The sequence below is a fragment of the Biomphalaria glabrata genome, chromosome 9, assembly GCF_947242115.1.
Source record: "Biomphalaria glabrata chromosome 9, xgBioGlab47.1, whole genome shotgun sequence".
NCBI classification, from domain to species: Eukaryota; Metazoa; Mollusca; class Gastropoda; family Planorbidae; genus Biomphalaria; species Biomphalaria glabrata.
The window spans coordinates 46,949,275-47,093,453 of NC_074719.1; the positions used below are offsets into that span (position 1 = coordinate 46,949,275).

The 144,179-nt window shown below is 36.5% G+C and overlaps 2 protein-coding genes and 2 long non-coding RNA genes across 12 annotated transcripts; 3 read left to right on the top strand and 1 right to left on the bottom strand.

Annotated features, from left to right (window-relative positions):
• The first annotated feature begins 12,352 nt into the window (after positions 1-12,352).
• On the top strand, positions 12,353-25,049 carry LOC129928302 (uncharacterized). Its single transcript, XR_008779891.1, has 3 exons — positions 12,353-12,876; positions 23,787-23,936; positions 24,964-25,049. It is a non-coding gene; the product is annotated as an uncharacterized LOC129928302 (long non-coding RNA).
• A 563-nt stretch (positions 25,050-25,612) lies between these two features.
• On the top strand, positions 25,613-28,622 carry LOC129928110 (uncharacterized). Of its 3 annotated transcripts, none has more exons than XR_008779725.1 (3): positions 25,613-25,951; positions 26,480-26,589; positions 27,740-28,622. It is a non-coding gene; the product is annotated as an uncharacterized LOC129928110 (long non-coding RNA). The 3 variants fall into 3 exon arrangements; XR_008779724.1 differs by having other exon boundaries at positions 25,613-25,890; XR_008779723.1 differs by having other exon boundaries at positions 25,613-26,589.
• A 17,979-nt stretch (positions 28,623-46,601) lies between these two features.
• Positions 46,602-70,646, top strand: LOC129928417 (uncharacterized). The gene is made up of 13 exons (XM_056042666.1): positions 46,602-46,654; positions 47,531-47,654; positions 47,746-47,778; positions 49,847-49,911; positions 53,529-53,596; positions 55,182-55,206; positions 58,764-58,818; positions 59,339-59,398; positions 63,423-63,494; positions 63,753-63,815; positions 66,314-66,385; positions 66,613-66,675; positions 68,195-70,646. The coding sequence occupies exons 1-13, from the start codon at positions 46,602-46,604 to the stop codon at positions 68,216-68,218; spliced, it is 777 nt and encodes a 258-aa protein (XP_055898641.1). The 3' UTR covers positions 68,219-70,646.
• A 1,532-nt stretch (positions 70,647-72,178) lies between these two features.
• On the bottom strand, positions 72,179-95,444 carry LOC129928109 (uncharacterized). Of its 7 annotated transcripts, none has more exons than XM_056040728.1 (11): positions 95,377-95,444; positions 92,667-92,849; positions 91,578-91,748; positions 90,244-90,382; positions 88,291-88,410; positions 82,238-82,289; positions 81,647-81,781; positions 80,008-80,187; positions 78,071-78,238; positions 75,308-75,454; positions 72,179-72,774 (listed from the first exon to the last, which is right to left on the bottom strand). In XM_056040728.1, the coding sequence occupies exons 2-11, from the start codon at positions 92,726-92,728 to the stop codon at positions 72,581-72,583; spliced, it is 1,368 nt and encodes a 455-aa protein (XP_055896703.1). In that variant the 5' UTR covers positions 92,729-92,849; positions 95,377-95,444; the 3' UTR covers positions 72,179-72,580. The 7 variants fall into 7 exon arrangements, with proteins under 7 accessions (XP_055896703.1, XP_055896702.1, XP_055896704.1 ...); XM_056040727.1 differs by lacking the exon at positions 95,377-95,444 and adding an exon at positions 93,502-93,887; XM_056040729.1 differs by lacking the exons at positions 92,667-92,849; positions 95,377-95,444 and adding an exon at positions 93,894-94,042.
• Positions 95,445-144,179: the final 48,735 nt, after the last annotated feature.

The window sequence follows — 144,179 nt, forward strand, 5'->3', positions numbered from 1 at the left end:
ACAACAAGGAGACCATTGTGGTCAATTCCATTGAATTCATCATGACGTATATGAAATCTTCAGGCAGCCTCTTATTGGTGTTATCAGCGTTAGTAATTGCAGTTAGAATTATTTTTCGTTCAGCTGCACTTGCAGGCTGCGTTGTTGCTGCTTCAGATCCAGCTGTATCCAAAACAGAGCTGCAAACAAATAAAAAAAAATTAGAGGTTCTTTAAAAAAAAATTCAATAGTATGAAAGTACACGTCACATCTATTTATGTACAACATGAAGATTATTTTAAATTTTATAATGCATTTTAGGAATCACATATTGTATTAATCATCAAAAGTAAAAAATGTAAAGAGACATGTTACATGTAGATCTATATAACATGGTTCATACAACTTTTGTGAAAATGAATTCCAGACATTTATCTTATGTTTTCCAGACTTACTAACAGTAAAAAGGATGGCTACCTGAGCATGCCATATGTGCTCTGGACTGCTGTATTCGTGATCTTGGGTTCAAACCCGGCCAATAACTAACCCCTGTCGTACTGTGGGAGGTTTGGACTAGGGTGTAATAATAATTTTCAATTATTAAGGAACATACGATACAAGGGGGAAAAAAAGTTACTAATCTTGTAGCACTTAGACTTGGGAAATTTAATAGGCCCTATATAGTTTAATAGGCCTAACTTAGTTGTAAAATCTTATTCTTAATCTCATAACTAGTCCAATAGTTTTATAATTTTTATATAGATATTTAGTGGCTTAAACATTAGACACTAGTTAAAAAGTAAAGACTTATTTAGACTAGCCTAGGTTAGAGGGCCTACCTCTAGTAGGCCTATAATTCTATTGGAGGAGATAATTTTAAATAAAGATCTAGAGATAGATTAACTGTATTGAACTTGAAATTTAATTTGTAGTAGTGGCTTACTTATGTCTAATTCACAATAGGCCTATGTGAATACTGACTTGTTTTTTTTAACGGGGTAAAAATTGATAATATTGATCTAAATCTATATCATAACCATACTAGATTATAATTATAGATCTATATGCTAAGTATGCTAGATCTAAATCTAGACTTAGATCAAGACTAAATCTAGACTTAGATCAAGACTAAATCTAGTAGTAGATCTAGTATTCTAAGTCTTTTTAGTTTTTGAGTTTAGACTCAAGATCTATATTCTACATTGAATAGATTTGGGGAAAAAAAAAAGGGGGGGGGGTAATCGTGCATAGATCGAGACTAAATCTAGTTGCAGACCTAGTAATCTAAGTCATTTTTGTGCTCTAGTCTTTTATCTTTTAGTTTAGACTAAGATCTAGATCTATATTCTATGTTGACTAGATATAATATAACTTTTCTTTATTTAACTGGGGAAAGGGGGGGGGGGGGGGAATTGCGCATAGATCGAGACTAAATTAGGTACTAAATCTAGTAGTAGACCTAGATCTAGTAATCTAATTCGCGCATAGATGAAGACTAAATCTAATTCTAGACCTAGTAATGGAAGTCATTCTAAAGGCCTAGTCTTTTAGTTTAGACTCAAGTGTGCATAGACAGCTGCCAAATAATTAACCTAAAAAACTAGGGGCCTTCGATGGGAAGTTTTACCGATCTTATAGGCATATTCTATGTTGACTAGATATATTATAATATAATTTGTTTTCTTTATTTAATGGGAGGGGGGGGGGTGTAATCACACATAGATCGAGGCTAACATTAAGGCTAGTAGAAAACCTTGATCTATTAAGAAGTGGTGCATAGATCAAGACTAAATCTAGTACTCTAGTCTAGTAGAATTTAGAATTTAGTAGATCTAGTAGACCTAGAACAGATATAGATCTAGTAATAAAAGTCACGCATAGTCATAGATCGAGACTAAATCTAGTAGTAGACCTAGATCTAGTAAACTATCTAAGTCGCGAATAGATCGAGACTTTTAAATCTAGTAGTAGACCTAGATCTAGTAAACTATCTAAGTCGCGAATAGATCGAGACTTTTAAATCTAGTAGTAGACCTAGATCTAGTAAGTCATTCTTGTTGCCAAATATTTTTGGTTTAGACTCAAGATCTAGATCTAGACTCTCTCTATATATATATTCTATATTGACGTCATTGACGAGATATATTTGTTTTCTTTATTTAAAAAGGGGGGGGGGGGGGAGTTTCGCCCATGCATAAATAAATCTAGGCCAAAAACTTCCCGACCTTTGGTAGCCTAACTGAAATTTGATCGACCATCTAGATAATATAGAATAACATCTTCTAATCATCATCTTTTTTGAAGTAACGTCTGTATTATATAAGATAACAGCATTCATAATAAACTAGTTACTAGTCTAGGACTAGATCTATTACTAAATCTGATTTAAGTCTACAGTACACCGTCTAGAAATTGGCTGGCATTTCACCGACATGCCGTGGATTGCACGTGCTTTCACAATAGAAAGATCTAGTAGGCCTATTAATGGAAGCCTCTATGCCCAACTAGATCTAGCAGCCTAGCATTTTACCGGTTACGGCGCCTGAGGGCTGAATGACATCGGATTAATTTTTTTTTTTAAATTCCAGACTTTTTCCAGACATTTAACAAAATTGCCTCGAAAAGTAGCAATTTTCCAGACTTTTTTAAGATTGAAATCTGAATTTTGAAATTCCAGACTTTTTCCAGACCGTGTACGAACCTTGATATATGTATTAGATCTTAAAAAAAAAAAGACCAAGTTGAAGTCCTACAACTACATGATAATTTAGATTTAGAATCTAGATCTAGATGTCTAGATCTAGTCAATCTAGAATATCTAGTCATTCTAGTAAACTAGCTAGATCTAGATCTAGTTCTAATGTAATCTATGTCCCTAATCTATACTAGATCTAAAAAAGGATAGATCTCTATGTTTGCAATCACTTTCATGATATTTATTTAATGTCTAGATCTATATATAGATCTAGATGTGATTCATTGAAATGATAAACACGTTGCGTTTGTCGAATTCAAAGATTGATGAAGCAAAGGTTTCATTATCTCTGTATTTTATTTTTATGATTTTATGTGTAAGCACACGCTGGTCTAGTAAATAAAAAACTCTAGATCTAGACTTACCTTTGTAATTATGCATTTGTCTTTGAAGCATGTCTTCCTCTGGGCTTACAGTAACGTTTTTTCTTTCCAAACATATAGATCTAACCTTTTGTTGACATTTCTGAGTTTGAATAATGAATCGAGTGTTGATGTGAGGGAAGCTTTGTTTACAGAAGGACCGGTTCACGTCATGTGCGCATGCGTGCAAATTTTGTTGTCATAGTTACCAATGTAGCTTTGATAGTGCGCATGCGTAAATATGGCTTAGTGAGTGTGTATATGAGGATATAGGAAAAAAAAAGAGGTGACGTATTTTGAAAGTTTATATTTATAGAATGAGAAACCATGCTCATAATCGGAACTAGAAAAGTAGACCTTTGTATCGATACCATCTGTTAGGGATGAGAGCGTACATTAGCTTATCAACTTTAGCTTACAAAATGTTGATTTTTAACCAAAACATCAAAATTTTGCTTATACATCTACTTTTAAAATACAAAATTGATGTATAAAGCGCTGTTTTTTTAGTATTCTGATAGGGAATTCGTTTTCTAGACATTTTAAACTATTAAAATCAATGAATTTTAAAATATCGATATTTTTGACCTAGATCGATGTTTTCTCACTGTGCATCCCCCTTAACTACTCAGAAGTCCGATTTTAAAGATCCATCCCCCCAAAAAAAAAAGCACAAGCCGATTTTAAATAGCCACTACAAATAACAAACAGGTCGATTCAAAACAGAAACTACGAATAATGTTCATATGGAGTCCAAGCAGCGGCTATGAAAAATGCACAAGTCTATTCAATCAGCCATCACCAAAAGAGTAGAAGTTGATTCTAAGTAACCACAAAAAAAAAAAAAAAACCAACATAGGTCCAATTCAAAACAGTCATTACAAAAAAGTCGATTCCGAAAAAGCAATCATAAAAAAAAATGGATTACAAACAACAATTAATTTAAGAAATTTCTTGATTCGAAGACAAGCCTTATTAAGTCCTTAATTAAGATCATTCGGGAAATACCAAAAATAAAATACAAAAGCTTTAAAGCAAGCCTGCAGGTTATCACTATAGGTTGTTCCAAGATTTCGAATCTGTCAACAACTGTTCTTACTAAGCATCTAGGAGGTAAAAAGAACCTGTGCAAGAAATTTCTTTTTAATAGGTGCGACAATGTAAGAGATTTCTTGGTTTTCGAAGATAAGCTTTATAATTTCCTTATTAAGTTGATTGGGAAATATCAAAAATAAAATACATAGCTTTCATAGCAAGCCTACGGTTTTTCGCAAATTGTGGTCCCAACGTTTTTATTCTATCGAAACCCGTTCTTAGTAAGCATCAGGAGTTAAAAGAAACCTGTGTACGAAATTTCACGTAAATAGAAGCGACAGTTTAGGAGATATCTTGATTTTCGAAGACAAGTCTTATAATCTCCTAATATTTATTTATAGTTGATTTGGGAAATACCAATAATAAAATACAAAGCTTTGATAGCAAGCCTGTGGTTTTTCGCAAATTGTGGTCCCAACGTTTTTATTCTATCGAAACCCGTTCTTAGTAAGCATCTAGGAGGTAAAAGGAACCTGTGTACTAAATCTCACTTGAATAGAAGCGACAGTTTAAGAGATATCTTGATTTTCAGAGACAAGCCTTATAACTTCCTTATTAAGTTGATTTGGGAAATACCAATAATAAAATACAAAGCTTTGATAGCAAGCCTGTGGTTTTTCGCAAATTGTGGTCCCAAAGTTTTGATTCTATCGAAACCCGTTCTTAGTAAGCATCTAGGAGGTAAAAGAAACCTGTGTACGAAATTTCACGTAAATAGAAGCGACAGTTTAAGAGATATCTTGATTTTCGAAGACAAGTCTTATAATCTCCTAATATTTATTTATAGTTGATTTGGGAAATACCAATAATAAAATACAAAGCTTTGATAGCAAGCCTGTGGTTTTTCGCAAATTGTGGTCCCAACGTTTTGATTCTATCGAAACCCGTTCTTAGTAAGCATCTAGGAGGTAAAAGGAACCTGTGTACTAAATCTCACTTGAATAGAAGCGACAGTTTAAGAGATATCTTGATTTTCAGAGACAAGCCTTATAATTTCCTTATTAAGTTGATTTGGGAAATACCAATAATAAAATACAAAGCTTTGATAGCAAGCCTGTGGTTTTTCGCAAATTGTGGTCCCAAAGTTTTTATTCTATCGAAACCCGTTCTTAGTAAGCATCTAGGAGGTAAAAGAAACCTGTGTACGAAATTTCACGTAAATAGAAGCGACAGTTTAAGAGATATCTTGATTTTCGAAGACAAGTCTTATAATCTCCTAATATTTATTTATAGTTGATTTGGGAAATACCAATAATAAAATACAAAGCTTTGATAGCAAGCCTGTGGTTTTTCGCAAATTATGGTCCCAACGATTTTATTCTATCGAAACCCGTTCTTAGTAAGCATCTAGGAGGTAAAAGGAACCTGTGTACTAAATCTCACTTGAATAGAAGCGACAGTTTAAGAGATATCTTGATTTTCAGAGACAAGCCTTATAATTTCCTTATTAAGTTGATTTGGGAAATACCAATAATAAAATACAAAGCTTTGATAACAAGCCTGTGGTTTTTCGCAAATTGTGGTCCCAACGTTTTTATTCTATCGAAACCCGTTCTTAGTAAGCATCTAGGAGGTAAAAGAAACCTGTGTACTAAATTTCACTCGAATAGAAGCGACAGTTTAAGAGATATCTTGATTTTCGGAGACAAGCCTTATAATTTCCTTATTAAGTTGTTTTTGAAATACCAATAATAAAATACAAAGCTTTGATAGCAAGCCTGTGGTTTTTCGCAAATTGTGGTCCCAAAGTTTTTATTCTATCGAAACCCGTTCTTAGTAAGCATCTAGGAGGTAAAAGAAACCTGTGTACGAAATTTCACGTAAATAGAAGCGACAGTTTAAGAGATATCTTGATTTTCGAAGACAAGTTTTATAATCTCCTAATATTTATTTATAGTTGATTTGGGAAATACCAATAATAAAATACAAAGCTTTGATAGCAAGCCTGTGGTTTTTCGCAAATTGTGGTCCCAACGTTTTGATTCTATCGAAACCCGTTCTTAGTAAGCATCTAGGAGGTAAAAGGAACCTGTGTACTAGATTTCACTTGAATAGAAGCGACAGTTTAAGAGATATCTTGATTTTAGGAGACAAGCCTTATAATTTCCTTATTAAGTTGATTTGGGAAATACCAATAATAAAATACAAAGCTTTGATAGCAAGCCTGTGGTTTTTCGCAAATTGTGGTCCCAACGTTTTTATTCTATCGAAACCCGTTCTTAGTAAGCATCTAGGAGGTAAAAGGAACCTGTGTACTAAATCTCACTTGAATAGAAGCGACAGTTTAAGAGATATCTTGATTTTCAGAGACAAGCCTTATAATTTCCTTATTAAGTTGATTTGGGAAATACCAATAATAAAATACAAAGCTTTGATAACAAGCCTGTGGTTTTTCGCAAATTGTGGTCCCAACGTTTTTATTCTATCGAAACCCGTTCTTAGTAAGCATCTAGGAGGTAAAAGAAACCTGTGTACTAAATTTCACTCGAATAGAAGCGACAGTTTAAGAGATATCTTGATTTTCGGAGACAAGCCTTATAATTTCCTTATTAAGTTGTTTTTGAAATACCAATAATAAAATACAAAGCTTTGATAGCAAGCCTGTGGTTTTTCGCAAATTGTGGTCCCAAAGTTTTTATTCTATCGAAACCCGTTCTTAGTAAGCATCTAGGAGGTAAAAGAAACCTGTGTACGAAATTTCACGTAAATAGAAGCGACAGTTTAAGAGAGATCTTGATTTTCGAAGACAAGTTTTATAATCTCCTAATATTTATTTATAGTTGATTTGGGAAATACCAATAATAAAATACAAAGCTTTGATAGCAAGCCTGTGGTTTTTCGCAAATTGTGGTCCCAACGTTTTGATTCTATCGAAACCCGTTCTTAGTAAGCATCTAGGAGGTAAAAGGAACCTGTGTACTAGATTTCACTTGAATAGAAGCGACAGTTTAAGAGATATCTTGATTTTAGGAGACAAGCCTTATAATTTCCTTATTAAGTTGATTTGGGAAATACCAATAATAAAATACAAAGCTTTGATAGCAAGCCTGTGGTTTTTCGCAAATTGTGGTCCCAACGTTTTTATTCTATCGAAACCCGTTCTTAGTAAGCATCTAGGAGGTAAAAGAAACCTGTGTACGAAATTTCACGTAAATAGAAGCGACAGTTTAAGAGATATCTTGATTTTCGAAGACAAGTCTTATAATCTCCTAATATTTATTTATAGTTGATTTGGGAAATACCAATAATAAAATACAAAGCTTTGATAGCAAGCCTGTGGTTTTTCGCAAATTGTGGTCCCAACGTTTTGATTCTATCGAAACCCGTTCTTAGTAAGCATCTAGGAGGTAAAAGGAACCTGTGTACTAAATCTCACTTTAATAGAAGCGACAGTTTAAGAGATATCTTGATTTTCAGAGACAAGCCTTATAATTTCCTTATTAAGTTGATTTGGGAAATACCAATAATAAAATACAAAGCTTTGATAGCAAGCCTGTGGTTTTTCGCAAATTGTGGTCCCAACGTTTTTATTCTATCGAAACCCGTTCTTAGTAAGCATCTAGGAGGTAAAAGGAACCTGTGTACTAGATTTCACTTGAATAGAAGCGACAGTTTAAGATATATCTTGATTTTCGGAGACAAGCCTTATAATTTCCATATTAAGTTGTTTTGGAAATACCAATAATAAAATACAAAGCTTTGATAGCAAGCCTGTGGTTTTTCGCAAATTGTGGTCCCAACGTTTTGATTCTATCGAAACCCGTTCTTAGTAAGCATCTAGGAGGTAAAAGGAACCTGTGTACTAGATTTCACTTGAATAGAAGCGACAGTTTAAGAGATATCTTGATTTTAGGAGACAAGCCTTATAATTTCCTTATTAAGTTGATTTGTGAAATACCAATAATAAAATACAAAGCTTTGACAGCAAGCCTGTGGTTTTTCGCAAATTGTGGTCCCAACGTTTTGATTCTATCGAAACCCGTTCTTAATAAGCATCTAGGAGGTAAAAAGGAACCTGTGTACTACATTTCACTTGAATAGAAGCGACAGTTTAAGAGATATCTTGATTTTCGGAGACAAGCCTTATAATTTCCTTATTAAGTTGATCTGGGAAATACCAATAATAAAATACAAAGCTTTGATAGCAAGCCTGTGTTTTTTCGCAAATTGTGGTCCCAACGTTTTGATTCTATCGAAACCCGTTCTTAGTAAGCATCTAGGAGGTAAAAGAAACCTGTGTACGAAATTTCACTTAAATAGAAGCGACAGTTTAAGAGATATCTTGATTTTCGAAGACAAGTTTTATAATCTCCTAATATTTATTTATAGATCTAGTATCGTATTATTTCCGACATTTGGATTTTTCCGGTATTTGGTTTCGCCCTTACCAATATAAACAACCATATTCATATTGGTTTACGTTCGATTGACGACTGCTGATAAAGTTTTCTGTACACTACGTGTGGACTTATTATTCAACTTCTAAATCTATATGTAGGCAAAAAACTTATAAATAGATCTTGTAGATTTGTAATTCTAGATCTAGATCTAGAACTTATAAGACCAAGACTTAGCCGGCAAGCTAGGCTGAGATGTGGCAATTCGATGATCAACTAAACAAATTATCATTTTTTTAATATTTAATCCTTGCCATAACTGATGCCTCTCAATCAAAACTTAGAAATAATTAGAAAAGTAAAGCCTATCAAAGCTTGCAATACACATGTGATCTAATTCTAGACTAGATCTATAGATTTATCTAGATTATCAACAGTTCGCTTTCAGTGGATCTGATTTCACGATAAGTATAACTACTACAAGTTGTAATCTAGTACAAGATCTTATCTAGATCTATAGGAAAGGCCCATCAGCGAAATGGCATACAAATCGAACACCTCCCGGTATTTTTTATCCATTCTTATTTATTTCAAAAGTAACTGCAGAACTAATAAAATGGTGTTACAAAGACATTTTTTTACATTTCCCACATATTCACTTTTGTTTTCCCTCAATAAAATAAAGCGTAGCTGAAGGTCAAAGTTGACATGTATGGAAATTTCATTCTCAAAACATTTCCAGATAAACGAGAATAGGTCCGAACTTAAGGTGATTTGCATATTATGCTTCTAAATTGACGAGGAAATAGTTAGCTAGAATAGCTAAGGCTATTCATTCCGTTGAAAAAAAAATATTATGGGGTGTTCGCTCAAAATGACCTTTTAAACTGAAAACCTATTCAGCGAAACCCCTATTATAAGCTTAAAAAGCCATTAATAATAATTTAGTTACTGATTTAATCTGTTTTTCTTTTTGTCTTATCTATTGTTATTGTTTGTAAACTGAAATATTAAAATAATAGGCCTATTTTTAACCTTAACCCAACGTCTTCGATTTCGAAGATTAAGGATGAGTGCATCACTACGTGTTTCACATGACTACGCCCAGTTGCGACCAGCATATTTTCCTGCATTTTCTTTCCGTCTAAAATGTTTGACTCGCAGCTCTCCAACAGTCTCTCAGAGGTCATATGCTGGCAGCTACTTTCCTCTATGCCAGTGAGGGTGAAATGACGCTTCAGTTGATCTTAACAGCACTTATACAGGATACGGGGGGGGGGGGGGGGGGGACCTCTGTTTTGCCCTCCTCCTTTTTTTTTAACTGTCTGGTTAACCTCTTGTTACTAATTAATGAGATTAATATGTGTATAAATGTTTAAAAGAAGTGCAGAATTCATTTTCACAGGGTAACCCCACCATTCTGAGATTAGGTTTTCAGATCTCCAAGAGTTTTCCAGGAGAAAATATTCGATTTCAGGATCGGAAAAAACGCGAACTATATATTTAGTAATAAATATGAGAGTTACCATATAATATACATTTATAAAATTACAAGATCTCTCCTGAGCCTTTCGTCTCCATGCCCGAAAACCAAGCTGTTGTAGATCTGTCTCCATACATCATCAATCCATCACATTCGGGATCTGCCTTTGGGTCAATCAGCTTGTGTGTGTGGGGGGGATCGAGTTGATGGCGCTTAAGTGCACTGAACATAATTTCTTAAAAAAAAATAGTTGAGTAACGAGAGTTTATGAAATGGAGAGTAGTACGACGTAGAGTAGCCTATAGGAAGGTGGCGTGATAGAATTTTGTAGTTTCTTTATTTCTTTTAAGAAAAAAAATTGATCGCAAGTTTCGTAGGCTATATAGACATCGGTTCCAAGCAGAGAAAGGAGATGTGGAGCACGAGAAAGTGAAAACAAATTTAGGCTTTATGCCACAAGGAGGACAATAGTTATAATGCTTCATGGAAGAAGTTAGATGATAGAACTAATTGAAGCATAATTTCCTATATTTTAACATGCTATTTCGCTATTTTTTACGGCCTTTCGCTCATTATGACTCCCGCGAAAATTGCGTTAGCTGATTATGTCCGACCCATACCGCAAGTTGACTTGAATTATAAATTTAATAGCTGATATGGAAAAAAGAGTCAAATTTAGTTTTATAGCCCAATAGGTGAGGAGTCCGCAGATGTTTTCATTATAAAATTCTAAACTAAAAACTGGCACAAAAGTGTTCGCTATTGGTCCTATCCCATAGATATGTATAGATCTAGATCTAATTTTCTTCTACAAGATGACTAGTCTAGATTCTAGGTCTAGTTCTAATTACCACTTTGATATTCACTTTGTAAATAAGACATCAACTACTCAGGTCAAACATTTGTTATTGTTGAAATAGATCTATATAGATCTATAAATAAATGTTAGCACTATTGTAGAAAAAAACAAACATAGAGTCTGTATAGATTTAGATCTAAATCTAAGTGATTTTTTTATCTATTTTTTTTTAAGAAATTATGTTCAGTGCACTTAAGCACCATCAACTCGATCCCCCCCCCACACAGGCTGGGCCTGTTCTAATTCTATATACAATAGATACTTAAATCTCTGGATATATAATATAAATAAAAAATAAATCACATTTTATTTTTTGTATCGGCAGTCTAGAATATAGAGTTAGATCTAATTTTTGATTTCTAATAAAAATGATGGTAAAAGAAATTATTTCGATACGACTTGACTATTGACATTGCATTTATAAAGCTAGAATTTTTCAGAATCTATAAATAGTAAAACTTTCATTTTCTAAGACTTAAACTCTGTCCAACACAACATTCATCACATTTTATATTTTTCAGATGAAGATGCATAGCGGGCTTCATTATATTGCTTTTGGAACAGAGCCACATACAGATTAATAAAACCAGCTCTTTTGAGTAACAGGAAGGACTTGAAAACTACATATTAAAAAACAAGCAGCAAAGAAGAAAATTTAAGGCAAGTTGTTTTTCTAAATATTTTGATTTATTATTTAAAATGAACTTCATTGTTTCTTTTGTTGTATGCATAATACAGAACAGGCAAATTATGAAAATAATCTTGACTAGAATTTTTCAATCTAGATTAGATTTAGATTTAACTTTTTAGAATCGATTTCCACAGGGGATGGGAATGGGCAGGGTTTAAACCCGGAACCATCGGTAAGTCTCAACAGTCCATCACACAAAATGCATGACCAGGCAGATATCTTGATTTGAATTACTAACTAAGATACTTTATAAAAAAAAACAACTAGTTCTTGGCGTCCATTGTTATTCAAACAGTTACATAGTTACAAAAATTGATCTTGAAATAAAATGTTTGTTTTTTTTAAATAAACAAGTTAACTAAAAAGACCTTACGATCTATAAGGCAGATGATGTAAAGGTCACCTGTTTCTGTGGACCACGGTTAACGAGGATGTCTTGGCCAGCACAATGAACAACCACCTTACTTTTCCCCAACTAATGTCAAATACCAATTAAACCTGGTTGGACTCAGAGGTATCCCAAAATTCAAAATACCAGTCTTTAACGAGATTCGAACCTGGTACTGCAGGTTTCACTAAGGGCCTCTTTTGAATGAATAGATCTACAATTTTCATACTAATAGATAAGATAATAATAATTAATATACAAACAATACTTCAATTCATTTCTTTTATTTCAACAAATAAATGAATGCATATTATGATTTGAATAAATATATCTTTAAAAAATACACTGTCTCACATTTACACATATTTATATATAATTTAACTACTATAATTATGAATGTACACAAATTATTTTTTTTAACACACATTATTTCAAATATTCTAGGTAAACCAGCCTATGTATTAGCTATGTTTAAAATTCATCCCACAACTGCATCTAAGACAGGGGTGGGCAAATTACGGCCCGGGGGCCGGATGTGGCCCAGCGGAATGTTTTATGCGGCCTGCTGACACCTACAGCAGACATGCCTATAGTCCCGCATTATGCGGAAACGGCCCGCAAAATCATCAAAAAAGCTCACATGTTCCGCCGTTCCGCATTCACGATTTTTTGTTCCGCCAAGTCTGAATTTTATCATTATTTATTAATAGTGCGAATTGAAAATACTGAGTGCAAAATAAAATATATATAGGTCTGTGTTTATTGTTTACATTTCATCTACTTCCGGACCCGGTGTGTCCTAAATTTACGAAGAAATGGTTGAAGACTAGATCTAGATCTACATCTAGTTCTAGACATAGATCTCTAGATCTAATGATCTAGTAGTCTAGGTCTAGATATTAGAATTAGATCTATTCTTAGAATCTAGTAAGTGCTAATTAGCCAAATATTCCATTCAAATCCCTTTCTTTTCACGACAATGGCTCTACTACAGTACTCTACTCTACTAGATCTATTATCTATCATCATCTAGATCTAGACCTAGACAATTTAGGAATCTAGTCTTAGTCTAGACTAGGCTACTAGATAGGTCTAGGTCACTAGACTTCTAGATCTAGAATCTAGACTAGATTTAGATTAGAATGAATAGATTTCAATAGATCTAATCTAGTCTAGATTGTTTTTTAGATTTTAGATGATTTTATTTTATTTGATAGATTATCATACTTTCATAGATGAAATAGATCTGACTATTCCAACACTAACTCCTTGAACTGGTTTCTAAGTAATCTAAGAAACTTTCAAAAGGATTTTAAAAAAAAAAACGTTATTAAAGATCTAGACCTAAATTAATTAATTAACTTGACTTAGACTTAGACACAGTAAGTCTAAGGCCTAAATAAGGCTATTAGATCTACTTTTCTTATTACATAGCCTAAATTAGTTTCTAGATCTAGAAGTAGGGCTAGCACTAGATAACTAGATCTAGAAGTAGACTCTAGATCTATCTAGAAATAGACTTAGAAGGTGATAGATCTCTAGATTCTAGATTTCTATGTATCATTATGTAAATTTAGTTCTTAATAAGTCTATTATAGACTATAGAACTATAGATTTAGACATAAATATTTAGATCTCTAATATAATTATTATAATCTGTGTTCTTAGACTTAGAGGAATTATTAGATATAGAACTAGTAGACTCTTAAATTATTTTAGATCTAGAACTATATACAAGATCTAGTGTGACTAGAGTAGAGCCCTAGAATTAGAAAAGGATAGATAATCAAGTAGATCTAGAATAATCTAGACTAGATTTCACTAGATCTAGTCAATAGATTTAGACCTAGTAGTAACAAATAAAAATTGTTTTTTTAGTTTTTGTTCTTTAGGAGGGTTTTTGGGCCAAAGTCTTGTTCGGGTCTCTTGATTTAGAATGCACCATTGAAGGACATGGTCAGCATTCTCTGGTGATGGGCAAGTTTCTCTAGTCCCGACATTTAACTTCCGGACATATATTGTCTCATTCAGTGAACAAGCCTTTTCCTTTGTGGAAACTAAACAAGCATTACTACTGGTCGATTTTGACTGACTGTAATTTGACAGCAGTCACAAGGATAGAAACTAGTAAGCTAGTTCCACAGTTCTGGAACATCATGCATGAGTGTAAAAAGTAAAATACTGCACATTAAGTACAACTGTATATTTGTCAGGATATTTTAATGTAAAATGACAACAGCAATTTGAAAAAAAAATTCGTAAAATTGGTTTAAATAATTGCTAACTCTTGTTGTAATTCCTTAACGTGAAGTGTGGGGAAAAAAAGAAACGTGAATATAATACAGTGTAAATATGAATTAAAAGACATTCTACACAGTTAGCTTAGAGTGTCTCTATAAGTTGTATATAAATATGCGGCCCGCCATTCCCAATTTTTAAAATAATGCAGCCCTCGATACAAAAAGGTTGCCCACCCCTGATCTAAGATATTCATGTACTGTTTTGGATGTTATGTATGTCGACATATCCGATTTGATTTTCTGGCCCAATAAGGAGAGTCTCAGGCCCAAAAAATTTATTTGTACTTATGACAGGAAGATGACAGTAATAAATGACTGTTTTGAAATTTTCATTGAGAGACCTAGCAGCGTTAAAGCACAGGCACAAACCTATTCTTCCTATTAGCACAACACAGTAAAATATCTGATTGGAACTCATTACTTTCAATAAATGAATTAAAAATATTTATACTAAGCTTTATAGTTTCTTTGGATTTAATAGCCTTTAAATTTTTATTTTTAGAAGTGATGTTGTTCACAAGAGAATCAAATTTAACTTTTTGTTTTTTAATGAGGTGATATCAATCTCAGAAACCTTAGTTGGCAAAACTTTTTTAAGCTCTGATGGATTTATCCAGTAAGATAATAAGCCTGTAACTGTCTTACTCTCTTTTAGCCTGGTGTTGGCTTCCAGCATAAATAAAGTGTCTGCCACATTTCTTCTTCTTCTTCATCGTTCTCATTGTTATGTTGGAGTGTTCATATGACTAGACCAGTACATGAGATGAACTGCGCAGTGGTTTCCAAATCAGGGAGCTCTCCATATAGTTTTCTTTCTATTGGGGTGATTTGGGGCCAATGTCTTATACAGGCCTCTTGGTAGAGAGAGCAGTTTTGGAGGACGTGGTCGGCATTTTCTGGTGATACTCCACATGGGCAGATTTCACTGGTTCCAATTTTGAGCTTCCGGAACATGTGTTGTCGCATTCTGTTGTGTCCGGTCCTGAGTCGAAAGATTAGACGTTGGTCTTGTCGGGATAGCTTATAGTAAGCGTCATCTTTCTTGTGATTTGGATGGGAGCTCGTCCATTTCTCATTTATTTTATCTACAATTAATTTCTTCATTTCTTCTGGATAGAGTGCAGAGTTTACTTGTGAGTTTGTTCTCCCACTCTTGGCGAGTTTGTCAGCCTTCTCATTTCCTGCTAGTTGTATGTGAGCTGGTATCCATTGAATAACAGTTTTTTTGCTGTTGTTGTTGAGCTTTGTAAGTGCTGTTCTGAGGTTTTTAATATGAGGGGAATCAGAGTTTTGCAAGCTTTGGAGGGTTGTTTTCACGTCTGTTAGAAAGACAATCTGACTGTGGGGGGAACTTGGATGATTTGCTAACATGGTAGCAGCTAGTGCTAGTGCTTCCCTTTCTGCTCTGTGACTGTCAGAGAACTCTCCAGTTGCAATGGATTTTTCTATTTTTCCTCCATCTGGCCATTCGATAAGTATTCCAGCTCCTCCATTTGTGGTGGCTTTATGGGATGAGCCATCCGTGTAAACTCTGATCCACTGATTGCTAGGGTAATTGGTATGTAGAAAACAGTTCACTATTTCCTTGAGCTCTGATGGTCTGTAATCAGATTTTCTTTTTATGTTTTCAATATGGTCCCTTATAGTAGGAAGAGGGCTTTCGTCCCAGGGTAGAGATTCATTATAGTGTATTGAGGATTCCAGAGTAATTTTTTCAAGTTGGTGTTTCTTTTTTAGGTTTAGAGATTCCTGTATGAAATTGGTCCTTTTGAGACATTTTTTTGTGCCAGTTTTGTGGATTTTTGTTCTGAGTGGGTGCCTCTCCAAGGTTTCCAATTTAGTGAATTGGGAAAGGATTTTTATTTCTCTTCTTTTATCCAGAGAGATCAGGGCAGCGGTTTCCTCCATAGCTCTTATGGGTGTTGTTTTGATTGCTCCTGTCATTATCCTTTGACCAATATTTTGAACCTTGTCTATTTTTCTTAGGTTGGTTTGGGCTGCTGAGCCCCATGCTGTGGCACCATACATATCTTACATAACTGGTATAGGCCTTTTTCAGGATGTTGTGATTAGCTCCCCAATCTGTGCCAGCTAATTTTTTCAAGAGGGATAGTCTCTGGATGCCTTTACTCTGTGTTTTATCTATTTGGTTTTTCCAGGTTAGTCTCGGGTCATATGTGACTCCAAGATAAGTAGGGCTGTCATTTTTTTCTAAAGCTTCCAAATCTAATGTTAATTTTATTGTTTGTTGTTTTGTTGACAGTGAGAATATGGTATATGTGGTCTTTTTTGTGTTGATGGACATGCCCCAGTCTTTGGACCAATTATTGAGTTTATCAAGAGCATCTTGTAATCGAAATTTCGATGTTCCTACATATTCTTCTGTGCTAATTATGGCAAGGTCATCTGCATACATGCTGCTTTTAACTTTTCTAGGTAGGTTTTGATTTAGATCGTTTATGAATATTAGGAAAAGTGTTGGGGATAGGACTCGTCCTTGGGGGACGCCATTTTTTATACCCACTGTGTGGCTTCTTTGTCCTTGCATGCAAACTAAGGCTTTTCTATTATTTAGGTATTCCTTTATCCAGTTGTACATTCTTTGGGATATGTGATGCTGGATTAGCTTGAGCAAGAGACCTTGTTCTCAGACTTTGTCAAATGCTTTTTCTTAAGTCAACCCACACAATTGTTGTTGGTTTCTTTTCTCGAAAGCCGTCTTCTATTTCTTGTGTGATGAAGGCAATTTGATCTTCTGTTGATCTGCCTTTTCTAAGCCAGCCTGGGCTTCAGTGAGTAGGTTATTTGACTCAAGGATCCATGTCTGCCACATGAGTGCAGGACTCACCAAGTCCAACTATACAAGAACAGTGGGCGAATAGAATAATACCATCTTGACTTATTACTATCCAGGGCTGCAGTACATGCTAACCACTGAGAGTGAAGACCTATTAAAAAGAAAAAAAAATTATTTAAAATACCTGTACATATCAAGACATTGGATCATATACATGTAAATACCTTTGAATATCAAGATATTAACTATAATATAACAATATTTATTACTTACCTTTGCTAGTGGTTTAAAAGCCATAACATCTTGAACCCAACCATCTAGGAACTGGTTGTAAGCTGCTAAACTCTTGTAAGCCTGTAGACATTTTCAAAAGTAAAAATAGCAATAACATTTTAATAATTGATTTAGAACTCTTGTAATATAAAGAATTGGTTGGACTTCGAAGCATCCTAAAAATATAGAAATTCAAAACCCTAGTTTACACCAAAAATTCAATTGAGACTAGTGAAGTGCTTCAGCCGCAACAGCCAAAAGGTTTGGGCTAAGGTGTAATTAGCTTCAAATCTTAAAAGAGCATTTGAAAGTTGTGAAAGAAACACAGATCTAGGACCATTAGATTTATCAACAAGTTACTAGTCTTGATGAGCCTAGTCCTAAAATAAACTTTAAAAAGTCTTCAGCCTGGATAGTAAAGTTTTCTTTGGTTTAGATGCTAGATCTGATCTATATAATACTAGTATCTAATAATAAGTAACTATTATCTGTAACTATAGTCCAAATATATCTTGTGCAGAGATGTGTTTAATGAGCGCCTAAAGGCAGCACTGAAAAACTCCCAGATACCCCTCCCCTCCGGTCCACCAATGAGATTGGACCATAGCGCTCTGAGCATGCTATAACTATAAGCATGAAAGTAGTGCTACATAAAAGCTAAATTTATTTATCTTATCAAGTGACCTAGAAGTGAAGACTAGATCTAGCTATATCTATTAGATAAAAATTAAGTTTCATATGCTTAAAATATGCAGCAACAGAGAGATGTAGATTTTAGATGTTATCTAGATTTTCTAGATCTATTCTATAGAGTCTAGATGAGATCTAGAATGACCTACTAAGCCTAAGCATTATGTAGGCTAGACTCTAGATCTAGTCACACTTTAATCTGAGACATCATCCAGATTTTGTATATAATATATCTATGAAGCCATAGATCTACATCTAGAATACTAGATCTTGAAGGCTTGAGTAGAGAGTAGATCTCTATCACAATCTATGTAGGCCTACATTATATGTTACAACAATGTTGATCTAGCTCTAGACCAGTGTTTCTCAAACTTTTTTGTCTGCCGGCACAGTAAACAAACTACAAAAATTTCGCGGCACACCACGAAGAGCAACAGATGTTTTATAATAAAAAGAAAAAAAGATTTTGCCTGTTTTTCAGTATTATGTTTAATGTGAATGTTGTGCCTGTTTTTGAGAGCAAATGCGATCTAATCGAGGCTCCAAAGTCGACAAACAAACTCGCATTTCATCGTCTATTGTAAGAAGTCTCTCTCTTTTCTTAGATTTGATTTCAGTCAGTGCTGAAAATCCAAACTCACAAAACCATAAAGATGTAAATGGAAGAACAATTATTTTGATTGCTTTTAAATTGATTACAGGATATAACTTGTTGATTGAAATCCAAAACACATCCAAGCTTTCTCGGAAAACTTGACTTAAGAATTGCATCGTTTTTTAAATCATTGAGCTGCTCTTCTTCTTTAGTTGTAAAATTTGTAGCTTCATTGTTTCCAAATGGAGAGTTGACCCATTTATATTCATTACTTCAAACTGTTGAGAAGTAATGCTGCAATGTTGACTGCAGGTGTTTCAAAGTGTCCAGAATTTCGGGGGTGATTTCTTTATTTGAAGCAGATTCATTGTAAGTAGGAAAGCAGTCCTTTCGTGATTTTACTTTGCCACAAAGACAATCAATTTTAACCAAATGATATTAGTTTTGATGATGCAATGATGATGGTTTCCGATGGTCCTTGAAGACTTCAATTCAATGAATTTAATTTGTCAAATAAATCAGAGAGAAATGTCACCTTAACCCACCAAATCTCGTCATGAATAGAAAATCCAAAGTCTTTTTTTTTTTTCAGCCTCCAAGAATGAAATCAGCTCAGCCTTGAGTTGGATGACACCCTTTAACACTTTTCCCCTGGAGAGCCAACGAATGTTGGTGTGATACAGGAGACATTAGTAGTCTGAATCCATTGCTTCACAAAGCTCTGAGGAAAGTCAGAATGCAAGCGGTCGAGATTTGAGGAAGTTTACAACTTCAATCACTTGATCCAGAACAGACATCAAATATTTGAAGGCAAGAGCTTCTCTGTGGATCATGCAGTGAACAACTAATACATTTGGATTTTCTTGACGCACAAGAGTGAAGAATCCCTTTCTAATTCCCTGCATGGAAGGACAGCCATCGGTGCAAACGCTGACACAGTTTGTCTCCACTGTACTTTGAATAGCAAAATGTTTTCGTTCACCACTTAAATTCGCCTTTGGTCGTAGTTGGTAAGTCTTTGCAAAATAAGAATTTGTTGACACATTTTTCATCCTTTATGAACTGAATAAAAGCTAACAACTGGGCTTTGCACTAATGTCAGTGGATTCATCCACTTGAAGGGACCACAACAGAGACAGTTCATCGTCAGTCATTTCGAAGTGTTCGAAGATTTGATCTTGTAAATCTGACAATAAGTCTTCAATTCTGCGCAAGATAGTACTATTTGACAAAGGAACTTTTTTAACTTTTTCGGCAGCATCGGGTCCAAGGATAGTTTCAACAACTATTGCTAAAGCTGGTGCAATGACTGATTCAGCCTCTGTGTGTTCTTTCTTGCATTTGCTAATAACTGAACAACCTTATAAATTGCAATTAATCCCTTTTCTGAAAGCTTTAGGTAGTTCGTAAGTTTCTTAGCTTGTTTATTTTGTTGAGCCCTGATGTTTTCGAAGTATTCCTTCAGTTGCGCTTTTACAGCTGGATGTTTTGTTTCCAAGTGTCTCTTCAATTTGCTTGGAACAAGCGCCTCATTCAACAGAGCTGAATTGCAGATCAGACAGAATGACAATGGAGAATCTTCAGGTCCTGAAGATATGAAACCATATCCGATGTAATCTTCTTTGTACCTTTGTTTGGTTCCATGCTTTTCATTGAACGCTTTCGCAGTTTCATTCTTACCAACGTATTTCTCCATGGATAACAATGATTAAGGCTTAGTAATAATTTGTTATTATTAGCATACACCTACAAAATTTACATGAAACACATCGCTTATTATTATCGTTACCAATATAAGAACTGCTGAGCGTCTGCTAAGGCGGCCTACATTTGAGTCATTATAATAATATATGTATAGTGGACAACTCCATAACCTGAAGAGCTAACACCCCTTTCCGTCATAATGTAGCGATCCACTACTATTACTGGTCGTTGCAAGCTGGGATGTCGTTACAAGGTAAAATAAAAATTTAATAGTAGGCAAACCTGTGTAACGCTGCACGTGTGGCATTCTGAAAACTCCTCGGCACACCTGCAAATCTTCGGCGGCACACAGTTTGAGAAACACTGCCCTAGACAATAATAAATATTGACTATTCAATCTGATTCTACATTTATGTCAAACAATATTATGAATATAGTATAGATGTCTAGATATGCTAACTTAAATAGTTAGAATATAGATCTAGAATCTAGTCTAGATTAGTTATTAGTAGATCTAGATCTAATCTAGGTCCAACAATAAAATTGATTCGGAATACCTTGAATTCATCCTTTGTGATTGTGTAAGCACTTTCAGTAGAACAAGATTATAAGTGAAGAGATCTGGATAACACAAGGAGGGCAGCAAATCATTTTCTTTATTACGCTGGCTTGCTTTCAAAGTGTAAGAATTAATATTTGTTTCTGACTATATCATTCTTTGCTCGACTTATCCATGGTAAGTGCCTAAAAGCTTGTGTTGACTGTGCATAGAAACCAGATTTTTACCAACAATATGTCTGCCGTGCCCTGATCACATGACTATGTCTACCTACCTAAAGGTTCCTGATGTGATGGGGAAGGTAAAGGCGGCTGGTTGTTGTGCTGGCAACCTCATTAACCATGGGCCACAGAAACAGATGACCTTTACATCCTCAGCCCCCTAGATTGTAAGGTCTGAAAGGGGAACTTTACTTTGATTTACTTTAGTGGGAAAAAAAAAGTTTCTTCTTCCCTTTTTTATTCATTAAACACTGTTTTCTTTTCACTCAAAGAACTTGTAGGACTACTTTTAGCCTAATCAATTTGATGGAGGCGTGGTGGCTGAGTGGTAAAGCTCTTGACTTCCATACTGGGGGTCCCTGCTATGAATCCTAGTGAAGACTGGGATTTCTAATTTCTTCTTCTTTGGGCACCTCTGAGTCCTCCCAGCTCTAATGCCCAATCCATGGTTCAACAAATTTAAAGATCTTACATGGCAGTATGAATAAAATGACAGTCTATAAAGTCAACTAAAAAAAAGTGAAATTGTACAAGATATAAAATGGAAATATTAATTTGGAGCAAGTCACAACATTTTGAAATAGAAATGTACCAGCTACAACTCGCTAGATGCAGTGGATACAAAATCACAAAATTTTGAAATAGAAATGTACCAGCTACAACACGCTAAATGCAGTAGATACCAAATCACAACATTTTGAAATAGAAATGTACCAGCTACAACACACTAGATGAAGTGGATACCAAATCACATCAGTGTAACTGGCAACTCAGATGTAGACTTCTTGGACAACCAGGGAAGGCTAACACCAACCACCTAGCAGGCTGTGAGCTTCAATCAGCTAATTACATTTTGAAAAAGAAATTTACCAGCTACATCACTCTAGAACACAGGACTCTACAACATAGGATTCAGCAGTCAATTCTACAGAAAATAGACAAAGTAAAAAAGTAAAACAAAAACCTAACTCCAAACAATAAAAACAACAACCTTCAAAGCAATGGAAGAGATCAGTTTTTCCCTGGTTTCTCTGGACAAAATAAGAGAAATAATAATCCTTACTCAGTTTACTAAAATGGAAACCTAAGAGAGCTTCCCACTCAAAACTTAAACCCACAAGTCTGGCACTCAAAATTAACTGAAAATACCTCATTTCATACGAGAATCTCAAACAAAGAAACACTGCTTATAAAATATAATTTATGAATTAGTTAAACAGTGCAATGACTCTCTTCCCTGGGACCTAAGCTCTCTTTCTGCTATAACCAAAAAAAAATCTTATCACAATCAGAAAGATCTCAAGGAAGAAATCTAATATACCAATAACCAGTGGGTCAATTATACAGATGGCTCATCTCAAGAATCCACCGGTAACGGAGGAGATGTCTTATGCAATGAATGGCTCAATTGAGAAAGATTAGAAAAGTTAATAGCCACTGGCGATCTCTCAGACAGCCACTGAGCAGAAAGGGGAGTATTAGAACCAGCAGCTACCACACTAATCAACCATCCACCTGTGAACAGCCAGATTTTCTTTCTAAGGAATACCAAAAACATTTCTTTCCTATCTTTCAAAAAATCTGATGTCTCCTCTATCAAACAAGTCAAGACAGCTCTTATAAATCTCAACAATAATAGCAAAAAAACTGTTCTCCAATGGATCCCAGGCACACTTTCGTATAGAGGAGATGAACAAGCTGACACTGCCAAAATGGGAGAATAAGTAAGCAGTCTTAAATTCCATGGAAGGTGCAGTGGCTAAGCGGTAAAACACTTGGCTACTGAACTGGGGTGCAGGGTTCGAATTCTGGTAAGACTGGGGTTTTTAATTTCACGATCTTTGGGCGCCTCTGAGTCCACCTAGCTCTAATGGGTACCTGACATTAATTGGGGAAAAGTAATGACAGTTGGTCATTCTGCTGGCCACATGACACCCTCGTTAACAGTAGGCCACAGAAACAGATGAGCTTTACATCATCTGCCCTATAGACCACAAGGTCTGAAAGGGGTACTTTACTTTTTCTTTTCTTAAATTCCACTATATCCGGAAGAGAAAAAGAAAAAGAGAGTAGTATAAACCAAAAATATAACAGTTGTTGCTCAAACATCAGGATCAAGGATGCATGTTACATTCTATCAGGACACAGTCAATGAATTATTTTTCACCTTTGAATAGGGCACAACATAATGAGTTAACACTTATTCTGGATGTTGAAACCAGTGAAACATGCCTTGTAGAGTTCCTCCAAAGAACATATTGCCTTGTTTTATCGTGAGACCCAAACAAAATACTGGCCCCCAGCAGTCCTTTAGAATAAAAATTGTATGGAAAGCTGCCTGATCTGAAAAGAATGGAGTTCGTCTTCGATATATATATATATATATATATATATATATATATATATATATATATATATATATATATATACAGGATGTAATATTTAAGTTAAACTTTTGTCACACAGTCTCATATTTGTTTATATTGACTTTAGTATTCACATTTATTCAAATAAAATAGCTGTATATATTCTACATTTATCCTTAAAATGTTGTGCACTTTTGGTCACTAGTTCAAAAGTTTGCTGTGTTAAAGGCTATAACTAGGCCTACTCATGTGGCTCACATTGAGTTAAAATCAGACATTGTAATCCTTTTTGTGTGTGTCTACATCCTCTTATTGTTTATTTGTGTTTTCAGGTGGCGATTTTATTGTTTACCATGGAGTTGTCTACTTTTCAAATTTTACTGACCAAGTTTTTTACAGTGACTGATCCATCAGCAGTTTCCGAAGCAGTAACTGATATCTCAAAAAAATATTGCTTTGCTGATGGTGTCTGGTCACCCTAGGTAATCTTTCTCTTTTTCTTTTAATATGTAAAGAAAATTATATGTATGTATTTTTTTTATATAGAAATGGATACTTTTTGTCTAAGGTGGATACTATTTGTCTAAGGTGGATACTGTTTGTCTAAGGTGGATGTGTTTGACCATGGTGGATAAAACAGAGCTTGATCTTTGCAGAAGCTGTAGAACACCTTTCCACCATGGGAACCATAAATTTAAATGAAAGTGTTCAGATTTTATCCATGATCACCTGTCCAAAGATTTGAAGTATCACACTCAATGATCTATTTAAACAAATAAAAAGAACTCTACTGTTTAACCACAAATCTTAATGAAATTTGCAAAGACCTTCACATAATCCCTGTTGGTTTTTATTATCTTTTTAATATGTTTAATTTGTTGATTTTTACTTGAAAAATTTGTAGTTTTGGATACTGGATAGACAACACACATACCCACATTCTCATTATAAAATCATTAGTTTCTACTTTTGGACATTATGACAAATAATATAATCCATTAGCTTTGTGGCGGTATTAAAATGCCCTATAAAAAGGAACTTGATTCAAGAAACACAAGGAAGGGAAAAGAGAAATCTATTGTACATAAGTAAGAAGTAATGGGATGCAGTATGCACAGTGGATATTAATTTAAAAAAAGTAAAGTTTACCTTTCAGACCTTGCGATCTATGGAGCAAATGATGTCAAGGTTATGTTTCTATGGCTAGTGGTTAATGAGCAGGTCGTCATGTGTCCAGCACAATGACTAACCGCCTTAATTTTCACCACCTAAAATCAGTTACCCATTAGAGTTGGGTGACTGAGGGGCACCCTAAAAATTCAAAATCCCAATCTTCATTTAGGTTCAAACCCAGGACCCCATTGTTTTCCTATGAGGTACACAAATCATTTAGCCGACAAAAAAATCAAAATATTGATATAGAAGCGAAATGAAAAATGACTGAGCTTTTGGCCCATGACTTTGAAATGCTAATATTTAATATCTATGTAAACTTGTTTATGTTTGCAGAGGATCAACAGGATTTGTTCATTGAAAGACACTTGAAGATGTAGGCAGTTAAAGCAAAAGGACTTCTTGCAATGTTTGTTTCAAGGTAATGTTTTATAGACATAACATTTAGCATCCTTTTTATTTATGAAAGCAGTAAAAGAGTTTTTTTTCTTTTCTGAAGGGGGGGGGGATTTTTGTGTAATTCTGTTTGTGGTAAAAAAAAAAAATAAAGTTCCCCTTTCCAATCTTTTGTCTATAGGGCAGATGATGTAAAGGTCATCTGATTCTGTGGCCTATGGCTAACGAGGGTGTCATGTGGCCAACAAAATGACCAACTGCCTTTACTTTTTCCCCAACTAATGTCAGGTACCCATTAGAGCTGGGATTCATACCCTGGACCCCCAGTTCAGAAGCTAAGCGCCTTACCACTCAGCCACCGCACCTCCCTGTTTGTGGTAATCAGGCTATTTTATCTTGATAGGCTATAAATATAAGTGTAAAATATTTTTTAATGTGTATAAGATGCATCTCCAGATAAAGGTGCTACAACTGACCAAATTAAAAAAAATTCATATGTAAAGATAAACTAAATCATGAATAGTGATGTGCCTTTAGAACTGTTTCATGGGAGAAAAACATCTAAAATCATTTTTTTTTCCGCAGGACCAGACTCAAGAGAATTCGACAACATATGTATCAGAAGATCAAAATCAGAAACTGAAATCTGCCCATGTAGAGTGTCACCAGAGAATGTTGACCATCTCCTCCAAAATTGCTCTCTTTACCAAGAGGCTGTACATGACACTGGCCCCAAAACACCCCAATAGAAAGAAAACTATATGGAGAGTTCCCTGATTTGGAAATCACTGCAAAAATAATCTCATATACTGGTCCAGTCATCTGAATGCTCCAATAAAAAAATGAGAAGGAAGAAGAAAGAAGATTGTATGTACCATTTTTGTTTGAGGATGGGGAGAAAAGTGATCTTAGAATTCAAACACCAAAAGTATGTGTCTTTATGAATTCAATGTAATTGATACTGGGCTTTTTGGGCTGAAAATAAAATGCAAAAAATTTTATTGGACTTGCAGAAAAAAAAAGAGTTTTTAGCCAAAATAAACAATGTATAGCCTGAGAACAAATCAGGGGGAAGAACCAAGGGTAATGCTAGTATACTATAGAAGTATCTTTTTTTATCCTTGCAACTTCACTGATGCATAACAGTGTCACAAACTGTTTGTTAATGTGATATGAAACATAATTTTTTTATTTTTTTTGTTACACATATAATCACTCTAAAAAAATTATTTCTAAAATAGATAACTGTCTCTAGTAACCTGCTAGTGGACCATGACCAACCTTTTTCTATCTTGCTTTGTATGTTATAAACTTTCCTAGATTTGACTTTAAATTGTTGATCTAGACATGTCAGTTATGCTATAGGCTACTTTTAATTGCATATGTTAGACAAAAATTGTGAAAACAAGAGTACATAACATTTTCTAAAGAAATTTTCAATATTTTGCATTTTGAGGGGAGCAACATGGCTATTGAAAAGCAGAGACCATACAAACCTCATTAGATGAAGAGTTTTATTTTGTTGGTAAAGTCCTTGGTTTTGAGCCAGCAGAGAAACATAGAAAGGTAATTTGTCAACATTTCAGATTTATCACTTATAGAAAAGCAGAAAAGCTTTGATGGGCAGCATCTCTGTTGACCCAATGATCCATCCAACTTATGAAACAAGTGATGGTGAAGATGTTCATTACAGTGCTAATGTCTGGGAACACTTAAAGACTTACATTTTTAGTTCATGCTTTTCAAAATTTGGTGATGAAAGCTGAATTGAAGCCTTCATCTCTGGCCAATAGTCATGCTGTTTATTATTGCTGGTATTATTATTGCTTTTGATTAGCACAACTTCCATGCTCCTATAGCAAGCACAGTGCATTCTGGGTCAATATCTTTTGTTGAGATATGGGGGGATATGGAGGATATCTGTGAGTCCTTCCATTAGGTTCTTAGCAAGCACAACTTCCATGCTCCTATAGCAAGCACAGTGCATTCTGGGTCAATATCTTTTGTTGATATATGAGGGGGGGGAGGATATCTGTGAGTCCTTCCTTTAGGCTCTTAGCATGCACAACTTCCATGCTCCTATAGCAAGCACAGTGCATTCTGGGTCAGTATCTTTTGTTGACATATGAGGGGATATGGAGGATATCTGTGAGTCCTTCCTTTAGGTTCTTAGCAAGCACAACTTCCATGCTCCTATAGCAAGCACAGTGCATTCTGGTTCAAGATCTTTTGTTGACATAAGAGGGGGGGGGGGAGGATATCTGTGAGTCCTTCCTTTAGGCTCTCAGCAAGCAAATCAAATCCATTAAAAATACATAGTTTACAATGTGATTTCAATTTAAGCTCTCCTCACTTAGATAGTCAAGCAGTTTATAGCTTAGCATTTATACATTCAGTTTACAGCTTAGCATTTATTTATTTGGTTTAAAGCTTAGCCTTTATACATTTATTTTATAGCTTAGCATTTATACATTCAATTTATAGCTTAGAATTTATTTATTTGGTTTAAAGCTTAGCTTTTATACATTTATTTTATAGCCAAGCATTTATACATTCAGTTTATAGCTTAGAATTTACTTATTCAGCTTATGACTTAGCATTTATACATTAAGTTTATCACTTAGAATTGTACTCAGTTTATAGCTTAGCCTTTATACATTCAGTTTATAGCTTAACATTTATACATTATCTGATCAACAAATATTTATTCTTTCAGCTCTATTTTGACAATATATAAAGAGTGACTTTAGCTCAACTCCTCACCAAGCTTTACAGTCTGTGACATTTTTTTGGTAAAACTTTTAATCAGATTTATGTGTGTATACTTAATTATGTTAACTACATTTATCAAGAATACTCAATTCATAAAAAGAAGCTGCTTTAAAGGATTAAAGATAACTTTGACCCTTTTGAGAAAACAAATTTAAACACAAGATTTTGAATTAATTTTGTAATTCTTTTATATTTTTTTTTTCTGAAAGCCACATAACGACACAAGTATTTATTCAAGGTTTTGAATGTATGGTATACTGTTAGGTTTAGTATTGAGTCATTCAGTAAATTGTTTTTGTTTTGTGGTTTTTTATAAATTAATAAATTGAAGTTTATATAATGTGTTATGCTTATATGTATGATTTTTTTTACTGATCTAAAGAAAGAAACTTGAGGATTTTAATTTTTATTCCTTTTGAAACATGTAAGGAATATTAGAACATTGGTTGGCAACATTATTAGTGTAAAAATGTATTTCACTTAGTAGCCAAGAATGCTTATAACTGAGATGACATCAGTAATTGTGGTTAACAAGGGTGCCATGTTGTCAGCACAATAACCAACCGCCTTTACTTTTCCTAACTCATATCAGGTACCCATTAGAGCTGGGTGGACTCAAAGGCACCATAAGGATCCCAAAATTAAAATACCCGTCTTCACTAGGATTTGAACCCAGGGTCCTCCTGTTTGGAAGTCAAGTGCTTTACCACTCAGCCACATGCCTCCGTTAAAGGCTAGATTTTGTGACAATTATTTTTAGGAGAGAGAATGATGTATGCACAAAGTTGTAGCTTTTTTTTATTTTTATTAAATTTATTTGTATTTAACCACTGACTTATTCATCTCTGAATTGTCCAATTTAAGTTTGTAATCAGTTAGTGTTGACCTTGGCTTGATAGGCTAAAAGGATTAACAATAATAATAATAATAATTATAGCTTGTATGTAGTGCTACTTTCATGCTTACAGCATGCTCAGAGTGCTGTGTTCCAATCTTATGTGTAGACCAGTAGGGGGGGGGGATTTGGGAGAGGGTTTTCCGTGCTGCCTTCGGGTACTCTGCTTGAGTCGTGTGTTGAACCTAGAGTCACCTTGATAGGTAGCCGAGCCAAGCCAAGTTCAAGCATACTTAGCCTCTTGACCACGCCTCCACATTGAAATTAAATTGTAAATGTTAAATATTTTTAAAAATTTAATACAGAATTTGATATTTATGAAATATTTAATACAGAATTTGATATTGATGAAAAATTTAATACAGAATTTGATATTGATTACAAAAAATAATACAGAATTTGATATTGATACCTGATACCATTTCATTTGTGTGTGTGTTTCCAATAATAAAAAAATAACAAAAAATAATACAGAATTTGATATTGATACCATTTCATTTGTGTGTGTGTGTGTTTCCAATAGTATTTCTATGAATGTACAATTTATTCTCTAGATAAAGATTCATTTTCTGTTTTGTAAAGCAGCTCTCAATCCTCAGTGTTATGAACATAATGATAACAGAGTCGAAAACCATGTCAGTTTAGTCTGGCTTTAATACACTGAATGACTACACAACACACATTTTGTGAACACATTCTTACGGACGAGTTACAATCACATGTAAACATAAGAACGAAAACCGATACAGCATATAATTTTCATAAGTGAAATTCTAAATTTACTGAACTAAACAGACTTCTAATTCAAAAACAGACTTCAGCTTCACAGAACAGACTTCTATTTCACAGAACATTCTACTTCACAGAACAGACTTCTATTTCACAGAACATTCTACTTCACAGAACAGACTTCTATTTGACAGAACATTCTACTTCACAGAACAGACTTCTATTTCACAGAACATTCTACTTCACAGAACAGACTTCTATTTGACAGAACAGGCAAGGATAATAGAAGAAGAGATGTTAGTTTGTTAGTTCAACACTTTCAATGAAATTTAAGCCTCTTGTGTTGACATGTATGGAAAGGATTTTTTTTATTTTTACTTCAAGAAATCTAAAATTTCCTAATATAGAGTTGCCTGACTACTATAGGCTTTGCACTGTCATCACTGCCCACTTCCATCCATGTGTCTTATATTGCTTTGCACTGTCATCACTGACCACTTCCCTCCCCTGTGGCTTGTAAATACTTTGCACTGTCATCACTGCCCACTTCCCTCCCCTGTGGCTTGTAAATGCTTTGCACTGTCATATTGCCCACTTCCCTCCCTTGTGGCTTGTAAATGCTTTGCACTGTCATATTGCCCACTTCCCTCCCTTGTGGCTTGTAAATGCTTTGCACTGTCATCACTGCCCACTTCCCTTTCCTGTGGCTTGCAGATGCTTTGCACTGTCATCACTGCCCACTTCCCTCCCCTGTGTCTTGTAAATGCTTTGCACTGTCATCACTGCCCACTTCCCTCCCCTGTGGCTTGCAGATACTTTGCACTGTCATCACAGCCCACTTCCCTCCCCTGTGTCTTGTAAATACTTTGCACTGTCATCACTGCCCACTTCCCTCCCCTGTGGCTTGTTAATGCTTTGCACTGTCATCACTGCCCACTTCCCTCCCCTGTGGCTTGTAAATGCTTTGCACTGTCATCACTGCCCACTTCCCTCCCCTGTGGCTTGCAGATGCTTTGCACTGTCATCACTGCCCACTTCCCTCCCCTGTGTCTTATAAATGCTTTGCACTGTCATCACTGCCCACTTCCCTTCCCTGTGGCTTGCAGATACTTTGCACTGTCATCACTGCCCACTTCCCTTTCCTGTGGCTTGCAGATGCTTTGCACTGTCATCACTGCCCACTTCCCTCCCCTGTGGCTTGTAAATGCTTTGCACTGTCATCACTGCCCACTTCCCTCCCCTGTGGCTTGCAGATACTTTGCACTGTCATCACAGCCCACTTCCCTCCCCTGTGGCTTGTAAATACTTTGCACTGTCATCACTACCCACTTCCCTTCCCTGTGGCTTGTAAATGCTTTGCACTGTCATCACTGCCCACTTCCCTCCCCTGTGGCTTGTAAATGCTTTGCACTGTCATCACTGCCCACTTCCCTCCCCTGTGGCTTGTAAATGCTTTGCACTGTCATCACTGCCCACTTCCCTCCCCTGTGGCTTGCAGATGCTTTGCACTGTCATCACTGCCCACTTCCCTCCCCTGTGGCTTGTAAATACTTTGCACTGTCATCACTGTCCACTTCCCTCCCCTGTGGCTTGCAGATGCTTTGCACTGTCATCACTGCCCACTTCCCTCCCCTGTGGCTTGCAGATACTTTGCACTGTCATCACTGCCCACTTCCCTCCCCTGTGGCTTGTTAATGCTTTGCACTGTCATCACTGCCCACTTCCCTTCCCTGTGGCTTGTAAATGCTTTGCACTGTCATCACTGCCCACTTCTTTCCCCTGTGTCTTGTAAATGCTTTGCACTGTCATCACTGCCCACTTCCCTCCCCTGTGGCTTGCAGATACTTTGCACTGTCATCACTGCCCACTTCCCTCCCCTGTGGCTTGCAGATGCTTTGCACTGTCATCACTGCCCACTTCCCTCCCCTGTGTCTTGTAAATACTTTGCACTGTCATCACTGCCCACTTCCCTCCCCTGTGGCTTGTAAATGCTTTGCACTGTCATCACTGCCCACTTCCCTCCCCTGTGTCTTATAAATGCTTTGCACTGTCATCACTGCCCACTTCCCTACCCTGTGGCTTGCAGATACTTTGCACTGTCATCACTGCCCACTTCCATCCCCTGTGGCTTGTAAATGCTTTGCACTGTCATCACTGCCCACTTCCCTCCCCTGTGGCTTGCAGATGCTTTGCACTGTCATCACTGCCCACTTCCCTCCCCTGTGGCTTGTAAATGCTTTGTAATATGTGCTAGGACATTATAATATTGATTACTGGAGGAACATATGATACTTCTAAAACAAATTTATTTAGAAAGCCTACTGTTAGACTATTGTTGGAACACTTAGTATATAGAATAAAGAAAATATTGAAATATTAGACAAAGTTGTAAATTTGATTCTTAATTGAAGCATATCTTTTCAGTAGACTAGTGACACTTTGGCTACCTGAAGACCTATTACATTTTCCCAAGTTCTTGGCTTAGTGCATTGGTACTATAAGATAATAGTCTTTGGACATTAAATTTCTTTTTTTAGAATTACAGTAATAAAAGGGGGACTGCAGAGGAAAAAAAGTTTAAAATTTAATGATAAAACATGATGTTACGCAACATTTAATGAAACGAAATGTGTACGGCATAAATGTACAATACTAATTAAAGGCCAGTATATGTTTTCCTTTATCATTTAACGTTTGATTCCACTTGTGTTAATACACCTCATTTTTATGCAAGCAAATCTACACAACCGCTAAAATACTTATTGGTATCTACGTTATTTATCAGATAACTGTAAGTTTAATTTTTTAAAACATTGAATAAAGAAGAGATATGTAAATCTTATCTTATATAATACAGACGTTACTTCAAAAAAGAAGATGGTTACATCCTACGCGTCCTAAAAGTAATAAAAACTAATACAGAAAACAGTGCAGTCAAGATTTGACCATCTTTAAATTTGTTCTAAATTCAGAAAATATTTGTAACAAAAAATCCTTTTTAAAAATGTTATTGATACCGGTACTGTTTCTTTTTTAATGGTAAACCTTCTTCCTCTCAAAATAAAAACGACTGTTGCTAAAGACGGATTAGTTGTAACAAGTGACGCCCAGTTTTTGAAGGTCATGTAAATTTCTAACACATGTCATGGCCCGGATGAGCAACAAAATGTATCGAGTCTTCAACACACATTGTAACATTCGTTTCAAGAGGATGAATAGCACCACGTCACGAGCCAGATATGACGTCACGAGCTGGATATGACGTCACGAGCTGGATATGACTAGTAGTTTGGACATCTCCGGTCAGTAATACATTGTTACATATAAATGGTAATCTATGTACTCCCATATGGTGGTGAAAGTTGGACACTGAACGCTGAGGCCGAAAGAAGAATTCAAACTTTTGAGAGTAAATGAGTTTGTTTTTTTTAACTAGTCTGGCTGTCAAAAAGGATGAACTTCTCAATACTGTGAATAGACGAAAGCTGAGCAAGTTCGGTTCAATTGTTTGTTGTTTGTAAAATGTTTTACATGTTTCGGATGTTCCTTCAGAGTTTACTTCCTAGTCCAAACCTCCCGCAGGACGACGGGGGATGGGAGCGGGCAGAGTTTGAACCCTCGACCGTCGATAAATCCGAACGACAGTCCAGCACGCAAACCGCACGACCAGGCAGCCATCCAATTGTAGTTGGCTGTCAAAAGTCATCCTTCAGGGTACACTGAAGGGAGCACAAAGAACGGGTCGTCCAAAGAAAAGTTGGCAGGACTATGTGAACGGCCTTGACATCTTGCTAAGAACATCCGGGGAAGTGGAAGGGATTAGGTGAAGTGACATGTCCAACCCTACGTCGAAAGTCAAAGGGACGGAAGAAATGCCAGAGATTGTTCGTATTGGTTGTCTGCTTGTTCATGTGGTATTCTATTTAAACTGTCGCCTCGGTGGTCAAGGTTCGAACCCTACCCACCTCCACCCCCCCCCCCACAGTCCCGTTGGATGTTTATGCTAGGATGTAAATAAAAACAAAATGTTGTTATTCGTGCTGTACAGTCAACATTCAGACATTAACAACTGAGATGCTTTGAACTAATCAACAAAGTCCAATGACTCATTAGATCAGCAATAGGCCTAATAGGTCAGGCTTTGCATATAGTCCACACTGTGGCACATCTGACCTGTCAACCAGTCATTAACACTGATGGAGTCGTGTCTAATATAATATAAATAAATAATAGGTCTGGTTGGGAGATTTGTAAACAATGTTTATTCTTCCTTAATTGTGAAAACCATTGCAACGCAGACGACCGCATGCCAAGGGCGATGAAGAGAATAGATTAGATTTGCGGTCGAGGGGCGGACTGGGCTCTAGGTCGGCAGCCAGTCTAGGAGATAGAAACTCCAAAATAAAGCCTACAGCCTTTTGATGTCTACAGCTATCTCAGACTACTGAGCCACTGTGGTCGACACTTGACATAAAGAAGGGTTTTGGTCTGTGCACTCCATATTCCACTATAAATAGACAGTGCAGGCTGGATGCCTTGCAGTGTGTCTCGAATCACCCCGAGTACCGAATCTTCTTTGGTGATTGTAATGGAAGACTGCGTAAAAGAGGTGCCTTATGCACTATAAAGATCAACTCAGGCGCCATTTCACCCTCAATGGCATAGAGGAAAGTAGCTGGCAGCAGATGGTCTCTGTGAGAGACGGAGAGCTCCCACAAAGGTTACGGGACTCATATTTGAGACCCAAAAGAAAGCCCTTATGGAAGACAGGCGCAGAAGACGGAAAGAAAATTTAAATAGACCGCCGGCGGATAACGGCTTTGTCTGCACGAGATGCGGAAAAACATGCAGGTCGCAACTGAATTTGCGCAGTCATGTGAAACACTGGACTCATCCTTAATCTTTGGAGTAGAAGACATGGACATTGTTATTAAACTTGTAGAATGTGGGGGGGGGGGGGCGGACGTAACAGCCGAAAACTTTTCTTGTTAATTGAAAACATTTTTAGTCGATTGATACGTTAAGAAGGTCTACAATTTTTTTTTAGTTTTAAAGACATTACTACTTGCACGAAGTCATAACTAAAGTAAACATTGCTTTAAAATAATTACTTACAAAATTATAACATTACTTGTATTAGAATGTCTTTTTTTCAATGCACCCATACATACAGACTACTCGATTTCTTTGTCACACACTTTTATTTCTGTGTGGAGGCCCACAAACGTGTTCTTCAACCCGGACCCACGCTGGCTACGCCACTGCATTGCATATTATTCTTTCAATCAAAGACTGTTGGCTTGTGTAGTCCCCGATCTAGCACTATATTTTTTTAGTAACCCGTGGCAACCCGGACCCACGCTTGCTACGCCACTGCATTGCATATTATTCTTTCAATCAAAGACTGTTCGCTTGTGTAGTCCCCGATCTAGCACTATATATATATATTTTTTTTTTAGTAACTCGTGGGAAGACTAAAGCTAGAAAAGTCTCTATGGTGTTTGTTTGAACCATCACTTGACATCACGTTTGCTGAACACACGTACTTAACCCGACATAAACAATTCAAGAACTTGACAACTCCATTGGACCTCATTCACCAATCGTAAACAAACAACATTATCATAGCAAATACATTACTAACACTGTACAGTTGGCAACAACATTAACACTGTCTTTACAAAAACCTAGTCTTGCTCCGCCTGACTTCATACACCGTGCTTCTCGCCTCGTACTGGTCACATTGCGAGGTAACGTGAAGTCTCGTCTTTCTGACACACTCGCTCTTATATAATGTCTCTACTGGCCTTCTAGAATCGAATGGAACGTTCTTGACCACTCAGAATGATCACAATAGCCGAGACTTGCGTGCGTAATATTTACACACAGGTCGTTGCCGAACTGGCGTGTACTGTCACTGGTCACAGTTGACCGATCGTCCTGCGCTGGATTGGGGCGATTTGGGAAGGCTAAAAACACACAGCACTACCCCCATCTGTGTCACCACCAGGTTTACAACAATATATATATATTTATATTCGGCCTTCTTTCCGTCCTCTTTTAGACGTAACCCTAGGGGTGACTGCATGCTTAGGGGAGCTGAAGCGCTGTAAAGGCCTATCGGGTGCCATGATGATGTTCGCCTTCACTAGCTTAGATGAAAGCAGGGAACAGGCCGCTGGAGAGAAATTAAAGTCCCAAAGAAAAGCCCCTTCCAAAGGCATGCACGGAGGACGAAAAAATAACTTAGGCCTAAGTCTTTAAGTCTGCACCGGGTGGAGCCAGGGCCGGATTTAAGTACGTGGAGGCCCCAGGGCAAGATTTTGTGGAAGCCCCTACAATTTTTCAAAAGCTTTAAGATCCACTTATGAATGATTATATCTAAAAGCATGTTATATTTTAGAAGAAAGAAACAGTTCTTATAAATTTAATCTCACTTTCCCTTTAAACAATAAATAATATGTATATTTTAGTTTAAAAAGTGTAGGCCTATAATTTTTCAGTTTTTGGAGTGAAAAGCCCTCACTGACGAAAACCCGGAGATGCACCGGTGAAAGCGCATTAAAAAGATAACCCGAGAGCTTTAGGCAAACGAAACAATCTATCTATAAATATGGCAACATTTAACAAGGTGGACGCGTTGAAAATCAACAAAAATTTAGTGTGAATGACATAATAACAAATATCAATGCATTAAATCGGGACAGTCAGAGGCGTAGCTAGGAATTTTCCATTGTTTGGGGTTCCGGGGGGCTTGACCTCTTTGGGGTCCCTGCATTTTGCGTAATATTTATTTTTTTAATGTAAAAAAACCCCACTAATTTGGGGGCCCCCTCAAGTGAGGCCCGGGGGGATTTTCAAATTCTCCCCCCTCCTTCTCATCCCACTCTAGCTACGCCACAGGGGACAGGAGACATCCAGCCGGAAGAAAACGATTTATGACTTAATAAGGTGGACAACTCACGAATAGAGAGACAATAGGATGATACACAGTTGTCTCCGTTGAACTAATACGAAATGATAGAGCATGCTTAATAACACTCCTGCAGGACTATAATGAGACACGGCTGTAGTGTAAACGAAAATTCGTAAAAATGGAAAAAGACTGAAATATATCTTGTAGCAAGAAGCTTATTCAAAATCGAGGTCAATTAGTTTACTTTGTGCAGAACCACAGTCCTTACATGTCTACGATCTATTGGCATATCAAGAAGGGGATGACGAGGATAATGTACACAAAGGGCTTTCTATTAGAGAAAACTACAAAACATTGCAACACGAGAGACAGTGAAGTGTTACAGTAATGCAGCTAATTTTTGTTGTAAATATATCATCACATAATCTTTGATGCTCTCGCTGAGAGCATAAGGCCTGAGTCAGCCTTTAACAAGAGAAAGATAGCCATATAAGTAATAATTACTTTAGAATTCGTTAGATAGGACAATTTTAAATTGAATTAAAAAAGTAAACAAATTGGACAGAACACAAATCTTGTAGGTAAACGTTGTTGTTTGATGAGTGGAGTGTTACTGGTAGAACGTCAGATTTACTAGTTGAACGCCAGTTACTGGTTAAACGTCAGAGTTACTAGTTGAACGCCAGTTACTGGTTGAACAGCAGAGTTACTAGTTGAACGCCAGTTACTGGTTAAACGTCAGAGTTACTAGTTGAACGCCAGTTACTGGTTAAACGTCAGAGTTACTAGTTGAACGCCAGTTACTGGTTGAACAGCAGAGTTACTAGTTGAACGCCAGTTACTGGTTAAACGTCAGAGTTACTAGTTGAACGCCAGTTACTGGTTAAACGTCAGAGTTACTAGTTGAACGCCAGTTACTGGTTAAACGTCAGAGTTACTAGTTGAACGCCAGTTACTGGTTAAACAGCAGAGTTACTAGTTGAACGCCAGTTACTGGTTAAACGTCAGAGTTACTAGTTGAACGCCAGTTACTGGTTAAACGTCAGAGTTACTAGTTGAACGCCAGTTACTGGTTGAACAGCAGAGTTACTAGTTGAACGCCAGTTACTGGTTAAACGTCAGAGTTACTAGTTGAACGCCAGTTACTGGTTAAACGTCAGAGTTACTAGTTGAACGCCAGTTACTGGTTAAACGTCAGAGTTACTAGTTGAACGCCAGTTACTGGTTGAACGTCAGAGTTACTAGTTGAGCGCCAGTTACTGGTTAAACGTCAGAGTTACAAGTTGAACGCCAGTTACAGGTTAAACGTCAGAGTTACTAGTTGAACGCCAGTTACTGGTTGAACAGCAGATTTTGTTCACTTCTAGGAAGACAAACATTGGGCCTTATCATTTCGAGGCCTCATGCTATCTATCTATCTATCTATCTATCTATCTATCTATCTATCTATCTATCTATCTATCTATCTATCTATCTATCTATCTATCTATCTATCTATCTATCTATCTATCTATCTATCTATCTATCTATCTATCTATCTATCTCTCTCTCTCTCTCTCTATATATATATATATATATATATATATATATATATATATATATATATATATATATATATATATATATATATATATATATATAAAGAGAGAGAGAGAGAGAGAGGGGGGGGGGGGAGAGACAGGGATTCACTGCATTAAATGACGACCAATTTGTGATTTAATTAGGTCTACTCGCACTGTTCAGCGTGCGCCAGGCAGGTGACAAAAAAAAAGCAGTGACAAAAAGGAGGGCACTCATGGAACTTGCATTCGATGTGATCGCAGAGAATCCACTGTGTTGCTTTATATATTCTTTAGTGACAGTTTCGTGACTTTGTTTTGTAACACTGATTTGCTTTCATTTTGTCATTAGTATAGGGATTTATTGAAAAGTTCTGTCGGAGTCTTATTTCACCATCAAGTTCATAGTGATCATCTTCATCATTATCTCTGACCTTTGACTTTTGTCGCACGGGTGCTGTGACGATTTCAAAAAAATAGGTTCTTTAATCTGATTTACATAGGATTACCAAAACAAAAGAATCTCGGAAGCAGCTTACGTGAATTTTAATGTGTGAAATTGACGATTCTATTTTGTTTTCTTTTGGGACATTCTTTTTTTTTCTTTTTAAAAGGACGCAGCTACAAACTGTCTAGTTTCTAATTTAATATCAGTTTGTGGCAGAAAATTGCAATAAAACTTTCGTAAAGGCACTCTACTGTATTGGAAAATATCAAGCTTTATATCGTGAAAGAAAGTCTACAAGCCTATTTCGCATTTAGGACTATAAGAGCAGTAGACTCAACAAAATGATTTGGAAAATGAAGACCTTTCTGGGTTCAGTGATTTTGCTATCAACGTGTAAGTAACATTTTAACAAATCAATTAGGTCTGCTTTTAATGTTCATTGTGTGTTCATTTTAGAGAGTCCATCCGATTGCTTTTTTTTTTGCATTGTAGCCTACTGGTATTTAATCAAAGTCCAAAACACAGCAATAGGAGAAACTGTAATTTCTTTTTTGTCTTTCGAGTTTCGGATTTTTTTTTTCAGAAATAATTAGTCAAATTTACTGTACGGCGGAAGGGTTCAAACACGAACCATCGTAACGACAGTCCGAGGCGCATACCATAAGACCAGGCACTGGCAGGCAGCTATCCATATTTCACATTATATGGACTGCAGTTCCTTAAGTAGGCTATCTGTCAAAAATCATCTTATTTTACGTTTTAAAGAATGGTCAATGTTTTGTTATGTTTTAGAAATATAGATTCGATATTATATTATTAGCGATATCTATTGATAGTTTATCTGAAAATTAATAATTAATAAATATAAAATAAATATAAATAATAAATATAAAGATTGGGTGGGGAGGGGGGGGGACATATTTGTGAATTAAAAAAAAAAGAACAAAGAGTGTAAATAAAAATCTTAAATTTAAAAACAGAAAATTAAGAGACGTCCTTTCATCTTCTAAATTGGACCAGCAACACAATCAATTCAAAACATTCTTTTCAAGAAAACATTTCAACATAGCCGCCTTGCCCATTTCTACCCCGCCTACATGGCTATATTTGAATGAGCTTCATGAACAGAAATGTCTAAGAAAAATCGGAAAAATCTTGGAAGCCACCCGCTCCATCAGAAGTGGTTGCGAAGTGGGCTACTACTGTCAATCATGACAAGAACAGAGCGGTACAAAAACTCGTCCGTACCTTACTCGGTCAGACTTATATCAACGCCAGTCGTTGATCAGGAAACATGAAAAGGACCAAAATGCCTGAGTGTAATCGCTGAATGAACTCTTTAAGTTGTGTCTGTTCTATTTATTTATGTGTATGTTTCTGTTGTGTTGTCTTTATATGAGAAAAGAGTCCAAATTTCCATGTGGATCAATGAAGCAGTCTTAGTCTTAGTATTTATTGCGTTGCAACAGTCAAAACGATGATCCCCCACCCCCACCCCCATATAAAAATTAATATGCAGCCTCGTTTGCTCTTCACATTATCGGCCAGTGTCTCCTCCTACTTTGGGCTTATTATAACTTGTTCTACCGTCGCCAGGAGAAAGCTCTTTACAACTCAAAAGCAGTGTTCCCCCAACCCCCCCCCCCCAAGCCCACTAAAAAGTGACAAAGGGCAGCGCCAACATACTTTTTTGTTTTCCATCTAGAGCCGAGGTTCTCAATGTAACTGGTCTTTTGACGTGGTATTAGTATTACACAAAAGACTGGTCATTAAGATGTACAAGCTTGTATCACAATCAATGTGTCGCGAATGCTGTAGAATGCTGGGTTCGTGCTGCCTGGAGTCACACTTGACACGTAACAAACACAAATGGTATAGTTCCGTGGATTGACTAGAATCCGAATTGTAGCAGTCAAGACATAACGTTTATTCAATGACAATATGCTGCACTTCATAGTAGTTACAAAAATGATCAAATGCATAGAAATATAGTTACGTCCGCGTAACAGCGGTACCAAATATATCAAATATACTAAGTCCTCAAGAGCAGGTGTATATATATACTTTACTATCAAATCACGTCCGCATCACAGCGGGTAACAATTAACTTCAATAATATGTATCCAGCTCTAAGTACAGAAAATAACTCTGCTGTAAGTACAGAAAATAACTATCTAAATACGTGTACTGTCTCAAGTCCCATAAACGACTCAACTGACTAAAAGTTACTACTGTTTTCAAGTGACTGCCCTACTCAACTGACTTAAGGTTACTACTGACTAAAAGTTAATTTAGTCATTCTTACTTCTTCTTTCTATATCAGAGGTTTCACGTGTCTTTCACCTTGTTGACCCGAGGTGAACATATAGCAGGCAATATCAACCGAGACTGTGACACTCAACCTGTGGGTCACGACCCCCTTGGGGGTCGATGCACGATTCGCCAGGGGTCGTCAAAGACCATTGAAAATATAGATTCTAATACTGCAAATGCTACGTCATGCTTAAAAAAAAATAATCACATAAGTCTGCACCACAAAAATGGTGAATACGAAATAAGTTAAAAAGTAAAAGTTTCCGTTGCGGACTGTAAGATGTACGCTGTAAGGGATATCTGTTTCTGTGGCCCACGGTTAACGAGGGTGTCATGTGGCTAGCACAACGACCAACCGCATTTACTTTCCCCAACTAATATCAGGTGGGCCCTACACATTAGAGCTGGGTGGACTTAGAGGCGCCCAAAGATTCCCGAGTTAAAAATCCTAGTCTTCAAAGGGATTCAAACACAGGATTACTGCCTTACCGCTCAGCCACCGCGTCTACCGAATAAGAAATAGAATAGTAAAAAAAAATGCATGTCACAAAGATGCAATTTTATTTATTTATAATTTAATCATAATCAGAACTATTTATTTCAAGACTACAATGACAATTGTTTCATGTTGAAACCTAAAACATGGCAACGCATATCAAATATTTACATCAAGTGAACTGTTTTAGAACATTATCAAAAGCACAGCTACTTAGGCTTATGATTTTTACGGTTGGGGGTCGCCGCATTAAGTAATATGGGCATATTGGGTTAGAAAATTTGAACGGTAACATTGTAGCCCTATCTTTGTGGGCTACCTCCGTAAGTTGTGGGCTTAATATTGTAGCCCTATTTTTTGTTGGCTACCTCCGTAAATTGTAGGCCTAATAATGTAGCCCTATCTTTGTCGGCTACCTCCTTGAGGTGAGGGCCTAACATTGTATACATGTAGGCTATACTTCCTTAAATTATATCCTAACATCGAATATTCGTATGCTACTCCCATAAGTTGGACTACAATGTAAGTTACATTATAGGCCCTATAGCTCCTAAGTTGTAGCATTGTAAAATTGTAGACTTCGTCCATAAATTGATGTACGCTGTTAAAATGTGTTAATGTACGTAGGTGACATCATTTCTATAAAATTATATAGTAGGTATGCAGATGAGATTGTTTGTAATTTAAAAAAAAATGTTCCTGATGTTGCTTCAGAGTTAAAGAAAATTTTGATTTACTACCTAATCCAAACCTCCCGCATGACGACGGGGATGGCAGCGGGCAGGGTATCAACCCGGGACCATCGACAAGTCCTAACGACAGTCCAGCGCGCATAACGCACGACAAGGCAGCCAACCTTGTAGACCATATATTTATATTTATGACGTGTTTACGAAAATGCAAGACCCGCGCACTATAGGCCTATACCCTACCTTTAATTCAATTTTAACTTTTTAACAAAATATGCATGTCAAATAAAAGAGGCTAAATGGGATTAATATAAAATAACGTTACTCGATTATTCTCTTCACCAATAAAGCCTAACGTTATATATATATATATATATATATATATATATATATATATATAGCCTATCATCTATTAAATTAATATTAGCCTTTTAATACAAGTTTGAAGCCGGAAAAGTTTGATTTCTATAGTTATACGAAATTCTACCCAAGAGAATGGTCGTATTTATGACAATAGCTTTTGACTTTGTGCCTACATTTACAGCCTCTCCTCTCACATGTTCATACATGAGAATGACTTTCTGACGGAAAACTTCTGACTATTATGGGGAAAACATTTTTTTTTTGGTCTACGAAGTTACTAGATCTATATAACAGTTTGATAACCACTATTGCCACTGCGTATTTACCCCGTTTAGATTTAGCTAATTATAAATTAGCATCGAAACTCGTGTTTAGTAAGTGTTCTTGGTGCTTACTCAGTTACTGCTAACCTGGACAGCTTCCGTTTGCCGGTGATTGTTTATCGAAACATTGAATGCACCTTGTGCGATTGTCTGGCTATAGAATATCAACACCAACACATAGTGACATAGCAGGTAAGTTAAATTTTTTTTTCAAATATATAGTGATTTTAGTCTAGACTCCGCTGCTAAAAGCGGAGGAAATTACCCTATATATTAACCAATTTGGATTTATTATATAAGAATATAGATCTAGATCTAGTGTAGATATAAAAAAAAAATGAATTTAATAAGCATAACTTAACTTCTTAAGACACTTTTAAGTCAAGTTAAGTAAGCCGGCATTTAAGCAGTCTAATGACTCTCTAGAAATAGATCTAGATCTAGGACTAGATCTAGAATTCTAGATCTAGAATCTATGTCTAGTTGAGTAGTTCTAAAATTCAAAATCATTGGACACTGCCATTCATGCAATCATGATTCACTCAATTGTCTCAATGACTCATTATTGACATCATTACATAAATGATCATTTTTTACAATCAGTGGCATCTTCAAAAACCTTCAAAACCTACACATTTCATTTGTACAATTACTACAATCTAGAGAATCTAGTCATAGTGACAGGTCTGACAGTTATACATGTTAATATTATTATTGACTTAAATTTAAACTCTGCTAACTCTTTGGTTTTCCTGGCTGATTCAGGCAACCCATTCCATTCTCTAATCAATGGCACTGTTATAGTCATTAGGCAAGAAAAAGCACTTCTTGTATGAATTAATTCTAGCATATATATATGGAATTTATATGAAATGTGCCTCTATCTATAGATTTTATATAGAGTCTAGATAAGATGTAGATCTATATAGATTTACTTAATTATTCATGCCTTCATGGCATGAAGGCTTGTGTTCAGGAAAGTGGAAAACCCTTTTAAGTATCATATGGGGTAAAACAAAGTTGTTTTCTAGCACCCACACTGTTCAGCATTATGTTTTCTGCTATGCTGACAGATGCATTCACAAATAGAGATACAAGCGGGATAAATATAACATATAGATTTGATGGTGGCCTATACAACCCGAAGCGTCTCAAAGCAAAGTAAAAAAAAAATCAGCAGTAATCAGGGATCTGCTATTTGCTAACAACTGTGCCCTAAATGCCTGTTCTGAAAATTAAATTATCTGCAAAAGATCATTAGTAACTATGTATCGCCAATGCTAGTGCATCCTATTTCAGAATGTCTAAAATGTTTGGAATAGACGGGTATCTCCACATACACAAAGCTAGGGATTTATTGAGCTGTCATCCTCCCGACAGTTCTCTATGCCTAAAAGACCTGGACAGTATATATACATATACTTCCACATGACCCATCTCAGAAAAATACTGAATGTTAAATGGCAAGAAAAGATACCAGATACTGAAGTCCTTCAAAGAGCGGGCCTGCAAAGCATGCACACAATCCTGATGCAGTCCCAGCTGTGATGAGAAGGCCACATCTGCGCAGTAGACGACTGCAGCATCCCTAAACAACTCCTGTATGGCCAATTAAGGGAAGGAAAGCCCTCACAAGGTGGACAAAGAAAACACTTCAATGACACCCTCAAAGCTTCTCTGAAAGCATTCAGCCTTGACTCAGGCACATAAAACTGGCGCACATATTGCTGGGGGCACTAGAACATCGCTGGGAGAAGAATAGCGTCAGGGAAAAAAATCAAAGGCCAATGACACTAGCTCCAGCTGGAATAACCTGCCCATTTTGCAGCTGAACTTTCCGGGCTCACGTGTTTGTAAAATGTTTTACATGTTTTGGGTGTTCCTTCAGAGTTGAAGATTCCAAACCTCCCACAGGACGACGGGGGATGGGAGTGGGCAGGGTTTGAACCCTTGACTATCGATAAATCGAAACGACAGTCCAGCGCGCAAACCACACGACCAGGCAGCCATCCAAGGTCTCACCACCCACAACTGGAGGCTCAAAACCCCAGTGCAAAGCCCTCAGCTCCCTGGATGACAAAAGTCATTATCGAACTTCAATTGATGAACTTAATTGTAGATTCTTAGATCAAGACTCCTGGATGACAAAAGTCATTATCGAACTTCAATTGATGAACTTAATTGTAGATTCTTAGATCAAGACTAGTTTCGATCTGCCATATACTGTTTCTTCACTAATCATAGGTCTAGAATTATATGTATTTAAATTATACTTCCCCCTTCATTTGTCATGGTGTGAAGCTTCTACCTGGGCATTAGCAATGGTTGGGATGATGTCATCATCTACTGATTTTTTTTTTCATGGTTGATTCCTAAAGCCTTTGTTTTACATGTTTCAGATGTTCCTTCAGAGTTGAAATAAATGAAGATAATCTACTTCCTAGGCGAAACCTTTGCAAGATGACGGGGATGGCAGTGAACAGGTATGAATCCTGGATCAATGGCAATCCAGCACACATGGCTAGGCAGATTTTTCATGTTTTGGAAAAAATGTATTATCCTTTTTCAGGAGCATATTGCTGATTTATCTTGGCTAAGGATTGACCTGAAGATATAAATTAAACTTTGAAAAAATAAAATAAATTACAACAAATTATACTTTAGATTTGAAATTACTTCACTTAATAAATAATTATTAAATGTAGAAATTCATTTAATCCAAACTCTTTACTATTTTTCTTACCTAAGTTAAAGTAGAGGTCTTTATTTTCAAAGTTAGTCTCCTGTACACTATTTGACAGCTTATTGTTATCTAGGTAAGAAAGAAATAGAAACTAATGAAGACTGTTGTCAGGATGGTGCCAAGTTTGAACAATGACCGCCATCATCCTCCCTGTCCTCCAGTTGTGGTCCTAAACTTTATATCTAAGAAAAACAAACAGAACCAGACTTTTTTAATGCTAAATAACAACCAGGCCTGTACAATTGTCTTCTGAATATTTTAGGGACTTGATGGTAATGTTTTGAATCATTCAGTGTGGAATCAAATGTATCAGTGATATTCAAACTATGATCCATTATTATAGCTTTTATATAGCGCTACTTTCATGCTTATAGCATGCTCATAGCGCTTTTGGTCCAATCTCATTTGTGGACCGGTGGAGGGAGGGGGTATCTAGGAGTTGGTTTTCCGTGCTGCCTTTAGGTGCTCAGTAAACACAACTCTGCCCGAGTCGGGTGTCGAACCTTGAGCTCCCTTCTAGGTAGCCAAGCCAAGTTCAAGTGCACTTGGCCTCTCGACCACACTTCCCATAGGCCATATCCAGCGAGTGACAGGTCTTAACTGGTCACTTGAAATTCTCGCTATGCAGAATGAAGCAGAAAAGACTTAATTCATTGAACACCACAATTTTGTGTGACCTGTGACACACATATTGCACAAATGTGGCCCCTAGAGCCAATAAGATTCAGCACCATTGTAATACATAAAGTTTGCAAGCCAACATAATTTTTTATTTGGATCTGATAACATTTATAAGTATCTAACACTATTCAACACTTTCTGACAACTGAAACTTTGCAAAATACATGGTTACAAGGAGTGTTCCTTAAATGTGTGTATGTTAAAATAAAAAATTGTGCTGTCTCGTGTATTTCAATGAAGTGTGATTTATCAGTATATTGTAACAAGTACTGTGTCTCTGTGTAACTGGTTTCTAAAACTAACATAAACTATTTTTCTAAAAAAAATAATTAAATGTACTTTTTTCCTTTAAGATAGGACTTTTTTTTTCCTTTTAGTACAATACTTATAGTAATTTTTATCATAATAAATCAATACAATGTGTATATAATTTAGCATTTGTCTGCCTTTAGATGTATAAAAATGAATTTTGTAAAGATTCTTTTTTTTTAAACTAATTAAATAATGATACTTTTGGAGGTATTTGGCACTATAAATATATGATATATGCTTTTTAGAAAAGCATGTATAGGCTCTTTGCAAGTCAGTGTGGATTTCGAGCTGGGAGAGACACATCTGACATGATATTTTCTAGCATCAAATGCAGGAAAAATGCAGGTAGCTGATTTGTATGCCGACTTTATCGATCTCACCAGTGAGATATAGTGAGTCACGATGGCTGGTGGTGAATTCTATCTCAGCTCGGATGCTCTTCAAGATTCATTGCTATTCTGAAGCTACTGCATGTGGGTCGAAAGGTTAAATCAGTTTTAATAGGGACCTGTCAGCTTATTTCTCTGTAGAGAATGGTGTGATGCAAGGTTGTGTGTGTTGATAATATTACTACACACTGTAGCTTTAGACAGTAAAGGAATCCATCCTATACCTAAATTAGGCAACTATCCTTCAATGATGCTTTGCTGGAGTAAAACATGGCCATTTATCCAGCCAGAGCTGGAAATGACCTCCTGCGCAAACTCATCTTAGTGCTATTGATGACTAAGATACATTGTAGTATATAAACTATGGTAAATTTTTTTTTTTATATTAGTCACCAAGAATTTTAGACCCTAAGCTGGATATTTTAAAATTTTTTAAATACATTATTTTTCAGACTTATCTACATACAAATAAATCCCAGATGAATAGAATCACTATTTCACTCCTCGTTACTTTCATTATTTAGTTTTATTTCAAACAACTAGTTTCTTACCATGTTTTATTGTGCTTTAAATGAAGACTGCTTAACACACATGCAAGTTCTCAACTATGCATTCTAGATAAGACTTTAAAACATTTATTTACCAGGGGAATATGTCATTAAGTCTCCAAGATTAAGTGTCTTAAGTGTCACTACACTATTCCTGACTAACCTATGTTTGTTATAACTTCAGTTTCATTCTAGCTACACTTTTGGTTTTGAGATTTCTATTCACAAAATTATTTCTTTATTCTTCTAAATATGTATCCTAACTGTATATTCTACTAAATATGTATCCTAACTGTATATAACATTTTTTAGTTTTTCACATATCCCTTAGCGGAAATGCCAAAAGTAAGCTATCTCTCCAATGTTCACTGGACCTGACAGACAATCAAGGATTGAAATCACTGAATCCAAATTTAGTTGCAGCCAAAGTGAGCGAAAGTATGAAAAATGTTATGGTGAGTACACTTTGGTTGACATTTTAGCCTAGGTTTTGGTCAATGAATAACATCTTTATAGGTACATGTAATACTGTTTGATTGTCAAAAGAGCTTAGCTGAAGGCTCTTCAAGCTCTAGGCTGGTAAGCCTGCTTGAACAACCATTCTGTCTGGAAGAGATCCAAGTCAATGCCTATGTAAAGCATTGCTATTTCCAATTTATCTGGCCGAAGGCCGAGTACACCAGAAACCTCCGCCACTTTCCTTTGTTGTGCCAAGCTAACCGAGCAGGACTCGCCATTAGTGTAACTGTCCCTTGAGGAGTGGCGCATGGATTATTGACAGGGACGTGTGAGCTCTCTTTCTACTCCACTCAGTGCAAAGGGAAAGCTCTTGCATTCCCTTGAACACTCCCACAGGAGGTTTGTTTTGCTATTCATTTAGCCTGATCACTTCCTCAAATGATCGTTTCCACTCAAGTACCACGTTGAAGCAGAATAGCGTACTCGGGAGATGTAATACCAGACATTAATGTAGTCCCATCCTGAACATCTTTAGAGCAACATAGTCTAGAAAAAAAAGTCTAGACATTTTTTGTAACATTGAGAATTTTCTTGCAGAATTAATCTTAAGTGTCTTCATAGACATATAAGATAGGTTTTCTTTGCTATTTCACTGTGAACTATTTTTTTTTTATTGGTTACTGCCACTGACTAGTGGCCAATTAGAATCACTACTTTCCTCTTGCTATCAACACAATCTACTTTTTAGATTCAGCTCCTCTTTAATTCTTGTGTTTTATTATGTTAAGAGGTTTTATTTCCACCTCCACTTATCTGATTTACTCTTAACAGCTCTATTCATCCTATCCCCTATGGCTAGGAACTCAAAATCAGTGAAACTAGCCTTTAAAATAAAACATCACTGGTTCATTACATCAATGGATTCAGGATTTCCTGAATATTTCCTGTAATATTAAAATGGCTCTAAACCAACATTAACAGTCAACTCATGTGTACATCAAGGAACAGTCTTAGTATAATTTACATAAATGAATTACCAATTTGCATTAGTTGCATTTGTCAGATTATTAGCAGATGAATTATAGAGATGGAAATCTAATTGGAGCATGTCTTTCCACCCAGAAAAATGTCAGTAATGAAGAGTAATAACAAATTTAAAACAAATAAATACCACATACCATCATCATAGTAAATCAGTTACATGGACTAAAAACTCCAAATACCTAGGTGTTATAATAAATGAAAAATTATCATGGAACCTCATATTGAGGAAATTTTAAAAAATCAAACAAAGCAATAGGTTTTTATTAAAATATTTTTTTTTTTACAAATCCAATAAAGACAAACTCAAATGTTATTTATCCTTGATTAGGGTTAAAAGAATATGCATCCTCTGTTTGGGACCCCTCAACGTAAGAAAAAAAACATTTAGAAACAAGAAGAGACACAAAATAGTGCAGTGAGATTCATAACAAATCAATATTCACATTTAGTCAGAATAACACCATTAGTAGAATCATTAAATTTAGAGACCCTTCAGGATAGAAGACTAAAGTAGCAATTATACATAAAACACTGAACCAAAATCTTCATATACAAAAAAAAAAAAAAAAGCAAACTTATATAACACTAAGAAAGACAAAGAGATAAGCACAATTCTGATTCTATTTGCTAGGATGAATTCAATAAGTGCTCATTCTTCAGCCAGGAAAACATTAATATGATTTTATGCACATATTAATGTATTCATTAGACATCTATAAAAAAAAAGTTTTCATTGCAGAATCAAGAAAGACCTTCAGTTAAGACCAAGGAAGTGATTAGAGTTAACACAAGTCTGGACCTGGACACATTCTCAAAGCTCTTACCTTTCTTGCGATGTTACTTTGTGAATTCTCCGGTGAATGAAGAAAACAAACTAAATGTGGAGGACCAAGGTATTTTTGTGTACAGTCTTTATGTGAATATCTTATTACTCATATAGTTTAGTTTTGTACATTTACCTGAGGTTTTGTGTGTGTGATTATATACATATATATAGTATTCTCTGTAAAGAGTATGGCTTAACAATTAGCATGAAGAAAAAAATGTTATGGGACCACCTTCTACAACATCACCCTCCATCCTCATAGACGATAACAAACTGGATGCTGTAAATGAATTCTGCTATCTTGGATCCACAATTTAGGATGACCTGTCTCTAGAAGAGGAGAAATGGTTACAGAAGACTGCCTCAACATTTGCTAGACTCAAGTCAAGAGTTTGGGAAAACTAGAAGCTCACTACAGCGACTAAAATGGAGGTCTACAAGGCATGCGTTCTGAGTAAGCTATTGTACAGCAGTGAGTTGTGGACCACCTACGCAAAGCAAGAGAAAAAACTAAACTCATTCCATTTGCGCTCTCTCCGAAGAATCTTGAAAATCACATGGAAAGAAAGAGATCCTTCTTGCACGAACAGGTATTCCCAGTATCTTTACAGTCCTCAGACAACACCACCTGCGCTGGCTTGGACATGTTCGCCGGATGGAAGACAATCGCATCCTGAAAATTATTCTCTGTGGGCCACTTGAGTTTAAAAACTGGTTGCTCCGACCTCCTTTACATGGATGTAACAAAATGGGACCTAAAACCAGCAAACATTGATACTGACCATTGACATAGCCTTAGCCTTCACTAGGGACAGCAAAAAAACATGGGCCTCAGCTCTGGAAGAAAAGCATTTTATGTGAAAAATGGCCAGCTCCTCTACCACCTAATTGAAAGTCACCTTAACCTGCAATATTTGTGGACGGGAATGTCTCTCCAAAATAGGGCTCCACAGCTACATGAAAAAGTGTTTGAGATGAACCATAGTCACTCTACAACTGAAGGGGGCCAACTGGAAGTATTCTCTAAAACAGACTTAAGTTAGCTTTTTATAAAATACATTCCTTGACTGGCTTTTTATAAAAAGTTTAAAACAACAACACATGAGGGTATGGGTTGGCTGAGATATTAATCACACCAATAAGTTTTTATTTATGGTAAAGTAAATAGACTTAAGAATACAGTGACACTTAAAAATAGATATACAGTTATACAAATTTCACCCTTGTTTTTTATTGAAAAGTAAAAACATTTGTTAATATATTAGTACAACAAGGGAAATACTTTAATTCACTTTTAGCTGAAATAAAAAATTGAATACTTGTGAGTGATGCTCTTGAAATAGTACAGGTCAACACATATACATGTAAAGTATCAAGTCTCATTGATCACATTATTTACAAACATTGAAAACGTCCAAAACAAACTCACACTAAAACCCCAACTTGCCTCTCTGCTCTACCTCTGAATCTTCTCCTGTCCAAGCCACATACAAACACTAAAACGTCCAAAACAAACTCACACTAAAACCCCAACTTGCCTCTCTGCTCTACCTCTGAATCTTCTCCTGTCCAATCCACATACAAGCATTCACAGGTTGGCCCTTGAAACAGAAACATGGATTACCTTGGTCTACAGCATCAAACGCAAAGATATTTAGAAAGAAAAGAAATCCAGCATCTTTTTTTTATGATTTTTTGAATTGGTGACTTGGCTCGACCATGGAAGTGTGGCGGCTGAGTGATAGAGTGCTTGGCTTCTGAAGGTCCTGTAGCTTATAATGCTGGTGAAGACTTTGATTTTTAATTTCTGGATCTTCGGAGCGCCTCTGAGTCCACCCAGACCTAGCATTAGTAAATTTGAACTCTCAACCTTAAACCGTACATGAGGATATTAACTCATGGATACTATCAGAAAAATCTTGCACAAGTCAGCCTCTGAGATCCTAGGGACAAAGCAAAGGAAACTTAAGCCATGAGTTACACAAACATCCTTGATTTATGTAATGGAAGTAGAGAACTAAAAACACAAAAAAAGTGAATCCCTTTCTGGCAGCAGAAAGCAGTTCAACCAACAAAGAAATATGCATGAAAATGAAGTCAACAAAAGAAAAATTAATCTTTGACCAGCGAAGTATAAGCGATAGTTGCTTGAAAACTGGCAATAGCAAAAAAGCATTTGAAACATTAGAACCTTTAACAAACTGGAACCTTATATTCTTTTTCTCTAAATTATAAAAACAGTAGCAAACTATTGAAAAGATATTTGCACCAATAGTGTTATATTGGAATACATTTTTTATAGTTAAAAAAATTGATTAAGAAACATGCAATTTCTTTATTTATAGCCTCAAAAACTACTAGACTTATCAAGACTACAAATCCAATTTATTCAACTAATGCTGATGGTATGTTTTACTTTTTATCTACAAAGTCTATGTAGTAAGCTAGAAAAATAAAAGCCATAATGTTTCAACTTTGTATTGATGCAAACTTGTAAAAAAAAATAATTAATAATATTTGATTTAAAATAAAACACAATTATTCACTTTCTTTGTTCATAGCCTCAAACACAACCAGACTTAACGAAACCACTGACCCAACCTATTCAACTAATGCTGATGGTATGTTTTACTTTTTATCTACTAAATCTATGTTTAAGCCTTACCTTATTTTCTTAGACCCCGGAAATTCTAGTACACATTCATGCTTCATAATGAATCATTGACAAGGTGATAGCAAATTCATTGTAATATTTCATGTGGTGACTTTCATGTGTGATGCAAATGTATCACACTATATGTAAAAGTGTATTAACAATGAATCACTATATAAAATGCTCTTAAAACAATGGGTGTACCTTTCACAGCATTCTTCACAGAAGTAGTAAGGATGATACGGACTCACATTCCTTTTTTAGATAGTAACATGATAATAAAAATAACAAACATGAGCCACCTCTAGTTCCAATACAAGCCTAAAGTTCAGTCCCTTTAGAGAGGCAAAAGGCAATATCCTTGCAATACTATTGTACAAAACTATGGCATCAAAACTGCTGCAAGATTGTAGGAACAGTTTGCATACTCACATTAAACAAGGGTAAGCCAACAGTACTGCAAGATAGCACTATAGAGCCACAAAACCAACAGTACTGCAAGATAGCATTATATATATAGCTCCTTCTGTCTCAGAAGACAATGGATGTGCCCAGATGAGTCACTGGCTTTGGTTATGTCTTGAGATGGTGCGGAATCTGGAGTGACTGATCAAGCCAATTCTAGAGCAGCAGAGTTTGCCACAGTTCATGCATGTATATACGTCTGTCCTAGGGCTAGCTGACAGGGCAGATTTCTTTTTCTTTCTCTTGGCTGACGCAGCTTAGTTTCTTTTGCATTCGGCAAAGTTCATACCAGCATGTACAATCTGTCTCCATGCTGTCCGGTCTTGGGCTATCTCCTCCTACACACTTTGGTCAATGCCCTTGGCTCTCATGTCTTGCTTGCAGACATCTCTGTAGGTTAGTATTGGGCGGCCCTTGGGTCTGGCTCCCTCTGCAAGCTCAGCGTGTAACATGTCTTTAGGAATTCTTCCATCTGACATGCGAGTGACATGACCGAGCCAGCGTAGTCTTCTCTGTTTAACAAAAAGCAATACAGCAGCAAAAGTGTGTAAGGTAGCATTATAGAGCCATCAAACCAACATTCATCATAGTGAGAACAAGGGTCTATAACTAAAAACAATACAGCAGCAAAATTGTGTTTTAGGAGTCAGCACACAAAAAGACTTGGTGCCAGAATAATATAAGTACACACCACTGACACACCACAGTCATTAATAGCAACAGTGTAGTACTTCTCTGACAATTGGTTTTTAGAAGAGTATTATAGATTTGTTGAGATTTTAAGACAAATATTGTGATTTCGGAATTATTATTTTTTTACTTTACTTTTTTCTAAATGTTTTTCATAATTATAATATTGTTTTTGTTTTTTTTTTCTCTTAGGCTCAATGGGGAAAAAAATTCTAATGGTCATTTCAATTTGCTCAACTTTCTTGATTGCTGTTGCATTGGTTTGTACTGGCATTTTAATTTACATTTTGGAAAAGAGTATTCAATGTCGGTTCAGGTGAAATTATTTTTTGTATTTAAAGGATTATAAGCTACATTTGTTTTGATTTTTAAATCAACTTTCTCATCCTTTTTATGTTTCCCATGTTTGGTACTTATAAATACAGACGGTACTTCAAAAAAGAAGATGATTGCTATTTGGGCATAAATAAACCCACCCCTTTGTAGACACTACTCCCATCTTTATAAAACTCTAAACCAGGCCCTCTTAGTCTTTAAACGCCCCTAATTAATTCACAAATCCTATTACCACATTAACCCAGCATAACCAGCTGAAAAAAAACAACAAATTATGCTATTCTTCCTTGGTACAGACGGCAAAAGAGCTCAGGGCAAAAAGCTGGCTGGAAAAACTAGAACGACGCAGAGCAGTCCTCTGTATTTTTAGTTCCTATTTCTCACAATGATGCTAAATGTTTTACTCACCGTAAACTTTTTTTTATGTGCGCAATGGAAAATCATGTCTGATTTTGGGTTAAATTTGTCCAACTTACCTAGTGTGTGTTTTTATTATTTAAGGAAGCCACTTGTCAAATATAAGCCCTACGTCCATCCACTGATTCTTCACCAGGACGTTTGAAGGAAAGGGTTTTAGCTGTTTAAGATATCACTCGCGGAAGTTTGATATTAATAAAATATAATTCCTTTTTGTTCTACTAAAACTAAAATAAAAGCAAAAGGAAATTTGAAGTTTTTTTTTGCTTAAATACAACATATTCATCATCCTATATCTTCAAAGCTGATAGAATCATCCTAGCATTGTTTAAGTTCGCTAAATCATTCACAAATTTTTGTATATCAATACCATCTTTTTCCTAAGTCAGCCATTCATGTACTTTTTTAACAGCACCAATATTGAAAAGCTGCCTTTTGTGCTTATTGTCATGCTTATGTCTCAGAAACTAGAAATACTATAGAAAAACTTATTTCACCATGGCCTTAAATGTACTTAAAAAAAAGATGTGACAGCTGCTTTTAGTCTGTTCCTTTTCTTTAAATATTAAACATGCATCTAGGTGAAATGTGACATTGTCTAAACTAGCATAATGTTCTGTTTCAAGTGTCTATAAAGCAAAAACGCTATATATTTAGGCCAAATTCAAAACTCCTGATTGGAGACGCTATCTCCCCAGGAGATGCACTTACATATATATATATATATGCATTACCTATATTTTTACATAACTTTTAAAACTTTGTGGCAGCCCTTTTGTCTCTAACTGTTTTAGTAATGTAAGATTTGTTTGATTTTTATTAGTTACTGTTCGTTAAAAAAATTAATTGTTATAAATAAACTTTAAGTAAACAAATTCACAAATTCAACAAATTTAGAGACGCAAGCCATGGGAGCATTTCTTGGAAAGTGGGTGCTTATCTCCACTTTCTCCCCCGGCATTGACAGTCCTTTGGAACCCCCTTTAAGTAATCAAATTCACAATATATTTTCACTTTTATTTTGGTTGAAAACCAATTTTGTAACAACAAAAAAGATTCTTTCAATATTGTTTCATTTTTTTCATTTCTCAGGCTCCTCAACAGCTGTTCAATTTAGGTAAGAATTGATTTATTTTTTTAATGTTTCTTTTTTGCAAACCTAACTTATGCATGGATAATTTGAACAATGTACAATGAAATATTTGGAGGCATGGTGGATAAGCGGTAAAGCTCTTGGCTTCTGAACCAGGGTCCAGGGTTCAAATCCTGGTGAAGACTGGGATTTTTAATTTCTGGATCTTCGAGCGCCTCTGAGTCCACCCAGCTATAATGGGTGCCTGACATTAGTTGGGGAAAAGTAGAGATGGTTGGTCATTGTGCTGGCCACATGACACCTTCGATAACCATAGGCTACAGAAACAGATGGCCTTTATGATTGTTACGACACAAGACTCTTCAAAATAACAAGACACTCTCAGGTTTTGCTCTAGAAGTACTTTTAATATTATAACAAGTTACGTGAATATGAACATTTCATCTCTCATCCTGTCAAATCTCCTTCTGGCTCCTGTTCAACATCCCTTCCATTCAATACCCAAATTCGCACCTTTTGCACCATGCTGCGCTACGACCGTAACGATGTTCACATTTATTTGCACTATTTTCATGTTGTTTGTCAAATGCAATTAGCAAATATAAAAATGGGTGGGTAGATGGACAGATATGTCGAGCCAGATTATCTTCTTTTAAAATTTTTTTTTGTCATCTGTAAATTCAAAGAATAATTGGTTTACAAAAATTAAATATTGCAAAATCTAATAAATTTTTCCTTGTCAAAAAAATAATCATCTCACATATTATTATAATCTTCTGAGCTTCATTTGACATCATATATATTACAGACATTCTTTCAAAAAAGAAGATAGTTATATCTTATGTGTATGTATGGTTAATTTAAACTCAGCTATGGCTTTAGTTTTCTTGGTTCATCTAAACTAGATAAGACTTCGGTTTTGTTTTGTAAAATGTTTTACATGTTTCGGATGTTCCTTCAGAGTTGAAGATAGTTTACTTCCTAGTCCAAACCTCCTGCAGGACGACGGGGGATGGGAGCGGGCAGGGTTTGAACCCTTGACCGTCGATAAATCTGAACGACAGTCCAGTGCTCAATCCGCACGACCAGGCAGCCATCCCGACCAGGCAGCAGTTTTCTTGGTTGATTCAGGTATCTAGTTTCATAATGTAAAAATTCAACATGTTGTCATATTGTGTTGTTTATATTGTTCTATAATTAAGGAGATCATTTAAGAACATTTGAAACAGTTGTGTGCCTAAGACTGTTTCTTATACTAATCTTGAGTTAAATGTTATTGATGTAGATTTGGAGCCTTCATATTATTACACAGCACTCATCCTTAATCTTGGGAATCGAAGACATTGCCATTAGTACAGTTAGTTCTCTGCCTAGCAGGAAATCCTGAATCCATCAATAAGAACTATTAGTTGAGTTTCACATGACTTATATTTCTTAAAGTCATAACTGCTTTTATTTGAAAATATATACAGGGTGCGTCAAAAAATGTATACACACTTTGAACTGTCGTAGACAATTGATTTCCCGTTCTACAAGGTTAAATTTCTGTGAGAAAGTAATGTTATGTTTCTTCACCAAGTTGCAGCAGTGACAAGGAAGTAACTGCAACATGGCGGACGTGCGTTTGAGTTTTGAAGAGTGGAAGCAGATAATGATGTGGTACTGGAAGTTTGAGAATGTAGCTGCGGTTCAAAGACACTGGAGACGTGAGCTTGCTGACTCCATATTCCCTTCCATTCGTGCATTGATGAGTTTTGTTTCCAACAAGATGGCGTCCCTCCGCACTATCATAGGGAAGTACGAGCATACCTGGATCACAATGTGCTAGGCCAGTGGATAGGATGCAGGGGACCAATCAAGTTTCCTGCATGCTCTCCAGACCTCACTCCTCTGGATTTCTTCTTATCAGGCACAGTTAAAGATGAGGCGTACAAACGTATACCACGTAACCTGCACACACTGAGGAATGAGATTCAGGCGGTGTGCGCAGAAATCTCAGTGGACACTTGGTACGGTGTACGAAATCAATGTTGACTCATACTCAGCAATGCTGAAGGCCACCAGTTTGAACATTACTCACATTAATCACATTTATTTTTCTAATCGGACATTAAGCTTTCCATGTCAAGAAATTTAGGATTGTAGAAGGGGAAATAAATTGTCTATGACAGTTCAAAGTGTGTATACATTTTTTTGACGCACCCTGTATTATTGACATCATGGTCAGATAGTCCAGAGAGATTATCTTATAAATTACAGATGTTACTTTATAGAGAAGATAAGTACATCATTGTATGTGTATCCATGTACTAATTAATGTTAATTTCTATAATGTCATAATCTACCACTAGTTCATGTCTGTAAGATACTTTAGAATAATTGTATTAGTCTGAGAGAAAGGAAATTCAATTTGACCACAATAGCCTACCTCAGCAGTATTACAATAACAAAATAGATGAAAAAACCTAACACTATCAAACATGAAATACACACACACACACACAACCAGTGCTTCATTTTCTCTGATGTTGTTTAGTCTAGTTTTTTTTTTTTTTTTTTATTTGGTACGAACTGAAATGGTGTAATGTCTCTATAAAATAGTTCATTCATATCCTAAGGTTTTATGTTGGTCTATGGTCAATATTTTCCCATTGATGTCATAATGACTGCATCCACCCATAATTAAAAAAAAACGTTTTATGTTTAATTTCAGTTCTGATAGTTGGTTACATAGTTCTTGCATGTACTCTTAAGCTAGAGTGTGATGATCTGTGTACTCAATATTATGAAGTAATTTCTTCTGCTATTACTGTGCTTTTTATATTTTTATGGCTTAAAAGAACTCATCTACGATTATGTCAAATTTTGCACAAAAAATTTCATAGTACCAATTAGAATTTTCTAACTTAAATTGTCTGATTTTGTCAAAGTTTCTGTTCCTGCCATTCGTTTTATAATAAAATTCCTAAAGCTGGTGATTTATTTTGAATACTTAGAAAGTTTATTTCTGTAGTCTTAAGATGTGTAGCTATTTTAGCTTTAACTTACTTGGTTATTTTAGATTTACTAGATTTAGCAAGAGTTGCCTGTATAGTTACATATAGATAATGATGTGAGAACAATAACATCAAAATATAAGACATTATAAAGTGTGGAGAATTGTCTCTTTTCTTATTAGATGAAATAATTTAATAAGGATCATTTTTTTGTGTCCAGAGACAGATGTTACTTTATAGAGAAGATAAGTACTCAATAAGTACTCATACTCAATAAATGGAATTCTACTTGCTCACAGTTTGCATCCTTATCGGATGTCAAACATTTTTCTTGAAATGTCCCATATTATCTCCCCTTGAAGAAAACAAGTATAATGAAAACCCTGTATGGCAATTTAAAAAAAGAGTAAGTAAAGTTTCCCTTTCAGTCCTAGCAATCTATAGTGCAGATGATGTTAAGGTCATCTGTTTCTTTGGCCAACACTTAACAAATAGGGTGTCATGTGGCCAGCACAACACTAACACTAAACATTTTTCTTATTGTTTTTTTTTTTTAACAATTTTAAAATGGTCTTATTCTTTCAGTATTCAAAGCAATGCTGTGGTCTGCACCTCCAATGCTGCTGAAGAAATAGAGATTGTAAGTATTTGAATACCATTTAAAATTGTGTATCAACATTATTTACTATTTAAATTTCTGTATTCCACAAACATATAAGAATTGCAATGAGGGGGGGGGGGGGGGAAGAGATTCATCATGTGAAAAGTTTAGAGATGAAAAAAGAGTTCTTATTAAAAGAATTTTCAACTAGTCATTGCATACATTGATTCTGTCAACCATATATGTGGCCTCTTTAAATCGAGAAATGACAATGGATCATCTTATGGAAGTAAGATGTAGCTTATGCCTTAATCCTGGATGGAATGATGCCACCCTCTCCATGTGGGTAACCAGCCAGGCTAATTAGCCCCTCCCTACCCAAGTCTTACTTGCTTAAGTGTCAGTACTCGCCTTTTCCCCTTCTCCTGTTAGTGATAAATAGTTAGACCAGGCCCAAGGTCTGGTTTTCAGAGGCTATTTGAGATGCATGCCTTTTTAAGAAAAATGTTTTTATATTTAACTTGTTAAAATTTTATTAGATTTTTTTTTCATTCCATAGGCGAACAGTGCAGAAGAAAACCATGTTTATGACTCAGTAATATATACAGGATATCAGACCGTAAGTCATTAAATAGTATTTGAACAGTCTTATTTCAAGTTTATTGCTTTCATGATCTCTCTATGGTGCAAAGAAATGTCTACTGGTAAGGCTGTTTGTGCCTGTAGAAAGTAGAGCTATTAGTTTTCTAACAATTTATTGAACATTTTTTTACAATAAATAAACAATGTCAAGAATGCTTAATTGGATATTACAGTTGCCAACTCTAAAAAAGGATTTAGATATAATTTTAACAATATATCTTATCTTATCTTATATAATACAGACGTTACTTCAAAAAAGAAGATGATTACGTCCTACGCGTCATGCATTTAGTCATGCATATTAACCAATGACTTAAATTCTGCCAAGTCACTGGTTTTCCTGGCTAGCTCAGGCAACCCATTCCATGCTCTATTAGCACTAGGGAAGAAGGAGTATTTGTACAAATTTGTCCTAGCATATGGGACGAGGAATGTGCCTTTATCTTTGTGTCTTTCAGAGTATTTTATTAAATTTTGTTTTTGTATTTGAAGATTATGGTTCAGTGTTTTATGTATGATTGCTACTTTACTTTTGAGCCTTCTGTCCTGAAGGCTTTCTAAATTTAGTGATTTTACTAAAGGTGTTACTCTAGTCAAATGTGAATATTCGTTTGTTATGAATCTCACTGCTCTATTTTGTGTCTGTTCCAGTTTCTTAATGTTTTCTTGAGTTGAGGGGTCCCAAACGGAGGATGCATATTCTATTATTGGCCTAACCAAGGTTAAGTAACATTTTAGTTTTATGTTCTTATTTGATTTATAGAAATTTCTTTTAATAAATCCTAATGCTTTGTTTGATTTTTTTGTAGTTTCATCAATATGTGGATTCCATGATAGTTTTTCATTTATTATAACACCTAGGTATTTTGCGTTTTTAGTCTGTGATACTGGTTTGCCATGAATAAGATAAGTGGAATTAATTTGTTTTAGTTTTTTTGTTACTCTTAACAACTGACATTTTTCTGGGTGGAAAGACATGCTCCAATTTGATTCCCATTTCTGTAATTCATCTAATTCTCTTTGTAAAATATCTGTGTCTTGTGTTGTTTTTATTGTTCTATATATTATGCAATCGTCTGCAAATAATCTGACTTTTGTTCCTGAACTAATGCAATTTGGTAAATCATTTATGTAAATTAAAAATAGTAGTGGACCCAAGACTGTACCTTGAGGTACACCTGAGTTTACTGTTATCGGTGTTGATTTAGAGCCATTTATTATTACAGTTTGTTCTCTCCCTATCAGAAAGTCTTTAATCCACTGATGCAGTGGACCATTAATGCCGAAATATTTTAATTTTTTAAGCAAACTATGGTGGTGAACTTTGTCAAAAGCCTTAGAAAAATCTAGTAAGATAGCATCTATTTGTTCACTATTATCTAAACCTTTTGAAAAATCATCAATTAGTCCTATTAGTTGTGTTTCACATGATCTATATTTCCTAAAGCCATGTTGGTATGGTGTGAGGACATTATGTTTGTCTAAGTGGTTTATGATGTTGCTACATATTATGTGTTCTAGGATTTTACATGTGATGCTGGTAAGTGATACTGGTCTGTAGTTCCCTGGGTCAGATTTTTCTCCTTTTTTAAATAGGGGGGTGACATTAGCTTCTTTCCAGTCCTTTGGTACTCTGCCCTGGTTAAGTGAAGCCTGAAAGAGTATTTTGAACACTGGGGCTAGCTCATTACTTAGTTCTTTGAGTAATCTAGCTGGAATACCATCAGGTCCAGAAGCTTTATTTGGTTTGGTGTTGGCTAATAGTTTCTGAATTCCATTTTCTTGTACTACTATATCTTCTATGTTGTCTACTTGGTTCAAATTCAGTAATATGTCTTTGTCTCCTGGGGCTGAGAATGCTGATGCAAAGTATTTGTTTAGAATGTTTGCTTTAGTTTCATTATCATTATGTATTATGTTATGTTCATCTTTTAATGGCGCTACGCCTGTTGTTTCCATTTTCTTAGACTTAATGTATGACCATAGGTTTTTGTTGTTATCTTTAGATATTACATTGTTTATGTATTCACTCTGCAGCTGTCTGCTTACTTTTTGGGTTAAGTGTTTAATTTTTATATACTTTTTGTAAACTCTTTCTGCATTAGTTTCTTTAAATTTTCTATAGAGGTTTTCCTTCTGTTTACAAAGCTTCTTTAGTCTATTATTAAACCAGCATTTATTTATTTTGTTTGATGTGTATTTAGTTGGTATATGATTTTCTATTATGCTTTTAAGATGGTTTTTAATGAAATTCCAGAGGTCATCGACTGGTTGGTTAATGTCTTTTTCTAATAAGAATGTTTGTTGAAAGTTTAGTGCAGCTTGGTGTAGTTGTGTTAGGTTACATTTATTCCAGAGTAAGATTTTTCTTTTGAGTTTTGTATTGGCTACTGCTTTTATCTGACTGTGTATTTTTATGATCTCATGGTCTGATAGACCAGGGATAATTTCATAATCAACTACTAATCCAGGTCTGTTGGTTAAGAAGAGATCTAATGTGTTGTTTAATCTAGTTGGCTTTTTAATGATTTGATCTAAACTTAGGTTGTGTAAAGTTTCTATGAAAAGCTCATTTATGTCCTTAAGGTTTTGGTGTTTATCTATGGTTAGTGTTTTCCAATTTATATCAGGTAGGTTGAAATCACCCATAATCCAAAAAACTGCATTTTTATTTGTCTCTTTAAGTGTAGTAATCAGATTACATAGTTCCTGCATGTATTCTAAACTAGAATTTGGTGGTCTGTAAATGCTGCCTATTATTAGGGATGTTGAGGTGGTATTAATTTTACAAAATGTTGATTCTACATTTTTTGAGTTAGGTAAGGTAATTTCTTCTGCTATAAGAGTGTTTTTTATTGCTAAAAGAACTCCTCCATATCAATTACATTATCTTACCTTACATCCCCTCTTGTTTTAAATACTTTTAAGTCATAGAGTGAAGTCTACATGTCCTTCCATATTGACATTAAAAAAATGTCATTCTGCTGCATTAAAAAGTACTTATACATTTTAAAAAACAAAAACTGATCAAAACTTCCTTCTTTTTGTACACTTAGCTATTTAGTTGTTCTACCATGTATGAAAATCCTCAATAGGATAGAAAAAGTTCTTTACAGGGCGACCATTTAATTAATCTCCAGACATTACATCCCTAAAAAGAACTGAAAAAAAACGATATTTTAAAAAATGCTATTGCAAACCTTTTACTTTTTTTAACTAACAAACTTTCACATCCAAGACATAAAGCAAAACTTGTATAGGCAGTTTAAATTCACACCAGACAATGGAGGAAGATTGAACTAAATTTTTTATTTTTTTTTAGTGTTTTTGTAGTTTGGGTACTACATCAGAAATGAAGATTATTAAATCCTAGTCCAAACCTTCTACAGGATGGCAAGGGAATGACCGCCATTAGGTGGGTTTGATGTAGCGACCATCATGACAGCAGTCCAGAGCACTTATCACTAGACTACAAAGTTTCCCTTTCAGACCTTCTGGTCTATAGGGCAGATGATGTTAAGGTCATCTTTTTCTGTGGCCTACGGTCAATGAGGGTGTCAAGTGGCCAGCACAATGACCAACCGCCTTTACTTTTCCCCACCTAATGTCAGGTAGCCATTAGAGCTGGGTGGACTTAGAGGTGCCCAAAGATCCCGAAATTAAAATTCCCAGCCTTCAACAGAATTTGAACCCAGGATCCCTGGTTCAGAAACCAAGCGCTTTTCTGCCCTACTTTAGTTAGTATATATTTATTTGGTTTTTGAAAGTTTTTTTTTAGAAAAATTACTGGCCAAGCAAGCATTAAAAAAGAAATTATAGTATAAAAAAAGATTACATTATTATTGACTACATTATTAGTCAATATGTTTTTATAACTAGACTAAGTAGCCATCCAATTAATTGAGTTTTTAACAACATTTAACATTCAGTTGTTTTCATGTTGTTTTTATTTTTTAAATTAGAGTGTTTGTTATTTCAAATTTTTTATTTGACCATTACAGTTCCAGCCCAAGACTTCAGACGACCTAACTGAAACGATTAATTCAAATGCTACAAGTATTTCTGACCTAAGTGTGAGTCATTTAATTTCATCTAATTTCAAGTTTATCAACATGCTGTTTTTATTTTTTCTATATATCACAAACTACTATAAAAATGTTAATACTGTGTATGTGCATAAAGTAGATTTATTATTTTCTAGGATTTTATAGGATAAAGTTCTTTAATGACTGTTCAGTTTTTCAAGTTTTTTATTTAATATTAAGGGGACTTTTTTTTTTATTAGAGTGTTTGAGCTCTATTTTTTTTTTTTGTTTGTTTGACCACACCAGATCCAGCCTGAAACTTCGGAGAGCCTAACTGAAAGCATCCCAACCAGTATTGCTGACCAAACTGTGAGTTATTTCACAATGTTAATAACGTCTAATTTCAAGTTTATCAACACTCTGTTTTTAATGTTTGTATATGCAGAGATGCTTACATGCCAAAAGGAAATTGTGTATTCCCAGACCTGGAAATGTGTATTTTAAGAAGAAAATGTGTATTTTCCTAAATATCAAGAAATATACTAAGGATAGACTAAAATTAAATCATTCAAGTGCATAACATACACAAAGGGCAGCAATCCTAAACACAGCATAAAGTTATATAAGACATTTTGTACATTTGTCAAAATATTTACACTTGCAGTCTTTGTCTTAGACTTTTCTAGAAAATGTTAGAATGAAAATGTTCTTGTCACTTGGCAATGATTTACTGATCATAATGCTTCTTGTGTACAGTACTTCACATTCCATAATAGCAGCAACAGAAACTTTATTCAAAAGAATGGGAATTTTTGTTACAAGTGAATATAGACTTAAACCAGATGTAATGGTTTGCTTAGCTGGATCAGTGACATCTAGTTTTGTAAAAAAAAAGTTTTGTTGATAGGCAATTTCTTTACAAGGTATCCAAACACTGGAAATATTTTATATCATTCAGATTTTCTTCTTCCATACCTTTTTTTTGCAGAGTTAGCTATGAAAGCTTTGGCATCCTCTACAATCACTAATAACAAACATTTTAAATATTTGTTTTTCAGGCAGATAATTTTAATTAGTCATTGAACTTGCTTCTAATATAAAAAAAGTAATTGAGTCTGCCTAAAATGCCCCTGATTTCATTATTTGAATTTAGGCCTTCATAAGTAATGGAACCTAGATAGTCACTAGTGACTATTCCAGTAGCTACCACAGAAGATACATTCTGCAAGTTAGGGAACATCAGTTTGATTCTCTTTATCATGTTAAAAAAGAAATAATATTAAGCTCAACCAATATTTCTTCTATGAAAACCTTTGCCCTTCTCACTTGCATGTAAAAAAAAAATCTAATTCAGATCTAGAATAGATCTAGATCTGTAAGCAGCTTCATAAAGTTATTTTTTAATGCGCATAGGGATATTTAAAGGTATTTTATCAACCCCACAGAATCGTAGGCTGTGAAATACTAGATCTAGATCTGTACAAAGTTAGCTTAGAACAGCCAATTTCCCCCCCCCCCCTCTCTTTTTAATTTTAGATTCCATAAATGATAAGAAATAGCTGCTTTTGAGTAGAATAAATGTCATAAACTGGGATTTTATAAAAGAATTGAGACTCATTTTACATTTAAGTAAAAATCAATAATAGTAGGTAATCATCTCACTGTATTTGTTCCACAAAAAGAACTAACCAGCAATAGTGTTTATTGGAACATTATTTGAAGAAAGTTGATGGGAAGGGATGACACCCTGAGCTACCGTACCAGGTGCCACAGACACTGTCTGGGAGGTTTCCATTCTGTTTTTAGGTGATCAGTTGGATCTCTACTCTACTTATTCCAGAAGAGTTTTATCAAAGATGAAGTGTTGTCCTGTTTGTGGAAAAAAAGCCAAATTATTTTTTTACAATTTTATTAATTTTAACGATCAAAACAAGACTATGGCTTAAATATTCCTGGTCCATTGGTGACTTCAATGGGGGATCACACAAACTCTCTTTGTAATCTTGTTATTTCTATATATATATATTACAAACTTGTATAATAAAATTGATACTGTAAATATGTGCATAAAGTAGATTTATAATTTTCTATGATTTTATAGGATAGAGTTCTTAAATGAGTTTTAAAGTGTTTTTTTTTATTATTAAAATGACTGGTTTTTTTTATTAGAATGTTTGAGCTCCAGTTTTCATGTATTTTTATTGTTAAAATGATGTCTTTTTTTTATTAGAGTGTTTGTGATTTCAAATTTTTTAGTTGACGATTCCTGTTCCAGCCCAAGACTTCAGCGTGCCTAACTATAACTATTAATGGAACCTCCACCCGTATTGCTGACCAAACTGAAACAGATCCAGTTTATATTAATATGGCTTGCCAAACTGTGAGTGATTTAACAATATTTCTAGTCTTATTTTAAGCTTATTATCAACATGCTATTTTATTATTTCTATATTTCAAGTTTTTTTTTAATTATTAAAATGACTGTGTTTTTTTTATTAGAATGTTTGAGCTCTCTCTATTTTTTTTTGTTTGACAACACCAGATCCAGCCCAAATCTTCAGAGTGCCTTATTGAAAGCATCTATAAAATACCTACAAACAATGTGAGTCATGTTTAAAAGTCCTAATTTTAAATTTATCAACATGCTATATTTATTATTTCTATATGCTACAAACTATTATAAAAAAGTTCCTATAGGGTAATATGTGTCTTTGTGTAAAGTAGTTGTTTATTTTTTTTTTAATAATCTTATAGGATAGATAGTGTTCTTAATGGCTGTCCAGTTTTCATGTTATTTTATTGTTAAAATGACTGTCTTTTTTTATTAGAGTGTTTGTGATCTCAAATTTTTTATTTGACCATTCCAGTTCCAGCCCAAGACTTCAGAGAGTCAAACTGCAACTGTTAGTAGAACCTCTACCTGTGTTGCTGACCAAACTGTAAGTGATTTAACAATATTTGTAAAGTCTTATTTCAAGTTTATCAACATACTGTTTTTTATAATTGTATTTGCCTCAGGCTAATATAAAAAAAAATCCTACATAATACTGTGTTTGTGCACAAAGTGAAGTTATCATTTTTTATGATTTTATAGGATAGAGTTCTCTAAAGTTTGTTTAGTGAATTAATCTCCATTCTTTGATTTTCTTGTTTGAACAATCCACAGCTTAATGTTTCCAAATGCCCAACTGAAACTGATCCAGTTTATATTAATATGGCTTGCCAAACTGTGAGTGATTTAACAATATTTGTAAAGTCTTTCAAGTTTTATATAAACATGCTACTATTTTTATATGCCACAATCTTAAGAAATACTAAGACTAAGACTGCTTTATTGATCCTAATGGAAATTTGTTGTGATTACAAGGACTCTTTTTCTCATATAAAGACAACACAACAGAAACATACACATAAATACAACAGACACAACATAGAAAGTTCATTCAGCGACTACACACAGGCATCTTGGTCCTATTCATGTTTCTTGATCAACGAGTGGCATTGATATAGTCTGACCGAGTGAGGTACGAACGAGTTCTTGTACCCCTCTGTTCTTGTTTTGATTGACAGTTGTCGCCCACTTCACGACGACCTGACATAGTTCTGATGGAGCCGGTGGCTGTTGTCTTCCAAGATTTTTTCGATTTTCCTTAGACACTTTTGTTCAAAAAGTTCCTTTAAATGTGGCAATGTTGTGAGTGTAATTTTTGATGTCCTTTTTATGATGGTTTCTAGACGGCTACATGTTCCACTACATATTATTGTGTGTGTATATAAAAAAGAGCTATTCAATTCTATGATTTTATAGTATAGAAAGAGTTCTTTACAAAATGCCCCGTCATCTCAAAACATTTATTCCTCAAGATGAGGTGGAAAAAAATATACATTGACAAAAAAAATTTAGTGCAAACAAACAGAAAAATTACATTCTACATCAAAACATTATTTCGACATCCTAGTCCAATCTTACAGGATGACATGGGGATGGGCCAGGTTTGTACATAGGACCATCATGACATCTGTTCAGAGTGTGTACAGCATGACCAAGTACCCATCCAATTAATGCTCCTCTATAGAAAATTAAACGTGATGTCACTTATATGTTATTTTTTTTTTACACTCACTCCATCTGTCTGTATGGTAAAAAGTTTGTACACATTTTTTCTCGTACACCTAATCTCTGGTCAAGCTGAAATTTTGCTAAATTATTTCTTTTACATGACAATGCAAGAATCAATTTAAAAAATTAACCAATTAGTTAATTAACTATTGCTACTGTAATCAATGATTTTGTTGGGTATCTTGAGCAAAAAAAAAAAGAAATCATACTTGACAGATGTTGTGGTATAAGTTGAATTAGTCCCCCTGAGAACTCCTGAGACATCAGTGAAAATGATTTGTATGCATTTCAATAACAATCATGGAATCATTCACCTAGATACCCCCTTCGTCCCTCCCCCTTTCACAACTGGTCCAAACAAGTGATAGGATCATAGCACATTGAGAAAGCTAAACAAAAACAATTGGTAAAAATATTTCTAATTGCACAGATTTACTATGTCTTGGCATTTCATATAATTACATGACTGATCCAAACTAATTGATACAATCACACTTAATATAAGCTTGTATTTTTTTAAAGTATATTTTATGTTTTTTGTTTGTTTGTTTGTTTTTTTTTAATTAAAATGACTTGCTTTTATTAGAGTCTTTGATATCACTAAATTTTGTTTTTAACCTATCCACAGACTGTCAATGAAATGAATAAATGAAAACATTTGAGCAGCCTTAAATATACTGAAATTTTATTCTACAAAAATGTAACTTCCTTCAGAATGAAAAAAAAAACAAGTTTTGGGCAATTATATGGAAAAAAAAACAAGTTTGGGACAATTTTTAAAAAATGTTTGATTCAGGTCTTTTTGAATGATTGTTGTGTTTTTTTAATTTTAAAATATTTTTTGTGTGTGTTTTAGATCTATATGTTATCACTGTAAAATTGAGTTGTTTAATTTCATATGCATAAGTCTTGTTAAGTTTTTCAGTATTTTATAGAGATATTTCCTTTTGATACCATCATAAGCGATTTAAGTTGATGTACTAGTACATTGTTTTCTTGAAATTTTTTTTAGTTTGTATTTATGTTATGAGTGCTGCTTTCAATCTGTTAGTATTACTTCTTCCAAAATTCTTGATATTGGTTAGTCTAATTGTGAATTCAGGTGTTTTCCTCCATTTTTTTTAGCTCTGTTGTAATTTTGGTCCTCTCCTGGTGCTTTGTAATTTTTTATTTCTGATGTTTAAATTAGAGTTGGTGAGTTTATAGTGTTGGTAGGTTTATTGTGTTGGTGGCTGTTCATATTTTCCTTTGTCTCCATCTTGTTTTATTTAGGAACTCCTCAAAGTATTCAGCCCATTTGTCAATGACCCTTCTGTTTTTTTTGTGACGAGGACACCATTATAGTTCTCATACATGTGTGATCTGCTTGAAATCCATTCTTGTCATCTCTTATTTTCATGCCCATTCCTCTCGCATCAAGGTTCTCAATGAGTGCTCTTTGTTTTTTTTTGATTGCCTCAGTTTTATTCTTTCGGACAGATTTTGTAACCCTTCGCCTTGCTTCTTTGTACTGCTTTCTGGTTTCTTTCTTTAGCATTATTTGTCTGTTCAATATGCCTGCATTCTATATGTCAGACTCTCCTTTTCTTTTGCTTAAATCCAACCATGTCATCTGCTTTACTTTTAATTGCATGTTGTTGTTTTTTTATTGCTCATTTGTTATAATTAGGATTACCCACAGGCTATGTCTGTTGTGCTTCAACAATTTATATTTTGGTCTGTGAATTCTAGTATATGCTTCATTTAATTGGAGTGGCCAGCTTTAAATTCCTTCCCATACACACTTCTGGCCTGTGAACTGTTCTCACGTAACATTTTGACCCAATATCCCCCATCCAATTTCAATACTCTTCTAAGATATTACTTTGAATTAGAGCGGCTCACTTATATTGATCTCCCACACACAAACACATCCTTCTGGCGTTTTTTTTTTTTACCACCACCCCAACACACAAAATAAAATATCTATATCTGCTTTTTCTTTTTAAAACATTTTACACACATAAAACTAAATTTTTGTCCTAGCTTTGATAGAAAAAAAAAGATTGTTTTCATATAATGTCTACAAAAACAAGTTAGGGGCCACATACTGCCATTGAAATTTACTTTCAAAAGGAGTTGTTTTTTTAAATGGTGATTAAAACAGAAAGAAGTATAAAATTGTCTTTTTGTTATAGCAACTCGAAGATAAAATTGGGAATGAAACATCATTTTGGGAAGTTTTAATTGCTGTAGTTTCCATTTGTGAACTGGCTTAGTTGTTCTAGAGCAGGGGTTCTCAACCTGTGGGTCGCGACCCCCTTGGGTGTCGCCTAAGACCATCGAAAATTTGGATTGTTTTTATCTATTCTTTTGCTGTGTGTGTGTGGGGCGGGGGGTTGCGGCCGAGTAGGGGATTCTAAAAAGGGGTCGCCAAGCTTAAAAGGTTGAGGACTGCTGTTCTAGAGACAAGTTAAGTAATAACAAGTTAAATTTGTATTTTTTTAGTTCACCACAATCGGGGTACCGTAACTAGTGAAAGGTGAGGGAATCAGTAAGTGCCCTTAGAATTATAGTCTAGATTGTAATTGTCCTTTTCCAATGCTGTTAGATGTGTTAGGAATTCTTAAGTTTCTGCATCAAGTGGGTCTATCATGAGATTTTGAGTATCATATTGCTGTGCTACTTTGGTTATTGTATATTTTACTTTTACTCTTTGTCTAAATTTAGCTTTGGCGACTAGATGGTCTGCATCTGTTTCTCTGAAACTTCTTACATGAAATACATCAAATCTACATCTTTTATTTATGATTATCCATTTATGATCTATTGGATTTTGGTTTTTCCATCAGGTGAGATATATGTTGCTTTGTACATTTTCTTATGCTGGAATTTAGTGCTACAGATAGACATTCCTTTTCCTGAGGCCAAGCCCAGTAATGTTAGATCATCATTATTTGCCTCTTCATATAAGTTTTCTTTGCCGATTATTGGTCTGAAGGCGAATTCTTTTCTAATGTTGGCATTGAAATCTCCTAGAACTATTTTGATGTCCTGCAGTGTTGCCTTGTCATAAATTCTTCTAGTCCATCATAAAAGGCTTATTGTGTGATCAATGCTTTTTCCTTCAATGTTTAGGGCATTTTATTATAGCCTAAACATTTTTTTTTAAAATTAACTTTATATTATTCATATTTGTTTTAGCTTTCCCAACAATATTTTTTTTTATATGACTGTTGTTAACCCTGCGCACAACCAGCTGGGGGTGGCCTATTAAGCTCTCTGGATAGCTGCCTTTACTTTCAGTTAAGGTGCCATAATCTTTGTGGATCCTTCCTTTTCATACAGGCAGCAAGTTCGATTTTGGTATACCATAAGTATTTTATTTCTTCGATATTTGCCATATCTGAAGAGCATTCCCCTATTTGCCACCTGAGTAAAAGTTTGATGGGAGATCAAAGACTCCAGATGAGAAAAGTTCCAGCTTGATTTAATTGTGATCCTTCAGTAGTGAAACTACTATATGGAAATGAATCCCTGTGCAATGGCCGAAACTATATCTCCTCAGCAGTTTCCCTCTCTCCAAGCAACTGATCTAGATACAAAGGAACAGCAAGTGTCGATACAAGATCAGTGGCCTCACAGGCTTTATACTATTGTCTTTCTACTTCTGCTGATGAATTTCAGAATTATGGTCCTTGAAGGCCTGATTGTTAATTTGTTTACCAACATTGCATTGCACTAGATAAAATTATTTTATAAGCTTTGGAAGGTGCCTGTTTTCTTTTATTCAACTTTTTTTTTTCGCATGTTAACTTCGAACATTTACTTTTTAAAAATTAATGTAGCCATGATATCTGAACAGTTATTTTGTAGGGATACTGTTTGAGTCACAGCTTTTCTGGAATGTTACTTGCGAGTTGCATAATCAAGCTATCGATGTGAGGAAATAAAGTACTAAGGTTATTACCAGCATGTAATTGTTATGAACTATTTGTTATGAACTATTTGTTGAGATTAAAATTTTGAAACAGTTCCCTCTTCTGTCATTTATTTGTGGAGTTTTGTCTGTATTTGTTTACACCAAACTCAAATACCAGCATACAGCTGTTTAGTAATCTGCAGTAACAAGTTTTCGCCAGCATCATAACACTGTTTTGTAATTACACCAATTATAGAGTACTTGCTTACAGAAATAATATAATATAGATGAATCAACATTATTCAGGTGTACGGTACATTAAATAAAATAACTGATGAAGAAGACAACATAGCAAATTTTAAAATACTGTGGAAACAATCCTGTAATAATTTCACTGAAGACAAACAAATGATATTCAATGAATGGCAATGCCTTCAATTTCCAAGATTAAAGATGAATGCGAACCCAGTCATGACCTGTATATTTTTCCACATCTGGTGCAGACAGAGCCATCTGGTGTGGGGTCTAGTTAATTTTTTTTTATAGAATTATAAATAAATTAAAAGGCAAATCAGAATCAGGTGATAAGGTAATAGATACTTCTGGTCAATGATTTTAAAAATAAAATTGGAAAGCTCATTTACTTTAAAAGACACAAAACAAACTAGTGCAGCAAACTATAGAATAACTATAAATGGAAAAGGCAACACATTATATAAAGAACTTGAAACTGTTTAATAAAAGAAATAAAAACAAGCAACATAATTTATCTCTAGATCCAGAATTATAAGAGGATGTACAAAATGTTCCTCATAATGATAAGGACAAGGAGGCTCATTATCTAAGGCCGGCCCTGGTTACATGTTTTAGAGGTCTATTATTTCATGCACAGTACACCAACGATTGCTTCATTATGATTGATAGATTGCTTCATTATAATTGATTTCCTTGTGTAAACAATGCTTAAAATGGTATAAAGATAAGAAATAGACAAAAACTAAAAAAAAATTCCGAACAAGGGTAAGTACTTTATCTACCTAAGAGTCTTGTACTTTATCTACCTAATAGACATTTGTACTTTATCTACTTAATAGACATTTGTACTTTATCTACCTAATAGACATTTGTTTTAATATAAAGAAAAAACGCAATACAAAAACAATATATCCAAATAGTGTATAAAGAGAGATGGCTTGCAGAATTGTCTCGGGAAGAACAATATTTACAGCACATCAATGGCTGTGTCTGGCAGATACTACGGCTAGTACACAGCTGTGGACTTAAATCTGGTTCTCCTAGTACACACTCTGTTGAAAGTAAACAGATAATTATACATTACTTTCATCATGTCTCGACTACTGTAAACAGTACTGCTTCTTGCACGACTTAATCAAAGTTAGATATGTTGACCTCTAGTTCCTTTGATGGATTATGGGCAGGACATGGCCTAAATTGTGCGATGTGTCAAAAAATACAAATACCTTTAGCTCACAAAACAAAATTTAAGCAACCGATAAAGTGGATTAGTACAAATAAGGAAACAACAAACCTATGGACTGAACAGAATACCGACAAATAAACATTTCCAATACATGGTTGAATATTTTTTGTTATTATAAAGAAAAAAATTACTTCAATAAAACAGGAAACGAGGCATTTCGTGTTTTGTAGAAACCTCACTCAATGGTTATGTCTGCGCTGAATGGCTGATTGTGGCAAAATATGTAGGTCACAGTCAGGGCTACATAGCCACGTGAAATACTGCACTCCTCATTAATCTTCAGACTCGAAGACAAGCTTCAGTATTATTATTAGAAACCTCATTAAAATTTCTTATTGTAAACAAAGTTTCTACCATAACTGACATCATGATAATTGTTTCCACTTACAAGAGCTAAGGCAAATTAAGCAGATCGAAATATCTAGGCCTACTGTATATTTTGGTTTTTTATAGTTCTAATGTTTTAATTGGCCGTACGTGACGTTTTGGCGCCGCCGTTTTGGCGATGGGACGTTTTGGCGCGAGTCGTTTTGGCGACGGGACGTTTTGGCGCGAGATATCATTTGACGATAATTTAATAATCTTATAATAAGCCTATAATAAGTCAGATTCCTGAATGGTAATGACATGCTATATGTGAGTTCTGCTAATCGCACTGGATGACATTTTTGGATTTCTTTCCAAAAGATTTTTTTTTATTTGACATTAGTGTAATATACGAACTAGCTAAGTGTCACACTTTAATATAACAAAAACCATGTTAACATCTAAAGCTCTATTACGCTGAATGACGACAATAACTCCACACATAGTAAAGACACGGAATGTGGTCAGTTCAAACTCTAACGTGAAAAGATATATTTTGAGAAATTGGGTAGGGGTGATTTGGGTGACACATCTCGCATTGACGCAGGTAGAGTTAAACAAATGAAGACAAGACCAGCACCGATCACCGATCGTTGGCGTCATGAGTCTGGCGATCACCTCCTTGGGAATGGTCATTACATGTGACACCTACCCCCCTCTTCTCTTCTGCTCACATTTCACTCCTTGTATGTACTCTTTCCTCCACCCCTCCCCTCTCTCAAGCGATTTTTGTTTTTAATTTTAAAGTAATATCTTTAAAAACTTTTTTGAAAATAAAAGTGTGCCTCTTAATAAGCACACATACAAAAGCCAAAATATTTAAGAAAATAATGTGAAAAACAAACACACATTTACATTTAGTACGTGAAAAATATGTCTTAACACAAACACTCATGCAAAACATAGATATGAATAATTCTTTTAAAAGAAATAATACAATAAATGTACATAATGTATTTCGCGCCAAAACGTCCCGTCGCCAAAACGGCTCGCGCCAACTCTTTACGTTGTGTCTGTTGTATTTATGTGTATTTTCTGTTGTGTTGTCTTTATATGAGAAACGAGTCCTTGTAATCACAACAAATTTCCGTAAGGATCAATAAAGCAGTCTTAGTCTTAGTCTTAGTCTTAGTCTTAGCCTTAGTCTTAGTCAAAACGACCTTCGCACCAAAACAGCGTCGCCAAAACGCCCTGCTTCGTTTAATTGGTGTAATGCTCAAAATGTAAGACACATTTCCAATGGATAATAAAGATTATTATTATTCTCTCGACAATATTACTGGCCACCGAAAGGCAGGAAAGCCGCCATAGCTTTGTGTGGTCTGTCAGTCTGTCCTTTCCTCAACCTGTGACACTTATAGAAAATCTTGTGAAAATCTGATTTTACAGCTTGGAAAATCTCTTTTGCTTAGGCTACTTTATGATTTCTGAAAGTTAACCGTTTTTATTGTTATAATAATTATGCAAGCCGGTTTTTTCATAAAAATGCATAATGATACACAATCTTTGATACATAAAGATACATACTATTTTATTTCCAGTGATACATATGAGTCTATATTGAATGAAAGTACAGGTACAATCTTTTAATTAACTTCTCTTGACTCAAAATATTTTTACGTATATAAAAGATCGTTTAATGGCTATGTATCTTTTCTAAAACACGTTTATTAGACAAAGGAATAGTTTAAAGCTTAGAACCTAGATACAAATTGCAAATCACTTACACTACCAAAAGCTCAAACGTCAGATAAAACACATGTAATAAAACATGAATGGCTGCTTAATCGTTTGTTATGCGTTCTGGGCTGTCGTTCGGTGGTCTCGATGTTCATGAGTGCAAACCCTGCCCGCTGCCTTCCCCCTTCGTCCTGCGGGAGGTTTGGGCCAGGATGTAGTTCATCTTCAAAACTGAATAAGCATTCGAAAAATGTTAAATGTATTTACACACATTTTGTTACAAATTTTCCTACCGTTGGGGGACGTAAATTGTGTGGTACTTGTATTTGCAGACTTGTAATGTAACGAGCAAAAGTGACAGCACAGTGATGACTTTGTCTGGCAGACACTAGTGTTAGTGCACAGTTCTGGCCTCAAGTCTAGATCTCCTGGTTCACATTCTGTAGACAATGTAAAAAATACATACTATATCATCAAGAATGTCTTCAGTGCTCTTCGATTTGTGACTTGCAGCATACATTATTTTTATCTAAATGTTTAGCAACTAATGAAAAAGATTAGGCTAAGGGATTAGTAACAGCAATTTCGTGTATTATAACGTCACAAATATCTTTAAGCGAAAACAACTTTTGTAGGCTACACAATTGAAACAATAATTTGCATTTTTTTATTACAATTATACACGTCACATTCTTTTAACACAATTTTAAAACTTTAATGCACGCATCACGATGATACTCTCTCTGTAATATACACAGTGGTATAGAGTTGGTATAGACTGATATACTATTTGATAAGCAATAATACACATTAATTCACAATTTTACATTCTTTGAAGCAGAAAAATATACTGCCTTTTTAAAGCGAGGATTGGACTTATAGTCATAGTCGAGTTCATAGAAAACCAGAAACGTGTTCGTATTCAACCACGATGGAGGAGCTATGTATACATATACACACACAATTACACAATAACACAGTCACGATCGAAAGACTACAATATTGTAACGTCACTCTTTCTATCCAGGCTTTATGCAAACACTTCACAACCTACTCAACTTGACAATTCGGGCTCCATAAAACTTAATTAATGTCTAATATCTCTATGAAACATAAAGGGTCACTTCAAAAAAGGAGTCAATTAGTCAATACTGTACAATTGGTAACACGAAACAGTGTCTGTAAAAATGCTTAACCGTACTGTACTGATGTATAAACTCTGTACTGATGTATAAACTCTGTACTGATGTATAAACTCTGTACTGATGTATAAACTCTGTACTGTTGTATCAAACTCTGTACTGATGTATAAACTCTGTACTGTTGTATCAAACTCTGTACTGTTGTATCAAACTCTGTACTGTTGTATCAAACTCTGGACTGTTGTATCAAACTCTGGACTGTTGTATCAAACTCTGTACTGTTGTATCAAACTCTGTACTGTTGTATCAAACTCTGTACTGATGTATCAAACTCTACTGGTCTCTCAGCCTCGTCCTTTACTGTACTGGATTCAACTTCCCACTGGACTTGACTGTAATGGATTCAACTGGGCGACTTCCCACTGGACTTGACTGTACTGGATTCAACTGGGTAACTTCACACTGGACTTGACTGTACTGGATTCAACTGGGTGACTTCACACTGGACTTGACTGTACTGGATTCAACTGGGCGACTTCCCACTGGACTTGACTGTACTGGATTCAACTGGGTGACTTCACACTGGACTTGACTGTACTGGATTCAACTGGGTAACTTCACACTGGACTTGACTGTACTGGATTCAACTGGGTGACTTCCCACTGGACTTGACTGTACTGGATTCAACTGGGGGACTTCACACTGGACTTGACTGTACTGGATTCAACTGGGTGACTTCACACTGGACTTGACTGTACTGGATTCAACTGGGCGACTTCACACTGGACTTGACTGTAATGGATTCAACTGGGTGACTTCACACTGGACTTGACTGTACTGGACAAAATGTAACTCGTGAATCTGAACTGTCATGACCTTCTCTCTTTTTATAGGGTCGTCGAAAGCCTTCTCAAAAGCGATAGAACATTGCCATTCCTTCTGGATGATCATATGAACTGAGGAATCGCCCCTCGCCACGGTTGAAAGTTCGTCCAGGGCTGGCCTTAGATTAAAGGTAGCCTCGCACAGGACTCAAAAAAAAATGTTTGAGAAAAAAAAAAGCAAAACTTGGATCAAATCTCAAACTAGCAAAGTTCTATAGCTCAATGTCTACTGGTCTAGCTCTAAGCTCTACATCATCCAGATCAAATCTCAAACTAACAGAAGTCTATAGCTCAATGTCTACTGGTCTAGCTCTAAGCTCTACATCATCCAGATCAAATCTTAAACTATCACAAGTCTAAAGCTCAATGTCTACTGGTCTAGCTCTAAGCTCTAGATCATACAGATCAAATTTAATAATAATTTTATTTATAAAGCGCTGTTAACAAACAAAATGTAGGCTCAAGGCGCTGTAACAACATTACAAACAAAAACACGAGAGCTAAAATGACAGTTAATCTAAAAAAGTTTTAAACAGATAGGTCTTAATGTTCTTCTTAAAATTGGTGTAGCATGTTGTCTGTCTGAGATCAATGGGGAGTAAGTTCCAAACCTTTGGTCCGTGAACTGAAAAAGCACGCAGACCGTAGCTTTTGAGGGAGAAACGTGGCACTACTAAAAGTGTTGAGTCCATTGAGCGCAGGGCTCTCTGGGGGACATATGGAGTAATCAGTTCGCTAAGGTACAAGGGCATCTCATTGTTATATATACACTGATGACAAAGTGTGGCGACCTTGTAATCGATTCTCGCTTTCACGGGAAGCCAATGGAGCGTGAGCAAGAGCATAGTAGCAGAATCTTATCTAGTTTTTTTAAGGACTATTTAATCGCAGATGTATTAATGTTAGTCTAGCTCTATTACAAATTTAATTACATGACTGATCCAAAATAATTGATCATATTAATATAAGCTTTGTTTTTTTTTTTAAGTATTTTTTTTAACGTCACATTTACTACCAATACATTGCCTACTAGTTTTGGGTGAAGTGGATGGTATCAATGGTCTCGTTGTCGTGGTACTTGTAGTTGCAGACGTGTAATATGACGAGCAGTAGTGACAGCACTGTGTTGGCTGTATTAGGCAGATGCTAAAGTTAGTACACAGTTCTGGTCTCAAGTCTTGATCTCCTGGTTTACAATCTGTACAGTATTTAAAAAAATACATTACAAGACTATATCTTGAATGCTCCAAAAAAAAAGAGTGGCTTTTGCAAAGTACAGTTTTATTGTTTTAGATTCGCATATATACACTGCTTGGCAACAAAGAAGAAGAATTATGCTAAATGAGGCCTGGGAAATGTGACAAAAGAAAAACCTGTAGACATAAAAGTATTTAAAGATAAGCATGTAAAAATACTGGTAAACTGCTGAAATCAGATCCCCACACAAAAAAAAAAATAATTAAATTTTCAACATTGCCAAATCTTTGCCACATTCCTTGTCGTAGATCCGAGAATGAGTGTGAGAAAAAAAAACGTGTTCAAACTTTTTACCAGACAGACAAGTGAATCGATAGAAAATAAAATATGAGAGCCTAAGTTTAGAGACCAAGCGACTATAGAAATAATATAAAATAACATTATACCTTGTTATATTAGAGGGACTTCTTATGGTCCGACAGTTACGCTGGGCAGGGCACGTATCCTGTGTGGGGGACGAACGAATCCCAAAAGCAGTCTTTTTTGGTGAGCTAAAAGGTGGTCGACGTAACAGAGGCGCCCCATGGAAACGCTTCAAAGACCAGCTTAGGCGCTAACTTGCCCTAGCTGACATAGAACAGAGTACCTGGTTGCATGCGGCCTCAGAACAAGACAGCTGGAGGTCACTCACAAAGGCCGCGGGATACACATTTGAAACTGATCTTCGGACTCGAAGATAAGCCTTATTATATTAAACGAGGGGATAATGACAACTGACCATGCAGCCACCTTCGAGGCCCTAAACATCCCTAAGAATATTCTCGCTACCTGTTAGTGGGCAATACAGCTGCAAACCTACAATATCACCTTGTAAAATGTCCAGTAGATAATCGACGCCGTAAGCGCCATTATCCAGACAATTCATTGGGAACGAATTTATTCAACGACCAGGCATGGACCAAAGTCTTGTCTGAGGGTTCCACAATGGCAGCGATCATAACTACGATTGGATCGTCCCATATACGTGGCGCCTGTCGTTCCCGTACCCCGCCCGGAAATGTCTTCATGTTCTTGTACTGTAACCACAACAATACAGTGTGAGAACCACCGCTCCAGTTACATCCTCACATCGAGTGAGATACAAAAAAAAACGATATTAGGATATCAAAGTAGAATTAAGAAATCTTTAACTACAAATCCAGAAACTAAAAAGTGTAGCTAGAAGAAGAGACGATTCAATTTGTACTGATAAGGACTCCTATGTATGGCTACTTATCGACACTTGCCCCTTGCGAACACATATTTTAAAGTGCTTCAAAGTCTTATGAGTAATTGAGAGCGACTGCAAATCCGAGTAGCTATTACGAAAACGCATATATATCAGGATGTCACTAATCGAGAACATCAAAGCTCACCCAGCTTTCTCATTTCTATCAAGAATTGCATAGAATCCTAAATGCTGCTGATAAAATCATTGGCAAAAAAAAAAAAAAAACATTCGGGCAGCTACAAGCTAAAAAGATTCTAGAAATAAAAGGTCATCCTTTGGGTCAGGATTTTGTGATTTTACCATCACTAAAGAGATACAAAACACCGATAGCAAAGATAAACAGACACAAAAAAATCCTTTGTTCACCTGGCAATCAAATTATTAAATAGAAACAATCTGATAGAAACTTTTCGCAAGAATTGCATATGAACGCCTGATAGTACTTATTGTTAAAAACTAGGAGTTCATACATCCCATTAAATGTCAACAAAGTTTCCTACCTTTAATTGAAGTGAATAGCACAAGGGGATTTACTGTCGTGGATCTTTTAGGTGTGCTTCTTCTGGTGCTGTACGTTGGGGTAAAGGGGGTGCCATAGTTACACGTGCCGCAGCAATCCACTTGAGAATTCAAGCAGTGATCTTTTGTACAATCGATGATTCTATCTCTGTATTCACAGCCTAAAGTGGTACGATCTCAAATTTAAATTAGGCCTATTTGGAGAATTCTTTTAAAAAAGTATTTCTGGTGTGTAAAGTTATGAACTATCGATTCGCAGTGTGTTTTAATAGAGCATATATGGCGCACAAATTGCTGAGGAAAATAGAACAGCGCTGGCAGAAGAAAAACGCCAGAGAAGAAAAGCAAGGCCAAAGACACTAGCTCCAGCTGGAATAACCTGCCCAGCGTGCAGCCAAACATTCCGGGCTCACATAGATCTGACCAACCACATGAGGAAGCACAAAACCCCAGTGCAAAACCACGATGGACGAACTATAAAATATGTATGTGTTGTTTTTTTCTGGCATTGCACTATGAAAATTGTCAACTCTTTTAATAATTATGGATTCGTATAGATAATTATCACCATTTGGTACAGAGGCGGACTGAGTGTCAAAATCAGCCAGGCATTACTTACTATTGGCCAACATTTTGAGTGCCATATCATAGGTTTTGTAACAAATCTCCCATATCCAGGCTCTCTGCAAACCGCACCACACGACACGACGAACTTAAAGAACCTCACCTCAGGGCTCCAAAATAACAGTAACATTTTAATTTCAAATACATCACAATTGGCAATAACTGAATGTCCAAAAACCTAGTCTTACTCCGGACTTCACACACCTTGCTGGTTCTGACTTCGCCTCGTACTGGTCACATTGCGAGGTAACGTGAAGTGAAATGATTCTGTACTCGTTGAGGAAATCGTAGCAATCACCACATTTTTTGTCATAGGAGTTACTTTCATACGGCTTGCTATTGATGTTACAGAAGGCACCATCTTCACTAGCATGGCCATTGTAGCTGCGTATTTCGTGGCTCTGGGTTTCTACCACCTCGTTGAAAGTTTTCAGCTCGGGCTCGTCATCTCTTCCACTGAGGTGTACATCTGTTCTACCCTGGCACAAGTCTCTTCTGTAAGTCACACTTGAACACATTCTAAAAGTCAGCCAACATTTGTTCTTTAGAAGTAATCAACAGCTCTACTACATCGGGCTCTAACTCGAACAGGTAGGTGTCCGGATCTTCACCTTCTTCAGTTAGCAATAGGAAGGAAAAAACCTCGCATTTACAGCTTTAGTTCTGAATAATGTATAAGTAGTTTCCTTTATTCGATATCAAACACAATAATTAATTGCCAATAATGAATTAACTAATGGGTTTATTTTTAATTGATTCATGTTTTCTTAGCTACAATGAATAATTATTCAAGTTTCCACTTGATACAAGAATAGGTGTTGGAGAAATAACATCTACATTTATCTAAGGAGACCTAAGCCTACATATTTAGCCATATATCTTAATTCTGAAGGATTACATTCCTCTAAGATACTCTAAGCGTTACTAGACATGGATTGACATGTATGGCATTATGTATGACGTAATAGATCATTGAAAGTGTGTATTGAGGTTTACCTTTCACGGGCCTAGACACATTGTTACACGTGTCACAACATGCTCGATAGCCAAGAGTAGAGTAACAGTTGCCCATAAAGTCATTGATAAACAAACTGCAAGAATAGCTCGGTCTGTCTCCAAATGCACAGTTTTCTAGAGAGAGTAAAATGTAACAGAGCTGCTCAAAAGATTCCTCAAGCGGACTAATTCAACTTAATGCCACCACATCTTTTAAGTACGATTTCTTTCCCTTATTTTAAAAAATAATTCATTATCAATAGTTAATTAACAGAGCTGCATTAACCATAGAGTAGCAGCAATAGCACAGTATTAAGATTTACTACTTCTAAAGAGAAAAGTATTGCTGGGAAAATTAAGTTAGCTTTATAATGTACATAAAGGTACATTGATGGCAGTTTTAAAAAATGTGTTTTACAATGGACACAACTGAAGCGACCATAATTTCAAAAATATTTGGCCTTTTATCGTACGGATGTGTCATGTAGTACCCCCATAGTACCAATAAAAAATAGTTTATTTTAAAAATCAATATTCAGTTCTGATTAGGTGAATAAGAAAAAGAATATTTAAGATCTTTAAGCTACACACCATCAAGTTGAGGAGCGTATGGGTCGCTGACACAATGTCCATTTATACAGACCTGAAACAAATACAGGTATTTAAAAATTCAATGATTAAAATTTTATAAACTGTGTGATAAATTACTTATTTTGTTTCAAGATCTTACCAAGAAGAACATAAAAATACTTTTAAAAAAACAACAAAAGTTATATTAAATGTAATTGAATCAATTAGTTAAAATCAGTCATGTAATTATAGACTGGGATTTTTAATTTCGGGAGCTTAAGGGGCATCTCTGAGTCCACCTAGCTCTAATGAGTACCTGACATTAGTTGAATAAAATTAAAGGCAGTTGGTCGTTGTACAGGCCACATGACACCTTCCTTAACCATAGGCCACAGAAACAGGTTACCTTAACAACATCTGAGATATAGACCGTATGGTCTGAAAGGTAAACTTTACTTTTTTTCCTTATATGTAAATATATATCTAATTTTATATAATATAGACGTTACTTCAAAAAAAGAAGATGATTACGCCCTTCGCGTCATGCATTTAGCCATGCATATTAACCAATGACCTAAACTCTGCAAGTCACTAGTTTTCCTAGCTAGCTCAGGCAACCCATTCCATGCTCTAATAGCATTAAGAGAAATAATTTATATATATCCTCCTTCGTGATCGAAGATGAGCACATTTCTCATATCCTATGGACTCGTAGATGAGTGTAAAGTCAAATCCTCACTTTCAAAAGCCGACCGCATACGTGGCCTGGCTGGATTGGGCCAGTTGCAGATAAGTTTGCCTTTTTCTCTCAGCTTTTTGTTAGTTGTTAGTTTGGCGCTTTTTCACGCTGGTCACTCTTCTTGCTTCAAATCTCAAGACTCCAACACTCACAGCTTCACGCCATGAGGAACAATTGAGAGCTAGTGCTTCCCAGCGGTAAATGTCAATATTTCACTGGAGCTCTTGAGAGTGTCTTTATAGTGTTTGCTGCTTGCATTGACCTCCATTGGGAGCGCTTTCCAAAACACAACTCCCCGTACAAAGGCCGTACGGAAAGGCGATTATCTTGCATGCGGACTACAACTCCCGCCTATCGAAATTGGGGTCTTTTTTACTGTGACATCGATACTGTTCATGTTGGCTTACGTTAGGATTTCTGTATCTGGAATGTGGTCAGACCAATGCGCCTTATGATATTTCTGAACTTAAATTGTGTAATGTCTCTATAAATAGCTCGTTTTTTATCTATAGTATTAGTCTATCTTTATGTAATTGTACAGCAGACTGACCTAGATATATAAATCTGTGTGATAGAAATATTTACACCAATGGTTTTCATTTAGCTTAATCAATGCGCTATGATCCTATCACTTGTCTAGACCAGTTGTGAAAGGGGGAGGGAAGAAGGGGGGGGGGGTATCTCGGCGAATGCTTACATGATCTCCTTTTAAATGAATTTTAAAAAATGTTCCCTCAGGGCTAAAGATTCCTCAAGCGGACTAATTCAACTTATGCCACCACATCTTTTAAGTACAATTTCTTTTCCTTATTTAAAAAAATAATTCATTATCAATAGTTAATTAACCAATTAGCTATTTTTTAAATTTTATTCTTGTGTTATCAGGTATAAAAAAATGAAGCAAAATTTCAGCTAAATACAAGATTGGGTGTGGGAGAAATAACAGGTACAAACTTTTTGCCATACAGACAGAGTGAATTGATAAAAGCTTTGTAAAAAAATGATGTACTTCTATTATTTGTAAATTAAAAAAAAAATTTCATCAACATTTAGACCAGTGTTTTCATAATAGTGTTCCGCGGAACACAGGCCTGACTTGGTGTTCCTCGAACTATTTAAATAATTATTAGGAGTAGTTTAGGCCTACACGTGAATTAATCTCTACGTATGAATTAGTTTCTAAGTAAATGCAGAAAAAAAAGATTTTGTTAGCTTTTCCTGGTAACAAAAAAATTCTATAACATCACTATGAACTTTGAACTGACCTAGATTCTGACTCAAAATTGAACCAAAGATAGAAAGAGCATATCTCTGCACTGTTTTATGGGGCTACTGATAACAAAACAGATCAATTTATTTCGTGGAGGGAATTAAATTGTTTTGTTTTAGTCAAGCTTATTTTATTGCTTGAGTTTTCATATATTTACTTTATCAATGTAACCCATTGACTTTTGTTGGTGGTAAAATGTAAAATGTTGTAAAATGTTTTACATGTTTTGGATGTTCATTCAGAGTTGAAGATAGTTACTTCCTAGTCCAAACCTCCTGCAGGACGACGGGGGATGGGAGCGGGCCGGGCAGGGTTTAAACCCTGGACAATCGATACATCTGAACGCCAGTCCAGTGCGCAAACCGCACACCAGGCAGCCACAGGGGGCTGAGGCTAGGGTGGGGGAGGAGGGGGTGAATTTGAAAATCCCCCAGCCCCCACTTGAGAGGGGGCCCCTATTGAGTGTTTTTTTTTCCCATTGAATATTAAATATTACGCAAAATGCAAGGGCCCCCAAAGAGATCAAGCCCCCCTCCCGGGCTACCAAATGATGGGAAATTCCTAGCTACGCTCTGGGTAGGGGTTGAACATTAAAGCCTCATTAACTAAGGATTCTGTAATATTAGTTTTGCTTCATTTATTTCTCTGGATAGGGGAAAGGGACGATGTTGGCTATTTCTGCCACAAGTAGTACTACCAATGAAATAGTAGTTGTAGTGGGTGGAGTCACAATAAGCGAGTTTAGGGCTAGACTAAACCCAGAAATATGAGAAATGGTTAGAGAGAAAGATGGAAGAAAAAGAGAGAGTGAAGGACAAAAAAAAAGAGGGAACAAAAAAGGAAAAGAGAGTGAAAGAAGGAAGGAAAATAAAGTGAGAAGGGGGAAAAAGAGAGAGAGGAGGGAGGAAAAGAGAGAAGAAAGAAAAAAAAATGAGAGACAGAAGGAGGAAATAGAGAGAAAGAAGAAAAATAGAGAGTGCGGATGCATGTGTAAATCAGATGTACTTGAAGTATTTCTAAAGATACTTGATTATACTAAGTGCGTGCGTACCTTGTTGAGTGTATTTTAACTGCGAACTCGGACATGAACATCACATTACAAGACATGAACAGCTACAACAGGATCAAAGCCTCAAGAACCAAGTTAAATCCAGATGAACAATATAAACCATCTTTAATACAGAGAATGGGCCACAGTCTAGTCCGTCACTAACAACGATGTTTACCCCTCAAGAGTCTAGCAGTAACTGATTTCTAAAAGTCTATCCTAACATCTAACCCCAAAGTCGATGTCGTCACTATACAATGTACGTTCACTGTCGGGCTAACAAAGTGCGCAACCCAACTAACTCAACTAGCTATCTAACAAGAGAGAAGAAAGAAAGGATGAAAAAAAAAGAAAGAGGGGAGGAAGGAAAAGAGAGAGAAGGAAGGTAGGAACAGAGAGAAAAGAAAGAATAGAGATAGATGAGAGAGAGAGAGAAAAGGAAGGATAAAAAGAGAGAGAAGGAAGGTAGGAACAGAGAGAAAAGAAAGAATAGAGATAGATGAGAGAGAGAGAGAAAAGGAAGGATAAAAAGAGAGAGAAGGAAGGTAGGAACAGAGAGAAAAGAAAGAATAGAGATAGATGAGAGAGAGAGAGAAAAGGAAGGATAAAAAGAGAGAGAAGGAATGTAGGAACAGAGAGAAAAGAAAGAATAGAGATAGATGAGAGAGAGAGAGAAAAGGAAGGATAAAAAGAGAGAGAAGGAAGGTAGGAACAGAGAGAAAAGAAAGAATAGAGATAGATGAGAGAGAGAGAGAAAAGGAAGGATAAAAAGAGAGAGAAGGAAGGTAGGAACAGAGAGAAAAGAAAGAATAGAGATAGATGAGAGAGAGAGAGAAAAGGAAGGATAAAAAGAGAGAGAAGGAAGGTAGGAACAGAGAGAAAAGAAAGAATAGAGATAGATGAGAGAGAGAGAGAAAAGGAAGGATAAAAAGAGAGAGAAGGAAGGTAGGAACAGAGAGAAAAGAAAGAATAGAGATAGATGAGAGAGAGAGAGAAAAGGAAGGATAAAAAGAGAGAGAAGGAAGGTAGGAACAGAGAGAAAAGAAAGAATAGAGATGGATGAGAGAGAGAGAGAAAAGGAAGGATGAAAAGAGAGAGAAGGAAGGAAGGAACAGAGAAAAAAGAAAGAATAGAGATAGATGAGAGAGAGAGAGAGAGAGAAAAGGAAGGATGAAAAGAGAGAAGGAAGGTAGGAACAGAGAGAAAAGAAAGAATAGAGATGGATGAGAGAGAGAGAGAAAAGGAAGGATGAAAAGAGAGAGAAGGAAGGAAGGAACAGAGAAAAAAGAAAGAATAGAGATAGATGAGAGAGAGAGAGAGAGAAAAGGAAGGATGAAAAGAGAGAGAGAAGGAAGGTAGGAACAGAGAGAAAAGAAAGAATAGAGATAGATGAGAGAGAGAGAAAAGGAAGGATGAAAAGAGAGAGAAGGAAGGTAGGAACAGAGAGAAAAGAAAGAATAGAGATAGATGAGAGAGAGAAAAGGAAGGATAAAAAGAGAGAGAGAAGGAAGTTAGGAACAGAGAGAAAAGAAAGAATAGAGATAGATGAGAGAGAGAGAGAGAAAAGGAAGGATGAAAAGAGAGAGAGAAGGAAGGTAGGAACAGAGAGAAAAGAAAGAATAGAGATAGATGAGAGAGAGAGAGAGAGAAAAGGAAGGATGAAAAGAGAGAAAAGGAAGGTAGGAACAGAGAGAAAAGAAAGAATAGAGATAGATGAGAGAGAGAGAGAAAAGGAAGGATGAAAAGAGAGAGAAGGAAGGTAGGAACAGAGAGAAAAGAAAGAATAGAGAAAGATGAGAGAGAGAGAGAGAGAGAGAAAAGGAAGGATGAAAAGAGAGAGAAGGAAGGAAGGAAAAGACAAACAGAGATAGAGAGAGAGAAAATGAATGAAAAGGAGAGAGAAGGAAGAGAGAAAAGAGTGAGAGAAAAGAAGGAAGGAATAAAAAGAGAAAGAAGTAAGGAAGAGAGCGAGAGAGTGACGGAAGCTCCAAAACAAAGATATACTGCTGCAAGGGTGAACGACTGCATAGAAACTACAAGAAACATGCATAGATGTGACCCTGCGGGTCCAAGTAAAACGAACGACATTTGGACCACGAGGCCTTACTGCCCTCTCACAATTTTTTTAAAATTTAATTAATTAATTAATTTAATTTAATAACCCTTGACCACAGCGACCAAAATCCTAGTCTACAACGCCTGTGTTGTGAGCACTCTCCTTTATGGCAGTGAAAGCTGGTCAACATACATGTACCAAGAGCACAGATTGAATAGTTTCCACTTGCGCTGCCTGAGACGCATAATGGGCATCTCTTGGAGGGACCATGTCTCCAATCAGGAAGTTTTGAGATTGGCCAATATGAACAGCATGTATGCTCTCCTGACACAAAGAAGATTACGCTGGCTCGGACATGTCACCCGAAAGCCAGATGGTAGAATCCCGAAAGATATCTTATATGCTGAGCTTGTGGAAGGAGTCAGACCCAAGGGCCGCCCAAGACTAACATATAGAGATGTCTGCAAGCGAGACATGACAGCCTCAGGCATCAGTGAAAGTATGTGGGAAAACATAGCCAAAGACCGGAGTGCATGGAGACAGACTGTGCGTGCTGGGACAACCCTTGCTGAGAACAAAAGAATTGAAGCGGCTTTAATCAAGAGGGAAAAAAAGAAAGCTGCCCTGTCTGCTAGCCCTAAATCAGAGGCATACACATGTACGAATTGTGGCAAAGTCTGCCGTTCTAGAATTTGCTTGATTAGCCACACCAGATTCTGCCCCGTCTCAAGATTAAGCCAAAACCAGTGACTCACTTGGGCGCATCCATTGCCTTTCGAGACAAAAGGAGCCATACAATTCAGTGAACAATTTTTTTCTTTCTCCTTTGGCTTAGATTTGTATTGCTAGTTCTAGTACAATAACCGCATTGTCTTAGCGTTTCATCACCGATCAATAACCCTGATGCAACCAGTGGTTGATAAACGTTTCTGATATATATTGAGGATCGATGAAAGCTTACCTTTCCATCGCCACAAGACGTTCCAGTGAGTGCTATCTGCGGGATACATAACCCTCTTAAAACATCTGCACATAACATTGCTTGGCAGATTTCAGTGATAGAGCGTTTAGATTCGGAAGCCTGATTTAATAAAATAAAAAAAAAAAGGTTACAAAGACAGTTTGTGTAGAAACACAAACTCAAAATCGGCACCCGAAGTGGTCCACCCAGGCAGGTAAAAAGGGCAGGATTCAATATTTTTAGAAAGAACATCAGAATGAAATTGAAAATGAAAGAGAAGAATGAAGAAAGAAGGTTGACAGATCTTGTGTGGTGACCAAGGGTCCAGCAGACCAAAGGATAGGTGAAAGTGAATGTGTAGTCAGACGTGAACGTGGCCTAACTGATGTCTTATAATGAATATCTAATTCATCTAATTGTTTTGTAAAGGGTCGATCTCTTATTCAAATCCTCAAGAAAAAAACATTTCCGTAAAAAAAAATGTACTTTAATTATCGACTGTACAGCATTGTCTGGACCCTGCTTGGCCATTATCCATGGCGTTGGGTCGTGGGCGTCGAGAGCCCGGAGTGGACTGTTCACTCTGTGACCAAGGTGTGATTACCGGTTAACCATATACATATATATGTATACTCATATCTTAGGCACACTGATTTAATATTGATCACGATGTATAACCATCGTTTATTGTGTCATATCATATCATATTGTTTCATTAAACCTTTTGCTTTGTTTTACGCATTCTCGTTGTTGACGTATACGTTATCAGATTACCATTATTCGTTCTCTTGGTAATTACTTCATAAATTAATTGATAGACAGTAAGGCGTGTCCAGGCAGACAAGCCAAAGTGTAACCCTGACAGGAATTTACTACTCAGAGTTGAGGTGGGGAACCCTGTGGAGTATTACATACCCTAGAACCTATCAAGTTGATACTTTAAACAAATATTTATTGTACCTAACAAAACACGAATCAATTAAAAAAAAACAATTAGTGAATTAATAATTGGTAATTAATCATTTTGTTTGATATCTTATAAGGTAAATAGCTTGTACATTATTGATATAGTTTTGAGGGTGGAGTTCTTCCCCTTTAGATTAGGTTTTCTTTTTAATAAAAGAATTTCTTTTCTTTTTTAAAGTTCCGATTGCCATACCAGGCAGTGATATAACAACTTAAAATGTGAGCGTGATAAAACATCGCCAAGGATTTTTAAATGAGGACATTTTTCTATGTGCGGTGAGGTGGCTGAGCGGTAAAGCGCTTGGCTTCCAAACCGGGGTCCGTGTTTCGATTCCTGGTGAAGACTGGGAGTTCTAATGGGTACCTGACATTTGTTGGGGAAAACTAAAGGCGGTTGGTGGTTATGCTGGCCACATGACACTCTCGTTAACCATAGGCCACAGAAACAGAAGATCTTTACATAATCTGCCCTATAGACCACAAAGTGTGAAAGGGAAGTTTTTTTTTCTAAATAATCGTAATCTTTGCTGCCCTTTTGGCCGAAATAATCAGTATTTACACTAAAAATTAATTTGTTGACTAAGATAGTACCAAGGTATTCACAAATTTACATTATTTCAATGTTCTCTTTTGCTACAGAAACAATATCGTTTTCCTTCTTTTCCCTGCGAAAATCGATTATCATTTATTTTTTTTACATTTAATTTTAAGAAATAGAAATAATATCTACAGTATCTCTTTGTTCTATTCTCTGAAATACTCATTTACCTCCGAGAGAAGGGCAAGGAGAGTCTCATCAAATTAGGGGATCGGTAATTAATATGATGATAATCAATTATTAAGAAGTGACTTAGCAGGAAATAAAAGTGACTAAGAAGTCAATGCATGATGAAGTGACTAAGCAAATATTGCGTGATATGAGTGATAACTCTGCTTAGCAGGAAAGAAGTTAATTTAATTGGGCTGTTAGCGAGTTGTGTTACTTACCCTGCAAAAGAAGGAATCATTTCCAAAAAACTGTTGACACTGTTGATCAGGTTTGATCACCTGACCCAATAGTTTATCAGATACATCTGGAATGTCTGCTGATGCTTCGACAGCGTAGACAAGGCAAGTGTAACCTCGACTTGGAATAAACATTTACAATATATAATACATAGAGTTTACATTTTAGCTTCAAATCTTTACTTTACTTTACATAGGCAAGACTCGTGTGTTGGTCGAGAGAAAGGGAGGAATGAAATGGTTTGAGCTAGACTGTGCACTGTAATAATAATAATAAAAAGGCCCTTAACATTCCTAGGAACATCCTCGTTGCCTGTCAGAGGACGGTACTGCTGCAGACCTGCTACATCACCAGAAAATTCGTCAGTGGAAACTGATAATGTGACTACGATGAATTTTCTTTCCCTTTAACTAAACTCGACCCTGGCAGCGCCAGAGAATGAATAGTCATTCTTTTCTAACATAATAATAATAATAATAGTCGTCATCTTTACTATTCATGATTGGATTTGATGTGTGTGTGAATTAGAGTTCTTTATTTCTATATTCTCTATTACCTAGGTAAGAATCATAGATGCTTGGGTGTACTGTGTAGTGAATTACCAGTGCGAGATCAATACATAGCTAACACAGTCACAGAGAGTCGATACAGAATCCAAACTTGAGATAGCACAATGACTAACTTTATTACAGAATTGGACACAGTCAAGCCAGTCACTAAACTAAAAGTCTACATCAGTAATATCAAACTCACTAACAAGGGCGTCACTAAAATGTGGCGTTTTAAAGTCCGTCTACTGAAGTGCGCCTCAAAACTAAACTAAGTGTCATAATGAAAGCATGCTTACAGATGCCGAATACTATTTAAAAATGTCCGTTTTTAAGCTTATAAAATTGAAAAAAGACAGACTCAAACATAACCTAATAACAAGCAAAACAAAAATAATATTTAAAAAAGTATTAAATCTAGTTATATCAAAATTTCAGTTTTTTTTTTCCAAGATTGAGTACGCGAGAATTAACATGTACAAACGTTTCACCAGACAGACACAGGGAGTTGATACAAGCTTTGTAAATAATAAGGCATGTCTTCGACTCTGAATATTTATAAGAATGCAGTATTTTCCGTGGCTAAACAGCCCCATCTGCGACCTACATACTTTGCCACAACCAGCGCAGACATAACCATTTTCCGCCGGTGGTCGATTTACATACATATATTCTTTTCGAGGCACCACCAAATTTCAACAGCCACATGCAGATCTTGAGTTGAAACAACAACAAATAAATGTTTTCATAACAATGTAGAAACCAACCTAGAGCTCAATTTTTTCTTCAAAAAGCTGGTAAAGTAACTGACACTGCAGGGAGAGAACAGCCATGGATTATACTCTGTCCCAGGCTTTTTTTCCGCATCAGGAGAACCCATAATGTATCTCTCTGAAGCGTTGCAGAGATTGTTTTCTCCGTCGTGACGTGCTGAGAGGCTGCAAATTGTAATAAATTAACTAGTTAAATTTCCTAGTATGGTTGTTTAAGAAAGTCTTGTCTTTTCCTGCCTCACATGGCTGCTTTGTGGTATACTCCCCGCTCCATATATTACAAAATCAAAGTCTCCTGCCCGCCATAACCTACAGGAGGCTTTCAATTGAATCTAATACTGCTCGGGTAGGCGAACTAAAGTAATAGCAAAATTCTTTATTGAAGAATTTCATGATAAATTAAACAATGTAAAGGACAGTGAATTGCGACTATGAATCTTATCTTATATGATACAGACGTTACTTCAAAAAAGAAGATGATTACGTCCTACGCGTCATGCATTTAGTCATGGATATTAACCAATGACCTAAACTCCGCCAAGTCACTAGTTTTCCTGGCTAGCTCAGGCAACCCATTCCATGCTCTAATAGCGCTAGGGAAGAAGGAGATTTTGTACAAATTTGTCCTAGCATATGGAATGAGGAATAATCTCATAAAAATGATAATGAATGCCTGGTCATTTGCTATAGTCATAACGATGTCACCGACACAGTAGTTTCCCCCTCTCCCCACAGCAGTTCCCCCTGTTATGACATGATTAGGATTTAGTTATTTGTTTCGGGAATAAGGGGAAAGTTGTACTTAGTGACAAGTGACGTGAAAGATAGTTAAAAAACAAGAACTCTCTAAGCGACGCTTTAGAATCAAGACGCTTTCTTCTTTACAGTAAGAATAAGAAGAATTATATAGACAGCTAGTAATAGAGGACACCGGACGGTTCCCCTGAACTACCAACATGATTTACTTTACATTTGTGTTTGGTAATCCACTTATCATAATCAGCTGTTCCTTTCTTACTAGACCATTTTGTGCAAAGTCTACATTACAGCTATTTGTAAGAATTTCTGCGTCTAAACATTTACCTGTTTCTATTGATATGGCTGTAACAACGCCATGATGGCTCGAGTGCCCTCGACGCTGCCATGTCCCATTAACGCTCACACCGCAGTCAGTGATGCCTTCTTCGTTGCTGATTCCAACCTTTTCTTTCACTTCCCTTGCAGCCTTTTCCATACTTTCTTCTGCAACTTTCTTAGATGCAAGGCCTATGGTATGCATTACAGAGTGATAAGATGTTTCAGAAATAGGAGGTGGACTGTTTGTGTGTTGACAAAAATTCAAGAGCGCACTGTGACCTCGACCTATGGATCTTACAAATGATACCATTCTGAGATTTATTTCCCTAAATCCTCTTTTTTGACCATCTCTATTTTCTTTAGAAGATCTAAAGCTTTCTTCAAATGAGCAGTCAGCTGAAGTGCATTTCACAATTAGTTCCTGACAAAATCCAATTCTTGCGCTTTCATTCAAAAACAAATTTAGAGAATAGTTGAAGCATTTACTCTTAGGACATATCAAGTAACTTGCCAAGAAATTATTAAAACATGCTAGGTTTAAAAAGATATTACAATCCAGTGGCTTATCTGATAAACTTGATTCAGATGAAATATCTACATTAGGTGAAGCAGCTTGATGTGTCTCTTGTTGTTCACCAACTTGTCCATGATCATCACTTGTACTACTTGTAGACTTTGCAGACTTGGCCCTTGGGCAGGCTTGGGTATTTATTCCCACGAAATTTTCTTTTTCTACCACAACTTTGCCTTTTATTATGCTTATTGGCCATTATTGTTACACAAATAAAAATGCAATATGAATATAGATCTAAATATCAAAATATACAAAAGAGTCTTTCACCAGCAGCAATCCAAAACGAAAAAATGTTGCTAGAAATTACACAAAATCCAACAGAAAATAAACATGCTTTTGTTGACTGGGACAGTGAAGTAATAGAGTACATTCCCTTAGCTACTTCCTTTATATCTATAAGCATATCGCATTTTAACTTCATTAGAAAATAATTAAAAAGTATTATTTACAAAAAAAACAAAAACAAAAATATTTACCTGCTTATGGTCGTTGCTAAGGTAAACAAACACTACCCCACCTAATACAAAAATTATTTTAAAATACTTCTAGAAGGAATACTTGCCTCAAATAAACTGAATTTGATAGAGAAATGGTTGTACAATATAAATATGATGAGAATGAAAAAGTGATATTTTGGTCATTTCTTACTATTCTCTAACCTTAGATCCACCTTAAGTATTAAAAGTGTTTGCTGTTTTAACACCAGCGTCGACTCAATGTATCGATTGTTGGCCTTTCGTTGGTGTTATCTGTTCCAGTATTGAGTTCAGTGTTACCTCCAGTTGGACTGACGTACCCAACGAAACAAAACTTTGAACACTATCGCTAGGCGTATCAGCTAATCTATGTAACACATCTCCTTTAGTTTTGCTATTAGCCCATTTGTTTATAAGTCTAATTAAGTAGACGCGGTGGTTGAGTGGTTAAGCGCAGTGGCGTCACTAGGGGTGTGCGGTCCGCACCTGGTGACACCCACCAGGGGGTGACACCCAAGTGAGTAAAATGCAACTTTTAAAACTAAAACATTAATACCTTGAATTTGAGAAAAAATAATTTCTTGTAGACACCAGGAAAAGAGTTTCTGAAGCTCAGAGATGTAGAAAAACGCTCGGCGTCCGGGGCTTCGTCCCGGAACACTACGAGTGAGATTAAGGCACTCTAATCATCTAATCTAACCAGTTGAGTGGCAAACCTAGCATTGTTTATTTTAAACTGTTCAGAAACACATAGACTGAAACGCCTCATTCGACGTATAGGGCTGCAAGCTCTATCCACAGCCCTTTCCCAGCTGGCTCCACGGAATTCAGGACTTCTAAAAAAGTGTGACGCCATGCTAGACATGTTTTTGCGTTCCTCTTTTCGGCTTTCATCTTTAAGTCTGACTTTGGTAAACGTGTTTCGTCTTGTCTAATGTGATATGTCTCACAAATGTCAATCGACATTCAGTCGCCACTTTCCTTAGACGGCCTGTAGGGGAAAATATTTCTCTATTGGGTACATTATCTCAGTATGTTATTCCTAGTATCTTTCTCAGCCATCTACTCAGCCTCGTTTCAGCCTTCCACGTCTCGAAGCGTGGGGGCCGCTGGGACAATGATTGTATTGAGAAGCTGGATTTTAATCTCCAGGCTAATTAATTTTGTTTATTCAGATAGGCCTTAATTTTTAAATCCGACATGCAACACCATGATATGATCTTCATCGCTTGAGATAACACCTTCTAAATAGGCTTGGTTAACTTTTCTATTTGTTCAAGATCTGTATAACCAATGCTTATGGGTGTATTGGGTAACCTGCACCCAATATGCATAACTTTGAGGGCGTCTTTATCCGTCATCTCGAGTATACATTAAATTGTATTTCAAAGTAATGCTATGTCGTCTGCAAAATCCAACTCGATTGAAATCCGAATGCAGCCCGTTTAATGTATTTTTATGACATCGTCGATGGCTACAAGAAAGTGAAATGGGGAATAAGATATACCCTAATCTTATATACGTCTCGATGTTTAAGTAGGCCACCGTCTGTTGTGACACAACAACTTGATTCACTTTAGACATGTCGCTGAATCTGGACAAATTGTTGCGAGTTTCCTTATAGCAGCATTAATGCCTTCCAACAAACTAAATAGCAAAGGATTACCCATGTGCCAGTTCATGTGCTACCGTTTGAGAAGTAGAGATAGAATAGCGATCTTCTTGGCGATCTTCTTGGCGATCTTCTATTACAGAAGAGCTCTTCCCGTTTGTTCGGCACATTGTTTCACCAAAAGCAATCCCTGAGAGAAATTAGGATTCCGTTATTAGAACATAGGTTAAGGAATTGTCCTGGATATGGTTTGGATATGTTCTTTCAGATTTGTAAGCAAGTCATAACTAAATGGATAAGTAAATTGTGATATCATGAGTGTTTTTTTTTTACCTATTTGAAATAATAATATTAGTATAATATTACTGAATAATTATAACATATTAAATTAAATCAGATTCCATTTTGCCCTAACTGGCATGGGAGAATAAAGCTGACAGAAGAAGGCCTAACCCACAGGAGCCGAATACGAAAAGGAAACTTCAATAGACAGTTATGCTCCTACTGAGATCACTCAATCCTCATGCTCGGCTTCTCAGGCGCTCTCAAGGGATTAAAAAACAAAAGTGTTAATAAGTTGAACAGATTTATTTACATGGACCAATGTCTTCTGCTCTACTAACTTGAGTGTCTCTCTTGTCACTATTCTTAGAGTATCTCTAATCTTGTAGTTTCTGTCTTTGTCAAACTACACGTATGGTTCCTATATTGCTACTCATTAAATTTCCTAAATCTATCTATAACTCAAGAACACTCTACAAAAAAAAAAAGGATTTGTCGACACTAGATGTAACAAAGTATGAAGGCTGCAACTGGGTTTCGTATCCAAGTGAAATATTGCTTTTTTTTCATTTACTTTTTACCTTTACCTATTCCTTAGTCTGTTGGACCGTTGGGGCACCATGCAAGATTCGTCGACAGTCTTTCTCCATTTCTCTATGTCTTTTGCTTTAGAACCTCTTTCAATGACAGGCCCGTCAATTCTTTTATGTTGTCCTCCCATCGCTTTCTCTGTCTGCCTCTTCTTCTTTTTTTTTATTGGTACTGTTCCCTATGATGATTTTTTAATATGAATATAATTTTTTTAACGCTAGTTAGCAGGTCATCATGGGGTCCAATCTTTGCGGTAACCCTGTCTCTTATCTCTTGGTTTGTGATGCAGTCTTTGAATATGATACCTAGGATCCTTCTGTAGCATCTCTATTCCATTGTTAGGATCCTCCTCGTCAACGTCCAAGACTCACAATACAAATGCGGCCATGACAAGGGAGCGTATCAGTCTAATTTGTTGTCGAGGGCTAATACTTTGCCTTTACATAATAACAATTTTATTTATAAAGCGCTGTTAACAAACAAAATGTAGGCTCCATGCGCTGTAATAACATTACAAACACAAACACGACAGGTACAATGACAAACTAATCTAAAAAAGTTTTAAACAGATAAGTCTTAATGTTCTTCTTAAAAGTGGTGTAGCATGTTGTCTGTCTGAGATCACTAGGGAGTGAGTTCCAAACCTTTGGTCCGTGCACTGAAAAAACCCTCAGACCGTAGCTTTTGAGGGAGAAATGTGGCACCACTAAAAGCGTTGAGTCCATTGAGCGCAGGGCTCTCTGGGGGACATATGGAGTAATCAGTTCGCATATTATTATATGTTCTGAAAGTGCTGCTGTGGAGTGCAATTCGGGCCAGTAGTTCACATTTCATTTAGTGCCACCAAATGCAGTTCCCATAGGGCCTCGATTTATCTAAGGCCGGCCCTGGAGGCAAGAAAAGTGATAACTCAAGGTGTCTGACCAGCTTTAAAAAGTGAACACTAAAGAGGACACGTAAATGAACAACATAAAATAGACGTTCATGAACATCTTGCACACAAGCTCAAAGTAGAAATCTTGAGCTGAATTGTGAATAGAAGAACTTGAATGTGTAAAGCTTAGACTTAGAAGAAAGACTCGTTCCAATGATAAGGATTACAGGAAATTGATTAAATGAGAAATCATAGACCATCAAACGGCTTCATTAGTGAAGACTTAATTTAAAAACAACTTAAATTTTACTTGTTCGATTTGTTATTTCACTGCTAATCTTGAATCACGGTCTAATGAAGTCATCAGTCAAAACAAAGAGACGAAGACATTGAGAACTTTTAGCAAGAAAAAGGAAATACGTTTAAAATATGACCACAGCGTTACGACCTAGTTTCCCACTACATGGCTGCCTGCTCGTGCGGTATGCTCGCCGGACTTTCGTTCCGTTGTCTCCATGGTCTAGGGTTCATACCCTACCCGCTGCCATCCCCCGTCGTCTTGCGGGAGGTTTGGACTAGGAAATAGATTATCTTCAACTCTGAAGGAACATCCAAAACATGTCAAACATTTGACACTTCAAAACAACGTGTTAAATATAGAATACATACACTCACATTGCATCTGGTTCGTAACAAAAACAAATTAAATTTAAATACGTATTAAGCTGTCGTAACAAATTAATTCTCAACCAACATTCTGGAAGGAAGTATGATCATGAGCTGAGGTAGGCCTACTGTCTAAAGACATTAACCCGAAAAGGGAGCACTTACCTAAGGTATTTTGTTTATCATTGTTACTGTCCAATGTATAGAGGTCAAAACTGTAATGAAAAGAATGGATACGAAATTGTTCGTTATTAATGTTAAATGTACTGAACTGAATTTAAATGACTCTATTTTTACCAAGCTTAAAATCAACTCATTCTGTCTGCCTTGTAAAAAGTTTGTACACTCTTTGGCTCAATCTCGGATCAAGTCGACCCTAACCCTATATGCAGTACTTTTTTGTAAAAAAAAATAGGTGCCGGTACTCAATGATGGATTGCCTAACTTTTAAATACTAATAAATTAATAATAAACGTTAAAATACCAGAAAAGTAATAATTTTCCCCACATTGAAAAAGGTGAGAAAGGTGCTGGTCCGCCGTACTGGTGCTAGGAGAGTTTTTGTGAGGGTGGATTATAGTGATATGAATAATGCACCTGAATATCACGTGATCAGGTCATGAGATCTTGTAGAAAGGACTGGCGTTTTTGTGATTTTTCAAGATTGCCTTGGTAGACCAATAAAAAAAAAGAACGAGTAGGTCAGAGAGACAATTTAGTTTAGTACATTCACCCCTCAGTGACGTCAGTTCAGTGAAACCCCAAGTAAAGTAGAACGAGAGTGTAGGACGAGACAAGAGAAACTAGTTCAGTCCAGCAATTACAGTCAGTCGTTTTGTGTTGCTTCTCGTAAAGTACTTCAGTAGTACACGCAGTAAAAGAAGTCAAACATTATTTGAAAGGGGAGTGCTCAAGTTCATGAGTTGTTTGTTTTGTGTTGAGCAGTGTTTGCTGAGAGGCTGATCAAAAGAGATGCAACATTGCTGTCTTAAAGTAGAATTTTCTATGGCGTTTATGAAAATGATCCACGAACTTGAATTCAAAGTGCTGAAACAATAAATACGATGACAAAGACTGAAATGCTTTAAAAGAAAGCCTTCAGGACAGAAGGCTCAAAAGTAAAATAGCAATCATACATAAAACACTGAACCATAATCTTCAAATACAAAAACAAAATTTAATAAAATACTCTGAAAGACACAAAGATAAAGGCACATTCCTCGTCCCATATGCTAGGACAAATTTGTACAAACACTCCTTCTTCCCTAGTGCTATTAGAGCATGGAATGGGTTGCCTGAGCTAGCCAGGAAAACCAGTGACTTGGCAGAATTTAAGTCATTGGTTAATATGCATGACTAAATGCACGACGCGTAGGACGTAATCATCTTCTTTTTTGACGTAACGTCTGTATTATATAAGATAAGAAACAAGGAAACTCTTTAAAAATGTCTCCAGCTAGCTCTGATGGAAGATTAAGAGGACCTGGACACCTGACTGTTTGTAGATCAACCAAGCGCCATTTTGAACAAGGTCATTGAACAGATCTAACGAACAGATCTGTACCATAGTTGAAATTTAACTTGAGATATGGATAAATGTACTATGCTTAGCAAGGCAGGTGAACCTATAGGTACCATGCTTAATAAAACAGATGAATCAATAGGTGCCATGCTCAATAAAACAGATGAATCAATAGGTACCATGCTCAATAAGACAGGTGAATCAATAGTGACCATGTTTAACAAGACAGATGAATCAATAGGTACCATGCTCAATAAGACAGATGAATCAATAGGTACCATGCTTAATAAACAGATGAATCAATAGGTACCATGCTCAATAAGACAGATGAATCAATAGGTACCATGCTCAATAAGACAGATGAATCAATAGGTACCATGCTTAATAAACAGATGAATCAATAGGTACCATGCTCAATAAGACAGATGAATCAATAGGTACCATGCTCAATAAGACAGGTGAATCAATAGGTACCATGCTCAATAAACAGGTGAATCAATAGGTACCATGCTCAATAAGGCAGATGAATCAATAGGTACCATGCTTAATAAACAGATGAATCAATAGGTACCATGCTCAATAAGACAGATGAATCAATAGGTACCATGCTCAATAAGACAGATGAATCAATAGGTACCATGCTTAATAAACAGATGAATCAATAGGTACCATGCTCAATAAGACAGATGAATCAATAGGTACCATGCTCAATAAGACAGGTGAATCAATAGGTACCATGCTCAATAAACAGGTGAATCAATAGGTACCATGCTCAATAAGGCAGATGAATCAATAGGTACTATGCTCAATAAGACAGATGAATCAATAGGTACCATGCTCAATAAGACAGATGAATCAATAGGTACCATGCTTAATAAACAGATGAATCAATAGGTACCATGCTCAATAAGACAGATGAATCAATAGGTACCATGCTCCATAAACAGATGAATCAATAGGTACCATGCTCCATAAACAGATGAATCAATAGGTACCATGCTCCATAAACAGATGAATCAATAGGTACCATGCTCCATAATAGATAGATGAACTGTTAGGAACCATACTTAAAAGACATACGAACTGACAGAAACCATGCTTAACAAGACAGATGAAATAATGGGTACCACGTTTAACAAGACAGATGAACTAATAGGTACCATGTTTAACAAGACAATCAATAGGTACCATGTTGGCTACCATGTCAAAAAGAGACTTAACCGAGACGCTGGTGATATTAGCGCTGTCTGTGATAGCAATTCCTACGAATGTAGATCCCACGACAAGAAGCCTACGATTACTGTGAACTATCACAATCTTAAAGATATCAACGCGAATCCTGCACTCAAGTGTTTAACAAAAGCTGAGACTCAAGTGCGAAATCGAATACTAGGAAACTCACCAAGGTCTGGAGCCAACAGAATTATGTTCAGATACCAAGATCAGTGGGATGCTGATCAGGAAAACCAAATGTAATATATAACATTTTTTTTTCAACAAATAACTAAATTTTGTGGATAAATGTTAATCGGCATATAGAGAAATATTTTTTTCCTTTATATAATTTCCCTTACATTCATGTATTCATCATCATAGAAATAACCGAATGTCTCTCGAGAATAGGTGTCAGCAGTGAGATGAACCACTGTCGTTCTACGAGATGAACCACTATCGTTCTACGAGATGAACCACTGTCGTTCTACGAGATGAACCACAATCGTTCTACTAGATGAACCACTGTCGTACTACGAGATGAACCACTGTCGTTCTACGAGATGAACCCCAGTCGTTCTACGAGACGAACCACAGTCGTTCTACGAGATGAACCACTGTCGTTCTACGAGATGAACCACAGTCGTTCTACGACATGAACCACAGTCGTTCTACGAGATGAACCACAGTCGTTCTACGAGATGAACCACAATCGTTCTACGAGATGAACCACAGTCGTTCTACGAGATGAACCACAGTCGTTCTACGAGATGAACCACAATCGTTCTACTAGATGAACCACTGTCGTACTACGAGATGAACCACTGTCGTTCTACGAGATGAACCCCAGTCGTTCTACGAGATGAACCACAATCGTTCTACGAGATGAACCACTGTCGTTCTACGAGATGAGTTACAGTCGTTCTACGAGATGAGCTACAGTTGTTTTACGAGATGAGCTACAGTCGTTCTACGAGATGAACCACAATCGTTCTACGAGATGAACCACAGTCGTTCTACGAGATGAACCACAGTCGTTCTACGAGATGAACCACAGTCGTTCTACGAGATGAGCTACAGTCGTTCTACGAGATGAGCTACAATCGTTCTACGAGATGAACCACAATCGTTCTACGAGATGAACCACAGTCGTTCTACGAGATGAACCACAGTCGTTCTACGAGATGAACCACTGTCGCACTACGAGATGAACCACTGTCGCACTACGAGATGAACCACAATCGTTCTACGAGATGAACCACTGTCGTTCTACGAGATGAACCAAAGTCGTTCTAAGACTTAGAAAGGGCAAGGATGTATTAATTTTCTTATTAATTACAAACGTTACTTCAATAGAGAAGATGATTACATTTTAGGCGTATTTATGTATCAATTTAGTCATACATGTTTATAAGTCACTTGAAATATGCCAAGTCGTTGGTTTTCCTGGCTGATTAAGGCAGCCCCTACTTCCTCTAATAGCACTAGGGAAGAGGGAGCACTTGTACAAACTTTCATATGGAATAAAAAATGTGCCTTTATCTATGTGTCTTTAATTGATGAATTGTTTTCAAAAGAGTATATTTATGCGAAAAAAACAACTTGCATCATTAATTTAAAAAAAAAGGTATTGTTTGAAACTTGGTGGTGACACAGGTGGTCGTAACTGTATGTGTTTTTAGCCTACCCAAATGGCCCCAGTCCAGCACAGGACGAGCGGTCAACCGTGACCAGCGACAATACTCGCCAGTTCGGCAAGGACCAGTGTTGTAAATATTACGCACGCAGGTCACGGCGGAAGTGATCAACTGGAGTGGTCAAGAAGGTTTGAGAAGGCCAGTTGAGACGCTATATAAGACAGATTTGTCTACTCTGTGTTAATGTTGTCGCCAATTGTGATGTATTTGAAATTAAACTGTTACTAATACTTAGGAGCTTTGAGTTGTGAGGTTCTTTAAGTTCGTTGTGTTGTGTGGTGCAGTCTGCAGAGAGTCTGGATAGTGGAGATTCGTAGCAGTATTTTTTCAAAAGATTTTTAAAAAGCCATTGCATTAGAACTTTGTAATATTTAAAATATCATAATATCAGATTTTTTAATTAAATATCTTTCTAGTTTTTTTTTTTTTGGGGGGGGGGGCTTAAACGAGGGCCGGACCAACCATGCAAGACTATTAGCGGCTTTTTCTTTTTTTTTTTAGTTGGGGGGAGGGCGGAGCTACTAAGTAATGTAGGGTAATTCTTACCCTGTTAACAGCAACACGTGATCATAAATGCCAACGATGCTACTCCCAGAGCCTATGTTAAATGATTGTAGATTATCTATCGCTGTGTCCGCATTCATCTCATCGTAACTAGCGTCCCTGTCTATAAAACTTGAAGAAGCGACCGTCTGGGGAAAAAATCGGTTACTCTTTATTGTTAGGTATTTATTCGAAAAGAAAAAAAAAATTCAAACAATTTGTAAGGCTCTTCAATGAAGAACAGCACATATTAAAAACGAAGGCAATAAAAAAAACTAGACATTCTGGACCAAGATAGAATACATAAATAAATAACTTTTGAGCTAACAAATGTAAATTCCTCTCTATCCGGAAGAAATAAAGAAAACAATAGAGTAGATTAACCGCGGAATAGACCAGCACGCACTACAATTTGGGATAGGATAGAATTATCTTCAGAACAAATGAGGGAACATGCGAAACATGTAAAACAAAACATTACCAACATTTTTTTTGTGGTACTATATTTATAGATTTAGATTTCGGTTTATTGGTCAGTAATTAGTATAGTCATTGGTCACTAATGAATAAAGTCTTTCTTAAGTAATTGGCCAATACTTAGTAAAGTCATTGGTCAGTAATTAGTAAAGTCTTTGGTCAGTAAATAGAAGTCATTGGTTAGTTATTAGCAAAGTCAATGATGCTTATTCTTAAATCACTGTCCTTGGATATTTTTTGTTAGTCAAGTTTTTTTTAAAAAAACTACTTCTATGATTTCAACAAGTTAATTGTGTTTGATGGAAATATTTGTCATTGCTGAAACGTTTATTTTATTGAATGGGGTTTAAAAATATTAACTCTAAACAAATTCAACATTGTTTTTCTTATAAGCACCTCCAATCATCTACATGTCATGTTAACTTAAGAAGCAAGAAGGTCTAATTTACTATGCATACATCGTAACTCTCAAATTAAATTGATGAAACTTTAAAACTTTCAGGCCTAAAAAAATTGACACAGGCCTTAGAAAGTAAAAAAAAAATTCTACAGTCTAATCCAAGCAATTAATATAAATTTTTAAACAACAACTCCGCAATATGCAATGAGAAATCTCTCGCATTCTCTTAGACACACCCACATGAATCTTGTGATGCTACTCATTTTGCCGAATCTCTTCCTCTAGCGATCGTTTCCACCCGAGTGCCACGTTGAGGCAGAGTACCCGCCTACACGGGCATCATAGACCAGCGCAACCGAATCAGAAACTGTATTAGTAACGAACCATGCTAAGATAACTCGTTTAGAGCACGTGAAAGGAAGCGGGCAGTAAGTTCTAAGGTCGCCTTGTCCCCGTACGAGGACAGACCAAAAGCCGCACACCGCACACGAACCAGTTCTCTTTCAAATCCTTGTCCCGATCTCTCTTTATGCAGAACGCGACATTCATAAAGAATGTGGTCTCTTGTTTCCACGTCCTCGATGCAGTGGCGACATTGTGTGTCGTAGTTTACTCAGAACCGTCCAGCGCCACCACTCGTGCGTATTGAGTCTTTGTCTTCACCATGTCAAGGGGAGATAAGGAAAAAAAAAGTAGGGTAACTTGTTATGTGGTCAAGTCATTTAGATCTAGTTGAGGATAACGAGGGGCAGGATGAGGGAGGGGGGGGGGTTAGTGTTATGGTCAATGCTGTAAAAATGGAAATAATTTAAGAAGAAATTAATAAAAAATGAACAAATGCTGTGTTTGACATTGAGCGACTCTCAAAGTGATCTAGACATCTCGAACTATTTTTTTTGTCCTCTACGGAGGAGCCGGGGCGCCGTGGCTGACTTAAGTTAGAGAAAGTAAATACGGTTGGACGTTGTGCTGGCTATATAATTTCCTGCTCGTTAACCGTTGGCCAAAGAAACATCATCTGCTTTATAGATCGCAAGGTCTGAAAGGGTAACTTAATTATGGAGGACCCTCGGTAAAAGTTTGAGAAACACTGCTAAAAAATGTAATCTATACGCAATATAAATCTGGCTATATTAATATTTATTCGTGGTCAAATTTTCCTCTTATTTTATGTTTTAAAAATAAATCTAGTACTATTAATTATTTTCTATACCTGAAGAACGTATACTTTACTCAGAAGAATATGAATCGTATACTCTAGATGTTTGATGCCTTCCTACAGCATATCGGCCTGAAAAAAGAAACATATGTGGATCGACCTTTAGGATTTTCGAACAAAGTATTCATTAAGCTTAAAGCTAATTACATTAGGGAAAATCACCAACAAAAAAAAATATCTGATTAAGAGAATTTGTATAGTTTCTGTATAGTAGGCTACTCATAGCATTGCTCTCTGACCCAATCTCTTTGGAGGGGATCTGGACATGAGAGTATCTTTCTGTGCAGCCTTTATGCGCTCAGCAAACACAACTCAGCTCGGATATACATTTCTTAGTCTATATGAGGCTTCGAACTCGAGCCCTCTCTGGTAGCCAAGACAAACACAACTCAGCTCGGATATACATTTCTTAGTCTATATGAGGCTTCGAACTCGAACCCTCTCTGGTAGCCAAGACAAACACAACTCAGCTCGGATATACATTTCTTAGTCTATATGAGGCTTCGAACTCGAGCCCTCTCTGGTAGCCAAGACAAACACAACTCAGCTCGGATATACATTTCTTAGTCTATATGAGGCTTCGAACTCGAACCCTCTCTAGTAGCCAAGACAAACACAACTCAGCTCGGATATACATTTCTTAGTCTATATGAGGCTTCGAACTCGAACCCTCTCTGGTAGCCAAGACAAACACAACTCAGCTCGGATATACATTTCTTAGTCTATATGAGGCTTCGAACTCGAGCCCTCTCTGGTAGCCAAGACAAACACAACTCAGCTCGGATATACATTTCTTAGTCTATATGAGGCTTCGAACTCGAACCCTCTCTGGTAGCCAAGACAAACACAACTCAGCTCGGATATACATTTCTTAGTCTATATGAGGCTTCGAACTCGAGCCCTCTCTGGTAGCCAAGACAAACACAACTCAGCTCGGATATACATTTCTTAGTCTATATGAGGCTTCGAACTCGAGCCCTCTCTGGTAGCCAAGACAAACACAACTCAGCTCGGATATACATTTCTTAGTCTATATGAGGCTTCGAACTCGAGCCCTCTCTGGTAGCCAAGACAAACACAACTCAGCTCGGATATACATTTCTTAGTCTATATGAGGCTTCGAACTCGAGCCCTCTCTGGTAGCCAAGACAAACACAACTCAGCTCGGATATACATTTCTTAGTCTATATGAGGCTTCGAACTCGAGCCCTCTCTGGTAGCCAAGACAAACACAACTCAGCTCGGATATACATTTCTTAGTCTATATGAGGCTTCGAACTCGAGCCCTCTCTGGTAGCCAAGACAAACACAACTCAGCTCGGATATACATTTCTTAGTCTATATGAGGCTTCGAACTCGAGCCCTCTCTGGTAGCCAAGACAAACACAACTCAGCTCGGATATACATTTCTTAGTCTATATGAGGCTTCGAACTCGAGCCCTCTCTGGTAGCCAAGACAAACACAACTCAGCTCGGATATACATTTCTTAGTCTATATGAGGCTTCGAACTCGAGCCCTCTCTGGTAGCCAAGACAAACACAACTCAGCTCGGATATACATTTCTTAGTCTATATGAGGCTTCGAACTCGAGCCCTCTCTGGTAGCCAAGACAAACACAACTCAGCTCGGATATACATTTCTTAGTCTATATGAGGCTTCGAACTCGAGCCCTCTCTGGTAGCCAAGACACATCTCTCAACGAAATAAGAAACAAAATCACATTTTATTTGAGATTTTCACCAATGCACTCAAGGACGCTCTCAAGTTGCTAAACTAGGTCAGGGACGTCTAATTTGAACTTCCAAATTGCCAACTCCAATGAAAGTTACAAACCGAAAGGCTTAACACTTTGATTGTGCATTGCTAAAATGGGTACAATGGCTAACATGTGACGTTTCAAAAACAACTTGTTCACACTATCTTTATTTTGTACAACGGATGCACCAAAAAGCTTTCTATTAATAGGTATTCCGCCATGTATGAAAATCTCAAGTATTCCAAATTAATTTTTACTGACTAGTTTTAATAAAATTAAAATGTTTCTGTAACCTTTTTTTTTTATTTATCGATATTTTGTTTCATTGGTTTCAATTAAATTTGTAGGCGTTACAATCATGCCAGGATGTATAATTACTGCTTGACGAGCATTTAAACAGCTTATTTCAAACAACTGACAAAAAAGCTTTCTATTAATAGGTATTCCGCCATGTATAATAATCTCAAGTATTCCAAATTAATTTTTACTGACTAGTTTTAATAAAATTAAAATGTTTCTGTAACCTTTTTTTTTATTTATCGTTATTTTGTTACATTGGTTTCAATTAAATTTGTAGGCGTTTCAATCATGCCAGGATGGATAGTTACTGCTTGACGAACATTTAAACAGCTTATTTCAAACAACTGACAAAATTTGACTGCAGCTAAATCTCCTACAAAATGAAAATCTCCTAAAGTCCTCCTAAAAATTGTTAGAATTCTCTTAAAATTGTGTTCACTCTCCTAAAATTAATCAATAAGATATTGATATAATTCACTGCCACCACATTCCTGTGGTATTTTGGTTAATAACCCTTTCCCTTTTCAATGTCTTGTGTAAATAAAGAGTCCCATTCTCGATACACAGCTTTGGCCATAGGTTGAGCATTAGTAATCAGAAGACGCTGTATCACTTTCACCCTTACTTCTTTTTTTCCCAACTGTTGGTGTCAGTTTTATAGAGCTTCATGTTGCGTTTCCATACCTTAAACGTGTGCAACCATCGTCTCTCCTGCTTTCTGTAAGAGCACCACACAGTCTTGCTTTGTGAAGAAACGAAATCCGTGAAATGAACAAACTTCTATTCCAACTTTTAAGCTTCACGTTGTTTTTAAATAAATATTTTTGACCATTTATTTAGTGCCTTATAAAAAGTATGTAAAGATTTGGCTGTTATTCAAAGTACTATCTGGCTACAGATTTTCTACTACTTTCTACTGCGACTTTCTCGTCTCGACTAAAGAGATATCTGAACACAATTCATTTCTTTTCATTATGAATGTCACACATTTAGACCACGCATGTTTCTCATGCCTACTATCTGTCGATTCATTCTGCACTAACATTTATACATCGAATTAGATTTTACATTTACATACATGCGCGCAATCGAATTTAGATAATTTGAGAACCACTGCTAAGAGAAACTCACCCCACTAAATACTAAAGCATAGTACTCTAGAATAGTCTGCATTGCCGTGAAGTTATTGTAGTTAGCTTGTGCTAAGAACTTGGAGTAGCGTTTGTGGTCAATCATCACCACCACGTCTACGTAGTAGTCCTGCACTGAGTTCCGGCGACGTCTGCTTTGTGGGTAGTAGTCCTGCACTGCGTTCCAGCGACGTCTGCTTTGTGGGTAGTAGTCCAGAACTGTTTTCCGGCGACGTTTGCTTTGTGGGTAGTAGTCCAGCACTGTGTTCCGGCGACGACTGCTTTGTGGGTAGTAGTCCTGCACTGTGTTCCGGCGACGTCTGCTTTGTGGGTAGTAGTCCAGCACTGTGTTCCGGCGACGTCTGCTTTGTGGGTAGTAGTCCTGCACTACGTTCCGGCGACGTCGGCTTTGTGGGACTGACCTCAGTTTTGACCGGTTAGATTTATGACCTGTGCTTTTCATATGAATGTCTCTAATGTTGATGGCATTCATTCTCACAGTTTTTTCTTCTGGCGCTGTAATATTCATTACATAATAAAAATACTTTTAAAATATATATATATATAAAGCTTAGTTGTATCAATTAGTTTGGATCAGTTATGTAATTACATTTGTCATAGATCTAGACTCTAGACTTACGAAAATAAATCTGCGCGAGTATTAATATTTTCACTAATTGTTTTTTTTTTAGCACAATTTCTTGATTTTAGCTTTCTCACTACACTATAATCCAATCAATTTACTGAACCGGTATGTGTGGTGTTGGGGGAGAAAGAAGGATGTATCTTTTTTATTGCTTTTTAATGCATTTTTAAAAAGGTGGGGGACAACTTGAATTCGAGCATGAGAGCTTTTTTTTTTTTAACTCACACAAAACTTAATAACATGGAAAGTCACGTGACTTACGAAGTATTCTTACGCGGTCAAACCTATCAAGCGTTGTGGTTTTCAGTATTTCTAAAGTATAAACATATTGGTCGAATGTTGTCGTGGAAAGTGGTCTAGGAGATGCAGTCCATCTAGAATGCGACATCGGTTTGGGGGACATATTTCTCCAAGGCTTTTTTAAAGGTCTTTTTCTCTGAGTCGAAGAGACATTTGGAAGTGTTCAAAAGAAATTCCACTTTCTGAAACGATACTAGTTGACATGTCTTTACAGCGTAACAAATAAGAATCAATTACAAATTTATAATTAGTTCAATGTTTTATTGAAAATGCTCCTGTATTACTAGGCATTCAAGATTAGTGCTTAGTTGGCCTCCTCCATAGTAGAACGACTATGGCTCATCTCGAAGAACATTTTTTCATATGACTGTGGAGATGTGGCAAATTCTTGTTCGCTGTCCATGGCTTTCTTGGTCATTATCCACTGCTTTGAGTTTCCGTTTGATAGCATGGACATAACGGAGGCGGGGCGGAAGGACGATCAGTTTTTCTTGATCCTGTCACGAGTCATAAAGGAGGACTTTCGGGATACGGTTGTTCCCGTCCAGAGGACATGACCAGGTCAGCGCTAGGGGACGTTATCTGTTAAATGTTCATATTCGGAGCTATCTGATTTGACGATTGTGTGCCACACAAGGTCAGCCCGACACAAGATTGAGGACGCAATGAACCCTAGTCGTTCTAAGACTCAAGCAGGCCAGCACACAACTTAACCCTAGTCGTTCTAAGACTCAAGCAGGCCAGCACACAACTTAACCCTAGTCGTTCTAAGACTCAAGCAGGCCAGCACACAACTTAACCCTAGTCGTTCTAAGACTCAAGCAGGCCAGCACACAACTTAACCCTAGTCGTTCTAAGACTCAAGCAGGCCAGCACACAACTTAACCCTAGTCGTTCTAGACTCAAGCAGGCCAGCACACAACTTAACCAATATTCTACGTAATGATCTTAAAATCAAAACAAGCTAAATACAAAAAAAAAAAAAATATTTTTTTTACGGAAACGAAAGTTATATTTAAATCAGTCATGTCATTAAATTCATAATAGGTCTAGACTTACAATAATACATCTTTTCGATTAGAAATATTTTTTACCAATTGTTTTTGTCTAGCGCATTTTCATGGTTTTAGCGTTCTCAATACACTTTGATCCTATCACTTGTCTGGACCACTTGAAAAGGGATAGGTGGAGAATGAACGTGCTTTTTGGGTGATCGCTTTTAAAATGTATTAAAAGGGAACGACCTTAATTTGAACTTGTTGGCTAAAGCCTTCTCAGGCTTCTTAAACACTCTGCTAGCGAAGATCCTATAAACATTGAAGATTGTATAGTTATCTTTTGTTTCTATTTCATGTTTGTGTTCACTAAGACTCGTATAAAGGGGACTCATTCAACTTACACCACCTCTTCAGTCAAGCACCATTTCTTGACATTGTTTGAGATACCAAACAAAATAATTTATTACCAATTGCTAATTTACTATTTAAAAAAATATTTTGTTTTGTCATTTAAAAAGAAATATTTGTCCAAAAGTTCAGCTTGATCCGAGATTGGGTGTCGGAATAATATCGTGTACAAACTTTTAGCCAGACAAAAAGACAGACAGACAGAAAGAGTTCATGTAAGCTTTGTAATAAATATAAAACCGAACTAATTTTTCACTTAATTGTATTACTATTACATAGCACGAGATACATATTTAGCCGCAAAGAGAAGCTGATTATGCAGGAAATTGCATAGCGACTGGGGCAATTGTGGAAAACTGACCAAATTTAATTTAGATTTCTTGTACGCCGATTTCTCTGAAGACCTTTGGATACGAAAAACAGCTTTGTTTGTAATATCTTGGTAGAAACCTAGATCATGTAATGATGAGAGTGTTTATCCTATATTAAATTAGACAAAATACTAAATACTGGATTATAAAGTGATAATACATGAAAACTACATTAAGTCATCTCTCATTTATGTATCCGTCCTGTACGTAGGATGGTCTCAATTAAAAAAAAAGATTAATAAAAATTGAACCCCCAGAGATAGAGTAGATGCAAAATTTAACTGTTGCTGTGGTCGACAGTTAATGAGAGCGTTGTGTGGCCAGCCGAACGACCAAATGCTTTTACTCTCCCCAGCTAATATTAGGCACAGATTAAACTTGAGTGAGATGAGAGAAGTACTCTGGATCCATAAGTTCACCAGGATTCGAACTCATGACCCCACTAACGACTCCGCTATTGTAGCTAATTAAGTTATAATCAATTATATTCATTTTATGTCTACAGAAACCTTTCTTGTTAGCTGTAGGATGTTTAAAATATATTAGATACAAGAGAGGCTTCATTTTCATGAAAAAAATGAATTGATCATATTAATTTGATTACCTTTCCATTTGTAAGATCTGGATTTTTATTGAAAAAAACACTGGCGTTATGGAAAAAATCAGGGCGATATACTGTGTTCTAATGAACAACGTACAAATATGAACAGAATAACATTGGAAGTGTGGTCGAGAGGCCAAGTGCACTTGGCTTGGCTTGGCTTGGCTACCTAGAAGGGGGCTCGAGGTTCGACACCCGACTCGGGTAGAGTTGTGTTTACTGAGCGCCTAAAGGCAGCACGGAAAACCAACTCCTAGATACCCCTCTCTGGCTAACAAATGAGATTGGACCAAAAGCGCTCTGAGCATGCTATAAGCATGAAAGTAGCGCTATATAAAAGCTATAATAATAAAAAAATTTTTTTAATGAAATACACATAATAAACACTGTGGGGCGAAATCCCCGTGGCCAACTAAATAATACACATTAATTTTGTTGTGATATCCAAACTTGGTAAAGGCTTAGAAAATCAACCCTGAGGAAAAATCGGAGAGTCGCTGACTTTAACCTGCGACGCAGCTGTACCAGCACCTGCCTTTAACCTGCGACGCAGCTTTTACCAGCACCTGCCTTTAACCTGCGACGCAGCTGTACCAGCACCTGCACCAGCACCTGCCTTTAACCAGCGACGCAGCTGTACCAGCACCTGCCTTTAACCTGCGACGCAGCTGTACCAGCACCTGCCTTTAACCTGCGACGCAGCTGTACCAGCACCTGCCTTTAACCTGCGACGCAGCTGTACCAGAACAGCTGCATGGAGAGGGAGGCGATGTCATTCCAACCATCTCTAATGCACAGGCTTTCTTCACATTTCTATCAGACGTCCAAAAGTCGTCTCGCGACTGGAGGAAGCTTTAACTCTTTCTCCTAATTGACGATGCCAACGTTGATTTGATCCCCATTAAACTAAATTGATTTTTAGATTTATAAGCTTTAATATGTGTTATGTTAAAAGAGCATTTTGATACCAAATACAACATTTTCTGATAACAAACAGAAACGTTAAGTTTTTGAAGTTTAAACAAAACAGTATAGTGAAATTACGTACAAATGAGCAAAACGAATAATACTATCAAAACGAGGAAAATAATTACGAAGAGAAAGAGTTAATAGCAGTAGTCTTGTTGAGCAATTGAGTTATCTATTATCTTTTTTTTGCGTGTGTTAAGCGTGTGGAATGGTATGCCGATGTGTGTACATTTTACTCGAGCAGCCAGTCTTGTGTGTGTGTGTGTGAGTGTATTTTTCACTGTTGATATGAATTTTTTTTTTGAATGAAATCAAGAAACTATTCTAATGATAAACTATCCCTAATTTACCGGTACCTAAATTTCTGGGTCGATAAATTACCGGGTTCCTTAATGTCCGGTGTCAAATATGCCAATGCTTAAATTTCCTAAATCCCACACTTAACCACTGGACATGTAAACAATAATTTAGGGATGCATTACTCCAGACACTTGCTCGCAACACAATCACATTCTTTTCAGTAAGTTTCGCACAATAAGTTTTTCTTCATTGTAATTTGTATGTTGACTATTGGAACTATTTCTTAAAAAAAAATAATTTAAAATGTACTGTTTTTACCTTTTGGGTCTGGTTTTCACTTTATTTCTATGGAAAATTCCTTCCTGGTCGGTGTCCAAACTATACAAAGGAATATCGAGGTTAAAATGCCGCGAGCGTCTGAGATTAAGTTTGGTTAGAGATTTTGTTTCTGTGCTAAAAGTTACATTGACCTGGTCAGGCATTTGATCTCCAGTGACTTCACTCGCCTCATATTGAAGCATAACTGTGAAGAAAAAATAAGGCTTAAATTTACATGAGGATATATAAGAGCTGTTACTATGACATCCATTAAATGATTTTTATAAAGTTCTTATGAATAATAACAATGATTAACTCTTTCTCTCCTAATCGACGATACCATCGTTGATTTGACCTAATTAAATTAAATTAATGTTTAATTTTATAAACTTGACTTTGTGTTAAATAAAAAGAGCATGCTATTCCCTTTAATTCTGTACCAGATACAACTTTTTCTGATAACAAACAACAAAGCTATTGAAGCTTGGTCATAACAGGGAAGTGAAATAGTAATGAGCAAAATGAAGACAAATAAAAACGGAGAGAAAGAGTTAAATGTGCGTGGAGTGAAAATGAATATCGAAGGCGGCTTAAGTTCAATAACTGATAAATATTTGAATATGTTACTCTATACGAGCTATGTCTGTTGATCTCAAACTGTATCGGATATTTCCATAGGAAACACTAGACGAATGGGGGAGGGGGGGGTAACTGTTGTGTGATTGAAAACATTCCAAAAAAATTTCTTGCTTTTTCCAACTTTATGTGTTCATTAAGATGCTCTGTCAGCATTTCTAGAAATCACGTCAAAAAGCAAACGCCTCTTAAATTAACATGAAGAACCAGAGAACGAATATCTGTTATCTCAGCACACAAACATTATCAACATTGATCCACATAGATTGTTATTTATACAATAAATTTTACTTATAATTGCATTGTTCTTTCATTATTATTTAGTGTATAATTAAATAATGTATTTTGATTGGAGTTTTTTTTTATTCTTTTTTTTTTGGGGGGGAGGGCGAGGGGTAATCAAGGTTACAAAAATTATAAATGAGGTAGACATAGGTCAAAAGTTTGGGAAACACTGCCTTAGTCTGTTGGACCATTGGGGCACCATACACGATTAGTTGACCGTCTTTCTCCATTCCTTTCTTTTGTCTTGGTTAGAACCCCTTTCAGTAGCAGGCGGAAAGAGAACCCAAACCGACCACAGGAAGACACACGGTTATGTCTGCTTTGGGTGTGACAAACTCAGTAGATGACAGCAAGGCTGCGTTGCCAAGTAAAATACTCCTCCTTAATCTTCGAATCGGAAGTCAAGCCTTATAGATTGGCATTAAGTGTGTCTCTCACTGCTAATACCTTTAGCACAATGGTATTGGTTAATTTTTTTTACATGTAATTACAAAAGAGACTCCAATGAGCTCTTATACAAGGTAATACATTCTGACGTTATTACCCAAATAAAAATCTCTCTTCTATTACGTTATAACACCAGAGATTCTAACGACTTTTTTTTATAAGGCAGAACAGTAGAGTCTAAGTTATTAGAATAGTGTTTATATTAATAGATCACACTGACCGTCAGTACTTGAGATATGACAGATGAAAACAGAGAAAATGACAACAATAATAGACATTCTTCCAATATGTTCTCTCAATTACAGTCTGTTGATATATAAACGTTTTTGCAATATAAAATTTGCAAATTTAATGCATTTAAAAAGAACATTCAACTCTTGTCTTGTGACTAATGTACAGAATTACACACATTATACTTCTTGGTTTTCTGACTTCTTATTTGGTACATTAAACCGCTGCGGCTTCAATCGTGAATATATCTTTGTTGTTCTAGCCCCCAAATAAATCGATCAATTAAATATTTATTATAAGACATCAGTTAGGCCAGGTTCGTATATAATTTCACATTCACTTTCGCCTATCCTTTGGTCTGCTGGACCGATGGGGCACCACACAAGATCTGTTAACCCTTTTTCTCCATTCTTCTCTGTCATTTGTCTTTGATAAAATTTCATTCTGATAATATTGAACCCTGCCTTTGTTACTTGCCTGGTTTAACAAAGTCGGGGGCCGATTTTCAGTTTGTTTCCCGCAGACTGTCTTTGTAACCTTGCTATTTTTTTAAATTTTATCTTTATTTTTCATTTATGTTTCATCAAATACTTAAGCCATTGTAGGCAAACATAATAGACCCCAATTCATTTCAGACAAAAAACAAAAATATTAAATATATATCATGCTAGCAGTTCACACCGGCTACACCCGTTGATTTGTTCCAAGGTTTTATTAGTTAATAGTGTTTATTATGGCCGGAACCCACTTCTTTTTTAAAATTATTTGAATAAATGGCCTACATGTTATTGATCACTCTAACGTACTTTACAGCAAGTGAATTAGTTTACCTGTAACAATGAAGTTTAACGACCCGCTCCCTCTCTGTCTTTCTATCTCTCTCTCTTTTTCGCTCTCTGGAACCTAAATCGACCACCATCGGACAATAGTTATGCCTGCGCCGACTATGGCAAAATATGTAGGTCGCAGCTGGGACTGCGTGCCTACGTGAAATACTGTACTTCTCATTAATCTTCTTCTTGTTGGGATTCTAAAGATTACATGGATTTGGCACTTTATCACTAACATGGACATTCAGTTCAGACTAAGATAGTGAGTCTCTTTCGTTAATAAGTTAACAATTATTTTTATATTAGGATTATATCTAAAGGCGTACCAAGGATGCCAGCCAACCGGAGTGGCTAGTCCTGTCAGCGCCCCCCCCTAACCTTACAATAGTGTACGTAATACATATTTGCATAGTCATGTGAGAAATACATAGCTTACAAATAATGAAAACGAAGCTAGCTAATGAACTATATGTAGTAACAGTCACAGTCCTAGAAATACATGTACATTTAGCCATGCTGCTTAAAAAATTAAGTGTCTGACTTACTTACTTACTTCGCATTCGGCTGGGGTTGAAAATTAACAAAGCGGATACAAATCAGTGAAATGATTAATACAATTATTCATGCTAGCTTATCTGAATTAGTGAAATATATGTTTTGTAATGTTTTGGTGCCACCCCCTTACGCGCCGGCACCAGAGGCGGATGCTCTTCTCTCCCCACATTTGGCACGCCACTGATTCTAACTTGTCTCAATAAGGATTACTTAGGTTGGACTGCTCTCTATCTTGCAGTTTCAGAATGTATCCAGCTTTTATTGGACAAGTCAAGACTGGACGTCATTGAAAAAGGTCTGCTGCATACAGTAAAAAAACAGGAAATGTCAAGATTTGGAACATGTTCCTAGCACGTCCAGAGTAGTCCGATCTAAGGTCAAGGATGCAGGCTAGTAAACAATCTGTTTCCTTGTATAGCGAGACATTTAATCTTCAGCTTATTGGAACTACAGTGCCAGAATATTGGTGAATATTTGTGTCCATTATATCCCTTTCGTTAAATAACAATTTTTTCTTATAAAGTTGTCAATGTGATAAACACTGACCAATATTCAGCTAAATACAAGACAAAGAATGCACCAAAAGGATGTCGCGTTTCATTATAAAATAACATGTGTGTGTATAAGTGAAGGGTGGTCCATTACAAGTCAAGACTACATATCGTGGACTAGCCAGTACTGCCTAACTGGCCCTGTATTGGTATGGCCCAATATATACAGCATATGAATTACGACTATGACTAAGACTGCTTTATTGATCCATGAGGAAATTTGTTGTGATTACAAGGACTCTTTTCTCATAAGTAGAAGTCTGCAGAAACTAACAGATAGAGAGAAGGAACACGAGGAACACAAGAAACAAGAAACATAAGGAACACAAGAAACAAGAAACATAAGGAACACAAGAAAGAAGAAACATAAGGAACACAAGGTAATTACTTCAATTGTCATTACAGACTTAAGTAAAGCAAGGAATCAGCAGTACAATGGGGAGGGGGGGACTGATTTAAATAATGCTACATATATAAGATCACAGACCTACATGATAATCATAAGGCTTGTGTTCGAGTCCGAAGATTAATGAAGAATGCAATATTTCCCGTGGCTACTCAGCCCCAGCTGTAGCCTACATATTTTGCCAAATCCAGAGCAGGCAAAAATATTGTCCGCCGGCGGTCGATTAAGATTTTCTTTTCGTCGTCTACGTCTGTCCTCTGTCGCGGATTTTGATTTGGTCTCAAGTGTGTACATAAAAAACATGCAAAAAGAAAACTGAACCACTTCCACATGAACTGTCTAATAAAAATACGTAATGTTAAATGGCATGAAAAAATAGCCAATACTGAAGTCCTTCGAAAAGCGGCCTGCAAAGTACCCACACAATCTTGATGCAGTTCAGGCTTCGATGGGCAGCACCCATCTGCAGAATGGAAGACCGCCGCATCCCTAAACGTCTCCTGTATGGCCAATTAAGGGAAGGAAAGCGCTCACAAGGTGGACAAAGCAAATGCTTTAGGGACACCCTCAAAGCTTCTCTGAAAGCCTTCAGCATTGCTACAGCCACCTGTGAGACAGGCGCATGATTTAGACTTAGAAGACGATCCGATGCGAAAAGTTTTCCTAAACATTAATTTATTAAACTCTTGAATCTATAATACATGGGCACCCTGAGGGGTACATTGTGATGCAATTGAACCCGCCTCCCCACCCCGGATTTTGACTAAATCTACATCTACGTAATAAACCAAAAAAAAAAAACAGTTCTGGAAGATGCATTTCATTATAAATTATTTTTTTTTAAATTGGCTAAAACGTGGCTACTCAGAATTCAGAGGCGCGCACGTACATGGTTGGCCATCCTTTCCATACGCCTAGGCTAATCACTTCCATAACCAGTGGAAGCACTACTTGTTCAGTTGCTACTTAGAAGTTAATTGATTTGATTGCGCGAACAAATGGCTAAAATTTCGATACTCAGAATCCAGTGGGGTGCAAGTGCCCCTTGCGGGCGCCCATGAATACAGATATGTAATGTGATTTCTTCGGAGATAAATAGTTTTTAAAATATATATTTTTAAGTTTTATTTCTTATTACCATATATTGTCATTGGAAATACGCCATTTTGATTATAAGGTTTAATACTAGACTATCTCCCTTGAATTACTTGCCAACTTTTTTCTGTTGCTGTTTTGCAAACAAGCTTTTGTACTTTAAGCAATAACTAAAAACTAGATATAAATTATGTAATAGAAGTAATAACATAGATCTACAAAGGCGAAAAAAATAATAGAAAAAATATTAACATCAAATATATAACCTCCAACTTTAAGCTTGACATGTTGTAGTCATAGCGTAATTTAATCTTCGTTGTTTCTTATATAATATATATGTATATTATAATATATAATAAGAACAAATATTTACACCACCACATCATTCAAGTACAATTTCTTTCACTTTTTCGATTCCAAACAAAATAATTAATTACCAATAGTAAGCAAACAAATTGGCTAATTTTAAATGACTGCTTGATGCACAGGGTTAATTAGATACACGGGTAGGCCTGACACACACACAAACCGTAATAGAATAAAGAGAAATAATAATAATAATAATAATAATAATAAAACTATTGAATGTAAAACAGTGAACAATATAAAAATAAGCAATATCTACAAAAAAGTTGAGAAAGTCATGATTGGATTGTGGCATGGAAAGGAAGATTCGGGAAATGTTACAATGGCATCGGAGTTAGTAACCTTGTGATGGCTCCAAATAGAGACTGGGCCGATAAAAAAAAATCATTGATTTTATTAAATCTCTTCAATGGGATAAAAGAGCAGCAAGATGAAATAGTATGAGTGTTACTACTTCTCTGGACCAAATAGGGGAACGAGGGGGGAGACACTGTGAGAAGCGTGCAAGGTTCGACAACCGACGCGAGCAGAGTTGTGGTTACTGAGCGCCTAAAAGCCAGCACGGACAATTTCTCCCAGTTGTCCCCTCCTCCCACTGGTCCACAAATGAGATTGGACTATAGCTGAGCATGCTATAAGCATGAAAGTAGCGCTATACAAAAGCTATAATTTATTTTATTTATGAGTGTGACAAGCAGAGTGCATTTGTCATACATAACTGCTTTTGAAGCTGGCCGACGATATAGGATCCAAACTAGAGAGATTTGATCGGGACTTCGTTTATGTTACGTCACATTTTAGACTTAGACCTCAGTTGAACTGTATGTCGGTGAGATAACAAAGAAAGTGAACGACGAGATCAGTATTGACCAAGATAACTCACCGTACCTTGCCCTTCCCCTTTACGAGCCTGCCGGTGATCCTAACAGTAACCGATGTAATACGGAGCCGGCGCTGGCGAAGCTCTGAACAGGGAAAGGTGATTACATCACACCTAGTTCTGCCGTGAAAACTACAATAGTACGTGTCGGCGCGTGTTGAAAGGTACGGAAGAAGAAAAGGTAAAAATAGCCACCGGTACGGTAGAAGAGAAAAACTGTCTCCATAGAAGAATGTAAATACTAGTGGATTAATGAAAAGAGAGGGGGAAGCGGTAAGTGGAATCACTACCCACCCCAACCACACATTGTTAAACAAATTTAGTGTAATAGAGGAGCCAGTTTTCTTTTCTTGATCAGGTTACACTCGACCTATACCCCCCCCCCCAATCCTGTAGCTGGAACATTCTTAGTCACACTCAAAGAATTTTTTTCAGAAAAAAAAAATCGCGAAACGTGAATTAAATCTCAAGCAGAACTCTAAGGCTGTACGTCCTCTCCCCTAGCTCTAATTGTAAGTCTCTACTACGTCCTCTCCCCTAGCTGTAATTATAAGTCTCTGCTACGTCCTCTCCCCTAGCTCTAATTGTAAGTCTCTACTACGTCCTCTCCCCTAGCTCTAATTGTAAGTCTCTACTACGTCCTCTCCCCTAGCTCTAATTGTAAGTCTCTACTACGTCCTCTCCCCTAGCTGTAATTGTAAGTCTCTGCTACGTCCTCTCCCCTAGCTCTAATTGTAAGTCTCTACTACGTCCTCTCCCCTAGCTCTAATTGTAAGTCTCTACTACGTCCTCTCCCCTAGCTCTAATTGTAAGTCTCTACTACGTCCTCTCCCCTAGCTCTAATTGTAAGTCTCTGCTACGTCCTCTCCCCTAGCTGTAATTGTAAGTCTCTGCTACGTCCTCTCCCCTAGCTGTAATTGTAAGTCTCTGCTACGTCCTCTCCCCTAACTGTAATTGTAAGTCTCTACTACGTCCTCTCCCCTAGCTGTAATTGTAAGTCTCTACTACGTCCTCTCCCCTAGCTGTAATTGTAAGTCTCTACTACGTCCTCTCCCCTAGCTGTAATTGTAAGTCTCTACTACGTCCTCTCCCCTAGCTCTAATTGTCTCTACTACGTCCTCTCCCCTAGCTCTTATTGTAAGTCTCTACTATGAGTCAAGGTTTAGTCACAACTATTTAGATGTACTTGTTAGATGACATATGTTAGAAGACCGTTATGTCTTCCCTCTGTTGACATAATGGAAACGTTACTTCTAGTCTCATGGATCGTCCATGAAGGATATTAGTGCCGTGGGAGCTATGTGAATTTAACTTATTTGTTGATTTTGATATGAATACAGGTGAAACAGGAAAGTTTATTATTGATTGCATATTTTAGGTATTAATTTTTTGCTTTTCTATTTCATTTGAGGCCACATTATTCACTTCGCATTGGGCCGCCCTTTTCGTTTTACCTCCAATTATGTAAGGCAGGCTCTGCTTGTAGACAGTAGACTCCACTCAGCACTTTAAGGGTTCAACTTCCGTTTAGATTACTTCCGTTTTGATTACTTTCGATTCCGCGAGGAGTGTAGTATGTCTTCGATTCCATTTTTTTTTTTTGTTTGCATTTTTTTTTCCGCTATGTCTATAAAGACATTTTTGATTGAACGCAAGGATCTGGAGGGTGGCTTGGTCCACCCACCAGGCACTCTGCTACTAAAATTGTCCGGATAGGGAGCAGTCAGAGCTTCGATGGCGTCCATCGTCGCCGCCTTGAGGCTCGGGCCGGAGGAGGTGGGTTCCCTGTACCGCTCCGAGAATCCCTTCCTATGGTTCCTCCCGACTAGTTATGGGAGATTTCAATCATCTTTCGTTGGCTCAACACTTGCCAACATATACTCAATATGTTAATTGTCCCACACGGCACGATTAAACCTTGGACATGTGTTATAGCAACATAGAAGTGGCCAACACATCTCGATCGTTATTTCCCCTCGGAGATTCGGACCACACAATCCATCTTACACCAACGTACAAACCGGTTTTAAAAACAACAAAACCCGAAGTACGGTCCATCCAGTCATGGTCTGACGACGCTGTTTTACAGCTACAAACTTGTCTGGAGCAGATTGGGATATGTTTGTAAACAACTGCCCAGACAGATGAACTTACCACAACTGTTAATTCGTACATCCAGTTCTGTGAAAGCATGATTGTACCAAAGAAGAAAATTAAAACATTCAGTAATAATAGACCCTGGATTACCAACATTGAAAATTAACATTCTGTCGTCATCGAGAAGTACATAGAAGTCTATTTATAAAGCGCTGGTTATGTGTATGTGTTTTTCGTGTGTGAATGTCGTTCGTATGTGCATCTATATTGTGCATCTATATTGTGCATCTATATTGTTGTACAGTAGTTACGCTGAGGTTGTCAATTGTAGTCAAACCGAATTTCCATTTGATTGGATCAATAAAAGTTATCTTATCTTATCTTATACTTTCTTTGTCTATTCTCTTTATACTTTCTTACTCTATTCTCATAATACTAATATATATATATATATAAGAGACGGCTTATCTTGATTAGAGAACTGCTGTTCGCCGACCATACTGCACTCATGTCTCATTCACAAGAAGGATTGCAGAGGCTTATGAATGCACTGGCAGCTGCTTGTCAAGAGTTTGGCCTCACAATCAGCCTCTCCAAGACTGAAATCCTGGCACAAGGTGTTGCAGAAATACCAGTGATACACATTGGAAATCATACACTTGCGGTGGTGCAGGAATTAACATACTTGGGAACAACAATAGCAAGCAACCTAGATATAGACACTGAGCTGACAAAAAGAATAAGGAAGGCTTCTGCAGCAATGGCAAAACTCTCCAAGCGTGTGTGGGAAAATACCCAATTGACCACGGCAACAAAAATCCTTGTCTACAATGCCTGCGTTCTGAGCACACTTCTTTATGGCAGTGAGAGCTGGGCAACTTACATGCGTCAAGAACACAGATTAAATAGCTTCCACCTACGCTGCCTGCGACGCATACTGTGCATCTTCTGGAGGGATCTAGAAAAGGACTGGGTCAATTTTAGTGTGGTAAATGTGTAATTAAACATGTTAAAGAAAATGAAATTAAGAAACAGTAAAAGAAGGATGTATAAATGGTAGAGAACATCCTCCTGTTTAGCGAGACCTCTACCGGCCTTTTTTGTTCAATCAAAAAAAAAAAAACCATCAATAGTATGATAGTTTGTTAGTCGGAAGAAATTGGTCCGTTCTGCCGTAAAAAGGAGGTAGACCATAGAATCGCGTTGGTGAAGAGGCATTAAATTGTTTTATTCAAAAGAACCTAGTGAATCAGTGGCGTAGCTAGGGTGGGGGAAGGGGAGGTCCACATTTTAAACACCCCAGGGCCCACCACTGGAGGGATCCTCCAAATGAGAGCCCGAAATTTGTTTTTAGATTAAATATTATTATTATAGTTTTTATATAGCGCTACTTTCAAGCTTATAGCATGAAACCCTAACGCTTTTGGTCCAATCTCATTTGTGGACCAGTGAGGGGAGGGGGTATCTAGGAGTTGGTTTTCCGTGCTGCCTTTAGGCGCTCATTAAACGCAACTCTGCCCGAGTCGGGTGTCGAACCTCAAGCCCCCTTCTAGGTAGCCAAGCCAAGCCAAGTTCAAGAGTACTTGGCCTCTCGACCACGCTTCCCATTATCTCATATCATGATGTCAAATGTCAAAATGAAGGAGCTGCCAGGGCTCCCAAACCCTAGATACGCCAATGTTGTGAATCAATCTTGTCGCTTAGATAGAAAAGTTTCTATTTAGAAGAGGAAACGACGTAACTGAAATTGATTTTTTTTTTCTTTTTTTTACATTTTAATAATAGCGCTTTTATTCAGATATAATTATAAGGCTTCTCTTCGAGTCCGAAGATTAGTGGGGAATGCAGTATTTCCGTGGCTAAGCAGCCCCAGCTGTGACCTACATATTTTGCCACATCTAGCATAGGCTTAACCATTGTCCACCGGTGTTCGATTTAGATTTTCTTTTCGCCGTCTACATCTGTCCTCGGCAGTGGATTTTCGTTTGGTCTCAAATGTGTATCCCGTAAAACACAATTCAAATGCAACCATTTTTGAGTTTGTTTTTCCAAGAATGGCGCCTTTTTATTTCCTCTTTGTAAGCAGTAACGTCTAGGATATTTGTACCGACACAAAATATAACAAGGCCAAAATAAATATATACAACTAGATTACTTTAGTAGATGTGTATTTTCGGGAATAGACAGACAGACAGACAGAAAGATAGATAGATAGATAGATAGATAGATAGATAGACAGACAGACAGAATGACAGACAGACGGACGGATGGATGGATAGATAGATAGATAGATAGATAGATAGATAGATAGATAGATAGATAGATAGATAGATAGATAGATAGATAGATAGATAGATTTGTTTATGTTTGCTTTTGCCAAGATATAATCTTACCCACTTTTAGGTAGCCAAGCGCTTTAACATCCGGTCGCCATGCCTCGATATGTAGATCTAGATTTAGTTTATTTGTGCATGAATTAGTAGACATATGTCAAACCTATACCTTGGAATAATGTAGAGCTTCTTTTTTTTCCACAGCAAATTGGTATACTAACTTTTTATTGGTAGACCGAACGCTATGCTGTCACAAAAATTTGAACTAAAGGATTTATCCAACAGTCATACCAACTTAACGGCCATGCGTGACAGCAGGAGTGGATATGCATGACTAAATGCATAACGCGTAGGACGTAATCATCTTCGTTTTTTTTTTTGAAGTAACGTCTGTATTATATAAGATAAGAAGATAAGAATGCCTTGGATGGGTTCGTCTTTCTTATGCTGTCTGCTGCTGTAGCTGTAGGGGGGGGGGTGTCATCGTCCATTCCGCAGGAGGCAATAGAGATGTAGTCTGTAGGTGTCATCTTGAGACTATACTAGGTGGGCAGATCTCAGAGTACTTGAAACTTGCCAGTCAAGGGCATAGAGAAATATGTAAGAAGATTTTCTAAATTATGTTTTGATATGTAAACTTTATTTAAGATAAGATAAGATAAGATACGATACAACATAAGAGAATGGACGGACCTGCCATTGAAAGAAGTTCTAACTAAGGCAAAAGATAGAGAGGAATGGAGAAAGACGTCGACGACGGTCCATTAGACTTAGGGATAGATAAAGTTAAAGATAAGATAATGTTTATTAATCAAATCAAATGGAAATTCAGTTTGACTACAATTGAACACCTTAGCGTAACTACTGTAATGATAACTATAATTTAGATGCAAATTCAAACAACATTCACGCACGAAAGAATTACACACTCAAAAACAGGCTCTATGAGTTCTACTTCTTAGTACTTCTCAATGACGACAGCTCCTAATACAAGTATTTCAAGCAGATATTATCTGATAATTTATATTGATGGCTAGGAATATATTTATTTCAAAACAAGTTTTTTTTTTTGAGGACATATTTAGTCATATATTAAGAAACAAACATTAATAGCAAAATTGTTTGAAGGGGCGCGGTGGCTGAGTGATTAAGCGCTTGGCTTCTGAACGTGTGGTTCTGAGTTCCAATCTCGGCGAAGACAGAAATTTTCAGTTTCAGGATGTTTGTCCATTCAACTGTAATGGGTACCTGACTGTAGTTGGAGAAAGTAAAGGCAGTTTATCGTTGTGCTGGCCACATGACATCATGCTCATGTTAGAGACAGATGACATTAACATCATCCGCCCCATAGATCTTGTGCTGGCCACATGACACCATGTTCATGTTAGAGACAGATGACATTAACATCATCCGCCCCATAGATCTTGTGCTGGCCACATGACACCAAGCTCATGTTAGAGACAAAATGACATTAACATCATCCGCCCCATAGATCTTGTGCTGGCCACATGACACCATGCTCATGTTAGAGACAGATGACATTAACATCATCCGCCCCATAGATCTTGTGCTGGCCACATGACACCATGCTCATGTTAGAGACAGATGACATTAACATCATCCGCCCCATAGATCTTGTGCTGGCCACATGACACCATGCTCATGCTAGAGACAGATGACATTAACATCATCCGCCCCATAGATCTTGTGCTGGCCACATGACACCAAGCTCATGTTAGAGACAGATGACATTAACATCATCCGCCCCATAGATCTTGTGCTGGCCACATGACACCCTGCTCATGCTAGAGACAGATGACATTAACATCATCCGCCCCATAGATCTTGTGCTGGCCACATGACACCATGCTCATGTTAGAGACAGATGACATCTGCCCCATAGATCTTGTGCTGGCCACATGACACCCTGCTCAAGTTAGAGACAGATGACATCCGCCCCATAGATCTTGTGCTGGCCACATGACACCCTGCTCAAATTAAAGACAGATGACATCCGCCCCATAGATTTTGTGCTGGCCACATGACACCCTGCTCAAGCTAGAGACAGATGACATTAACATCATCCGTCCCATAGATCTTGTGCTGGCCACATGACACCCTGCTCAAGTTAGAGACAGATGACATTAACATCATCCGCCCCATAGATCTTGTGCTGGCCACATGACACCCTGCTCAAGTTAGAGACAGATGACATCCGCCCCATAGATCTTGAGCTGGCCACATGACACCCTGCTCAAGTTAGAGACAGATGACATCCGCCCCATAGATCTTGTGCTGGCCACATGACACCATGCTCATGTTAGAGACAGATGACATCTGCCCCATAGATCTTGTGCTGGCCACATGACACCCTGCTCAAGTTAGAGACAGATGACATCCGCCCCATAGATCTTGTGCTGGCCACATGACACCCTGCTCAAATTAAAGACAGATGACATCCGCCCCATAGATTTTGTGCTGGCCACATGACACCCTGCTCAAGCTAGAGACAGATGACATTAACATCATCCGTCCCATAGATCTTGTGCTGGCCACATGACACCCTGCTCAAGTTAGAGACAGATGACATTAACATCATCCGCCCCATAGATCTTGTGCTGGCCACATGACACCCTGCTCAAGTTAGAGACAGATGACATCCGCCCCATAGATCTTGAGCTGGCCACATGACACCCTGCTCAAGTTAGAGACAGATGACATCCGCCCCATAGATCTTGTGCTGGCCACATGACACCATGCTCATGTTAGAGACAGATGACATCTGCCCCATAGATCTTGTGCTGGCCACATGACACCCTGCTCAAGTTAGAGACAGATGACATCCGCCCCATAGATCTTGTGCTGGCCACATGACACCATGCTCATGTTAGAGACAGATGACATCTGCCCCATAGATCTTGTGCTGGCCACATGACACCATGCTCATGTTAGAGACAGATGACATTAACATCATCCGCCCCATAGATCGCAAGATCTGAAAGGGGAAACTTATTGTTTAAACACGAAACACAATTATAAGATAAGAGAATCACTCACACACGCGCAGTGCTTTTTTTTTGTTAAAGTCTTTTTCTCTTTGGTTACGTCGTTCATTGGACATTTCCATACAAAGGCGATAAAACTATTTGCAGCTATGTTTGGTCTATCCTGTGTACAAAAACTAAGGCAGCATTGATACGGTTGTTTTATTGAAAGGTTAGGCCTAAATGATTTTTGTTTACACACTGTAGCACTGTAGAGTTGAATTTTCGAAGCTCGTCCCTTGATAGCACTAAATAAGTCTATTAGAGAGGACAGAAGGCTCAAAAGTAAAGTAGCAATCATACATAAAACACTGAACCATAATCTTCAAATACAAAAAACAAAATTTAATAAAATACTCTGAAAGACACAAAGATAAAGGCACATTCCTCGTCCCATATGCTAGGACAAATTTGTACAAATACTCCTTCTTCCTTAGTGCTATTAGAGCATGGAATGGGTTGCCTGAGCTAGCCAGGAAAACCAGTGACTTGGCAGAATTTAAGTCATTGGTTAATATGCATGACTAAATGCATGACGCGTAGGACGTAATCATCTTCTTTTTTTTAACGTCTGTATTATATAAGATAAGATAAGGGAGAAAGTCTTTTTTTTTAAATCCAATTATGAAATACAAACCTTATCTAAGGGAAAGAATTCCACACTTGCAAGCATATCTCTCGTTAATGTAAAAATTATTTTCCTTATGCGATATCAAACAAAATAATTAATTACCTATATTCAAATGACTAATTGTTTAATTTTGTTTTTGATTTATTTTTTATTAGCTACAATAAATAATGGTTTCAATTCTCAACTCAATTCGAGAACGGGTGAGGTAAAAATAACATGTTCAATAATCTAAGGGGACGAAACTCTGCTTACTTAGACTACTGATGGAATTAATTTCTCTTGTTAGAATCAAACAAAATAATTATTTACAAGTAATTAATAGACTAATCGGATCATTGTTGTTTTTTTTAGCTGATTCGTGTCTTGTCTTTGCCAAAGAATAATCGTGCAAAATTTCAACTTGTTCTGAGAATGGATGCTGGAGAAACAAGGGGCACAAACTTTTTACCAGACAGACAGATGGACAGACAAAGTAAGTTAATATACGATTTGTAAAAATGGCAACTGACTAGTGTATTAAAGGAGATTTGATACGAAGATCAACTGTCACGCATTGAACTATTGTTAAAATTATAACTCAATTCTTTTTACTTATCTTATAAATTACTGACGTTACTTCATTAAGAAATATAATTACGTCTGAATAGCCAAGTATATTAATCAAAGACTAAAAATTCCTATAAGTTGTTGGTTTTCCTAGCTGATTTAGACAACCCAATACATGCACTAAAAGCACCGAAAAGAAGGAGCACTTGTACGAATTTGTCCTAGCATATGAAATAAGAAATGTGTCTATGTCTTTGTTTCTGGGTTTTGTGTTTCTCTGTATTCTCACCTTGTGTCATAGATGTTCTCCTGAATTGTCTGAATTTAGTAATATTTTTTAGTAGGGTAACTCTACTCAAGTGTGAATATTCGTTTGTTATAAATGGTTACAATGAGGGTTGCCTGGTGGTGCGGTATGTGCGTTCGGTCGTCTCGATGTTCCTCGGTTCAAACCCTGCCCGCTGCCATCCCCCGTCGCCCTGAGGGATGTTTGGACTAGGAAGTAAATCATCTTCAACATCCAAAACAAGAAAAACAATTTACAAACATTTTACAAACAAACATTTTACAAACAAACATTTTACAAATAAACATTTTACAGTCATTTTACAAACAAACATTTTACAAACAAACATATTACAAACAAACATTTTACAAACAAACATTTTACAGACATTTTACAAACAAGCATTTTACAAACAAGCATTTTACAAACAAACATTTTAGAAACATTTTTAGAAACAAACATTTTAGAAACAAACATTTTAAAAACAAACATTTTAAAAACAAACATTTAACAAACAAACATTTTACAAATCTCAAGGCTCAATTTTGCCTCAGTTTCTTTTCTTATTCTTTTGTTAGCAACAGTGAATTCATTGTTAGTGTCAGTGGCGTAGCTAGGAATCTGCCGTTCTTTGGGGGCCCTGGAGTTACTTCTTTGGTGGCCCCTGCATTTTGAGTAATATTTAATATTTAGTGTAAAAAAACAAACCCACTCATTTAGGGGCCACCGACATGTGGCCCCACCCTAGCTACGCCTCTGGTTATTGTTTAGTTTATCGTGAAAATCACCATTCGCTATTACAGCAAAAGATTATAAGTCATGGCAACTAACCGTGTCGAAAGCCTTGGTGAGATCCACAAAGGCAGCATATATATTTAAGTTCCGCTCTCTGCATTTTCTTGTAACTGTCGCAAAACAAATATCCAAAAATACCGGCTCTAAAGTCACATTGGTTCTCCACTAAAAAAATGGGTTAGTCGGTCAAGCAAAACTCATGCAAAACTCATGCAAAAAGCTTTCATGCTACTGATTGAAGTGTGATGCCTCTATAGTTGGAGCAGTTAGACTTGTCACTCCTTTTGTATATGAGAATTCCAGTTTCAAGTTTCTCAAATGGTGAATCATCGAGCTCCTCTCCTATAGCTTTTTTTTTTGGAATATTTACCACGGATCCCTCCGATACAAACCATTTGTCACCAAATAGCAAGCCATAGTGTTCTGTCCAGCAATTTTGTGTATCCGTCTTGCTAGTTAAAAGAGTGGAATCATCGGAAGAATTTAGCGGCGACGTAGTATGGTTTAGGTGTGGTAAGATGAGAGCTATAGGCACATAGAAGCGACTCGTGGAAAGAGCGTGTGTCACCAGTGTTAGCATAAACCCGGATAGTTCAACTTTAAGCCACCATTTACTTCTATGCCCGGACCTTTGACTGCGGAGTGTTACAAGAAGCTTTATAGAGAGATCTGGCTGCATTGTCATTATTGTTTGCAAGAACAGCACAATAGCAGTTGTGCTTTTTCTGTAGCAGTTCTTGAATTTCTTCCTTGTTCTCCTCACACCAGTCTCTATTGGGTTAGGCTGACACGTCACGTGGTAACGTTTTTAGCTGGCTCTAGTTACTAACTGGATCATCTTCCCTAGGGCTTTCTGTGATCAACCTCTAGTATCCCCCTTAATTTCTCTTGTATTTTTGTCATCCTTGAGAATGAGTTTGTGTTGCGTTCATATGCGCTGCCCATTGTAGCCATTCGACAATAAGCAGTAATGTGCATATACTTGGGATGTTTCGTAGCACGCTTCACGGGCAAAAATAAGCGATTGAATCTCGTTTTTTTTAAAATATTGTTGTAACCCCGCTCCCGCGCTACACTAATGGTGCGCATCTGAGCACTACTGAACACGACTAGTGAAAGACATATTGAGACAGGAAGAAGGACTGTTGTGAGCCGGCTAAAAGTCATGGGAGTCTGAACAGTCTGGTGCTGAGTGCTGTCCTGTGTGATACTAGGAAACTGTGTCGGAGACCTGGAGCGACACTGGGAAGTGTGTCGGTGGTCTGTTCTGTGTTCTGGTATGAAGTAGGACTCTTAGAACTTAGACATATTACTCCCTGTGACTTTATAGCAGAAGTCCAAGTCTAACTAGTAACTATTACTATTTGTTGATGCTTGTGCTAGTTAAACTAAATAAATACATCATTTACTCTTGTCAACCTGTCTTACGTTGAGTGCCTGCCTTAGAGAGTTACAACAATATATATGATTCATCCCTTTATAAAAAAAGACTTAATTACATCTATTCTTAGGTTTCAAATTATCATTCTTCCCTAGTTCTTTTAGAGCATGGAATGGGTTGCCTGAACCAGCCAGGAAAACCAGTGACTTGGTAGAATTTAAGTCATTGGTTAACAATCATGACTAAATGCATGACGCGTAGGACGTAGGACGTAATCATCTCTTTTTTTTTTGAAGTAAGGTCTGCATTATATAAGATAAGTAAAACCCGAAGTAGATGGGTAAAGTTGGTTGTTGTGCTGGCCACATGACATCCTCGTTAATTAGCTATCAGCCATAGAAGCAGATTACTTTTAGATCATTTATATCCCATAAATCGCAAGGCCTGAAAAGGTGTCAATATATTGATATTACATTTAAATACGTAAAATTAGATCTATGAGATCTTATGAAATGTGCATAGCTATTGTTATTGTTGCAATTGACTTTCAAAAAACTATAAATAATTTTAACTCCCGTTTATTTTTTATTAAACGAATGATGACAAAAATGACAAAATAAATAAATTAGCGTTTGTCTTATATTATTCTATAAAAGAGAGGTTACTTCAAAAGAGAAGATAATTAGATCTACGTCCGGAAGCTCAAAATTGGAACCAGTGAAATCTGCCCATGTGGAGTATCACCAGAGAATGCAGACCACGTCCTCCAAAACTGCTCTCTTTACCAAGAGGCCCGTATAAGTCATTGGCCCTAAATCACCCCAATAGAAAGGAAACTATATGGAGAGCTCCCTGATTTGGAAACCACTGCGCAGTTCATCTCATGTATTGGTCTACTCATCTGAACACTCCAACATAACAATGAGAACGAAGAAGAAGATCTACGTCCAACGTGTTTAATGTGCCATTCTAGTCATACGTGTCAATAAGTGACTTAAACTCTGCTAATTCGTTGGTTTTCTTGCTTATTCAGGCAACCCATTTCATTCTCTAATGGCACTACTTTACTCCACTAAAAAAAAAATTAAGTCCATCTGGAATAACCTGCCCAGTGTGCAGCTGAATATTCCGGGCTATATAGGTTTCAACAGCCACACGAGGAAGCACAAAACCCCAGTGCAACGCCCCCAGCCCCCTGGATGACAAAAGTGGTCATCATGGAACAACGATGGACAAACTATATGATATATGATTTAGATCTAGTCGACATAACGCCATAACTTAATTTTTCGTTTTATTCAAGTCCTTTTTATAAGTAGCATAAAGTTTTTCTTTTCTTCTTCTAATAAAATTGTTATTTAATGAGACCTTAATCCTAACTATACCTAGACAGCGCATATAATTTAATTTATATATCTTATTTTAGTATTTAATACGTACAAATAAAAATAAATAAATAAAATCAGCTGTTGTTGACGCGAAAAATTAAATTATAAACAATTACACCTCTCAACGATTTTCTTTACATGATTGATCCCTTTCCAAATAATTCTTTAATCGTCTCTTTTCAAAAAGATCACTGATTAGTCTAGCAGTCTAGGTCTAGTTAGTAAATTAAGATCCACCATGACAGTCTAATAACTAGGGGTATTCGATGGGAAGTTTTACCCAAATTACTGGGCCACGGTTGTGGCCACTGATGTTGTGGACTACCTATAATATTCTAAGAATACGTTTTTTAATTGAATTCTAGACTAGACTTACGTCTAACTTACAGTGATGCCTTCAAACTTCAATCAGATTACACTAGACTACAGACATTATACTCAATATAAATATACTGATACTCAGTGATAGTATGTGAGAAAACTGTCTAAGATCAGACAGTATGATAATGAGTATGGAGACAGACTGTGCAATGCTCAGAATGCTGGTAAGACCCTTACTAATACTAATACTACTAATAGCAAAAGGACTGAGCCAGCCCTATTAATCCAGATTATAAATAATTCATGAATATGGTTATATGGAGGTAAATAATTAACAAAATAATTTTTCTTTCAAATCTAGCCATGATTAATGATAATGTTTTAAAAGGTCTCCGGTTCAAATCCTAGTAAAGGCTGGGATTTTGGATTTCAGATCTTTAGGTCATTCCACCCTTTGGGTTGGTAGACATATGATGCGACAGTTTCTGTGTACTAAGCTGATCCGCCATTTTGTTTGTAAGTTTACATTAGTAGCCTTACTCTGGCTATACTGATTATAGTAAATCTAGATCTAATACAATTGGGTTTAAGTTTCCAAAACACAATCTCTACTTTGACCTTTTTAGTGCATTAATTTAAACAAAATGCCTAGCTACTGCTGCATAAAAGGGTGCTAAAAAAAAACTCATATACGTCAATAAACAAGAAAGGAATGAGATTTTTTAGCATTCCTAGACAACCTAGGCCTAGAACTTGGCAAGGCTCTAGGGATGAAGAGATTACTTCAAAAAGAGATTACTTCGAAAAGACTTGGCTGTTGTCCTGGGAAGGTTTGGACTAGGAAGGAACTTCCAAAATGTAAAACATTTTACAGTACAATTTAGTGGATTTAATTATAATAAGATAAAGTAGATAGATCTATATTAACTAGATGATACAATAAATAGTTTGTCCATCATGGCTGAGGGCTTTACACTGAGGTTTAGTGCTTCCTCATGTGACTGGTCTTCTTCTTCTTCATCGTTCTCATTGTTATGTTGGAGTTTTCATATGACTAGACCAATACATGAGATGAACTGCGCAGTGGTTTCCAAATCAGAGAGCTCTCCATATAGTTTTCTTTCTATTGGGGTGATTTGGGGCCAATGTCTTATACGGGCCTCTTGGTAGAGAGAGCAGTTTTGGAGGATGTGGTCGGCATTTTCTGGTGATACTCCACATGGGCAGATTTCACTGGTTCCTATTTTGAGCTTCCGGAACATGTGTTGTCGCATTCTGTTGTGTCCGGTCCTGAGTCGAAAGATTAGACGTTGGTCTTGTCGGGATAGCTTATAGTAAGCGTCATCTTTCTTGTGATTTGGATGGGAGCTCGTCCATTTCTCATTTATTTTATCTACAATTAATTTCTTCATTTCTTCTGGATAGAGTGCAGAGTTTACTTGTGAGTTTGTTCTCCCACTCTTGGCGAGTGTGTCAGCCTTCTCATTTCCTGCTAGTTGTATGTGAGCTGGTATCCATTGAATAACAGTTTTTTTGCTGTTGTTGTTGAGCTTTGTAAATTGGTATGTAGAGTGACTGGTGAAACCTATGTCCACCTATTTTAGTCTGGAATGCTAGTTATACTATATTCTAGTATAAAGACTAGATTTCATATCACTATGCTCCAACAATAGTGTATCACTTACTCCTATGGCTAAAGTCAAAAGTAAATGCTACAGATTTAGATTATATATCTAAACATATAGGATTTATAGGTAAATCTTCTCAGGCTACATTTAGTAGATCTACTGATCTAAATAGTAATTTAAAAAAACAACAATAAAGTAACATGTAGGTCAAATACAAGTTGTAAGTTAGAAATCTAATCAAGATTCGTATCTAGAAGGTTTTTTCATGGTCTAGATCTAAGACTTAAAACTGTATCTAGAATCTAGATCTAGATCGAATAATTAATACAAGTCTAGATTATAAACATGCATCTAGATCATGATAATATTATAAATAGTCTGTAATTGGTCTAGATCTAGTATAGAGCTTGAGTCGATATAAATAGATTCTACATAATAGTATACTCTAAACATACATACTAGATCCACATACATAGCATGTGACATAGTACTCAACTCTCAAGCTCTAGCTAGATTGACTAGAATCTTTCAATCTAGATTAGATTTAGATTTAACTTTTTAGAAATAATTTCCACAGGGGATGGGAATGGGCAGGGTTTAAACCCAGAACCATCTGTAAGTCTGAATAGTCCATTGCGCAAAATGCATGACCAGGCAGACATCTTTATTTGAATTAATAACTAAGATACTTTATAAAAAAAAAAACTAGTTCTTGGCATCCATTGTTATTCAAACAGTTACATAGAACAGGTATTGATCTAGAAATAAAATGTTTTTTTAATAAACAAGTTAACTTTAAAGACCTTACGATCTATAAGGCAGATAATGTAAAGGTCACCTGTTTCTGTGGACTAGGTTAACGAGGATGTCTTGTCCAGCACAATGACCAACCACCTTACTTTTCCCCAACTAATGTCAAATACCATTTAAATCTGGTTGGACTTACAGGTATCCCAAAATTCAAAATACCAGTCTTCAACGAGATTGGAACCTGGTACTCCAGGTTCCACTAAGGGTCTCTTGAATGAGTAAATCTACAATTTTCATACTAATAGATAAGATAATAATAATTAATATACAAACAATACTTCAATTCATCATATATGATTTGAATAAATATATCTATAGACATATTATATAAATATTTCTCATTGGATAGCTTGGATATAATACAGGTAAAAAAAAAAATACACTGTCTCACATTTACACATATATATATATAATTTAATTTCCATCCATCCCAGTGGCGCTACAGCCCATGGAGGGCTCTGGCCTGCTTTAACACATCCTTCCATTCAGATCTCTCCTGGGCCTTTCGTCTCCACTCCCTAACCCCAAGCTGCTTCAGATCTGCTTCCACGTCATCTATCCATCGCATTCGGGGGTCTGCCTTTGAGTCGCCTGCCTTTTGGTTTTTGCCTGTATACGATTTTCGCCCCTCTGTTGTCTGACATTCTTTCAAGGTGACATGCCCAACGTAGTCTGTTCTTTTTTATTTCGTTCACTATTGGTGGGTCTTCATATAATTGATATAATGTTAATGCGTGTCCTCCACCCTGTTTCATCCTGTATGGCACCATAGATTTTCCTAAGGATTTTTCTTTCCCAAGTGTTAAGTAAATTTTCAGATGTCTTTGTCAGTGTCCAGGTCTCACTTCCATACATTGCTGCTGGTCTTATTATAGTTTTGTATATTATTTTCTTGGTTTTACTTGAAATCATTTTGCTCTTAAGTAGATGGTGGGTGCTATAAAATGCCCTGTTGCCTGCTGCTATTCTTTCCTTTATTTCTGTTAGTAGGTCATTTTTTAAATTAATAGTACTTCCTAAATATTTGAAAGTTTGGACGTTTTCAAATTCGTGGTCTTTGATTTTGATATTTTGTCCCTCTGTTTGATTGTCTCTTGTCATTGTGATGTACTTGGTTTTACTGTCATTGACCTCAAGTCCTGCTGGTCGAGATGCTTCTTCTAGTTGTATGAAGGCTCTAGCGATGTCAGAGGTTTCTTTACCCAATAAGGCAATGTCATCTGCATAAGCAAGGTATTGTAGAGGTTGGCTGTAAATCGTCCCTGTTGGTTGTGGACCCATGTTTTCTCTCCTGAAGTAGTTAGTAATAGTTCCCCTTGTGTTTATGTGTATATTTCTTATAACTCTCTCCAGTGTTAAGTTGAAAAGCATTCAGGAAAGTGTGTCTCCATGTCTTAATCCTCGTTTAATCCAAAATTCCCGTGAGTGTTCTCCTTGTATTATGACTTTGCTTTTTGAGTTGTTTAATGTCATATGTATAAGTCTTGTCAGCTTATTGGGTATTCCAAAATCCTGTAGTGTGTCATATAGGTATTTCCTTCTGATACTGTCATAAGCCATTTTATAGTCTATAAAGAGTTGGTGGATTGGTATGTTGTATTCATGGCATTTTTCTAGTATACATCTTAGTGTGAAGATGTGGTTGGTTGTGGATTTGTTGGGTCTGAAACCACATTGGTAGTCACCTAAGATTTCTTCTGAATATTTTCCAAGTCTCTTAGTTATAAGCCTAGACAGTATCTTATAAGTCACATTTAGTAGAGAGATTCCTCTGTAATTACAGCACTTTAACTTGGATCTTTTTTTGTGTATTGGGGTTATAAGAGCCATTTCCCATTCTGTTGGTATTACTTCTTCTTCCCAAATTCTTGATATTAGTCTGTGTATTTGGGAATGTAAGTCTTTCCCTCCATATTTAATTAGTTCTGCTGTGATTTGGTCCTCTCCTGGTGCTTTGTGATTCTTCATGGTCCTAATTATTTCTGATGTTTCAATGAGTGTTGGAGGGTTCACTAAGGGATCTGGTCCCCCATGCGGCAGTTCATATTCTCCATTGTCTCCATCTTCAGTGGTATTTAGGATCTCCTCAAAGTATTCAGCCCATCTCTCAATGACCCTGCTGTTTTCTGTAATAAGCTGACCATCTTTGTTCTCACACATGTGTGATCTAGCTTGAAATCCGTTCTTTTCATCTTTAATTTTCATATACATTCCTCTCATGTCTCCCTCCTTTGCTAGTTCCTCAATTTTAGTGATCTTGGACTTTTCCCATTCCCGTTTTTTCTTTCTTACAACTTTTGTGGCCCATCTTCTTGCTTCATTGTATTGCTGTCTAGTGTTCCTGGTTTCTCTCTGTAGCATTATCATTCGGGCATTGTTCTTCTCTTCTATAGTTTGTCTGCATTCATCATCATACCACCCTATTTTCTCGTTCTTTTGTTTAAATCCAACTACCTCTTCTGCTGTTCTTTTGATAGCATGCTTTATTATTTCCCAATGCTCATTTATGTTATTTTCGCAGTCCTTTTCTAATGTTGTCAGTTGTGTTTGGAGTGCCATTCTATAAGTTTCTGCAACAAGTGGATCCTTTGTGAGTTTTTGACTATCATATTGCTGTGCTCTCTTTCTTTGGTAATTGTGTATGGTACTTATTCTTTGTCTAAATTTAGCTTTTACTAGTAGGTGGTCTGAGTCAGCATTAGCTCCTCTGAAACTTCTTACATCTAGTATGTCTGATCCATGTCTCTTATCTATGAGTATATGATCTATTTGATTCTGGGTGTTGCCATCAGGTGAGATCCAGGTTACCTTGTGAATATTCTTATGTTGGAATTTTGTGCTGCTGATAGACATTCCTTTTCCTGATGCAAAATCCACTAATCTTATGCCATTATTGTTGGTCTCTTCATGTAAACTTTCTTTGCCAATTATTGGTCTGAATGCTGGTTCCTTTCCAATTTTTGCATTGAAATCTCCTAGGACTGTTTTGATGTCATGCTTTGGCGCTTCATCATAAATTCTTTCCAGTCCATCATAGAAGGCTTCTTTTGTGTTATCATCTGCATCTTCAGTAGGGGCATGAACATTGATAAATGATATGTTGAAGAATTTTCCTTTCAAACGTAGTGAGCAGAGTCTATCACTTACAGGTTTAAATCCAATGACATTACCTACCATTTCCTTTTTAACAGCAAAACCTGTACCTAAGTTGTTAGTGCTTCCACCACTATAAAATATAGTATACTCCTTGGTTCTGAGAATGTCCGAGTCTTTCCACCTGATTTCCTGTAGGGCTGCAAGGGGTATCCTATATTTCTTTAACATTTCAGTAAGTTGGGCTAGCGCACCTGCTCTATAAAGGCTTAGCACGTTCCATGTCGCAAAACAAAAATCATGTCCTTTTCCAGGCCTAGGTCGTTTTCCGTTGAGATCTGTCTGGGTTTTCTTGTGTGTATTAGCTTTCGTAACAGTATTTTTTATATGACAGAGTTGTTAGCCCTGTGCATAACCATCTGGGGGGCTGCCCCTTTCAGCTCTCTGGATAGCTGCCTTTATTTTCGGGTAAGGTGCCCTAGCCTTTGTGGATCCCTCCACTTCCTGCAAGGCAGCAGGTTTGATTTTGGTCCACCCCGGGTATTTTATTTCCCCGGTACCCACCATATCTGGAGGGCATTCCCCTATCCGCCACCTGGGGAGGCGCTCGATGGGAGATCAAAAACTCCACACGAGATAATTTAATTTAACTACTATAATTATGAATGTACAAAAAATATTTTTTTAAAAACACATTATTTCAAATATTCTAGGTAAACCTGCCTATGTATTAGCTGATATGTTCAAAATTCATCCCACAACTGCATCTAAGATATTCATATACTGTTTTGGATGTTATGTATGTCAATATGTCCGATTTGATTTTCTGGCCCAATAAGGAGATTCTCAGGCCCAAAGAAATTATTAGTACTTATGGCAGGAAGGTGACAGTAATAAATGACTGTTTTGAAATTTTCATTGAAAGACCTAGCAGCATTAAAGCACAGGCACAAACCTATTCTTCCTGTAAAAAAATATTTGTAAAATGTTTTACATGTTTCGGATGTTCCTTCAGAGTTGAAGATAGTTTACTTCCTAGTCCAAACCTCCTGCAGGACAACAGGGGATGGGAGCGGGCAGGATTTGAACCCTCGACCATCGATAAAGATTATAAGTGAAGAGATCTGGATAACACAAGGAGGGCAGCAAATCATTTTCTTTATTATGATGGCTTGCTTTCAAAGTGTAAGGATCAATATTATTTATTTCTGTAATTTCCTGACTATATCTTTCTTTGCTCGACTTATCCATGGTAAGTGCCTAAAAGCGTGTGTTGACTGTGCATAGAAACCAGATTTTTACCAACAATATGTGTGCCCTGATCACATGACTATGTCTACCAACCTAAAGGTACCTGATGTGATGGGGAAGGTAAAGGTGGGTGGTTGTTGTGCTGACAACCTCATTAACTATGGGCCACAGAAACAGATGACCTTTACATCCTCAGCCCCATAGATTGTAAGGTCTGAAAGGGGAACTTTACTTTGATTTACTTTAGTGGAAAAAAAAGGTTTCTTCTTCCATTTTTTATTCATTAAACACTGTTTTCTTGTGTTCTTTTCACTCAAAGAACTATAGGACTACTTTTAGCCTAATCAATTTGATGGAGGCGTGGTGGCTGAGTGGTAAAGCTCTTGGCTTCCATGCTGGGGGTCCCAGCTATGAATCCTGGTGAAAACTGGGATTTCTAATTTCTGGATGTTTGGGCCCCTCTGAGTCCACCCAGCTCTAATGGGTACCTGACATTGGTTGGGGAAAAGTAAAGGTGATTGGTCATTGTTCTGGCCACATGACACCCTCGTAAATCATAGGCCACAGATACAGATGACCTTAACATCATCTGCCCTATAGACCACAAGGTCTGAAAGGAGAACTTTTACTTTTTTAATCTGTTTGCTATAGTTATATTCAAACTCATTTATGCTTTCACTCATACTAACCTTTATAGATTTATGATTGCCCAATCCATGGTTCAACAAATTTAAAGATCTTACATGGCAGTATGATTAAAATGACAGTCTTTAAAGTCAACTAAAAAAAAAGTGAAATTGAAAAAGATATAAAATGGAAATATTAATTGGGAGCAAATCACAACATTTTGAAATAGAAATGTACCAGCTACATCATGCTAGATGCAATGGATACCAAGTCACAACATTTTGAAATAGAAATGTACCAGCTACATCACGCTAGATGCAGTGAATACCAAGTCACAACATTTTGAAATAGAAATGTACCAGCTACAACACACTAGATGCAGTGGATACCAAATCACATCAGTGTAACTGGCAACTCAGATGTAGACTTCTTGGACAACCAGGGAAGGCTAACACCAACCACCTAGCAGGCTGTGAGCTTCCATAAGCAAATTACATTTTGAAAAAGAAATGTACCAGCTACATCTCTCTAGAACACAGTGATACATCATATGATTCAGCAGTCAATTCTACAGAAAATTGTCAAAGTAAAAAAGTAAAACAAAAACCTAACTCCAAACAATGAAAACAACAACCTTCAAAGCAATGGATGAGATCATTTTTTTCCCTGGTTTCTCTGGACAAAATAAGAGAAATAATAATCCTTAATCAGTTAACTAAAATGAAAACCTAAGAGAGCCACCCTTTCAAAACTTAAACCCACAAGTCTGGCACTCAAAACTAACTGAAAAGACCTCATTTCATACAAGAATCTCAAAGAAACACCACTTAGAAAATATAATTTATGAATCAGGTAAACAGTGCAATGACTCTCTCCCCTGGGACCTAAGCTCTCTTTCTGCTGTAAGAGACAGTATTGAAAACATAACCAAAAAATCTTATCACAATCAGAAAGATCTCAAGAAAATGGTGAATATTTTTCTACAAATCTAATAAACCAATAACTAGTGGGTCAATTATACAGATGAATCATCTTAAGAATCCACCAGTAACAGAGGAGCTGTCTTATTCAATAAATGGCTCAATTGAGAAAGATTAGAAAATTTAATTGCCACTGGCGATCTCTCATGCACACTTTCTAATGAATAAACATTTCTTTCTAATGTTTAAAAAAATCTGATGCCTCCTCTATCAAAAAGGTCAGGACAGCTCTTATAAATCTCAACAATAATAGCAAGAAAACTGTTCTCCAATGGATCCCAGCACACTTTCAAATAGAGGAGAAGAAAAATCTGACACTGCCCAAATGGGAGAATAACTAAGCAGTCTTAAATTCCATGGGAGGTGCAGTGGCTAAGTGGTAAAGCACTTGGCTACTGAACCAGGGTGCAGGGTTTGAATCCTGCTGAAGACTGGGGTTTTTAATTTTGGGATCTTTGGGCACCTATTGAATCCACCCAGCTCTAGTGGGTACCTGACATTAGTTAGGGAAAAGTAGAGGTGGTTGGACACATGACACCCTCGTTAACCATAGGCCACAGAAACAGATGCCCTTTACATCATTTGCCCTATAGACCACAAGGTCTGAAAGGGGTACTTTACTTTTTCTTTTCTTAAATTCCACTATATCCAGAAGAGAATAGAAAAAGAAAAAAAGAGTAGTATAAACCAAAAATATAATAGTTGTCACTCAAACATCAGGATTAAGGATGCATGTTACATTCTATCAGGACACAGTCAATGAATTATTTTTCACCTTTGAACAGGGCACAACATAATGAGGCAACACTTATTCTGAATGTTGAAACACGTGGCCTTGTTTTATCATGAGGCCCAAACAAAATACTGGCCCCCAACAGTCCTTTAGAATAAAGATTGTATGGAAAGCTGCCTGATCTGAAAATAATGGAGTTCATCTTCGATAAATATATATATATCTGAACCCTACAATTTATAATGAGAACACAGAGAAAAAAAAAACACAAACAGTATGTAATATTTAAGTTACACTTTTGTCACACAGTCTCATATTTGTTTATATTGACTTTAATATTCACATTTATTCAAATAAAATAGCTGTATATTTTATACATTTATCCTTAAAATGTGGCGCACTATTGGCCACTAGTTCAAATGTTTGATGTGTTTAAGGCTATATAAGGTTATAACTATTCCTTTGGCTCACATTGAATTAAAATCATACATTGTAATAATTTTTGTGTGTGTCTACATCCTCTTATTGTTTATTTGTGTTTTCAGGTGGCGATTTTATTGTTTACCATGGAGTTGTCTACTTTTCAAATTTTACTGACCAAGTTTTGTACAGTGACTGATCCATCTGCAGTTTCCGAACCAGTAACTGATATCTCAAAAAAATATTGCTTTATTGATGGTGTCTTGTCACCTCAGGTAATCTTTCTCTTTTTCTTTTAATATGTAAAGAAAATTATATGTATGTATTTTTTTTATATAGAAATGGATACTGTTTGTCTAGGGTGGATACTGCATGATCTTTGCAGAAGCTGTAGAACACCTTTCCACCATGGAATCCATACATTGAAATGAAAATGTTCAGATTTTATCCATGATCGCCTGTCTGAAGATTAGGAACTAGATATAGGTCTTGAAGTATTACACTCAATGATCTATTTAAATAAATAAAAAGAACTCTACTGTTTAACCACAAATCTTAATAAAATTTAGAAAGACCTTCACATAAGCCTTGTTAATTTTTATTACCTTTTCAATATGTTTAATTTGTTGATTTTTTCTTGAAAAATGTGTAGTTTTGGATACTGGATAGACAACACACATACCCACATTCTCATTATACAATAATTAGTTTCTATTTTTGGACATTATGACAAATAATATAATCCATTAGCTTTGTGGAGGTATCAGAATGCTCTATAAAAAGATACTAGATTCAAGAAACACAAGGAAGGGAAAAGAGAAATCTATTGTACATAAGTAAGAAGTAATGGGATGCAGTATGCACAGTGGATATTAATAAAAAAAAAAAAGTAAAGTTTACCTTTCAGACCTTGCGATCTATGGAGCTAATGATGTCAAGGTTATGTTTCTATGGCTAGTGGTTAATGAGCAGGTCGTCATGTGTCCAGCACAATGACTAACCACCTTAATTTTCCCCACCTAAAATCAGTTACCCATTAGAGTTGGGTTACTGAGGGGAACCCTAAAAATTCAAAATCCCAATCTTCATTGAGGCTGGAGGTTCAAACCCAGGACCCCATTGTTTTCCTATGAGGTACACAAATCCTTTAGCCGACAAAAAATCAAAATATTGATATAGAAACGAAATGAAAAATGACTGAGCTTTTGGCCCATGACTTTGAAATGCTAATATCTATGTATACTTCTTTATGTTGGCAGAGGATCAACGTGATTTGTTCATTGAAAGACACTTGAAGGTGTAAGTTGTAAAAGGTTTTGAAAGACTTGCCAAAGCAAGGCATTCTTGACAGGAATAAACATTGGGAGCAGCTCTAGCTGACTCAGCTCAGAGGATGACATCACAGTTAATTGACATCTTTCTGTTAACAATGCATGGATTATCTTATCTTCTTCATTCTAGGGGAATTATGCATTGAGTGAAGACATCTTGCTGTAGAAGAGAAGAACAATTCAGATAGTTCACATGATTTACAATATGGCTTTGATTGTCTTATGTTAATGGCTGGTAAAGAACTGAAACATGTAGGCTGGAGATCACTTGATAGAAATCAAGGTAGGACTGCACTTTTGCACAGAGTAAAGTTGAAGCATGTAGTTACCAAGTGTAAAATAATATTCAAATTGCTATTAGCTAAACTAGTGAAACCTGTAATTTAACATACATTAACATTCTTTTCTTATTTGAAGTCTACTGTTAAATTTCAATTATAACATTAACCCTATCAAGTAATTTACAGGTCATGTTTCTGTCTATCAAGCTATTTACTTCTCATATTTCTATGTATTCTGCCATAAATTTCTATGAATGAATTCAGCCTTGAGTGGTATATTTTTGTCTGTATTTGCAATACATATTTGTGTTGCTTTTTGTATTTCTGACTTGCAACTTCTGAATTGAATCTCCTTTCTTTACACAGAAATCTCTGATCTACATTGTATGAGAAAATCATGAAGTGGTTGTTGTCATTGATCCAGAAACTAAGTTGCAATCTGTCTTGATAAATATATCATACAGATTTAATGGTGGCCTACTCAACCCGAGGCGGCTTAAAGCAAAAACAAAAACAAACGCAGCAGTAATCAGAGACTTGCTATTTGCTGATGACTGTGCCCTAAATGCCTGCTCTGAAAACGATCTGCAGAGCATCGTCAGTGACTTCTCAAGAGCATGCTCAGACTTTGGCCTTACCATCAATACGAACAAGACTGAAGTCTTATATCTACCTGCTCCTGGGAAAGCCTACATGGATCCAAGCATTACTATAAATGGACAGGATATAAACGCAGTGGACAAATTCACATATCTTGGCAGCACACTCTCCAGAAATGGAAAAATCGATAGTGAAATCGGCCTGCGTATCGCCAAGGCCAGTGCATCCTACGGCAGATTGTCTACAAATGTCTGGAACAGACGTGGTATCTCCACAAACACCAAGCTAGGGGTCTATAGAGCCGTCATCCTCCCTACATTGTATATGCCTCAGAAACATGGACAGTGTACAGTAAACATGCAAAGAAACTAAACCACTTCCACATGACATGTCTGAGAAAAATACTAAATGTCAAATG

What these genes read in the sequence shown, in the direction of transcription:
- LOC129928417 (XM_056042666.1), top strand. Translation starts at nt 46,602, where the DNA reads ATGCAGGTAGCTGATTTGTATGCCGACTTTATCGATCTCACCAGTGAG. An exon ending in TCAACAGCTGTTCAATTTAG is followed by an intron (nt 55,207 to 58,763) that starts GTAAGAATTGAT and finishes TTATTCTTTCAG; the next exon opens with TATTCAAAGCAATGCTGTGG. An exon ending in CAAGTATTTCTGACCTAAGT is followed by an intron (nt 63,495 to 63,752) that starts GTGAGTCATTTA and finishes TGACCACACCAG; the next exon opens with ATCCAGCCTGAAACTTCGGA.
- LOC129928109 (XM_056040728.1), bottom strand. Translation starts at nt 92,728, where the DNA reads ATGGCAGCGTCGAGGGCACTCGAGCCATCATGGCGTTGTTACAGCCAT. An exon ending in AAGAAAAAATTGAGCTCTAG is followed by an intron (nt 90,383 to 91,577) that starts GTTGGTTTCTAC and finishes GTTTATTCCAAG; the next exon opens with TCGAGGTTACACTTGCCTTG. An exon ending in ATCCACTTCACCCAAAACTA is followed by an intron (nt 75,455 to 78,070) that starts GTAGGCAATGTA and finishes CATTGTCTACAG; the next exon opens with AATGTGAACCAGGAGATCTA.